This window comes from Cryptomeria japonica, chromosome 5 (genome assembly GCF_030272615.1).
Source record: "Cryptomeria japonica chromosome 5, Sugi_1.0, whole genome shotgun sequence".
Lineage (NCBI taxonomy): Eukaryota > Viridiplantae > Streptophyta > Pinopsida > Cupressales > Cupressaceae > Cryptomeria > Cryptomeria japonica.
Genome location: NC_081409.1, coordinates 37,867,564 through 38,011,742, shown reverse-complemented (window position 1 = coordinate 38,011,742; position 144,179 = coordinate 37,867,564). Strand labels below are relative to the sequence as shown.

At 37.6% G+C, this 144,179-nt stretch overlaps 1 protein-coding gene across 2 annotated transcripts; it reads right to left on the bottom strand.

Moving 5' to 3' along the window:
• Window positions 1-41,809: 41,809 nt before the first annotated feature.
• LOC131057364 (psbP domain-containing protein 4, chloroplastic) lies at window positions 41,810-89,873 on the bottom strand. 2 transcript variants are annotated; one of them, XM_057991507.2, is made up of 5 exons: window positions 89,298-89,868; window positions 82,825-82,928; window positions 82,506-82,614; window positions 43,376-43,603; window positions 41,810-42,246 (listed from the first exon to the last, which is right to left on the bottom strand). In XM_057991507.2, exons 1-5 carry the CDS (start codon window positions 89,677-89,679, stop codon window positions 42,182-42,184), a joined length of 888 nt encoding a protein of 295 aa, XP_057847490.2. In that variant the 5' UTR covers window positions 89,680-89,868; the 3' UTR covers window positions 41,810-42,181. The 2 variants fall into 2 exon arrangements, with proteins under 2 accessions (XP_057847490.2, XP_057847491.2); XM_057991508.2 differs by lacking the exon at window positions 82,825-82,928 and having other exon boundaries at window positions 82,506-82,595; window positions 89,298-89,873.
• Window positions 89,874-144,179: the final 54,306 nt, after the last annotated feature.

Sequence of the window (144,179 nt, the reverse complement as noted above, 5' to 3'; positions counted from 1 at the left end):
TGTTGATATGGTTTTGTCATTGATGTCAACACTTTTCAACACTTATTAGCACTTGGAGATTTGGTTATGTTCACCGGAAAGTCAGCGACTTATGCACAGTCACCGGTATTTGGTTCACCATCAAGTTATATTGTTCACCGACACTTGGAATGACTTGAAGACTACTTGGTTATGTCAAAGACATTGTTTGGCCACTTTGTTTTGGTGATTTGTTCATTAGTTTGATCGGGTTTGCATATTTGTTGTTACCAACAAATAGGTCCAGGTTATGCACCGACAAGCATATCTATTCGAGATCAGCATGACACATCATGAACATGATTTGTTATTATTGTAAATGCATTGAGCCGACATCATGTATCAAATATTGATTCATTTGTAATTGATTTTATTGTAATATCTCTTAGTGAGCCAACCTACTCAATTGGTCTTAGGTTATGGTATAAATGTAATATCTCATTTGTGAGATTGATATAGAAAAGGATTGTAATAAGGTATATGTGAATATAAGAGAACTATACACACAAACATCATTCAAGATTGAAGGAAGGTTTGAAGATGACATATTAGAGCTAAACAGGTACTGAATCCAGCATATGAAGATGCTATTTTGAAGCAGTACATTATCATTGGATTTAACCATCCAATTGTAGTCAGTGTGACTCCCATTTTGTGATTGAGCAGTGAGCTCTAGGCAGTTGGCCTTTCTGCATGTGCAGACTCCATATTGTACACACATACTATCTGTAGTAGTATCATCTGATTGTGGGTAAGGTTTCCCACTGTGGTTTTTCCCCTTACGGGGTTTCCACGTACCAATATTTGTGTTATGTGTTGTGGATGTTATTATCTTTCTGTTTCATGCATTAATCTTTACTGGTACTGCAATTAACTGATAAACTGTCTACCGACATAAAGTTTGGCTTACTGGTATTAAGCATTAAGTTTTGGTTTGAATTTATTAGACAATTGATTCACCCCCCACCCCCCCCCCCCCCCCTCTTAGTTGTCTTTGGGACCTAACAATTGGTATCAGAGCATAGTCCTCTTTTTGTATAAGTTTAGCATCTTGAGGAGATCTAATATCCTCTAACTATTTCAGGAAGGACAGTTTTAAACTTGATGGAACTAACTATGGCATATGGAAGATCAGGATGGAGACACATTTGAATTGCATTGGAAAAGACATATGGGAGGTTACAAAGAATGGTTATGTTGCTCCTACTCAAGGTCAGCCTAATCCACCAACTTTGGGTAAAGATGAGGAAAATGATTGCAAAGCAAGAGAAATACTTTTGAGCGCATTGTCAAATCAAAAAATCATGGGATTATCAGATAGATCCACTTCTAAAGCTATTTGGGACAAATTGGAAACATTGAATGAAGGAGATTCCACAGTGAAAATTGTAAAACTTGAATGCTTCTAGGTCAGGTATTAAAATCTGAAAATGGAAGAAGATGAAAGGATTTCTGCTTTTATGGAAAGAGTAAATGAAATTATTTTGGGTATACAATGTTGTGGAGGAACCTTAAGTGAAGATGAAATTGTTTCTAAAATTTTAAGAGCATTGCCACCAACATATAAAATGAAAGTTACTGCTATAAATGAATTGAGAACAATGCCTAATACATCAGCATCTAGAGACACTTTGGTTGGAAAAGTTTCAGCTTTTGAACTTGAGGAATTTGGTCTTGTTGCTACAATAAAGACAAATTTAGCTTTCAAAGAATCAATATCATCTGCATCATCATCATCATTTGACAAATCTGATTGGAAAGCCTTTTATGCAAGAGAACTTGAAGAAAGAAGGAGATAAAATGAAGAACTGAAAGAACTTGAAGCACTATTTGCAAGAAAAATGCCTAAAGGTCCAATTGGAAGTAAGTATGAAGGTAAAGCACCCTTTAAATGTTATAACTACAATAAGATTGGTCACATGGCATCTAGGTGTCCTGATAGACATGCAAGATTGAAAGAAGAAGCTAAAAGAACATACAAGACTAACCCTGAATATCAGAGATACAGATTTAAGAAGAATAGAGACAAATCTTGTTACCTTGCTGATGAAGGAGTCACTGATGATTCTGATGAGGAACCGATAGACAATGGATGGGTTTTTGTTGCTATAACAAAAGATCAATTGACACCTACTGTTCAATTGGTAGAGAAGGCCCTATCAACTAAAATTGAAGATAAGGATGAATGGATCATTGATTTAGGCCGTTCACACCATATGACTGGTGATAAAAGTAAATTCTTAACCTTTCAGGAATACAATGGAGGTCTAGTGAGATTTGGAGATGATAAAGCTTGTTTGATCAAAGGAAAAGACATTATATATTTTGATGGTAAGCACAATGCTAATAATGTTTACTATGTTAAAGGCTTGAAGCATAATCTTTTGAGTGTTGGTCAATTAGTTGAAAAAGGATTTCAGTTACAATTCAAGAATGGTAAATGCAAAATCATGAACAAAACTGGTTTGGAAATTGCAACTGGTAATCAGACTAGAGGTAATATTTTTCATTTGAATAATAGTGAAAAGACATGCTTGATTGCACATATTGATGAAAGTTGGATATGGCATAAGAGACTTTGTCATGTAAATTTTGATTGCATTGTGAAAATCAGTACAACTAAGGCAGTAAGAGATTTACCTAAGATTGTTAAACCTCACAATCCGGTATGTAAGGAATGTCAATTTGGAAAACAAGTTAGAGTATCTTTTAAGAGTATTCTAGAAAAATCCAATAATGTTCTTGACTTAATTCATATTGATTTATGTGGTCCAGCAAGAACTAGAAGTTTACAAGGAGATAGGTATTTTATGCTAATCATTGATGACTATTCTAGAATGTGTTGGGTTACTTTTCTCAGGGAGAAATCATAAGCACTTGGGAAATTCAAGGTGATGGTAGAGAATGAAACCGGTAAGAAAATTAAATTTTTGAGATCAGATCAAGGAGGTGAATTCACATCTAAGGAATTTAATACATTCTGTGAAGTGAATGGAATCAGAAGACAATTATCAACACCCCGGACACCCCAACAGAATGGAGTTGTGGAAAGGAAAAACAAAACTATTTTGGATGCAGCTAGAAGTATGTTATCAAAAGCAAATCTACCTCATGTATATTGGAGAGAAGTAGTGAGTACAACGGTTTACACATTCAACAAAGTTCACATCAAACGTGAAACCGGTAAGACCCCTCATGAACTATGGTTTGGTAATACTCCTACTCTTAAATATTTCAAAATATTTGGAGGTAAATGCTATATTAGAAGAGATGAGTATATTGGCAAATTTGATCCTAGAAGTGATGAAGGAATATTTCTTGGTTATTCATCTAAGAACAAGCCATATAGATGTTTTAACAAAAGATTGTAGAAAATTGTTGAGAGTGCAAATGTGAAGATTGATTAACAATTTAGAGGAAATTCAAGGTACATGGACTCTGAACCGGCAACAAAGATAATATCAAATGAACCAACAATGAGTACACCGGTACAGAATGTTGATCCAGTCTCATCGACATCTTCTGAAAATTCCACAATGACTGAGGAACAACAACAAGCAAAGACACCCCGGTATGTAAGATTGAACCACTCTGAAGATCAAATAATTGGGAACAAGTATCAAGGTGTTATGACTAGAGGAAGACTGGAAAATGAAGATGTATGTCTTATTTCTCAAATTGAACCAGCATCACTTAATGAGGCATGTGAAGATAAACACTGGATTAAAGCTATGGAAGATGAATTGGAACAAATTGAAAAGAATAACACATGGACATTAGTTCCCCGGCCTAAAGACAAAAATTTAATTGGAACTAAATGGGTTTCAGAAATAAACTTAATGAAGATGGTAAGGTAATCAGAAATAAAGCAATATTAGTGTGTAAGGGATATTCACAGAAAGAAGGAGTTGATTATAATGAAACCTTTGCACCGGTAGCTAGAATTGAGGCAGTCAGATTATTCTTGGCCTTTGCAGCACACAAGAACTACAAAGTATATCAAATGGATATTAAATGTGCATTTCTGAATGGTGATCTTGAAGAAGAAGTTTATATTGAACAACCTGATGGATTTTCATTAACAGATGACAAAGATATGGTTTGCAGGTTAAGGAAAGCTTTGTATGGACTAAAGCAAGCTCCTAGAGCTTGGTATGCTAGATTGGATAAATATCTTTTGAAGATTGGTTTCACTAAAGGTAATGCTGACAACAATCTATATTACAAATTGACTAATGATGACATCTTGGATATAGAAGTTTTTGTTGATGATATAATCTTTGGAGGAGAAGATGGATTATGTAAAGACTTTTCTAAAAAGATGCAGGAAGAATTTGAAATGTCTATGATTGGAGAGATAAAAAAAAATTTAGGATTGCAAATTTCACAGACTGATAAAGGTATATTCTTGAGTCAATCTAAGTATTTTATGGAATTACTAAAGAAATCTGGCATGGAAAACTCTAATCCGGTAAGCACACCTATGACTACAACTGATAAATTATCATTCAAGGATGAATCAACACCTGTTAATCCAACTAGATACAAGTTTATGATATGAGGTTTACTGTATTTGACACAAACAAGACCTGATATTATAAATGCAGTATGTATTGTTTCAATATTTCAGAGTAATCCTAAAGAAAATCATGAATCAACAGTAAAAAGGATTTTTCGGTACTTACAAGGCACTACAAATCTTGGCTTATGGTATCCTAGAGATGAAAACTTTGATTTATGTGCATACACAAATGCAAATTGGGCAAGCATATCTATTCCAGATCAGCACGACACATCATGAAGATGATTTATTATTATTATTGTAAATGCATTGAGCCGACATCATGCATTGGATATTGATTCATTTGTAATTGATTTTATTGTAATATATCTTAGTGAGCCGACCTACTCAATTGGTCTTAGGTTATGGTATAAATGTAAGGTCTCATTTGTGAGATTGATATAGAAAAGGATTGTAATAAGTTATATGTGAATATAAGCAGATGTATACACGCAGACATCATTCAAGATTGAAGGAAGGTTTGAAGAAGGCATATCAGAGCTAAACTGGTACTGAATCCAACATATGAAGATGCTATTTTGAAGCAGTACATTATCATTGGATTTAACCATCCAATTGTAGTCAATGTGACTCCCATTTTTTGATTGAGCAGTGAGCTCTAAGCAGTTGGCCTTTCTGCATGTGCAGACTCCATATTGTACACACATACTATCTGTAGTAGTATCATCTAATTGTGGGTAAGGTTTCCCACTGTGGTTTTTCCCCTTACAGGGTTTCCACGTACAAATATTTGTGTTATGTGTTGTGGATGTTATTGTCTTTCTGTTTCATGCATTAATCTTTACCGGTACTACAATTAACTGATAAACTGTCTATCAGCATAAAGTTTGGTTTACTGGTATTAAGCATTAAGTTTTGGTTAATTTGATTTTGGTATGAATTTATGGACCTAACATATGAAACACGTTTTGCATTTACAAAGACGTTTTTGGAATTTGTTTTTTACTGGTTCTTGCCACGTCCTGGAGCATGAAATTTGCCCTTCTTGCGACATTGCAGACACGTCTTGCATTCTCCCTTCATTGATGAGTGTTTGAAATCAAATTTACTTCTCTTTCCATGTCATTTTTGGAGGTGGAGATTTAATGCAAAACCGATTTACTTGTTGCAAGGAATATCAACGTGGTGGCTCTTTCATCTATTTATAGAGCATTTCATTCTTCCCAAGCTCAGTTTTTTTGGTCTAGGGCCTTTGACCAAGCAAGGATTCGGGTTTCAAAGTGATCTTACCAAATGGATAAGTTATTTGAATGCAATTTGTAAATTTGCATGTGATGCTCTGCAAAAAGGATTAGAAAATCTGTTTGATGGCAACACACACACAAGAGCACAAGAAACAAACGTTAGTGTTAGCAACAAAAGATTATCCTAAACAGGCATATCAAGAGAGATATTAAGCATGAAATAGAAAGCATATAAACATAGAATGAAATAGCTAATCAAGATGCTCATAGTTGCTCCTCCCTTGTTCCTCTCCTCTCCAAGTCCCAAATGAGTGTAGCTCTCAGCAGCTTTTTGCACTATGGATGCTTATGGAGGATTGAGATTTAATACTAAGCTTCAAATATGAAATGAAAAGCTAAATACTATGCTACAGTAGATAGTGATGCTATGAAAAAGCTCTATGCTAATGCCAGTATAACAACAATACTCTAAAATGCTTCTCCTTTTGCTTGAGGAGAAGGGTTCTATTTATAGAAGAAATAGGGAAATGAAGGGTTAAGATTGAGCAATCTTAACAAGGGTTAGGATTGAAAGTTGGGGATCCATGTGCACAATTGGCACCAATAAAATGGTGACAAGTTTCAACATAGGATTGGGTTGAGAGAAGAGGTTGGAGGCATTAAAGGCCTGAGAAGACCTCATGGTTATCTAGAAGGTAAGGGTCAAGTCTAAATTAAGATTACCCATTGGATTAAGAGTTAATCCAAGGATAAACCTTTGTGCAAATGTTTAAGAGATAATCATGGTCAAAGCATTAATGGCCTGATGAGACCTTTGGGTTGGGTAGAGGTTGAGTCAAAACAAATGTTTTAACCATGTGGGAGGGTTGAATTAACCATTAATGGTTATTGGAGACTTTGGGGATTAAGTGGTTGAAGGTTGGAAGCTTTCAAAGGTTATCCAAGACTTTGAGGGTTAATTTGTTGAACACACAAAGCATTAATTGCTTTTCAAAGACTTTGGAGTCTTTGAGAAGTGACTCCAATTTGCTTAGGAATGTGACAATATTTAGGGGATGGATTAGGCTAATTAGGAAGGGTTTAGAAGAATCTAGAAGGGGTTTAGGCATACAAGTGGATTTTGTAGGAAAATGCAAGTGGGAGAAATTTTGGTATTTTCAATTAAAATAAAATCATTTATTTCAATTAAATGGTGTAAGTTGAATTTGGATAAATATTTAAATAAATATTAATTTATTTAAATGAGAAAAAGAAGATAAAGCATTTAAAATGCTTGAAGACTTTGAGGGAAACCATTAAAGGCTTGAAGACTTTAAGGAAAACCATTAAAGTCTTTAAGAAGACTATAGAAGGAAGCCATCAAGTTTGAAGACTTTAAAGCCATCAAGTTTGAATACTTTAAGGGAAACCATTAAAGGTTTCAAGTGGGTGAGGATAAATAGGATTTTAAATAAATAATTTATTTAAAATAGTTGTGCAACTTGCTTTTGTAGGAAAATACAAGTGGGTGGAGGATAAAGGTGATTTAAATAAATTATTTATTTAAAATAATTGTGCAACTTGCATTTGTAGGAAAATGCAAGTGGGTGGAGGATAAAGGTGATTTAAATAAATGATTTATTTATTTAAATGTGAGAGGTGGGATTTTGGGGGTTTTAAATAAATATTAATTTATTTAAATGTGAGAGAAGATTCAATTAAATAAATATGATTTATTTATTTAATTAATGGTCTGAATTTGGTTAAGTGAATTAAATCAAATAAATTGAATAATTTATTTAATTAATAGGAGAATAGGGTTAAGATGAATTAATTAAATATTAATTTAATTAATTATTAATTGATGGTTAAATAATCAAATAAATACTAAGTATTCATTTAATTAAGTGGACAGATTTATGTGACTACATTTGCCCCTCTTTGAGACGGTGCGGTTTATCGCGTCGTTTCAAAGAAAGAAAAATAGGTGTGAAGAAATGCCCCATAAAATGTAAATTTAATGGGTGGTATGCCCCCTCGAGAGATGGGCCGAATTGTTTTTTGATAAATCGGGCGATCTCTCGAAAAAGAATGAAAAGTGGAGGGCAGGTAGAATAGAAGAAATTAGAACTAATGATGAAAGAATGGGAGAAAATGGAGTGAATATGAAGAAACAACAAGCCAGCGAGTACCCTGAGGTCATGCAAGAGATACATAGCAGATGTAGTGTGGGGTTCAGATTGATGCTATACAATTGATCAAAATTGTTTGGACAATCTGGTGCAATCGGTTTAATTGCCCCTGTCAAGTCAAAGCGTGACAGTTGATGTCAGTTGGTCGCTTGGACATGATAAAGTCTGAGTAAGTGAATCAAAGTGACCTGATGGTGACTTAGACAATTGATGTAATTGCCCGATGAAGTCAAGGTATATGAAGCAAAATACTCGTTGAGACGTAGACAATTGATGTAATTGTCCGTTGGATTGTGTTTGATTGGTTGATCAATTGATAGTGTGTGCGTGTGATGGATGGTTGTGGGGAATCATGGCAACCCCGTTGAGACTAGGTCATTGTGATAAATGCCTGATGTAGTCTAGGATTACCATAATCGATTACCTGTTGAGACCCGAAGATACTTGATCAGAGTATCTGTTGATAGTCTAGGTGTGTGGGAGTCGATGGTACCTGTGCAGACAGAGTAACTTGCTTGGCTTATTGGATGACTTAGGATAGGAAACACCATCCCTCCTATTTAGAGATGGATGGTGATGAACGTGGCTTGATTAGGTTGATTGGGACACGATGAAGGATATGTGATGTTGATTATTGAGATGGGGAGGGTTGGGGGGGTTCGATGTTAGAAGAAATGGAGGACCTATGACTCATTCCTATGGAAGAAGAGGAAAATAGAGTATGCATTATTATGACTATGTATGCATGATATGCAGCTATTTATGAATGTATGGATGGATGGAATGCAACGAAATGCAATATATACAGATGAGATGAGATGACGATCCATAGTGCTTTATTTTTCATCATTGAGCTTTAAAATGTTGTAAGAAAATACAAGCAACTTGACATAAAGATTCAAGATGACCAGAGTATTTCTTACATGGATTTTTATATAGCAAGTTAATACAAGCAACTTGATATAATGGATCAAGTTGACCTGAGTATTGCTTGCGGAACAGACAAGGATTATCTCCGTTCATGCATGACTTGGAACGTCCTCCTTGATCTTAGGCTGATCATATCCTGAGACAAGTGCATACCGTAATAAGAGATAAAACCTTTATCCAAATTGGATGAGGAGGAACCAAAGAATGAGCATTGTACCTGTAAACAAACAATATATACATAAAGAATAAAGAATATGGATCCTTGGTAATGGTTCATGCTCATATGGTCGAGGTATACGCTGTAGTCAACAAGCCGTAGTGATCTATGACTGCATTTTTGCCTATGATCATGTAGCTTGGTGAACTTCCCACATAGACACCATTAGTACATGCCCCAGTACTTCATCGGAAATAATGCACAAACGATACAAAACAATGTTGAAAAGATCCCGATACAGATAAACAAATGAATTACTCACAAATCAACCAAGTATTTGACAGCCTAACAGAATTTTCTTGTCAAAGAAAACATCATCTTGTCTTTGTTTTGGTAAGGAAGGATGCATCCTTGTTTTAAAGACAGTTTTGGATTGTTGATGTGGATTGTGTGGTTGTTTGGTAAATGGTCATTGTGTGAGTAGTTTGTCGCAATGTTTGTTTTGGTATCTGCATGGATGAGTATGTACAAGGTGTTGCCATGTTTTTGTGTGATTTTTGATGGGTTTTTTGATGTTTTTTGGATTTTGTGAAACAATTTTGAATGTTTTTGGTATTTTGAGAGTCATTTTTGAATGTTTTTGATATTTTCTGATGATTGCCTGAATGAAGAGCGTAATGAATCATATGAGACAATGTAGAATCCACTTCCTTCACGAGGGTAAGGGTATTGCCCCTAGTTTGTAGACCTGACTATGAAAAGGTGGGATGCTAGACGCATGGAGTATTTTCTTAATTGCAGATCAAATAACAAGCCATGGTTTGGATGGATGGATGTATGTGTGCATGAATGTGATCGCAATGAGCCTGAAAGATACTGGAGCCATTGCCTTTACGAGTGGCGCCTGTTTGCCAGGTTTTCACCATCGTTCTTACCCAAGGTGCCACCGGAGTGGTTGTTCACCGTTTGGATGCATGATTTTTCTTTACTTTTTTGAATGTTTTTATATTTTCTTCAGGACATTTTTCTAAATGTTTTTGGTATTTTCTAGTATGCAGGGGACCCGGATGCTCTGTACAGCTTAGGTATAAAACCGTTTGAGGTGCATGTTGTTGATTGGATCTGCAAGCGGTTCTCCTTCTGATGTAGCCAACTGATATGCCCCGGACCCAAATACAGCAGTGACAACATATGGGCCTAGCCAATTTGATTCAAACTTGCCTTGATGTTCTCTGTTTGGTTGGTTGCGAGGATTCTCTCGAAGAACAAGATCACCTACCTCAAATGTACGAGGTCTAACTCGGTGATTGTAGCTTCTACTCATGCGCTGCTGATAGGCTTTGAGATGGTTGTATGCAGCTTGTCGCTTCTCATCAAGTAGCTCCAAGTCCTGAAGGCGTGAGACTCTGTATGCGTCATCATCAATGAGATTGTGCAAGGAAACCCTTAATGATGGTATCTCGACCTCAATAGGTAAGATAGCTTCTGCACCATAGACCAATGAATAAGGGGTGGCACCTGTAGGGGTCCGAATGCTAGTTCGATATGCCCATAGCGCTGGATTTAGTTGAACATGCCAATCACGACCGGCATCATTGACTGTCTTCTTTAGGATCCTCAGTATGTTTTTATTGGATGCTTCGGCCTGACCATTGCCTTGTGGGTAATAGGGAGTGGAAAAGCGGTGTTGGATATGAAATTTCTCACAAAGCTCACGGACATCCTGATTTTTGAAAGGAAGACCGTTATCTGTGACAATGGACATGGGCACACCATACCGGCAGATGATGCAATTGAGGATGAATGAGGCGATCTGCTTGCCGGTGACTTGGGTAAGTGGAACAGCTTCGATCCACTTGGTGAAATATTCGGTGGCGGTAATAATGAATTTATGGCCATTGGATGAAGATGGATGGATTTTACCCACAAGGTCAAGACCCCATTGACAAAAAGGCCATGGTGTTGTGATTGGTTGCAGTTCTTGAGCTGGTGCATGTATTAGGTCGCCATGAACTTGACATTTTTTGCACTTCCTAACAAAGTAGTAGGAATCCTTTTCCATAGATGGCCAATAGTATCCAGCTCGCATGATCTTCTTGGCTAGTGATGGACCACTTGAGTGAGTCCCGCAAATTCCTTCATGTACCTCTTCCAAAGCCTTTGTTATCTCATCTTGTTCCAGACACCGAAGGAGAGTACCATCAAGACTGCGTCGGTATAGGGTTTCGGCAATAATGGTATATCGAGCAGTTTGGCGAATGAAGGTTTTTCGTTGGTTATTTGATTGGTTAGGAGGAAGGGTGTGATCACGGAGATAGGTGTAGAACTCACCATACCATGGGGATTCTGAACCGACAAGGTGACATATCATCTCAGATTCAGGGATATCATAAGCGGGGATCCAAAGCTGTTCTACCAAGAACTCGTAGCGTGTTGAATTCTGTGGAAGATCTAGTAGAGATGCGATGGTAGCCATGGCGTCAGCAGCTCGATTCTGATCTCTTGGTATCTGCTCAAAAGTGATAGTAGTAAATGATGTCTTTAGACTGTCCACCATTTGCTTGTATGGCATGAGTTTATCATCTTTGGTCTGATATTCATCTGTTGCTTGTCGAATGACTAGTTGGGAATCGCCATATACTTGTAGTTCTTGTAATTTCCATTGTATGGCTAATCTGAGTCCTGTGATCAAAGCCTCATACTCTGCTATGTTGTTTGTGCATGGAAATGTGAGCCTGTAAGACTTCGGGATGCTATCACCTTGAGGTGTGATAAACAGAATGCCTACCCCCGAGCCGTGCCTAGTGTATGAACCATCAAAGTATAATTTCCATGACTGTGCTTCTGTAATCATGAATATCTCTTCATCTGGAAAATTGGAAATGAGAGGATGATCACCTATGAGAGGTGCATCGGCCAACTGATCTGCAATAACCTGACCTTTGATAGCTTTACGGTCCACATACTCAATATCAAATTCACTTAGAATCATCACCCATTTGGCTAAGCGACCTGTCAATGCTGCTTTGTTAAGTAAATACTTGAGTGGATCAATCTTTGCAATGAGTTGCACCTTGTGTGTTAATAGATAGTGCCGCAATTTAGTGGCTGCCAGGATTACTGCTAGGCAAGCTCGCTCAATAGGTGTGTAATTGAGTTCATAGCCAACCAGTGTACGAGAGATGTAGTATACAGCACACTCTTTTCCTTCTGCATTATGTTGTGCCAGTAGTACACCCAATGCTGTACTTGTTGCTGAGATATAGAGCAATAATGGTCTACTTGGATCTGGTGGCATCAGCAATGGTGGATTCATGAGATAGTCTTTAAGTGCCTGAAATGCTTGCTGGCATCTGTCATCCCATTGGAAGCGTATGTTCTTGTGTAGCAGGTGTGTGAAGGGGTGACACTTATCAGCCAATTGTGTAATGAATCTGCGGATGGATTGAAGCCGCCCTTGTAGTGTCCTTAGCTGACTGATATTCTTTGGAGGTGGCATGTCCATGATTGCCTTAACCTTTGCTGGATCGACCTCAATACCTTTGCTTGAGACAATGTATCCTAGAAGCTTCCCGGAGGTCACTCCGAAGACACATTTCTTTGGGTTGAGTCGAACATGATATTGTTCCAGTCTATCAAAGATTTTATCTAAGATGTGAAGATGTCCTTCTCTAGTAAGTGATTTTGCTAGTAAATCATCCACATAATCTTCCATTATAGTATGCATCATGTCATGGAAGATGGTGGTCATTGCTCTTTGATAGGTCGCTCCTGCATTCTTTAGACCAAAAGGCATTACATTCCAGCAGTATGTGCCCCATGGACATGTGAAGGTTGTCTTATGTTGGTCCTCTGGTGCAATCTTTATTTGATTGTATCCCGAAAAGCCATCCATGAGTGAAAGCATGGCATGTCCTGATGTCAAATCTACTATGATGTCGATATTTGGTAGAGGGAAGTCATCCTTAGGACATGCCTTATTCAGATCTCTGAAGTCTGTACAAATGCGGATGCCCCCTTTTGGTTTGCCAACTGGTACAATGTTGGAGATCCATTCTGCATAATCAATTGGTCTAATGAAACCAACATCCAGGAGTTTCTTGAGTTCTGTTTTGACTAGCACGGCAATCTGAGGATGCATCTTACGAAGCTTCTGCTTGACAGGTTTGGCTCCTTTTGCTACTGTGAGATGATGCATGACTAAATCAGGATCAAGCCCAGGCATGTCTGCATATGACCATGCAAAGTTGATCTGACGCTGTTGGAAGAACTCTATAAATTGAGGCTGTTCCTCTGGAGTGAGAAGAGATGCCAGATGTATGATATGAGGATTTTCAGGAGTCCCCACATTGTATTCTTTGGTTTCCTCGATAAGAATCGTTGATCGTTCCTGTTGTGTACTAGCAGGGAGGATGTCAAACCCTTCATCCTCAGGCGCCTCAGAGAGGTTTTCACCATTGGATACGCTCTTTCTTTTTACTTTTGTCGGATCAAATAGTGCCACAGTGTGGTTTTCACTGGAAGATCCATGTTTTATTGTTATATTTTTGCAGCTGAAGGGTTTGGCATCCGCCCCGAAGTATGCTGCGCTATTAAGTTCAATGGCGAATCCAGCTTTGTGATCCCCGCTTGGTAGATTATCCCTTAATTCCAAAAAGTCAATGATAGCCTCATCGTTTTGGAAGAGGTCAAGACATGGGGGATTTGGTTGGTTCCATTCGATGAGTTCAGGGTGGACAATGGGCATTACATCATCGATTAGGTTAAGTGCGGGAGATGTATCAGTGAGGGTTAAGACAGTGTGGTGAAGGTCGTTGATGGTACTCTCCCTGTCAGAATCAGGCGTAGGATGAGACGTAGGGTCTGTGGAAGATGTTTCCAGCTCAGGTACCCAAGTGGTCTTTATCTGTGCTTCTCCGTAAACAGGGATGTCTTTGCGGGGTGGAGGTGGTGATGTGTCTTCCTCATCTGAAGTGTTAAGTTGCACTGAATCGAATTCCCACTCATGTGAGTCGGTCTCTGAATCACTCTCCAGCATCCGATTGCTATACCATACTGGGATGTCTTTGGAGTTAAACACGGCAGGTGTGATTGGTTTATGTATCCTTGTAGTGATCGGTGTTGCAGGAATTGTGATGGGGTTTAATGGATTTGTCACTGGAAGTATCGGTAATGGTGACTCAGTGGCTTCTGCTGGAATTACTGGTGCCATAGATGTTGCCGCGGGTTCCAATATAGTTGCTGCTACAAATGGTGTTGCTGATAGGATTACTGGTTCGTTTGATGGGATGAGTGACATTGGTGATGGTGGAGTTGTGAGCCTTGAGGGGGCAGTGGGGATAGTGCTTGATGGTGCTTTGATTATGAAAGGTATCCTCTTTGCAGTAGGTGGGCAAAATGGTTTGCTGGGTTTTCCTTTGAATCTGAGTTTAGGAAGGATCTCTTTTTCAAAGCCAAGGCCTGTATTACCTTTGGGCTTGAATTCTGGTAGTAGAGGTTCATGTCGTCCTTGTTTGCAGTATCCCAAAGCACTCTGACCATCATATCCCATTCTTTGCATAATGAGGAGGCCTTTGCCATATTGTTCCGTAGGAAGTGTAACTTGCGGTTTGTCAGTGGTGATGGGATCTTTATAGATCCAGTCCGCTAGGTCCTCATCTTGTGTTTCTTCCTCTTGACTCTTTCCAAGGATGAAAGGCGTTAAGGCACATGCTGGCGTGATTAGTGGTTGCTGGAGCAACTGCTGTGGTTTACCATGTGTTCTAGGAGAAGTGGGCATTTGTCCCACACAAAAGAGCTGACTCAAGTTATATTCTCCAGGACCTTCCTCTGCTACTTTCATCTTTAGCTTTTCTTGCTTGGGTATAGGGGTGTTCGAACTGGCAAGAGAGGCGGGATTTATATATGATGTGGAGGAAATGGCTTCTCTATTATTAGGAACAGTAATTTCTGGTTGATGGCTGATATTATGGCAAAATGCAAAGGGATTTGCATCGCCCAGGATTGTGATCTCTGCACCATTATGTGGGAACTTGATACATTGATGGTAGGTAGATGGAACAGCTTGCATGGCATGTATCCAAGGTCTCCCTAATAATAGATTATATGGCAGAGGAAGGTCCAGAACCTGACAAATTATGTGCTTTACCACAGGGCCCACTCGGATTGGTAGTACCACAGCTCCTTTGGATGAACGCTCTGCATCATCATAGGCCTTGATGGTGATCTTCTTGCGAGGATCCACTGATTCTACTGCATAGCCCAATGCTGTGACCAACTGTAGTGTGCAAATGTTTAGGCCTGCTCCATTATCAATCAAGACTCGCTTGATCCTGTGTTGGTTGACAAAGCCTTCAATGTGGAGTGAGGCGTTATGAGGTTGTTGGAAAGAAGAGTTGTCGCTTTCAGAAAAAGTGAGACAAGGTGATGACTTTAGATTTCCAACCATGGCTTGAAATTGGTCCGTGTTCAGGTTTGCAGGGACTGACGCCTCTTGGAGTGCTTGATCCAAGATTGTTTTATGAGAGGGTGACAGACGCAACAGCTCCAAGATGGATATAAGCGCAGGGGTTTTGTCTAATTGTTCCACAAGATTGTACTGCTTCGGGACGGAGGTGGTGCCTTGTGGAGCTGCCTTGATGGTGACCTTGCCACGACGTGTAACAACATTGCAATTTGAGGTGGGATTTTTGAAGGTTATGGTTGCAATTTGTTCACTGGCATCATACAGATGATTGACAGTGTAATTATACGCAACCTGCGTATAATCAGTGGTATCAGGACCTCGTCTAGAAGTGGAAGGACCCCTTTGATCTTGTGATGGAAGTGGATTCTTGAACATCTGATGATCATTATTGGTTGTTTTTGGGTCATGTCCTTCAATTCCAATTTCTCGTTGCCTTGACCGTGATTGAGTTTGAGCCATTTTGTTTACAAGTTTTTGTTGAAGTTGATCAAAGATGATGATGAGTTGGTGATGAAATGAAAGATTGATGGTTGGTGATTTGTGTTGTATGGGGATCTCTAGCACTTTAAGGTAGATGTAACCGAAATTCCTTCTTTGAATTGCTTGTTTGTTTGATAAGTTTGGATGTGATAAGGTGTAGAGAAATCTGAGATGTGTTACAGATTTTGACTACCTAGCAATGAGAGGATTCACTCATGAACTAGTTTTAACCTGCGTAGATGTGTCTCTTAGGATGAGTTTATCCTAGATGTAGAAACAATCTAAAAAGTGATGTGATGTGTTTGATTTCAAGCAATATCTAAAAGAGAACTTGGGACAAGAACCTCTTAATGTTTTGAGAGTTGGGATGGATTGATGATGAAGTGATGATGTATGAATGAGATGATGGATGTTTTGTTTTTCAACTTCAATAAAAACTTTGTGTTACAAATGGAACAAACTCTACCTCTTCCCTTTCAGGCGTTGGTGGCACTTCTCGAGCTGTGTTGTAGGTGATACAGACGTTTTGGGAAGAAGTTGGGATTAATCTTTCCTCCTTGATTTTTGTGATAACTCAGAGCCCTATATTGCATAAAATCTCTGCGGTTCAATGATTCTGAATCAAACTCGTTTGTTTTTTTTTTTTTTCTTGAAGGTATAGACGCATGCGATGTAGAAAGACTCTATGTGAGACAAAAATTTGTCTATTGAGATAGAAGAATTTCCTCCTTTTGATCAAAGCCTTTGAGCTTAGTGGTCTCCTTTTCAAGGTGATATTCTGATGACACTTCTTCTTTCGCAAGATGTGAAGAATGGTCATAAAATTTGTCTCTTTGTTGTTTTGCACTTTGTTTTTGGTACTTTTGGTTGTTTTTGAGAAATGTTGGATGAATACTTTGTTTTTGGGATTGATTTTCTGATTTTTCTTTGACAAGAAAACAAAGCAAGCACACAAACACAAAATTGTAGCCTCAAAGGCACAAATGAGTATGGGTCTAGATCAACCCAATCCTTGGACTTGTTTTTGACCCTTCCTTTAGATTTATTTTAAGGTGTATTTCCAAAGCCTGAAGTCGGCTCAATTTGCACCAGGTCTGTAAAACGAACACACTTCAAACACTCTTTATCCCTAAGGTCAAATGGCCAGTTGTGATAAATTTAGCCCACATCTTGATATTTCTTCGACTTTGGTACTACATACCTTATGAATCCCGCCGTGGCAGGTAAGGATGTGATATACTAAGTCTTGCACGAGCATAACAAATAGATGATCCCTATGATGGGGGAGTCACCACTTTTATCAAGCCACAAGTGACCTTTCAAAAAGCTATGTTTCTACTCAAGGAAATATGTATGGTGAGTATCTTGGGAGCAAAACCATCTATGCTCTTGCACTAAATTATACCTCAAATATCCTCAATCAATAGAATGGGTGGGCTACTACTTAAAGGTGTTTAGTCATGTTCGATGTTTTTGGACATAAGTTCATTCTGCAGTGACTCACTTAAGAGCCTTGTAACTGGTGGTGGGGCCCATTTGTCCTTTCGGCCAGTTACACTGTAGGAACAGCTATACCCAAGGCTACAGCTTTCGCTCTCACCTGATTTCTATAGCGGCTCGAAGGATTTACCGCTCGAGGTCGTTCCCAAGAGTATCGATCCCTTGGCAGGCCTCTCTTAAAAAGATAAAATTTGAGTGTTACTAACACTTTTCTCTTGCACCTAAGACGACGAGAGCCAAGGGAGAGGATAGTGTGTGTTAGAGGTAGGACCACTCGACCAACTCTTTGCACAAGTGTGCCAAGCACGAAAAACACTTGTTCTTTTTAATCTATCATTGCAATGTGATCTAACTATTTGGAGATGTTGCTCCAACAATCATGGTGTTCTTTTTAATTTTCAAAGGCAATTGTTTGAGTAAACTAGAATTTGAAAATCCTGGTCAACTTAATGAAAAACACGTTTGCATGAAGTAAAATTGCTTTGAAAATGAGACAAGTTGATTGTGAATTTTATTTGCACCAAAAATGGAAGTGTGGATTGTGAGTTTTATCTTGATGCAAGAAATAAAATTTGCCTTGTTGATTTTAAGCACCAAAACGAAGTTTGTTTCCTAACTTGCAAAAAAAATAAAGTTGTTTTTGTATAAGTTTGTGGTTCTTTTTACCTTTGAACAATGAAATTCTTTTTAAGAGCCCCAAACAAATGTGTGATTCTTTTTTTAAAAGCCCAAATTTGAAATGTGAAGTTAATTTTAAACCAAAATAAAAAGTGAATTCATTTTTAAAACCAACTTCAAAAAACAAGTTAGTAAAAAATATAAATCTACTTTTTAATCTAATTTAAATCTGCACAAAAGAGAAAAATAGTTAGTAAAATCCGCCTATTTGGTGAGCTTCTACAAGCCTAATTTTTTTTTTTTTTTTTGGTTACAAGGTGATTTGTACAACGTTTTGTTACAATAGCGCTAGTCTGCGTTTGAACAGAGGCACTATTTAACACAAATGTATTAAAAGAAAGGGAAAGACAGAGAAGGGAAAAGCACTGAAACAGGGGGAATAGTGCCAAAATAATGCCAAACGCACCAAAACAGTGTCAAAATCGCAACCTGTGTGACATTTTCAACATTCAAACATGTTATTGGTTAAAAAAAAAAAAATTGATCTTTTTGGTGTTTGGATTCACGTCGGGTTCACCAAATGATGCTCTGCAAAAAGGATTAGAAAATCTGTTTGATGGCAACACACACACAAGAGCACAAGAAACAAACGTTAGTGTTAGCAACAAAAGATTATCCTAAACAGGCATATCAAGAGAGATATTAAGCATGAAATAGAAAGCATATAAACATAGAATGAAATAGCTAATCAAGATGCTCATAGTTGCTCCTCCCTTGTTCCTCTCCTCTCCAAGTCCCAAATGAGTGTAGCTCTCAGCAGCTTTTTGCACTATGGATGCTTATGGAGGATTGAGATTTAATACTAAGCTTCAAATATGAAATGAAAAGCTAAATACTATGCTACAGTAGATAGTGATGCTATGAAAAAGCTCTATGCTAATGCCAGTATAACAACAATACTCTAAAATGCTTCTCCTTTTGCTTGAGGAGAAGGGTTCTATTTATAGAAGAAATAGGGAAATGAAGGGTTAAGATTGAGCAATCTTAACAAGGGTTAGGATTGAAAGTTGGGGATCCATGTGCACAATTGGCACCAATAAAATGGTGACAAGTTTCAACATAGGATTGGGTTGAGAGAAGAGGTTGGAGGCATTAAAGGCCTGAGAAGACCTCATGGTTATCTAGAAGGTAAGGGTCAAGTCTAAATTAAGATTACCCATTGGATTAAGAGTTAATCCAAGGATAAACCTTTGTGCAAATGTTTAAGAGATAATCATGGTCAAAGCATTAATGGCCTGATGAGACCTTTGGGTTGGGTAGAGGTTGAGTCAAAACAAATGTTTTAACCATGTGGGAGGGTTGAATTAACCATTAATGGTTATTGGAGACTTTGGGGATTAAGTGGTTGAAGGTTGGAAGCTTTCAAAGGTTATCCAAGACTTTGAGGGTTAATTTGTTGAACACACAAAGCATTAATTGCTTTTCAAAGACTTTGGAGTCTTTGAGAAGTGACTCCAATTTGCTTAGGAATGTGACAATATTTAGGGGATGGATTAGGCTAATTAGGAAGGGTTTAGAAGAATCTAGAAGGGGTTTAGGCATACAAGTGGATTTTGTAGGAAAATGCAAGTGGGAGAAATTTTGGTATTTTCAATTAAAATAAAATCATTTATTTCAATTAAATGGTGTAAGTTGAATTTGGATAAATATTTAAATAAATATTAATTTATTTAAATGAGAAAAAGAAGATAAAGCATTTAAAATGCTTGAAGACTTTGAGGGAAACCATTAAAGGCTTGAAGACTTTAAGGAAAACCATTAAAGTCTTTAAGAAGACTATAGAAGGAAGCCATCAAGTTTGAAGACTTTAAAGCCATCAAGTTTGAATACTTTAAGGGAAACCATTAAAGGTTTCAAGTGGGTGAGGATAAATAGGATTTTAAATAAATAATTTATTTAAAATAGTTGTGCAACTTGCTTTTGTAGGAAAATACAAGTGGGTGGAGGATAAAGGTGATTTAAATAAATTATTTATTTAAAATAATTGTGCAACTTGCATTTGTAGGAAAATGCAAGTGGGTGGAGGATAAAGGTGATTTAAATAAATGATTTATTTATTTAAATGTGAGAGGTGGGATTTTGGGGGTTTTAAATAAATATTAATTTATTTAAATGTGAGAGAAGATTCAATTAAATAAATATGATTTATTTATTTAATTAATGGTCTGAATTTGGTTAAGTGAATTAAATCAAATAAATTGAATAATTTATTTAATTAATAGGAGAATAGGGTTAAGATGAATTAATTAAATATTAATTTAATTAATTATTAATTGATGGTTAAATAATCAAATAAATACTAAGTATTCATTTAATTAAGTGGACAGATTTATGTGACTACAGCATGATTTTCCCCTCTTTCATATTTTTTCCATTCATTTGATTTTGGGTTTTACAAATCTGATTACAAGTTGAAGTGTTTCCCTCTTTCCAAGTTGCCAAGTTGAAAAATGTGTCTTTCCTTCTCACATAAAATTTGCCATTATAAGTTGGTATCATTCTTTCCATGTCAAAATCCATTTCTTGTCATTTCATCCATTCATTTCACATTCATCCATTTTTCTCATTTAAATTCGACTTGTAGTAAAAATTTTAAAATCCAATTGCAGCTGTGTCTTCATTTGCAGTCAGTCTTCCAGAACCCGAAATTGGTCCAAAATGCACTAAAAAAACACTTGAAATTGGGTCTTAAAGGTCCAATTACAAGTGCAAACTTGTGGTTACCGATTACACATATGAAGTTGCACGTTTGTTCTCCACAATTGCAAGTTAATGCTCTTGTTTTTTCACACATGTAATGCAGTTTCCAGAACCCGAAATTGAGATTTGACCCCACTTTTGCAGTCCCTTTGTTTCACCCATGTCAGTCCTGTTTGCACACACGACCTACCAAATCAATAAATTAAGGCATGGACTTATTTTGCAAGCAGAGTCCAAGATTGGAGGATGATACAAAGAAGAGATACAACAACACTTCATGAATGCAAATTATAGAATGCTTTCAAGACAGAGATGGTCTTGACATGAAAAAAGGAAGGAAACCCTTTCCCTCTTGAATAAATGGTACTACCCCAAGAAAGAAATTAAGATTGAATTTCATTGGAGAAAGACAAAGACTATCAAGGGTGCAAGTTCTTGTTCTGATTTGAGATGTCTTCACTGATCCAGAATACTTCAAGTTCTATCATCTTGTAGCAACATGAAATTTTTCAAAACATAGGATGATGTAGTTAGAGTCATGTCTTCGGACACATAGAATAATTTCAATTATGCATTTGTAATTTTGTTTTGACAAATTACATGTAAAAAAAAACTTTGTAATTGCAAGTAAACTCATCACTCGCACTTTTGTAATTACATGTAAAGCAACTACAAGTTGAGTTTGATTAGGATTGTAGCTGGAATAAGTCATGATGGTTGAGAGAATTTCTCAAGTTAGTTGGGATCCTCCCACCTTTTTCTCAAGGCTCCTCTCCTATAAATACTTGAGGGGGTCTATTGCAATTTTTATCTTTTGGCAATGCAACAAAACTCTGCCAATTTGTATGTACACTCTAAGACTTTGAGCTTAGTTGAAATCAGATTACAATCATTTAAAAGAGGCAAATTGCTTTCAAAATTTGTGTTGATTCAAGGTGTTATGTCATGACATTTTCTAGAAATTGATTGTGAGTTTTGAGGTTTTATAAAAGAGGGATTCAAGCTCAATCTTGCAGACTTTGAGCTGCTTATTGTGTTTGGAGTTTAGATTGGTTTTAAGACTTGATACTACAGACTTTGAGTTTCTTGTCACATTTGAAACTCTTGTAGGACACTCAAGAAAAGGGGTAGCTTGCATATTTTGTGCTGCTTTTATTTTCTATGTTTGTGCATAAGAGGTGCATCATGTAGTGAGACTTTGAGCTACTATATATTGTGCTTGGTTATTAAAAAATTATCTAAAAAGGCTGATAGTAAAATAGTGTTGATATGTCGTGATTGATCAAGAAAGTACTGTACACTCATCATGTATCATCACCAGGGTTCGGGGGTGCAACCTCGAAGGAAAAAAAAATTGACGTTGTAATTGTAATGATGTTGTATTGATTTACTGGATAATAAGAAAAGATTGGATGACTGTGTTTGGTGGATGTAGCCCATATTGGGTGAACCACGTTAAATCTTTGTGTTATACATTTTTCTTCATCTTTTGTGTTTGTATCTGCATATAATTGTTAATTTGTATTTGCTCTGGATCTGCTTGAACTGTAACAAATATATAATTGAAGAATTTGAGCTTTCTTTTTGTTTTCCCGTCCTGGGGAAGTGACAGAGGTCTTTGTGCCTTCATGGAAACTTTTTTCCCTTTATGTTCGAAAATTTTTACAAAATATCTCATTTATGTATTTGTTGTTATTTATTTCTAATTGCTATTACTTTTCTAGTGAAGAGAAAAGAGTATAGTTTTTCTTGAAAGAAGAAGAAAGACTGTTGTCCCACCCATATTAGATTAGTTTAGTTTGTAGATAGGGGGATCCTTCCCTAAATTAGGAGAGTATCAAACTCACACACTATGGCTGAAACCACAATTTTGCACATCTCCCAGGTGAACCAAATTTTCAACCAAAAGATATAAAATATAACTATGAGATGGGTAATATCGTCATAGCACCAAAGTTCTCGGATTTGAAGATGAGCACATGAAGACAAAGATAAAATAAAAATTCAGGTCAACATGGAAGAAGGCTAAAGATGCCTCTAATGATTTGCATTGTTCCCGAATATCAAAAAGCAAGATACAATAGATATAAGAAGTAGAGAGACAAATAGAAGAAGATATATGACAGAAAATTTCTTGTATTTGAGCACCTATGGAGTAACTCGGGTCCTCCAGGAGATCGCAACAGATAAAGACAATCAACCTCCCATATCCAAGTACCTACAATGTAACTTGGGTCCTCCAAAAGGGAAAAAACATATAAAGCAAGCACGGGGGAACACAATCAAACATACACACAAAAAGATGGAGGGGAAGGACAAATAGTCTAAAAGTCATCCCATAGGAGATCATCGTCCTCCCAATATAGATCATAGGAAGAAGGGGGATGAGCTTGAAGAGGTACCAACACAAGAGATTCACCAGGCGCCTCACTAGCAGTGAGGGCAAGGGATGAACCAGCAACAATGTTTGCGTCCACAAGCTCAGAGGAGGCAAGGGTCAACAAATCGCGTGAAGATCGTAGACAAGGCAAGGATGTCCTCCAAGGAGTTGAGCAAGCAAGCTTCCACAGAGGAAGTAGGTGACTCACTTGGAGAATATTAAATGACAATAAGACTACCAGCCTCAGCGAGAAGGGTAGTGACAAACTCAAGAGAAGGTAGAGCCTTCTCAATTGCACACACAGAGACATGCAAAGCAATAGGCACTGAAATAGGCAGAGAAAAGGACGAGGAACATACCTGTGATGGTTTTCGTCATTGGAACTCTAGAATAAGGCCTTGCTTAATCTTGCGTTTGGTTTGGATAGGAGAAATGGGTCTATGATCAACCATAGCAAGCTGAAGAAATCCAAAAAAGCTCTGATGCTAGAATGGTTGCAAAATAGGGGGAGCAGATAAAGTTGCATAGGACACCACTTGCATATGCAACATATCAATGGGCCAAGACAACGAAGGTATGTTCGACAAGGAGGTGATGAGAGGAGGTTCCAATGAAGGAGCAATGAAAACCTGCACCCACTTAGGGGGAGGCTCATCAACAGGCGCCAAAGCAGTTGGAAGCAAAATCAAAGATGATGCAGAAACATGAGTAGTAGAAGAAAACGAGATCCGATGCAACAGAATTGGGCATTGAAGATGCACTAGCAAATTACAAGGCAACCTCACACTCACAAGCCGTGGCCCATCGATAACGCTTACGATCATGCGTGCGCTGATTAGGACGAAGATGATGGCCACCAAATGAAGTCCGAGAGGACTCATGAGCATCATTCTCCATAGGAGAGGCCTCTGGAACCATGTTAGGGACAAGAGAGGGCCCAACCGATGGAATAGGAGGTGCATTCAAAATAGGTACTACATTCACAACATTAGGTTCCCTACCTCACTTCGCTCAAGGAGCAATGCGAGGAAATGAGGGTGTTGATGTGGACTATGAAGTAGGAGCAAGTAGTGACGAATGAACATGGGAAGATAATATGGGTGCCTTTCCCTTGTCCACACTGGGTGCAGTCGCAGGAATAGAAGACACCATCATGGTCTATGTAGTCTGATGTAGACGAGCATGCCTATTTGGAGGGCTATACAACCTCTGTCCTTGATGATAAAGGGACATGAGGTACCACCCATTCCAATACAGGAATAGATGAAGCAGAGGTTGATGCAAGAAGATGCAACAAATAGCTAGGTTGAGTTGACTTAGGGGCCAAGTCCCCGATCTTATACTGATAATAAGGGCGATCCATTAGATCACCATGGGGAAGCATGGGTCCCACTGGAGTAGGCCAAAAATGATCCAACGAAAAATCCCCACGGGCTACTAGGGGTCGATATTCATTATCCTGGATGACATGCACCAAACCCTCATGGGGAAACTTGAGACATTTATGAATCACTGAAGGGACCGTGTCCATAGAAATCAACTAGGGGATACCCAATTTAACTTGAAATAGGTCTGATTCAGGGATGATCACAAATATGGAAGACACAGCCATGGGTCACACGAGGACCGTCAAGGCAATGCTTCCCAAAGGAGGGATGGAGAAACCATCATGCTTCCTCAAAGTTGCTTGACACTTATCATATGCAAGCCTATGCAAATCATTCACAAATAGAGTCTCCTCTATGATAACATCGACTCTACAAAATGGGTCAACCATCACACCTGTGACAGTTTGACTGTTCAGCTTAGCAAGGATGTACAAAGGAGCAAGCTCTCCACAGTATGGGGCATCCAAAGGGGTGAATGACACGTTCTACACTTTCTCCATCCAGCCAGGAGGAAAATAAATAAGAGTGATGGTGACCATGATCACAAATGGACCATCATCCAAGGAAGGATCCAATGTAGAAATAAAATTTGTCGAATGTGAGGGAAACAAATCAGTGTAGATCTGCAAATCATTGTTAATTTGATCAACATATTTGTTCAACTTATGTTTCCGCGTATCAACTTTAATCACCCCACTGTCGATGTGGTCTTGGACAATATTTTGAAGACGATAACATCGCTTAGTGTCATGACTAGGCACATGATGGTAATGGCAAAATTTTGACCCATCATATCAGCGTGGATAGGGTCTATTATTGATCAGTGGTCGAACCTTGAGAAGCGTACTAATCATATTATCTTTTAATAATCGATGGATAATGATTAAGTAAGAATCATTCAATTTGGTGAAGGCTCTATTCTGTTGTGATCTTTGCAGGACAACCACAACATTAGCGACAACCTTGTTCTTTCTAGACCCTTCCGTGGACGTGCCTGCGAAAGACCCATTGTGGGAGTTCGAAGTAGAATCTCTGAATTGCAACATGGCGTGCTAGTAGTCTGTAAGCATGGAGCACATATTAGCAAAGTTCTGGTAATGATTAAGAGATAGTTTTTCCCTTAATGTCGGTTGGAAATTGCCGATGAACATCCTCTGTAGATCACCATCTGGTAGGGCAAAGGGGATTCTAGTAGAGATCGATTAATACCTTGAGATAAAATTTGTGATCTTTTCGTTGGGCTTCTGCTTACAATGAACAAGGTCAGCGATAGTGACCCTGCTGCCAATGTTAGTCTAAAATCGTTTAAGGAACATATCCATGAGTTGATCAAAGGTACAGATAGAATGATTCGGTAAGGAGTTATACCACTCTAACATGGTTACCTTAAGGGACTATGAGAATAGTTTAAGCAACACAAAATCTAGGTTGTGATAGTTACTACACATGGTCATGAAGGAATTAATGTGCACATTAGGGTCCCCATCACCATTGAACCTATCAAACTTCAATGATTCAGCCGTAGGAGGAAGGATGGTGTTCAAGATGGTGATATCAAGGGGACTCTTCCTATAATATGCAAGTATAAATGATTAACCAGAAGTAGAGGCCAGGTTTGTGAGTTGTAATTGTAACTACCCCATGTTTTGTAAGATGGTGTTCAAGAATGGATTGGTAGGCAGAAGTGGGTTAGATGTGCCACCACCTACACCGACACCTCCAATAGAACTACCACCATCACTTCCACCGACACCACCAAAAGAACCAGTGCCACTAGTTGAGGTAGTACTAGCACTGACCGTAGAGAGATGAGATGTATCAGAGGCATAGGTCGAACTACTAGACATACTACCTGTATACCCCAAGGGAGTGGTCGAGGGATTGATGCTAGGAATGGTAGGTCTAGGGTTGACCATGTGTATTTTCAAGCTAGGTATATTAACACCCACTTGAGAACCAAAAGTTTCATACTGGTCATCTTGAGGGGATGCATCATCCAAATGCATGTGATTCTCGACAGTCAAATAATGCCCTCAGCATCTCTAAACCTTTCTTGTTTGAGATGAGCATGTCTCTCAGAGTATTAACTACATTCCTAGCTTGAGGGAGGAAATTCTCTCGATTAAGGAACCCTTCAAAATCTCTCAGGTTCTCCTCTAGAGACTGAATCTGGTCAAAGTCAATAGTGACAACAGAATCATGGTCAATAACAGGAGGAGAAGGTGGCAAAAAGTTCATTGTGGAGTTGTTCTGAGAACTAGAAGCTGGCAAGCCTCCCATGAAAGGTATATGGAGAGTATAGGAGGGTAAAGGCTTGCTCGAGTCATGCGAAGGATTTATGATCATCATGCCGAGTAGAGAAGGATTGTAACAATCAGGAGGGAAAATCTGTCTAGATGTCCTCCTTACTACAACTCTTGTGGCCATTTTGGTCCTAACTCTCATAGACAAGCCTTGCGATGCTAAGACCACTCTGTGAGATTTCTCATAACCAAACTACTATGAAATGCATTTCCTAAGTAAACTTAAGTAAGGTGTAATAATATCTAATATGAATAATTATTTACACCAACACCCCCCCTTAAGTGAAACTTAGAGGAATGCACTTAAGTCTACAATGCAACTAAGCAATGAAAGATGGGTCCTGACTATGAGGCCATGTTAGGTACCCATGTACAAATGTAAATGCATGAAAACCAATGCAATGAAATCTCTCACAAAGTGGGGAAAGAAAGAAAAACCCAATGGAAATAAACCCTCCCCCAAAATAGAGATGAAAGTTATACAAGAGAACTCTCATAGAAGTATGTGAGGAACAAAACCCCATGTGAGAAAAAGTCCCCCCCATATGAGAGAAGAAGAGAAGCCAGGAAGCCCCCCCTCAATGTGGAATCTATACCAATGATAGAAGCTCGATGATGTATGAAGAAACTGCTCCACGAACATCGAACAAAATTCCTCCCCTTAGGAAGAAACAAAACCAAAGGTGTATCCATGAACTCTCCCCAATCATGAAGGGAAGATGTATCAAAAAACCTCGTGATGAATGAAGTCTCTGAAAACTGCTCAAGTGTCCCAATATCGATGCTGAAAGATACCCCCTCCAAAGGTGGTAAACCAATCCACACTGCTGAAAAAGGCACTCCAAGATCTAATGGAGATGAAAGTAGAACAAGTCCCAAAGACTCACATGTCTCCTCTAAACATAAAGAGACCTTCTCCAACTATTGTACATAAGAATCTACAATCATATCAACCTCGAAAGAATGATCATGTAGAGAATGAACAAGAGGGTCAGAGTGTTCCCTCGTAACAATCAAAGAAGGATCATCTTCATCAAAGAGAAGATGAATATCATCAATGATATCTCCCAAATCTGCAATGTAGGATTCCACAAACAAATCTGCATTGTCTGTCAAGTACTCATCCCATGAATTTGAAGCTGGAAGACATGAAATATCCTGCTCCAATGAATCACATGAAGGGAAAACTATCGCACTACCTTCATCATCAGGTGCAATAGGTGATGTGATATAAATATGAGGAGATGAAACACAAGGCTCAAGAACGGGGTCACATGTGAGAATCCCCAAGTTCAAGTATCCAAATTTCTCCTCAAAATCTGAACCATCACAAGAAGTGTGATCATCATGTGTAAATCATCATATGTGAAATCATTATCATCAAAAAAATCTAAAAAGGGGTATAAACGAGATGCATGATCAACCACCCCAGTCGCAATGATAGCTCTAGTCTCCAAGTCTCTAATGAAAACTGACTCAGGTGTGAACTCCACAATTCTCTTTGTTGCCGCATGTGTGATTTGATAGATGGAAAGGAGACTGTTTGTCAAGTGGGGTACACACAACACATCATTGAAGGAGTTATCCCCAATGGCAATAGATCATTTCCCAATCACATCCATGTATGTATGATTGCCCATCAAAATATGTGACATGGTGCAAGGCTCAAATGTAGAGAACATAGACTGCGAATATGCTATATGATGAGAAGCCCTTGAATCTAGAAGCCATCTCCCTGAATCATGATTGGTAGTAGCACAAAGAGCTTTTCCTTTTCTTGTCCCAAAAGAGTGAGTCTTCCCACTTGTAGAAGCTATGAATGCTTTCCCTTTCCCTTTTGATTGTTGGGTAGTGGAAGTTGATGAATCATCCTTCTTGTAGACATTAGAAAAATCAATGTTATGCTTTTTCAGGATGTGTGTGAGCTCATCAATCTTCTAAGAATGGCAACGACGTTCCTCATGACCAAAATTTTTACAATAGGCACAAGTAGGTCTCTCCCTCTTTGGTGAATTGTCCCTCTTGGAAGAGGATGAATCTCCTTGTTATGGAGAAGGTGATGCTTTTCCCTTAGGCTTTGATTGCCATTTCTTCTTGTTTGAGTTGTCCTTTCCTTGATTTCCTTTGTTCCCTTGATTTGCCACTAATGCTTGAGACTTAGAAGTCTTAAGAATGCCCATGCTTATCAACTTAGTTTTCTCCATCAATATTTCAGCGAAAGCATCAAATGTAGGCATTGTGTAGCTTGAACCCATTGTCATCCTATGGGTTTGGAAACTAGAAACAAATGCTGCATATTCTTGTGGAAGCTTGCCCGCCAAGTTGAAGATCATTTGAGTATCCTTCTTATCAATGCCACGATCCTTGAGTTGTGCCCTCAACTCTTTTGCCTTAGTGACATAATCTTGTATAGTATCAAAGTTATTGGGATCCAACATGGTAAGATCACTATCAATTTTATATCCCCCAATCTCATCAACTTGACCATACAAGTCTTGAAACTTTTGCCAAGCACCCTTGATTAGAGTACACTTCTCAATATGAAAAATGAGATCCTTTGATACATACTTTATTAAGGTACCAATTGCCATGATATTTTTAGTGAGTCAATCCAAGTGACCAACTGGATCAACCTTAGGATCAACGAGAGCAACAGTAATTCCATCAATATAATGACTTAGTCCTTTTTCCATAAGTTTACTCCATGCATCAATTTTCCAAGTAGCATAATTATGAGGAGTTAAGAGAGGAAAATTAGAAGAACAAATAGCAAAAAAAAGGAAGGAACACAAGAGCACAAAAGCACAAGAGACACCCCCCCAAATTCAATCAATCAAAGTACCCCCCAAAAATGATGATTTTGGCACTTTATATGTAGTGTGTGTACAATAGGCCACTTGCAAACAATGACAAGGTGGAGTTCTGATTTTGTTTTACAACTGCCCCAATAGGCTGATAACTACAATGCAAAAGGCCAAAAAGGACCATATGCTTAAAGTACAATTTCTACCCAAAATTTCTACAAAATGATAGCATATTATGAGACTAGATGAAAAATTATGCACTTTAAAAAAAAGTGGCACCTGAAAAAGAGTTTGTATGAGCCCGAACGAAGTCTCGAAAGTTGCAGAAATGAGGATTGGACCGCAATGACCAGGTCCGGTGGAGAAAGTAGTGGAGGAAGCAACGGTTGGTTGTCAAAAAGTCAGGCGACCTGCATACGGTGGTGGTAGTGGCAGGTACAAGGGCAGCAGTGGCAGGTATGAGGGCCCTGCAAAAGTGATTTTGCGTATCGTGTCATGGGGGGTTAAACCCCCTGTAAAAAATAGAATTTTTATTTTATTTTTTTATTTTCAAAAGACCTTTTCAAAATGCCTTTCCAAATTTTTATTTTTTTTCAAAAAAATTTCAATTTTTTTTTTTTGCGGAAATGAATTTTTTTTCTGGAATTTTGTTTTCAAAATCCGTACCAATATAGCAAAATTGGCGAAATTTTTTGTCTCACCAAAATAGGCTTACTTTATAGTCAACATTCATGGAAACAACCACCTAGACGCAATGGCGAGGTTGGACCTGGTCTAGGATGCCTCCAAAAGATGCTGCTCCTCAGATCTGCCTCTTGACATTGCAATAATATCTCTCAAGGATGAATCAATGATGCTCTAATGGTTCTGATACCATGTGAGATTTTGCCAAGATCAAGAGCTCAATGAAATGTACAAATGGAGACAAAATATAGGACAAGAATAAACGGTATTCTCGTTAATAGATAAAAAAGATTGTTGTTCCATACAATGTAGATGAGCCTTCTTATTAGGCAAGGAAATATGGATATGTGAGCACAAAAACATGACATGTGGCTCAATAAGAAACAAGGGTAGGTAGGTAGGGGAAACAATAAAATATTTCACATGAGGTGGATAACCCACCGAAGGTGGAATTATCACTCCACAATAAGTGGATATGATAGAGTAGTAACAAGATCACACCATAAAAGGTGGAAATTCTCCTACACACACTATCCCAATTTGGCACAAACACCCAAGTGTCTCATAACCAAACTACTATGAAATGCATTTCCTAAGTAAACTTAAGTAAGGTGTAATAATATCCAACATGAATAATTATTTACACCAACACACTCTATAGGCACACAAAGGGTTTTGTCTTCTGATAGAGTTTACTAAGCAGAAAGATAAAGAATCTAATGAAAATGTTAAAACAAAGATGCAAACTATGATCCTTCTTTTTTTAAATTAGGTTTTGGTTAAAAGTATACAATGATCTAAATGATGCAAAAAGAAACTGGCTTCACATCGAGTTCACCAAAATGTAGTGGAGGATTTTTGTCACCTCAAGGATGAGAAACCCAAAAGGACAAATAGGTACCTCCAATACCTCACTTAAATTGGCACTAGGGTGAGCTAGGGGATGAAAATGACAAACCAAGCTAATACAACGCAAGTTGAGGCTCTCAGATAGTTCTGCTAAGCCTTTGTCCCGAGGACGAGTGTGCGGGTCTGGGACACCAACGTGTTGTTGTCCGGTACGGACAACGTACAGAGTGCTGGAATCCAAGAACACTGAGAGGGGGGGTGAATCAGTGTTCTATCGGTGAGATAAATTTTAACCTTATTAACAAAGTAATTCAGTAACCGGAAACCATAAAAGAATATAACAATAAGTAGAAATGATGCAACCACAAGAACATACACCATAACACATATGTGGAAAAACTCAAAGAGGAAAAACCATGGTGGGATTGGTGACCCACAATATCTATCCACTAGCCAAATGAATAAATATTAGAATAGGGGTCTACACATGCAGGAAGGTCAACAGCCTAGAGCGCATTTCTCAACACAAAAGGAGTCTCACTGACTACAAACACCAAATCCTGGTTTACATACAAAATTTTGAACTCAGAGAATGAATCTACTATGCTAGATGAGTTCCGGTTCAAGCACTGTCTGTTCCAGTTTTCACTGTGTCCTCCTTTACCGGTAACTTACTTCACATCCCAAACCTCTAAACCAATAACCAAGACCGACTACAAAATATTATATTCGCATTTAGTCGATCAATATTGCTCGCACAATATCACACCACTATATATTCCTTCTCTTTGTATGTATATCCAAAAATAACCTAACCAGGCTGACTTAAATACCCTTCCCAATCATAAATATGAATGCCTTATGTCGGCTTACAAAGATATTACAATTTATTCACATGTTGGCTTAGACAAAAATAAATACATTAAACTTTGTGATCGATTCCACTGGTTGTTTCCATGTAAACCTGTCTAATCAATCTCCTATGTCGGCCTCATATATCGGTTCTTAGTTTGTTGGTTTCCTTTGTCTCTCAGTTGTCGAATCATGAATACTGGTGAGTACCGGTTAAGTGTCCAACCCAAAATGATGTGTGCTACCATCAGTGACAACACAACTAAACCAGATGAGTGTCAATTGCCAACAATCTCCCCCTTTGGTATTGATGGCAACACTCATGTGAAAAAAATGGATCGCTGAAGTGTTGTTCTGGTTCCTCCCAAAACTGACCCTGCTTTCCTCGAGCTATACATTACTACTTATGTCCAACATTTTTCACAACAACCACTCCCCCTTTGACATCAATGTTCAAGGTTGGGGCAAATGAATGAAAGAATGAAATCAAAATGTGTTTACCAGATCTAGATGTACTTGAATATATCCTGGTAAGAACCCATAAAAAATACTAAGTATCCCAACCGGTTTTCAATGTTCCCAAAATAGATACAAACCCATTAAGAATGTATGCATGAAGTTCTTCTTTGGTTAGGTCTATCGGTGTGGGTTTATTCATCAATTCTATACTTTCCCGCTTAAGAAGTAACAAAGTGTTCAACCGGGGACTAACCAATCCTCTCAATTCCCTTGCATGTTGGATTAATTTGTCCATATCTTTCTCCAAGGTGAATATCTCAGATTCTATAACCAAAATTTGACCATCAATAGCATTGGTCAATGACTGAGTACCATCAAAATTGTTAGCCAGATGTTCCAACCGAGCGTTTGTCGCTTTTATTTTTACCTCCAGGTCAATTATAAGTTTGTCGGTGTTAGTACAAGACCTATATATACAACTGCACTAATTAAGAGCCTCATCAATCTTTGTTAGTTGTTATGCCATCTTGACCTTGTTTGATGTGATCATATTGTCACAAGTGACCTTCCTAGATGCATTGTACCTCTCTATAAACTATCGGTTTGATATATGTTGAAGAGTTTGAAACTCTTTTGCAATGTGTTCAGTCAAACTCTTAAGCTTACCAGAGGGGCTAGCTACCAGACTAGTGTATCCTGGAACTAGCTTTTGCAGAACCAGAATGGCCTACTCAATGACTTTATTGTCTTCTGTTCCTTCCTTAACTCTTGAGATGCAACATACATCAATTCAAAACTGCTCAGTTGCTCAATATTCCTTTTTCCAAAATCAACTTGACCAGATGAGCCAAGTGCCAACAATGAATTACTAGACTCTTCAACCTGTTGACTGGCACCAGTGGCTTCGCCTCTTGGTGCAGTAACCTGCTCAACCTTAACCTCTTCTATATGTACATTTGTTTACAAAGATTCAATATCCTCAACCTGTTTATTGTTTGTATCCACATCAATAACCTCTACATCTGGAATGTTTTGTTCAAGTGTATCCTGCTTATCATACACAACTTCAATGCTATCTATCGGTTTCTCTATATTATGTACAGGTGATACTGCCTGAGGAATACCCTCTGTTAGTTTTTGTTCCAAAATCAGTGAATCCAAACTTAATATACCTTTCCCCTTAACATCAACTGAGATGTCTTGAATACCAGACTTAGGAGGGAATACTGGTGGAGTAAAGAAATTAGGTTTATCTACAAAGAATTTTACCCATGCCTCGTGGGTCTCCTTAACTATTTCATTTACTCTACCTACCATTAGACTCACATGCCAGTGTCTGCTCTGGAAAATTATTTTATTTGCATATTCCAGACACTGTTGCAACTCCTCATTAGTTATTGCACCACAAACAATCAATAAATCCTGCATCTTTATATATTTATCCTCTTCAACTGCAGACAATCTCCTAGCATCTAGCTTATTGTACAAATCTCCCGGTATTTGTTTTTCAATCTCAAGTAATGCCTTCTTATATATATCTAAGTATAACAAAACTTCTTCCTCAATCTCCATTTGTTCCTTATCATCCATATGTACACAGTAATGTTGGATATTACTCAAAATTCCATCTTTGGTTATTTGATCAATCAATTCAGCAACTGAGAGAGGAGGAATGACTTCAATACTCTTACCAGATTCGAGAGCCATATCTATATCTGATTTCTTCTTCTTGTCTAGAGTAGAAGTAGACTCTTTAACCGGTTTCCTCTTCTCCGTGGGTTTCCTCTCCTTCAAAATTTTCTTTGGGGCTGTCGGAGCGGTGACCCTTACCTTCCATTTCTTTCCTTCCTCAGGCTTCTTCCTTTGTATCCTGATGTAAGTCTTGGGAATCTTTAAGGGCACAACATCAGTATCAGAACCGGATTCAATAGGGGCAATATAAGTTTTCAGTTTCTTCCTCTTCAATACACCCTTGTCGGTTGTTGTTGTCGGTGGAGTCTGAATGACTGTTGGACATGACCCTTCTGCTAGTCCAATGATTTGTTCGATTTCAGAGGACATTTTCTCCACAACTTCCCCAACCTTCTTGATTTTTCCTTCCCTCTTCTTCTTGCTAAAGCCCATGTGAAATTCATATTCCTTTTGTTTTTTTGTCCCAAAGGTTTTCTCAGCTTCATCAACTGGGGCGTCAATAAGAGTCTTGGTTACACTGCCTCCATCAATGTTTCATCCTTCTTCACCATAAAGCAGATTTCTATCTGAGTATTTATCAACAATATGCTTAGGCATTCTTTCTCTTTTCTTCATTGTCTTTTGAAATGATTTGAAATAACCCCATAAAATGGAGTCCCTCTCTTTGTCCTGCCCCAAGCCTCTTATAGCATTTTTGATTTGTTTCCCTACCGGCATATCAAATGCCCATTGTGTTTTACCGGATCCCGATAACTCATTCAGAAAGAGAAGCATCAAGCAAACAACAAGGTTGCCATACTGGAAAACACCTTTCTTTTTACCCTTAATCTTCCCTAGGTTTAAAATTAGCTCTTCACACATCCATTGACAGAGATCATACCTATCATTTTCTTTGACCATCTTATGAGGACAATAAATGCATGAACTAGAAACAAAATTCAATCAGTTTGATTGGGTTACCTTGTCACCGATGATCATACTTGTAAATTGAACAATGTTTTCTCTGATAGTGCTTATCCTCATTGACCGCTTATCAAAAGTTGCACTAGTTAACTTCTCCACATCATTGTTAGATATTTTCTTCTTTTCGGGAGTCTGGCCAGTCTGGGACAAACCAGTGATTGTATGAGAAGCCTCCTTGGTGATTTTGTAATTTCGGTCTAGCCACATAAATTCCTTGCGAATACAACTCAGCACATACCGGATCATTTCATCTTCAAATTCCAACATCTCCAAAATGTCTGTGAAACCCTGATCCTTCAGAATTTGGAATTAAGGTTTCATCAATCCCTTCCTATCCAGCAAATTTGTCATGTAAATTATTTTGATTTTAGCAGAACCTAAATCCTCCAGAGTGCAATGGATATATGCACAAACATCTTCAATATACATAACTTTGTCTAGAACCCTAGAAAACGTGCTGACCAAATCATCGACCTTTGCAATCTGAGGGCATTGCTTGAAAACAAGGCGTGGACGATCCTTGATGTCAACAACAACAGGGGTATCCAAACCTACCGGAGCAGGAGCTGGTCCAGAAGCCATTGCAAACAAAAGATAGCACTGAAACTAATAAAATACCTCACAACCCTCGTTGGTGAAAGCTCTTGAAAACCCGCTCTAAATGCACTGAAATTTGCTTGAAAATTCTCTTGATCGCCTTGAATCGCCTTAAACTCGCTCTGCTTCGCTTTGAATGTTGTGTGATCAGAAATGAACAAGCATTTCCCTCTTATTCTGCAAAAACCCTAATTTCACATTGACATAAATGTGTGTCGGCCTATCATATCGAATTCAAAATCCATAATCTCAGTACTGGAAAACCTTCAGACTGACTTCTCCAAGATCTGAAACAAGCTTTCAGACCGCTACCAAGGTTATGCAAGATCTATCATTAATTTGCCTCCCCCTAAGGCTAATGCCTTAGTTACCGGATGAGTTTCCTACCGATGCAAGAACATTCTGCTCTGCCGGTTGAGTAATCGAGTTGTTTGTCTTTGTCGGTTGAGTTTCAGATTTCCTAACCCATTTCTTCTCATGCTCCTTTCGGATATCATCAACCTTCTGTTTTCATTTCTCATCATTTCCTACTAGATTGTTCTTGCTTCTGCAAAATTTAGCAATATGTCCTATTTTTTTGCATGCATAGCAAGTGACATTATTTTTCTAAATTGCTTTACTGTGTCCTTGATCGTTCCTTGACCTGCATTGATTAGCCATATGTCCAAACTTTCCACATGCATAACATTTCACATTCATTCTACAATCTTTTGTCCTATGACCATACTTCTTACAATTTGAACATTGACTGGAAACTGCATTATTGTCCCAATTTGATCTATTTTTGCAATGTCTTGTCATATGACCAAATTTATTGCAAACAAAACATCTACCATTGAATTTATGTGCATTGGGTTGTCTTACCAGTGATTTTTGGTTTTCGTTAACAGGCACATTCTCCTTCTGATCAGTTGCTTCAACTTCATTTGCAGTACCAAAGCTTTCTCCATGCTCAAATCAAAGACCTCTAGTGTCTCCCTTGTGCCTTTGATCCTTCAATAGCTCATCAAGCTTTGCAGAACTGTCCTTAAACTTGTCTTTGTATTCATTTGCAGTATCTTGATCTCCCCTTAGGATTGTTATCAGTCTTTCCAACTCCTGCTCATTATTCTGGGTTTGCACCAACTCAGTTCTCAACATATCATTCTTATGTGCCAGCCTAATGCTTTACTCAAATCAGTCTTTTAGAGATTTGCCAAGATTTTCTACATTCTTCTTTCGGTCTTCAATCTCCTTGGACATGCTCATAGTTAGGGCTTGCATTTCATTCTTCATGACACTATTCTCCCGACTCAACTTCCGACATTGTTCTTTAAGGGCATTCTTTTCTTCATCATCCTGATTTTGTAAAAGTTCCTTACTTCTAGTTTGAGAAGATAACAACCTCTCCTGTAGGATAAAAATGAATTCCTTTGCCGAGTTCAACTCATCTTGCAACTTCAACTTCTTCATCCTTTCAACATCATAATCTTCAAGTGCTACTTCAAGTTGTTTCTCCATACTCATCTCCATGGATTTCGGATTCGAGATCTTCCTTAAGCTGTTAAATTTACTCCAAGGTATCAGGCTCTGATACCAATTATTGGAATCCAAGAACACTAAGAGGGGGGGTGAATCAGTGTTCTACCGGTGAGATCAATTTTAACCTTATTAACAAAGTAATTCAATAACCGGTAACCATAAAAGAATATAACAGTAAGTAGAAATGATGCAACCACAAGAACATACACCATAACACAAAGATTTATACGTGGAAAACCTCAAAGAGGAAAAACCACGATGGGATTGGTGACCCACAATATCTATCCACTAGCCAAATTAATAAATATTACAATAGGGGCCTGCACATGCAGGAAGGCCAACAATCTAGAGCGCACTGCTCAACACAAAAGGAGCCTCACTGACTACAAACACCAAATGCTGGTTTATAGACAAAATTTTGAACTCAGAGAATGCATCTACTATGTTGGATGAGTTCAGGTTAAAACACTGTCTATACCAATTTTCACTTTGTCCTCCTTTACCAGTAACTTACTTCACATCCCAAACCTCTAAACCAATAACCAAGACCGACTACAAAATATTATATTCGCATTTAGTTGATCAACATTGCTCGCACAATATCACACCACTATATATTCCTTCTCTCTGTATGTATATCCAAAAATAACCTAACCAAACTGACTTAAATACCCTAACCGGACTGACTTAAATACCCTTCCCAATCATAAATACGAATGCCTTATGTCGGCTTACAAAGATATTACAATTTATTTACAAGTTGGCCTAGACAAAAATAAATACATTAAACTTCGTGATTGATGCCACTGATTGTTGCCATGTAAACCCGTTGGATCAATCTCCTCTGTTGGCCTCATATACTGGTTCCTAGTTTGTCGGTTTCCCTTGTCTGTCGGATGACTTGAAAGTCGGTTGTCGAATCATGAATACCACAGTGAGTACTAGTTAAGTGTCCAACCCAAAATGATGTATGTTGCCATCAATGACAACACAACTAAACCGGATGAGTGTCAATTGCCAACACAAAGACCGTACGAAATGTTTATGGAAGCAACTAAACTATTAAATAGACAATGCAAAAAATGAAATAAGCCAAATATATACCAAAATACGAAATGATAAAATAAGAACAACGAGAACAAAGAGAAGATTACAGTTGATCTGCGATTAAAACCTCTCGCAAGAAAATAATCCTTCCACTGTCGTCAACCTACACACAAGCAAGAAGGGAAAATGTTGGGGTTGTGTTTTGGAGTCTGCCTAAGTTAGACCCCCGTTTTGATGTTTCCACCGTCACGAACAACCCAAAGAGGTAGCCACGAGAATGATATATTGATAAAGATATAGAGAATTGTAAATAGATATGAAATAGATGAATGTAAATATGTAAACAGATCAAAGAAAGAGGTGAGTAAACTCCCCTTCTACGACCTGTGTAAATGACACTACAAGTTATTCGAAAGATTGCAACAATGGTGGACTGTGAAGTAATGGAAAATCTATAAATGTTGGTCAAGAAGATCGCCAAATGCTCTAACATGCAAGAAGTGATTTCAAAATGCCAAAAGATCACAAATAACCATCAAACGGGAGAGATAGAGGTTCTGGACGAAAAACTGACATCAATGGGCGCATGTAGGGGTGTTATGATTTATTTCAGGTGCAGGCGTAACGCTCAAACAAACACTTGGGGGCTGCCAGATTCGTGGGACACTAGCGCACCGCGCAGACATCTCCGCACTGCGCTATAGTCATGAAGGTGACAGGTTGACAGAGTTGGTGAAACACCAGTTTGAAGCTGAAAAAACGATCTCAACTGGACAAAAGGACAAAGATGGTGGTATACGACCTTCGATGATGTGGAGGAAGACGCCATTTGTTGCTATGAATTGTACAAGGTGTAATTTTTGATATTACACATCCCTCTTATATATCTCAATTAGATTTTTAGATTATTCAAGTTTGAATCCAATTCAAATCAAGTGAGCACGCAATCAAGCATTTTCAAGACATTGAAGGAGAGGTCAAGCATTTAAGATGGCATCCATGAACAAGCAAAAAGCAAAGGACAAGATCGCTCCACTCTCCTTTATCTAATGGGTTTTTGTGAAACTTTTGGGATAGATTCTGAGCGATATTCTAGTTTTGTTAAGGTCAATTTCATCCGCATTCAACATTCTAGGGACAAGGTTGTCCAAAGCTCCATTGTCTCTCTTTTTCAGACTCAAATTCCAGTCACAAGCTCCATTCATCTTCCTCATCTCAAATTTATGTTTATAGCGTCATATCAAATCTGCAACTATCCATTTATGTTCATTATTGTCAATTTTCCATCTCTAGCCCTAGATATAGCATTCACTTTACATATTTGTAGTATCCAATTCCCCAAAAACAAAAGAGGAGTAAAATTTAATCAACATTCAACCCTTTTCACACAAGAGGTTGAATCTATTGACGTCACTCCTCTGCAATGTGATGCTTTTGTGGAAATAGGACTAGTTTACATGCCTAAACTTATAGACCCTATCCTTACAACTCTCAACTGCTTAGCCAAATTAGGCAACCTTAAACAACTACCCTTGAGGTTGTTTTTATAAAATCAAGCTCACACAAAACCATTAAGTGGTAATACATAAAACCATGTGACTAATTCCATAAGACTACAAACCATTGACCCCACATTATTAGATACTAAAGTTTCACTTCATTAAATTACTCTCCCTAATATTAGATAAATGCATTACATGTGACATACAACACAAAGTGGCCCCAAGAATTCTAACTCCTAGTGATGCACATCCATCTGGGTTCCCCTAGGTGCACCACAAACATAATAATAAGCATTATGCATGTTGTACAACACCTAGTTCCCAACCTTCTTAAACTATTCCTTCCTGGAGTTCCTATTCCCAACACTTCTACTTATCCCCTCCATCGTTAAACCTACCCCTTAAAGAACCAAGGCACGACTAGAGGACCATTCATGGACTTCCTCGTAATTTCTTCACTTAACACCACCAATGAGTTCTTCTAGTTTGGGTGAAAAATAATTACCATTGACTATGATAATCATTTTTTCTCATGAATCAATTAAGGAACACAATAGAAAAATGCATTTATCATTTTGTTCTATGTTGACTGTTACTGATGCTAACTAACTCAGAATCAAATTGATTGTGAAATGAACATTTATTGAAATCCTTCTTCATCTTTAAGGAATAAATTTTATTTTCAAGAAGAGTTTGTTGACAAGATGCTTGCACTAATATATGGTTCCCATATCGTTCCATAATAAAAATGAGGACTTCCTCGTAATTTATTCACTTAACAACACCAATGAGTTCTAGTTTGGGTTAAAAATAATTACCATTCATTGTCATAATCAAATTCTCTCATGAAACAATTAAGGAACACAATAGAAAAATGCATTTATCCTCTTCTTCTATGTTGACTCCTTTTGATGCTAACTGACTCAAAATCAAATTGATGTTGAAATGATTATTTATTGAAATATATAATTTCCTTGTCAAGAAGAGATGGTTTACAAGACTCTTGAACTAATACATGGTTCCCATCTTCCATAATAAAATGACAATAATAGTAAAAAAATTGAAACTAATTCCAACCACAAGGGTCACAAATATAGAGGGGATAGTTCTTAATTTTTCACGAGTTGATTTTTAATAGGCCTCTATGTTTTGAACCCATGACACAAATTTGAGAGCTATACAAAACTTATGTTCTTAAAAGAAGGGAAAAACCTAGGTTGATTGGGTTGTGTACAATAATTGAAGCAAGGCATCACCATGTATACCACCTAAGTTTGAGCCACAATGTGTTGGACAATTTAATTGTAGGAGTTGATTGGTGACTCCTCAACACCCCCAAAAATCCTTGCACTTCTACAAAAGAGAATGACAAGAATAAGCTACATACTAAGGATGCATGAAATGATTGATTTGAATATGAAATATACAATGAGATGCCTTGCTTATAAAGACAATGTGTGATGTAGTAAGAAAAGCTAACAAGACAGAAACAGTACATGTCTAATGCCAATATTAAATGTCTAGGTAACTAAAAGTAAATGAGGTGAACATGGCCCCATTATAACTAACTTCTAGAAAGGCACCTAGGACCTAAGTTAACATGTGAATATGTCCCTCACTAGGAAATTACAAGGCACAAGAACTTGACTAGGTACTAAACTATTCACTCTAACATCAATTACATAAATATAAATGCTTGCCAATCTAAACATACAGTGTCATGCAAAGGTATGAAAATTGTAAGCTCGTGAAGATGACAATGGTTCCATCTTAACACAACCATGGTCTGCTGGGATCATGACAAATATTTTTGTAATGTTAGATCAAGGAATTATTCTAGGGGCGGTAGAAGCAAAACCCAAAAACTGCAAAGTTTTTTCTTGAAATGTATAAGCAAAAATATATTCATCAAACTCCAAGGACAAAAGTATTTATGAAGTTGAGATACAAAACATGAGTTACGAACCATGCAAAAATTGATGTTACATTCTTCTATAACAATATACACTTGTGCTTGTGGAGACTGATGGTTCATTGCACTTCTTGATGAAATGCCAGACACTTTCCCTCATCTTCTAGATATGCAAAGTAAATGGCATACATGTATTGGAAATTAATGATATTCCTTTATCAGAGAGGTGAACAATTTTTGTATAGCAGCAAACCCAAGATTGCATATGCCCTATACAATGTCACGGCACCAACAATGTGAGACAATAAAATGAAGAAAACAAATCTATTTCACTTCACTTGCATTGCTCATAAAAATTGCTGTCAATCCACTCGAAAAGAATCTGCAATCTGCTTTAGATTTGGTAAATACTTTTTCCATTGAAGTCCTGAACAGACAAACAATGACATTGTTATGAGCTTCTCCCAATATTGTTCAATTTAAAGTTTTAAACTGCATGCATTGTTCTCAGTAAACACAATCTGAATGAAAAATAGATAGATAGAGTATCACCTATTTAATATGAGTCTGATCACAATTTCCAGGCCTCCTAAAGATAAAGTTATGGTAGCTAAGCATGAAAGAGGTGAGTAGGAGAGTTTTTGAATACTCTGAGTCTGTTTTAGAAAGGAAACTAAACAGAAAAAACACTGGAAAGGTTAACTAGCAACACACACTTTCAATAACAATATGCATATCAAATAAGTAAAAGGAATTGGCATTCATCACGTGCTGCGAAGGTCGTTGTTGTGCTAAAATATAAGGGCTGGAGTACTATATATATTGACACAGGAGAGTAGGATGTATATGATGTTATTGACTAGCTAATTTGTGGTGCATATAACTTATACTTGGATTGAATATGTCCAATAGAACTTTTACAAGAGGCCTAATGGACTTGTGAAATAAATTCTTTTGGTTATCAGTTTTCTTTTTTTATATATTTGATTATCAGTTGACTTGATGTGAAAAAGTTTACCATACTCCAATTTAATTAAATTAGTAGTTATATATTAGGGGGACATCTATCATTGAATAATTATTGATCATTTATATTGAATTGAAAATATAGTATAATATAGCACGTCTAAATCTCTTAGTGAGAGATGTTGGAGTGGTTCCTTAGAGAATTGTGTGGTGTAACCTGACTTTAAGAGTTCATTCCTAAGACTTGCTTCCAGCGAATCGCTCATAGAGAGAGAATTTGGAATTCAGATATTTCTATTTCTATTTCTGAATTATTGAAATATGGCATATCAGCCCAGCACACCTCTTGTGGATGTGATTTATGTGAATATTCTACAATATTTCTGTAAATTGGATTTTGAAACTTAACAAGCTGCAGAGTCCTACCCCTCTCTATAGTAAACCAAAATGGTCAAATGAGACAGCCTTTAGGTGAACATCCCTGTGATAGACACTACAGATCCATAATAGAATGATAATGCAACCATTACAATAAAACCATGCTTACAGGGAAATCAAATGACATAAATCTCAAAGGGAAAGGCTCATACCATTTCCACTGACAGTCATCAAATACAACCTGTTGCCAGCAGCAGTTGCACTGACCAGTGCATGGGGTGCTTCCAGCTCATACTGGTAATATGTTTTACCAGAAAGTTCCTTGACTTCTGCACTTTTCAACTTGCCTTCTACATTTTGTCCAACCAATTCTGGGCCAAATGCATATATAAGTTTCTCAGGTGTCCCAATGTTTTCAATTTTAACATTATCATCGGAATCTGCATGATAATGGTGGAAAAATCAGTTACATGAATATACTTGCTTAAAAATCTGAAAGGACAATTCGTAGACCATGGTGCCATGTAAAAGAATTAACACTTCTGGTATAGACTAGCATCTTCCTATCTTTAAGGATCTATTTTGCTAAGGAGTTTCAAGATTCCATCCACAATGGTACCAAATACAACAATTTACACAAAGATCCCTCACATCATGTCACAGGAAACAAGTAATTAAGCATCATGAGCTATGAAAAATAGAACAGGCGATATAAGAAAAACTAGCAAACGCACTAGCTATTCAAAAGCTTGCATAACTTCACATCAGCAATGTCTCAATCAAATCTCAAGCTCCCTGAAGTAGTTAGATTTTGGATTATTTAAAATTATTTGAAAATAGTCAATCTAAAGCTCTACCCTCGCTGAAGGTTCAGTGCCATCTTTCCCACATTATGTATCACTAAACCAATTATTCTAGGTCACATAGAGATCCCAGATGAATCAACATGATCAACCATAACTTTAAGCGTTCCTCCTTGGCAGTCTTCTCTACTCCACTCTCTTCCTTAGTATATTGTAACTGCCATACACTCTCAATTATAGATTTAAACAAATAATAATGACAAAGATTACTTGCATAGACCGGTCCATTCATCCTTGTCATTACTGTCAACGAGCAAGGGAGCGTTGACAGCAAATGACAATAAAAATGAAGGTGAGCCTGTGGCTTACCACATGGTCCGATTGAAATTTAGGTTTGCTTATACTCAAACTCATTGAAAAAAGATAACATCATCTTTACTTAAGTCTTTCCATGATGTATTTCTTGTCAGTGTTATTCTATCAGAATCACAATGATGGATAAAATTTAGCAGAATTACTAATCCAAGCATTTCCTCACTCAGAAGTTATAAAATGCTGAAGAAAGTACTCAAAAATTTGACTTTGAAATTTTGAATCCCTGACATTAGCTCTCGAGGCACCATTCTTCAGGAAAATGGATGGTAAGAGTAGTGGATGTGATGCTCCATGGAAAATTCTTTTCAGCCAGAGTTCAAAGCAGGGGTCTCCTTCAACTCTGTGATATAGTTGGTAATACCAAAGCATTAAGACTTTCAGGGTCAGCATCTCTTAAGCAAATTTGGGTTGCTTTGCAGTTGGTATCTGATCATTTTGATTGGCATTACGAAGGGCCACACAATGCTTGGGACCTAGTATCAAGGCCTATGTGGACTTTTCATTTCCCACAGCTAGGATTTGCAAGAAATTTGCGATCCTTGGAGTCGTATTGCAATAACGGTATGATTGGTGTGATTTAAACAGTGCATAATAACTTTTGGGGTGTGCATACTGGCATATAATCAAGGTTTTGTAAATGATCTCCAAAAGCCTGTCTTATCAAAATTACAAATACAAGGATTGAAGAAATTGGATGTAAAGCAACATGAAGGCCATTTATTATTTTATGACAATTTCTATGACAGAGGAAGACGGAATTGTGCTACTGCCTCTTGAATGAACAAGATGCAGGAGTTAGAATGGTTTTCAAGTATGATGACAAAAGCTTAGTCATGTATTTGGAAATCAATGTCTTCTTCTTCCAATACAAAGTCTTAAATATGGTTGGTTCTTCACTAATGCTTGATTGTTAAATCAAGACTTCACAACACTAGCATGTTAAATTCTTTATCTCTATGGGAGAGAATGAAATTAGTTGATTATGTCATGTACCTATGTGTTGACGTGTATTTTGTACACAACCAAACACAGAATAAAATACCCAAATGGTACCTTATCCTCTCTTGAATAAAGCCTCTGAATGCTGAAGATATTGCGAAAAAGGATCAATCAGGATGACTTCAAGGTTCTTCATTGTAGGATCTCTACGTGTGGATAAGCACCAGTGGTCGTTGTATATGCTGTTTCTTCAAGGGGCCTTACGTACTTTTTGAGAAAGCTTGTCCGTGTTACTCTCTTTTGACTGCAGGAACAGGATTTTCCTAATAATAACAGATTTTCGAAAAAATAGCAAAAGATAAGGGTTTCAAGGGATGAATGTTAATCTAATCCTAAGAATGACTCAATTTAGGCTAGACTTGGTAAGATTCTACCAATTTCAGTATCGCCAAGGAATTACAACTCTACTGGAATTGATGCGATCTTCTAAGGTGATTCAGTAATTTTCAAATCATCAAGGATATAGATACTATCATAGAGATACATATCAATATTTCAACAATGATTGAATTTTCAAGCAATCTCAATATCTCCAGTTGACCACACAAGGCGTCCTTACAATCAGTAAGAAGCTAGATTTTTGGAACATGAATCTCACCAAAGATCAAGCACAACACTTAGTCCTTCAAACTTAAACTTAAATACTACTTCGACTGAGAATGATTCAAGAAGATAAACAATCATGAAGATAGCCACAAGTATTGCAATAAAACACCATAACTTCAATATTTTATTGATCTCAAAGCTAAATAGACAACAATTGTTCAAAATTCTTTCTTCACTACTCAATCTTGCTACACAATAACTTTCTTCTCTCTAAGCTCTCTCTCTTCTCAAACTTCTAACTATTATCAAAATGAAAATGAGTGAGGGTATATATAGCATCCTCAAATACAACGAATGGCCCAGATCGAAAGAAGATCAATGGCTGAGATTTTAACACCTAAACCCTAATTAGGGTTTGTTACAAAAAGATCCCCATTTAGATGAACATTATTAAATGCATAGCCAAATATTTAATTGGCACAAATATCAAGGAAACATAGACCAACAGGAATTAAGCTGCCACATCATCCTATAACAACTTTTCATCTAAAATTTTGTTCCCTTTCCTATGCTCTTTCTTAGCATATCCAACGAATCTGGACACAATTCCCTCAATCTCAACAATGGGAATCTTAGGAAGATTCTTCATTCGTTCTTCCAAGTGGACTTGATCAAAAGCAGTGAGAAGAGCTGTCTCCCATCCAGGTTCAAGTTCTTTGATCTTCTCAATCAGGAACATGGTAGTGAACATCAGATCTCGTTGCTCATCTGTGATGATGTTCTCCTCTTTGCAAAAGATGACCTTGACTCTCTCCTCCAACTCTTGGATGTCCACATCTGTCTCAATCTCGATCCGCCTGCCAAGAATGGTACACAACACTTCAAACACTTTATCTTGAATCGGATGGATGACACCTTCAACTTGACTGCATTTGGTGTTAATGTCTTCAAAAAGAACCTCTTTCATCTGGAGCAGAGTTGACCACTATAGGAGGTTATGAGTTCCTCCATCCATTATCTTTTCTTGTGCCAGGATCCGTCTTGGTGTTTGCCTTATCACTTGTAGGATAGGAATGATAACATCTCTAGTGTGAGTGAAAGCGGCTACAGTTATCATTAGACTATGGATAACTTCAAGGACCTGGATAGCTCGATGAATTGTCTTCATCATTCTTATTGCAAATTCAACAGCTACAGTGTGGGATTTATCAATCCAAGAGCTCATAAGCTGAACCAAGCTCTTGACCCTTTCTGCTTCGCCAACTGATTCAAGAGGAAGTGCCTGTAAAGGAGATACTGTTGGATCTTGACGTCTCAAGGGCTGATTGAGGTGACTAAAATAGCCTCTCCAAGCACCGACCTCTCTCTCAAGCTTCTTATTCTTTTCCATTTCTTCTTTAAGTTTGTCTTTAAGTGCTTCAAATGAATCAGTTGCCTCTTCCATCGCTTGTTCAGTAGTAAGTGGACCAAGCTCAAATGTTTCTAAGTCATACTCATCTGCAAGAATCTCACCCTCATACTTGTCCACTACTGGTGTAGCTATTTGCAATTTCCTGGATCCTGCCTCATCCCTTAGTACCTTGGACATCTTTGTGGCCTTCCTCTTTTCCATTACCTCTTGAGAATTCCCTATAAGGCTTTCTAAATCAAATACATCTTCTTCCTCTTCAACCACAACTACCCTTGTCAGTCGCTCTTTTAACCAATCCGGAATGGCGGATCTTGTTTCTCTTATATTTCTTTAAGCAGTGGTCCATCCTCTCGGAGAGGAGATGTCGCTTCATCATCATTTTTCTCTTCATGTAGCTCATTAACATCAACTTGAGGGGATTGACCTGATGAATGTTGAGGCGTCTGTTCCTTTTCTGGCTTGTCATTTTGTACCATGGATTCCATAGATTCATCAACTTCAGGTACCATCTTTCCTTGACCTTCCCCTTGGCTTGCCTTCTTTTCATGTCGAGAAGATGTGCTTGATGGGTGACCAAGATTGGCTTCTTGTTTCTTCTTGGAAGGTTCCCTTTTCTCAGGTCTTTCTTTCCTCTTTGCACCTCTAGGATGAGAAGTGTTCTCACTCACGCTTGCTTCTCCTTCTTCCGATCTTGCCTCCAAAGTAAAAGTCATTGATACATTCTGCTCCCTCAATTTCTGATGTTGTACATCTACCCATTTGCGAGTACACAATAAAACAGGAGCCATCAAAACTCTCAAGTCTAAAACCTCGGGCTCATTCCAATCTATCTTCACTCCTTTGTCTTCTTTCTCAAAGTATGACTGGAGGTGTCTACCATTATCCTGGGCTTGATCAGCTACTCTATAAACTTTGCATTTCCTGATGAGATCTAAGGGTAGCCTGGAATGCATCTTTCTTTTAACCTCTAAATCACTTGGGAGATTCATCCAAAAGTCTTCTACCTGAAACTCATGCTTGTACTTCCTGCCGACTGTCTCCTACATATAACCATGAGGATCAAAATTCTCCCGCGAGGCAAAGGATGTGAATGAGTATAAAGATAATTCCTTCTCTGCATCCTCCGAGGCTTGAGTGTTAGGACATACTTCAAGTGAATTCCCTAGTATGATGGGCACAGGAATTCCATTTCCATGCTTGTGTCTGGATGCCTTTGCATAAGCTGCCAACTATCTAGTCACCTCAAGTAGCACTATCCTGTCTGTCGGATACCTCGGCAACATGTAGGGAGGTGAAGGACACCCATGAACCCTAATGTATGTGAATTTTTGAAACTGGATGAACCATGCACCATACTTCTTCACAAGCTCTTGTGCATCCAGAGATAGTCGATTGTGAATTCCACCTTGCAATATCCTAGTAATGTTCATCGTGAAGGTGTCATTGACTAACTTGTAGTCACTTCTAGGTGGATGATGCAGATGAACATAAGAATCACAAACTCTCATTTCCCCGAGTCCTCTTCCGATCACTCCTCTATGAGGTAGCCCTGCATACTCGAAACTCCTGATTAAGGCATACATAACATATGAGCTGATGTGGAATGATTTGGTGGGTCTTAGCCTTCTCAACTGCACATCCAGACAATTGCTAATAATTCTGGCCCAATGAAGCATTCCTTTTCCTTGGACTATCACCTGAATGAAGAAGAACATCCACTTTTCGAAGAAGAAGGCTTGAGGGGCCCCTGTAACTCGATTGAGCAAAGTTATCAAATCTTTGTACTCCTCTTGGAAGTCGATCCTATGCGGTGTATTGGGAATCTTGTTCAGGCGAGGCCGACTTTTGAGCAACCAATTCTTATTGATGAGATTCAGACAAGTATCGGGATCATCTTCATAGATTGACCTAGCTCCTTCTAAGCTTTTGTAAATCATATCTTTATGTTCTGGAAGATGAAGAGCTTCACTTATAGCTTCCTCTGAAAGGTAAGCTAAGATGTTCCCTTCCTTGGATACGATCGTCCTTGATTGTGAGTCATAGTGGCGGGTGCACTCGATCATCAACTCATGACACTTGACTGTGGGAGGGAAACCTGCCGCCTTGATGATGCCACTTTCAATTATCCTCTTCGCAACAGGTGATGGCTTGCCAATGTAGGGGACTTCTCGAAACTTCTTCACATTGAAGTTTCCTCAGTTGGTGTCTCCGATATTACTCCATTTGGACACGATCCTGGTCTCCAATTCGTCATTCTTCTGATCTTCTTTGATGAGAGCCGTGCGACTAGTAGATACCCCTGCCTTTGGAGTCGCCATCTTGATACCTACACAACATTTCAAAATTAGTCTTTGAGCATTAAAGGGTAGAAAATAAGACTCAAAAGGAGGATTTAAGATATTAATTAGGAAATTTCATGATAAATCTAGAATTATCATTTCCTAATTAACTAATCAAAAATTCTCAAGCTTTAGACCCTTTAAAAAAAATGCTATTAAAACAAGCCTTGAATAAGGATATTAAGATAATTTTGCCATACCTCCTCTTGAGTATTGAACTCTAAGACCTTTGAAAATGATGCAAGAAAAAATGGATTTTGCTAGGCAAGGTTTAAATCATAGCCCTCTCTTGGATGAATTACGCCTCCCTTAGCCTCCAAAAGAGCTTCACCCTCACTTAGCCTTCAACACTTAGCAAAATTTCGCCTCCAATCTGCTGGATTTCGCTCCTCAATTTGCTCTTCAATTTCGCACTTAGAAGGAATGAATGAATGATTTGAAATGTGAAGCAACACTCCTCCTTTATATAGAGTGCTCACCCTACTTCCTTCAAGGCCGACTTGGCAAAGAAGGGGTAAAAAATAAATAAAACCTCTAAAAAAGGGTGGCCGACTTGCCTATAAAGACAAAACAATTCCCTTGAGCGCTCATTTTAAATTTTTAAAAAATTAATTTTAATCCTCCAAGGTAAAATTTCGATTATTTCAAGGCTTAAAATTAATTTATTAAATGCAAAATGCTTTTAAATTAATGCGAATTTAAATTTAATTTTCCACATGTCTCAAATTTAGCAATTTCGGTGATTTAGTGCAAACTGGAGAATATCAATTTTTTGATCAAGGTCTCAATGAAGCTTGTTAATGATTTCACCCTGGACCCTCTCCAAGGGTCAAGAGCGATTTTCCAAATTTAGCCTTGAATATTTCATACCTTGACTCTAAAATCCCCTGGAGGGTGAATTCATATCCAATTAAGGTCTTGCATTTCAAATGTTGGTATTCTGCATGAGGAATTTAGGTGGAAATGTGGATTTCGCCTTGGACCCTCTGGAAGGGTCAGGAGCGATTTTCTCATTTCAGGTTATAATCCACCTTAGCTTGATTGTTGAACTCTCAACGCAATTTCCAAGATCCATTTCCTTGCACCACCAAGTTACTTCATCAAAAATCTTGAAGGAAATAATGCTTTTAGAGGAATTTCGCCCTGGACCCTCTGGAAGGGTCAGGAGCGACTTTCATAATTTGGCTCAAAATTGACATTTTTCAAAGTTCAAAATCTCTTCAAGGCATCTCAAATAGGTCTTCTTACTAAATTCCAGACTTAGTTCTATCCAACTTAGGAGAAAAAGTGTGATTTTGGTGTTTTTCGCCCTGGACCTTCTCCAAGGGTCAGGAGCGACCTTTTCTCCTTAGGCTTACTCCTTCATCAACTTTTCTCGAATCTTTCATTCATCGCTAGGTAATGTCCTTCCTCATCCACTCAATGCATACTTGGTTTGTTGTTGCAAGGTAAAATGGGTGTTTGAAAGATTTTCGCCCTGGACCCTCAGCAAGGGTCAGGAGTGACTTTTGCAACTTTGACTAAAAATCCTCATTTCCTTATCTAAAAACTTCTTCACCAAGCAAGATCATGTCTATGCCTCCAAACCAAGCAAGAAAGTCCTCCTTCCAAGTTTTTCGCCCTGGACCCTCAGCAAGGGTCAGGAGCGATTTTTCTTCTCCTGGCTTTGAATCATCAAGTTTTGAAGCAAACCACTGCTCATCATGATCTTAAAGGGCATCTTTACCTTAGTGCATCCTTACCTTAGCAAAATCTTCAAAGAAATAGGTAGTTTTTGTGATTTTCGCCCTAGGCCTTCTGCAAGGGTCAGGAGCGACTTTTGAATTTTAAGCATATTCCTTCATTCTTTTGACTTCAAATCACCTCTAAGGCATAACACATCGCGTCCTTCTCTCATCCAAGGAAGATATAGCAAGATTTTGTCTTAATTCTACAAAAAAAACGAGATAACCTTGGAAATTCGCTCTGGACCCTCTCCAAGGGTCAGGAGCGATTTTGATAATTGCCTTCAAAACTTTCATTCTCAAAAATCCTTCTTCACTTCAAGGCAATTCAAACATCATTTCAAACTCATGCCTAGGCTTAGCTTTGCTCAAACTTTGGAGGAAAAAATAGGTTTTAGAATTTTCGCCCTGCACCCTCTCCAAGGGTCAGGAGTGATTTTTCCATTTTGGGCTTGGTTGCTTCTTGTTGGCCATCCAAATTATCTTCAAAGGGTAAAACATGCCTTTTCACATCCACTCTAACCATAAAAATCATTTTGGTCTTGCAAGAAAAAGGTGTTTTTGAGAATTTCGCCTTGGACCTCCTGAGAGGGTCAGGAGAGAATTTTGTGATATTGACCAAAATGCTTCACTTTTCACCTTAAAACCTCTTTGCCAAGTAAGATTTCATCCCGTACTATGCCGTCCATTCAGAACTATCCTGTGCTTTGTGCCAAACTGCATTAGAACAAGTATACAAGAGGGTCCCGCAGACATTGATTGTAGAAGAAATTGAAGACCCAGGAGTTGAAAGTTCCTCAGAAGATGAAACTCTATCCGACACATCAATCGAAAGCCAGAAGGACCAAGAGACGGAAGACCAAGGAAATTCAATATGGACATTAAGGTTTGATGGATCTAAATCCAAACAAGGATCTGGAGCAGGCTTCGAATTAATTAGTCCGACAGGAGAAACTTACCTCGCCGCTCATAGGCTACAATTTCCTTGCACCAACAATGTGGCTGAATATGAATCCTTGATTCATGGGTTATTGCTGGCTATCAGAAAGAAAGCTAAAATACTGCAAGTGTATGGAGACTCAGAAATAGCTATAAGACAAATCAGAAGGCAGTATGTGTGCCATGACAAAAGGCTGACTAGATACCGGAATCAAGTTTGGGACCTCATCAAAAGTTTTGAGGCATTCAATATCAAGTCCATATACAGGCATCAGAATCAAGTGGCTAATTCTCTTGAACAAGCCGCCAGCTCTTTGATCCCATTAACGATGGAAGGATTGAAGAAGTTCATAGTAGAGCTGACCTCAGTACCTTCAGTCCCAGATAACATCACCAATTTTCAAGTTTTTGAAGATGACAAACATATATTGGATTTCTTGACCAACACAGATGTCTTCTTAGCCCAAATCATTGATGAAGAAGAGGTGGAGGGAGCAGAATTGGATGCAGAAGGAGTTTTGAATTTGAAAACAAACACTATTCCAAAAGGAATGGTGGAGTTAGAAAGAATCTTTGATCCCGACAAATTGAGAGAGATGAAAAGCCACAGCATGGAAGGAAACGTGTGCGACACAATCAATGTTGGTGATGATAGACAAGTTAAGAATGTATTCATTGGAAAGGCATGCACTGCACCAGAAAGAAATGGTATCTTGAAAAATGTAAGAGATTTCCCGGATGTCATCGCTTGGAGTTATGAAGATCTCAAGACTTATGATACTACAATCATCACTCACACGATCCCTTTGAAGCCAGGGAGCAAACCGTTTAGACAAAGACAAAGGCCAGTCAATCCTTTACTGGAACCCCTAATATATCAAGAGGTTAAGAAGCTGCTCTCAGCCAAAATCATCTTTCCAGTAAGACATTCGACGTGGGTCGCCAACCTGGTTCCTGTCAGGAAGAAGAATGGAGAGATCAGATTGTGTGTTGATTTCAGAAACCTCAACCGAGCTTCAAAAAAAGACAATTATCCACTGCCATCGCTGGATGAAGTATTGCAGATTGTCAACGGGTCACAAATGATGTCGTTTTTGGATGGATATTCAGGTTATAATCAAGTATTGGTTGAACCAGAAGATCGACTGAAGACCGCTTTCACTACCAAGTGGGGAACATTTGCATACAAAAGGATGCCTTTTGGTCTTATCAATGCTGGGGCTACATTTCAAAGAGCCATGGATATCGCCTTCAGAGACCTAATTGGGAAATGGATTATCATATACATGGATGATATCACAGTTTTTCCTAGAAAAAGGGAAGATCATGTGGATGATTTAAGAAGAGTCTTCCAAAGGTGCAAAAGATATGGTGTTTCTCTTAATCCGAAGAAATGCATATTTGGGGTAACGGAAGGAAAGCTGTTAGGACATGTCATTTCAGAAAGGGGAATCTCTATTGATCCTGAAAGAGTGAAGGCTATATCAACCATCAACTTGCCAGCCAGTAAGAAGGAACTCAAATCATTCTTCGGCAAGATCAACTTTGTCAAAAAATTCATCACCGGGTTTGCCGAGATAGTTAGGCCTTTGAATGAGATGTTGAAAAAAGACGCGAAAATTGAATGGACGACACAGGCCAAGAGAGCATTCGAGAAGATAAAGTTAGCAATCGCGGAAGCACCAGTACTGATCAGTCCTGATTACATGAAGCCCTTCTACTTGTATTCCTTCGCTTCTGAATACACTTGTGCGGCTATTCTCACCTAGAGGAGTGAAGAGAAGGACGAGAACCCAATTGCATTCATGAGCACCCCATTGAAAGATGCGGAACTCAGATATCCCAATATTGAAAAAATATCCCAATATTGAAAAACAGGCATATGCATTGGTCAAAGCCATTAAAAAATTCAAGCATTACCTCTTAAGGGCCAAAATCTATGCAATTGTACCAGATGCAGCAATAAAAACCCTCCTCATGCAAAATGAACTAGGAGAGAGAAGAGGCAAGTGGGTCGCCATTATTCAAGAGTTTGATATTGAAATCCAGTCTATGAAACTCGTTCGAGGACAAGCTTTCTCAGAAAGTACGTAAGGCCCCTTGAAGAAACAGCATATACAACAACCACTGGTGCTTATCCACACGTAGAGATCCTACAACGAAGAACCTTGAAGTCATCCTGATTGATCCTTTTTCGCGATATCTTCAGCATTCAGAGGCTTTATTCAAGAGAGGATAAGGTACCATTTGGGTATTTTATTCTGTGTTTGGTTGTGTACAAAATACACATCAACACTACGCTGATTGTCTTATGATATATATGGAGGTTATAGAGTAACTAACATGTACCATACATAACCTTTGGTTTGTTATATTTTGTAAAATAGGTATCATATGAATTGAGCTACAGCTGGAGTTAATCTATCAAATATTTGGCGTATAGGTATGGTTTAAGAACTCATCATGCGCCTAATTAATTCAAATTAGAGGTTATTCGGGAGACTCATTATTGCATAGAATAACAAGATGGCAGGAACAAGATACACAAGTGTAGTTGGTTGGGTTTTAATAGTGGGATATATGGTACAGTTCCTTGAGTAATATTATGCAATGTAACCCTGCCCTGATAAGAATTTTCAGGAGTTGCAAACTATTTGGATACATCAGTAAAATATATATAGTATATCAGCAGAATACATACATATATACGTTTGTATGTATGTATGTATGTATTTTCAACAGGCAACTGAACCATCACCAACTGCTTGATCCCTTTGGCTATGTCATTTGGAGAACCAAGGGGAGGGAATGTCTAGACACTAAACATCAACCGGAAGTCCATGTAGCTTCAACCGGCTATCAATCTACTCCACAAGTAAAGTGGCTTCCATAAGCAATGTGGTTGGAGTAGAGCAAATGGTAGTGTCACCAATAGGAATGGCCTCCATTATAGCAATATCAGGTGGAACAAAGGATTGAGCATTGATAGCTAGTGAAACAGTATCTTCTATGGAAGTGTCCTTGGGTATGCTAGCGAGTGTGGATGAGGGCAACTTGATGGGCTCATAAGAGGATTATCTTCGCCTTCTCTCGACATGTCCTTGTGCTTTCTTGTGGGTTGTACCTCTTCCCCAATCGAGGCCTAAATATCTAAAGTGGTCAAATAGAATGCAGTCAGCCATGAAGGATCATACCGAAGAGTTGGCTAAAACTTACCCCATTTATCGAGAGGAACTTGTGTGAAGAGAGTGTCCAAGAACAAGGCAATGGTATGCTAGGTCATGTAGAAATCCTTGTGCTTTAGGGATAAGAATTCCCCTATCCTATCTAACAGATTTCTTACCCAATACTAAACCTTTCCTGTAATTAGGCCAATCATGAAATCAACCATCCAAATGGCAATGTCAGATGCTCGGCTCACACCTATCAACCAACATTTTAATCAGTCCATCACACACTTCCACTTTGCATTTGCTAATAAGTGTTATGTAACCCTCTATTCCCTGCATTCCATATGTTGTCCTTCTCCTATTGGATTAAATCTGAGTTGCACTATAGGCAATGGACACTTCTTTGTTTCATAGTGTAATTTTTCTTACAAGTTTGCACACCGTCACCCCTATAGATAGCATACCAAATACTTTGGTGAAGTCAGTTAGCCATAAAGAAATGGTAATTGAGTAACCCATTTAATCGCTCACTAATTTCTGTGAATGTCAATTATAATTTGTCAACATGGCTTTTAACTACGGCTCAAACTCCCAAGAGTTGAAGAATGGAAGTTGAGTGACTTTATCCACCTATGAGTGTTGAAGTGCCAATTTCAATAAATGATTGTCTAGACTATTTTGCCACCATGTTTGACACTCAATACTTGTGAGACTCTGTAGTTATCCTCATATTTCCCTTTACTGCTCTTCCCTATTGAAATTCTTGACCAATAGCAGTCCATCAACCGTTTTCCCTTCTTGTTGTTGTCTATGGCTTCTTCAAAATTTGTTCTTGAAAATGCACAATTCAATTTTTTAAATACTTCCTACCTCTTTGAAAATTAGTTATAATAATTGTCTATCCATGTGAGGGGTCGTACACTGAAGGAAAGACATTGCTGAGTGATGAGAAATTTTGTCTATTGCCAAATGAGAGGATTGCTGCCATTGAGAGTGGTATGTCTCCATGCCACGAAGCAATGGTGTTGTTGTGCCAAGAATGGAGGGAGTCGTACAGTAATTGATGCAGAGAAGGGGTTTAAAACACAGACTAACTCAAATCAAACAAACTTTATAAATGTGGGACCCTAACTTCTCGAATTTCACTCACAATCTCACTATTTCCCTAGTAGCCCTCCAACAGAGGTTTTATGAGCATAACTTCATTTACAGACTGTTAAATTTTATGATCAGATTATATATAGTCAATTGAACACACATGCACATAATTTATCCTGGGAAAACCTTCCTCCTGAAGGTGAAAAACCCAGCAATAATGTCTTTACAATGAATTAACTTCACTCTTTGAAGCTATATGATGATCTAGATTCTTCTAGGCTGCTGCATACAATTCACAGTGCTGTATTAATGCTGATAGATGATCTATCTAAATCGATCTGATATCAATATCAGTTTATATGTCTTAAGGGAGAGAGCACACTTTCACACAAGGAATCGATAAGGAGTTGAACATGCACTGCTGAAGAGTTGTATCGAAACTGCTGAAGGATGATGCTCCAATCTGAAGAAATTGTCTATGTTCGATTATTGCCTTGAATGTGAGGAATGAATCGAACCTTATACCCGAACTGAATGACCATCCAAGCAACGCGATTATTCAATAGTCGGCTCCTTGTAAACCATCACATCTCTCTATTTATATGAGACATCGATCATAATATGAAGAATACGTCTTAAGGTAGCGAAACATAATATTAGTTTATATTAACAAACCGTTTCATTAAATGAAACTCTGGAAATATATAGAGGCCGAACATTTGATGGCAAAGTCGGGTTTTGAGGATCCGACCGAAGCTATCCATCAACACTCCCTCTTAGCTAGGGAGGAATACTTCTCGACATCTGAGTTACATAGTCATGGCCACTCCCAGAGGGTGAGTACACAAATGTTAAGTCATGAAGTCTCTCACATGACATTCACCATACCTACTCGCAGAGGGTGGAACAAGGGTTGGAACCTCAAACTTCTCTCGCAGAGAAGAATGCAAAACAAGGGCTGATACCTCAAACTTCTCTCACAGAGAAGAATGCAAAACAAGGGCTGATGCCTCAAACTTCTCTCATAGAGAAGAATAATCAACAAGGGCTACTCCCTCAAACTTCTCTCATAGAGAAGAATGCTCAACAAGGGCTAATACCTCAAACTTCTCTCACAAAGAAGAATGCATGTCAAGGGCTTGCACCTCAAACTTCTCTCACAGAGAAGAATGCATTATGATACATATCAAGGAATCACTGATGTTGAGACTCCCTCTCAGCAAGAGCTTCATTTTCCACAATTCCAAGATTGTCTCGAAAATGCACAAATTTCACTTTCGCAAGAGGCTTGGTGAAAATATCAGCCGCCTGTTCCTTAGTACAAATGTATCTTAACTGAACAACATTCCTTTGTACTATATCTCTGATATAGTGGTACTGAATCTCTACAGGCTTCGTTCTGTCATGAAATACTGGATTGACTGAAATCTTTACACAACTTTGGTTATCACAATGAATGATGGTAGGCTCCAATGATTGACCAAACAATCCTGCAAGGAGCTTACAAAGCCACACTGCTTCATGAGTTGCTACACATGTTGCAATGTATTCTGCCTTTGCAGTGCTCAGAGCTACTGAAGACTGCTTCCTGCTACACCAGGAAATCATAGCAGATCCCAAGCTCAAGCAACAACTAGAAGTGCTCTTCCGGTCAGTAACACTCCCTGCCCAATCAGAATCAGAATATCCTTCAAGAATCAGGCACATACTGGAAGAGTATTTTGAGCCATATCCAACTGTGCCACGCAAGTATCTGAAGATATGCTTGATTGCAACTAGATGTATCTGTCTAGGTTCACTCATGAACTGGCTAAGTGCACTCACTGCATAACAAATATCTGGTCTAGTGTTAACTAGATACATCAGGGACCCAATCAATTGCCTATACATAGTACGGTCCACAAGATCTGAACTAGCTGCGGCTTCCCTTAGTTTCTTCAAGTTAGTTTCCATTGGTGTGGACATAGGTTTACAATCTGTCATTCCAAATCTCTTCAAAATATCGATGGTGTATTTTCCTTGACTTAGGATAATCCCATTGGGCCTCTGCCACACTTCCAACCCTAGAAAGAAGTGCATGACTCCTAAGTCCATCTCAAATTCGGAAGTTAACTCCTTACATCTATCAATGAGATGATCTTCTCTAGTAACAAATAGGTCATCAACATAAAGTACCAAGATCAACATATCACCATTGAATACCTTGAAGTAAAGGTTTGGATCAGCATCATTCTTGCAGAAACCTAAACCCACTAAGAATCTGTCAATTCTTTCATACCAAGCCCGAGGAGCCTGTTTAAGACCATAAAGGGCTTTCTTCAATTTACACACATGAGACTCTTTCCCATGAATTACAAACCCCTCAGGTTGCTCGATGTAGACTTCTTCAATCACACCATTGAGAAAGGCAATCTTCACATCCATCTAATGCAACTTCCATCTCTTAGCTGCTGCAATGGCAATGATGGTTTTAATGGAAGTATAGCGAGCAACAAGAGCAAATGTTTCTTCTCTAGTAACAAATAGGTCATCAACGTAAAGTACCAAGATCAACATATCACCATTGAATACCTTGAAGTAAAGGTTTGGATCAGCATCATTCTTGCAGAAACCTAAACCCACTAAGTATCTGTCAATTCTTTCATACCAAGCCCGAGGAGCCTGTTTAAGACCATAAAGGGCTTTCTTCAATTTACACACATGACTCTTTCCCATGAATTACAAACCCCTCAGGTTGCTCGATGTAGACTTCTTCAATCACACCATTGAGAAAGGCAATCTTCACATCCATCTGATGCAACTTCCATCTCTTAGCTGCTGCAATGGCAATGATGGTTCTAATGGAAGTATAGCGAGCAACAAGAGCAAATGTTTCTTCATAGTCTATTCCCTCTTGTTGAGAGAAGCCACGAGCCACAAATCTAGCCTTGTACTTTTCAATGCTGCCATCAGCTGCATGTTTTATCTTGTACAACCACTTGGAAGATACAACAAACTTCCCTTTTGGTCTAGGCACAATATCCCACACATCGTTTTTGAGAATGGATTGATACTCCTCATCCATTGCATCTTTCCAAACTTGTCGTTTTGTGGTTTCCTCTACACTAGAAGGTTCAGACTCGATAAGATTACACATTAATGCAACATAACCAAAATATCTTTGTGGTCTTTTCCTTTCTCTGAATGTTCCTCTAGGAGCAGCAAACTATTCTGCTTCCTGCATAGTGTTTCGCGCCCAAAGAGGTCTCTTTTGAGACACAACAATATTTATGGGCCCATCAGTGGGATCCAAGGGTTCAATTGGATCATTACTCACATCAGGTTCTGTGGTCTCCCTCTGAATCTCAGGGGCATGATCAACATCCATGTCTTGAGAAGTCTCATCATCTATCTCCATGTATGAGCCCTTTGATTTCCTGAATGCAACATCTTCCTCAAATGTGACGTCCCTGCTAACCTCTATTTTCTTTTGTCCAGGAATGTAAATACGGTAGGCTTTGGAGGTTTCACTGTAGCCTACAAATATTCCTCTCTTGCCAGAAGGCTCCAACTTGGTTCTCTTGTCCTTGGGAATATGAACATACACAGGACAACCAAATATTCTCAAGTGGCTGATATTAGGCTTGATACCTGAGAAGGCTTCTTCAGGAGTCATATTTTGTAATATTCGATGGGGACATCTATTTTGAATATACACTACTGTTCTAGAGGCTTCTGCCCATAGAACAATTTGAAGGTCTTGATCATGAATCATAGCTTTTGTAGCTTCAATAATAGATTTGTTCTTCCTTTTAGCAACCCCATTTTGTTGAGGGTCGTAAGGAACACATTACTCCCTCTTGATCCCTGCCTCGTTACAGAAATCACGAAAGCTACCCGGGGTGTATTCACCTCCATTATCAGACCTTAAAATTTTAATTTTCTTTCCAGAAATATTTTCTACAAGAGCTTTAAACTCTTTAAACCTACCTAGGACTTCATCAAACTCTTTAGACCTTAAGAAATATATCCAAATCTTCCTAGAGTAGTCATCTATAAAAGTTACATAATACAAACATCCACTTAGGGATGTGTTGTGACGTTTTCACACATCGCCCCATTGCAAATGGGGACCCATGTTTTTTTGCTTTTTAGGGTTTGTTTTTGGTCTTCTAGGGTTTTGTTAGTTGGCCTTTGCATTTTGAGTGTCGCCCAAGTGATCACATGGATAAGCAAGTCCGGCTTGAGTGATGTCTTGATCCTGAAATTTGGCTAAGTCTGGAATGCCCTGATCCTGAAATTTGACTAAGTCTGGAAACTGAAAAACCTCAAAAAACTAGATTTTGCTATATAACTCCTGGAGGTCTGAAACCACTCTCAAACATCCTGAAAGTATATATGGAATATAACTTAAAGTATAAGTGACATTTCCTTCTCACTTATACTTAAATGTTATATTCCATAAAAGTTATCCTGATAGAGAGTTCGAAAAGTCAAATTTCGCTCCTGTCCTTCACTGAGGATCCAGAGCGAATTTCGCTCCTGTCCCTCCCAAGAGGACCAAGGCGAAGCGCTCCTGTCCCTCACCGAGGGTCCAGAGCGAAAAAGCTTATTTGAGCCATTCCTGACCTTGTTTGGACGAATTGAGACATCAAAGGCATGGTGAAGGGCAAAATGAGCATGATAGAGCATCCAGACTTGATCAAAAACAATGAAATGATGAAGTTTTTGCCTAGAAGGTCAAATTCGCTCCTGTCCCTCACTGAAGGACCAGAGCGATTTTCTTTATATGCACATTTTTAGACCTTTTTTGGACATTAACTTTTATTCATAGCATGAAGCAGGATGATATCTTCCCTAGCAAAGACATTTCGTGGTGAAAAGTGAAGCATTTGGGCCTGGAGAGCAAAAATCGCTCCTGTCTCTCACTGAAGGACTGGAGCTTGAAATCCAAAATTTCCTTGTCCTTGAAAGATTTGAACGATTTGACGACTTGAGGAGAACCAAGGAAGTGCTTTTTACCAGTTGAATATAATTTGAAGGCACAAACATGAGGAAAAATAGACCAAAATGCAAAATCGCTCCTGTCCCTTAGTCAGGGACCAGGGCGAAATCCATTGTAGCTCCCGTCCCTCTCCCAGGGACCAGAGCGAAATTCCTTATAAGGCATGTTTTAGGCAAAGATCAAGCAAGTTTAGGGTTTGAGGCAAGCAAAGACGGTGTTACGGATTCGTTGAAGACAAATTGAAGATTACGAAACATCAACAAGGGACCCAGATGCCCAAGTTCGCTCCTGTCCCTCAGTCAGGGACCAGAGCGATCTTTGCCTTAGACGAATTTCTTGCCAAATTTGAATGATTTCCAAGCCAAAGGTGAATAAAACGGAGCATTACAAGACCATTGAAGATAATTTTTGAGGTTAGCAAAGTGAGATGAAGCCTACAAGCACAAATTCGCTCCTGTCCCTCAGCCAGGGACCAGGGCGATATCTTAGTTATGTGCCTTTCCTCCAAGTTTAAAACCACTCCAAGTCAAGGTGAAAGGTGGCAAGGACGTTTTGAAGCGTCTCAATGAAGAACGAAGTATCAAAGGTCGCCAATATTGAAAGAATTACATCAAGTGTCCAAGTTCGCTCCTGTCCCTCAGTCAGGGACCAGAGCAAAATTTTCATAAGGGCCTAGATTTTGAAGGTTTAACAAGTATCAAGTGTCCAAGGGGATCAAAGGGACCTCATTCTACATTATGAAAGTAATTACAAGTTGATGGAAGCAAGCATGAGCCCAGGACATTAAAGTTCGCTCCTGTCCCTCAGGTAGGGACCAGAGCGATATTCACCATAATTGCCAATTCATGCAAAAATCATGCCAAGTCAGGATTATACGAAGTTGCAAAGTATCAAAGGTGTCTTAAGAAAACGATATGTAAAGGTTTCAAACGTCAAAGGGTCATCAATTGAACCAAGGGACCTAGATCGCTCCTGTCCCTCACCAAGGGACCAGGGCGATATTAGCTAAATCATTCATTTTCCTTCGAAAATCATGTCAAAGCAAAGTTGCAAAAGGTTTAAAACGTCATTTGGAAGGCGACACAAAAGAAGTGAACGACAAAATGTTACCAATTTGAGCTAGATATGGAAGTTCGCTCCTGTCCCTCACCAAGGGACCAGGGCGATATCCACCTTAGAGGGCATTCATTCACCAAATCAAGTTAGTCAAGTTCGAAATTCCCAGCAAAAATGCCAAATTCAATGCGGAGATGGAGGTTTTAACGTCAAAAGCACAAGAATCAAGACCAAATTGAGATTTCGCTCTTGTCCCTCAGTTCGCTCTTGTCCCTCAGTCAGGGACCAGAGCGTTAGGTTTGCATCTTTCCACCTTTTTAAAATTCTTGGCGTTAAATCATTTTTTTTGAATTTATTTTAAATGCTAAAATCGACAAAATCAAAAAAAAATTTCAATTAAAATAGCATTTAAAATTAGCGCATGGGCTTTTATTAATTAATTTTTGCCTTTTAAAAATCGAGTTTATTTAAAATTATAGGCATTAAATTAATTAATTATAAATAAAATGGGGCGCTTGATTTAAAATTTGTTTCATTTTACAAGGGTCGGCCTTTAAGTTTATTTTAAATTTGCCTTATTCACCAAAGTCGGCCTAGGGTCAATATGAAGGTGAGCGCCTATAAAGGAGGAGTAGTTTATTTCATTTTCACATCATCATTTATCGTTTTTTCATATGCGATTTGGAGTATACAAAGGAAGTGCGAAATTATCATTCAAGAGGAGGTGCGAATTGTGTTCAAGGTGCGAGTCTTATCAATAGGAAGGCACAAGCATTATCAAAGGAGTTCGAGTTTCAAGTTAGGCGAACTTGCCAAGGACATTGAAGAACACATCAAAGACTCCAAGGGTGGCGAATTGATAAAGAGGACGTTCCTTATCCTTGAAGATCACGTTGAAGGCTTCTAACGTTAATTTTGCCTAGGCAAATTCCTCATTTTGCATTCTAGTGTTAGCTCTCAAGAGAGGTATGGCGATATGGATTTATTGTTTTGATTTTGAACGTTGATCGTCATAGCTTAAATTTTGAATTTTGAAATTTTGAATTCCAGTAGCCCAATCGTTTTTTAGGAAATGATAATTCAAGGACTTATCATGAGGTTTCCTAAAATTAATTTAATCTATGCTATTCATTGCAAAATCATGTTTCTAATTTTGAAATGTTGTGTAGGCATCAAATGGAGATCTTCTCAAGGAAAATCAAGCCAGGACAAGGGTGACCTCTTTCAATCCAGCGTTCCAAGGCGAGGTACATCATCATCCTGCACATCAAGGACACAAGGAGTTAGAACAAGGGCTCGTTGAAGAAGAAAATAGTTCCAGATGAATTAATTAAAGCAAGCTTCTCAACAACATCAAGTTGAATATCTACCAAGTTCCAAGTGTCAAATGAGGTGGCGTCCTAGTCATCATTTCTCCAATCAGTGAGGTCCACCTCAGCATGTCCAGATTCAATGTACCTAACTCATGGAAGGTGGCACAAACTTCGATGTACCTACCCCGGCTATCCATTGGTCGATTTTTCTAGAGGGGACATGTGTCCAAGCAATACAATTTTATCATTGGTCAAGCATTAAATGTTATGTAATGGTTGTAACAAACCCTAATTAGGGTTTTCATTGTTGAATCTTGGCCATTGATCTTGAATTGATCTAAGCCATCAAATTGTATTGTGGGCACTATATAAGCCCTGACATTTCATTTTGTAAAAGAATGAGAGAGAGTTGTAAATAATAGAAAGCAGTTAGTAGATAGAGAGTAGTTAGAAATTGATAGAATAGTAATTAGAGTAGAATAGGAGGACAAGGCAAGAAATTGTTGCCATTGATTGTAAACAAACTCCATTTTCATTGAAGTAATGGTGAAGTGTGTCGTTTCTTGCAATTTGCATGGTTTCTTGTTGAGTCTTCAATCCTAGATGGTAGATGTTTAGATGAATGGAGGAAATGTGATTGATTGATGATGGAATTCGTATATCCATACTACTAGCAGTTTGTTATTGCAGACTTGCCTTGTGTAGTCAACTGGAATCATTCAGCTTAAGCTCAATTTCAATTTGTCGCTTCTTCATTGATATGCATCAACTTGATGGTGTCTATGCCTGCGGTGATGATTTGAACATCATAAAGCTTCCCTTAGAAGATCGCACTAGCCTTGTGGAGATGGTCCATTGATGTCAAAACAAGACCTAGTTAGAGTTTCATCAAAAATCAAATCATTGCTCCTACATTCTTAGTATTAGGATTAGATCTTCTCTTCGCCCTCATCCTTTTTCCATTTTTTTAAATCTAAGCCAGTAAGAGCCTGTGTTCCAGCAAAGCAGATCGGAAGTTCAATCATTAGATGTAAGTCCCCTTGTGATTCCAGCAAATCACATCATACCATAGAGAGCTTATCCACACGTAGAGACCCTACATACAAGAACCTTGGAGTCATCCTGATTGATCCTTTTTCGCGATATCTTCAGCAATCAGAGACTTTATTCAAGAGAGGATAAGATGCCTTTAGGTATTTTATTCGGTGTATGATGGTGTACAAAATACACGTCAACAGGATGGAATTGACATTGGACCACATAAATCTGAATGTACAAGATCTAGTATTTCTTTAGACCTACTTTCATTGCTATGGAAAGGACTTTTAATATTTTTACCCATAGCACAACCTTTACAAGTAGCATCATTTACATGAATGAGTTTAGGAATACCTTTTACCATCTTCTCCAAAGATGGAAGAGCCTTGAAGTGAAGATGCCCAAGTCTTCTGTGCCAGAGTTTGTTGGAACTTGCAAAATCATGAATAAGTGCTTGAACTGGGAGAGTCGAGAGTTTGTATAAACTCTCATGTCGATTTCCAATCACATGAGCAGTCTTGATGCTGGAGTTCTTAGGCCAAGCAAGAACTCTTCCTTCAGAAAATGCAATTTGATAGCCCTTATCCTCCAGGCCTGAAATAGACACAAGGTTCCTCTTGATCCCTGGTACAAACAATACGTCACTTAGGTGTAGAGAAACTCCAGATACAAGTTTTAGAGATGTAGCACCAACACCTCTTACAGCATAGCGTGCATCATCCCTAATAATGACTTGGAGATGTGACTCTTTCTCCACTAAATCGGAAAGGTGCTCCCGATGACCGGTGATATGTCGAGAGGCTCCACTATCAATTAACCATGTATCACTATCCATAAGAACATTGCTTAATAATGCTGATATGAAAAGAAAACCATTGGAGTTATCTTCAACCTCCTTCTGAGATGAGACTTCATTGATGTTTGCTCCTTGATGATTAGGTTTTGTTAAACAATCCTTTACAAAGTGACCAAACTTGTCACACCTAAAACACTGGATGCGAGAGAGATCTTTCTTCCTCTTCCTAGAATCAAGTGCAGAATCTGATTTGAAATCTCTATTCCTTTGAAGTTGCCCTTCTTCCAACACTTTCGTTTCTTGGTAGATTGAGTGGCAAGAACATGTGTATCTTCATTTTGAGAACTCTTGACGATTCCTCTGGCAGTCAATCTTGATTCTTCTTGAATACAATCTACACGAAGTCGATCAAACTTAGGTAATTTTGACCTTCCACTTATGCTTTGAATAAATGGCTCCCATTAATGAGGCAGACCATTCAAGGCTAGCATAACAAGGTCTTTATCTATCACTTGATCCCCAATTGCGCATAGTTGATCTCTCAATTCTGAAATTTTCATGAAGTAGGTGATGACTGAATCTCCTTTTGCCATCTTCACCTGGTGGAGTTGCTGTCTCAAGGCAAGAGCCCTACTTATGTTGTTAATCTCATATAAACCCTCCAAGGTCTTGAACATATCTCTTGCAGTTCTCATCTTGGAGATGAGAGGCACCAAGTGATCCCTTACGGAGTCGATTAATATCTTCTTTGCCTTGATTGCATTCTTCTTGAATTGCAGTTTCTCCTCATGATCTTTAAGTTCGGATAAATCCTTCTCCTCTATGAATTGAAGAAGATCATTTTCTTCAAGTGCAATAAGCACTCTAAACTTCCATGAGGTGAAGTTAGATGCACCTTCAAGCCTATCTTCGACTTTAAGACCGTTCACCATTTTCGAGACTTAGAGGTACTACTTGACGAAGAGAGAGAGGAGAGAATACTTAGAAGTTGTAGAGAATCTGATCACGATCTTCTTTCACTATGGCTCTGATACCATGTTAAATTTTATGATCAGATTATATAGATAGTAAATTGAACACACGTGCACATAATTTATCCTGGGAAAACCTTCCTCCTGAAGGTGAAAAACCCAGCAATAATGTTCCTTATTGTATTTATCAATATATTAGATGTCTTTACAATGAATTAACTTCACTCTTTGAAGCTATATGATGATCTAGATTCTTCTAGACTGCTGCATACAATTCACAGTGATGTATTAATGCCAATAGATGATCTATCTAAATCGATCAATATCAGTTTATATGTCTTAAGGGAGAGAGCACACTATCACACAAGGAATCGATAAGGAGTTGAACATGCACTGCTGAAGAGTTGTATCAAAACTGCTGAAGGATGATGCTCCAATTTGACGAAATTGACGAATGACCATCCAAGCAACGCGATTATTCAATAGTCGGCTCCTTGTAAACCATCACGTCTCTCTGTTTATATTAGACATCGATCATAATATGAAGAATACATCTTAAGGTAGCAGAACATAATATTAGTTTATATTAACAAACCGTTTCATTAAATGAAACTCCGGAAATATATAGAGGTCGAACATTTGATGGCAAAGTCGGATTTTGAGGATCCGACCAAAGCTATCCATCAACAAACATTTGGCAAATATGAAAACACTTTTGGATACCCATTCGGAATTTTAACAACATATCAAGAAACAAGGTGGGGTTGTTTTGGAACAAATGACTCAATAATTGACTGGTAAACTGAAACTTGGTCCAATTAGTACAGAAAATTGAGTTTTTTGGGCATAACTTTTGATGCAAACCCAACTTAAAGGATCCAAAACCACTTTTGGATACCCATTTGGGCTTTATACAACATATATCAAAATCAGGGTAGGTTGTTTTGTAACACAAAGGCCTAAAATTGACTGGTAATCTGTATTAGGCTCATTCACCAAGGGTTTTTCAGACCCTGTCTCAGTAAAACACCTCTAAAATACTCAAAACTTAATGAAAAAGGATGAGACCAATCACAATAGAATTTTTATTAAATCCTCTATCCAACCATACCACCTTCAGATCATAGAAGATTCGTACAAATTCATACTACTCGCTGCAACATGACTGTTACCCGAAAATCTGGAAGTTGCATTCATTAAAACGATCATAACTTTCAATATACTTAATGAAAAACTACCAAACCAATTGCATCTAGAAGTTGATTCATTCCTCTATAATATCCAATAAATTTTAGATCATTAAATACAAGGTAAAGTCCATACAAAACCAAATAACAGTCAGATTTTCTGGAAAAACATTGTTTGGGCATGCAAACTTTGTATTTTCTTCATTCCATTCCTTCCCAAAACCTTCCCAACTTGAGATCCCTGTTTACAAGGCATTATATACATTGTCTAACCTCCCAAACCGAACATAACCAACTTTTAAAATTCCTCAAACAAAAATGACCAAGATTTTGTCGTAGGCGATCAACTGCCTGATAACCTCCAATAGTACAATCTTGTCCGTTGGATATATTGGCAGCTTGCATGGCTGCTTAGAGAATCCTTGGACCCGGATGTAAGTGAATATCAAGAATTGGATATACTAGGCTCCATACTTCTTTATCAACATTCTAGCCTCCTATGATAGCCTCGTATGAAGTCCTCCTTGCAATAATCCGGTGATTTACATTGTGAAGGTGTCGCTTACCATCATGAAAGAAGTGGTTTCATATAAGTGCAACTGAGGATAGCACTCATGAAATTTCAACTGCTCTTGTCCACATCCCATGGGTTCTTTTCCTGGCATTCCATCGAACTTTCCCATTCTTGCCAGCAGATAAATAATATATTAGCTCATATAGAAGGATTGGGATTCCTTTAAAATCTTGTGTTGCTGGTCCAAGTTGTGGCTGATTAGCTTTGCCCAATTTATCATTCCATCACCTTCCATCAATTCGCCCACGAAGTAAAACATCCAAGGTTCAAACATGAAGGCCTGCAGACATCTCATAACTTTTCTCAACATCAACACAAGGTCGGCATATTCTTTCTTAAAATCCATACTGGTGATTTGCTTAGGTAGCTTGGAAATATGTGGCTTTGGCCTCTACATCCATACTTTGTTAACTATTCCAGCACATCTCTCAAGGCTAGCATCATATATCATTGTGGCTCTCTCCTTGCTCTTGTACATCATGGACTAGTATGCTGGAATTTCGAATTTCTCTCCAATTGCTTCGACTGAAAGGTTGGCCAAGAGTTTGCCATCTGGTGCCAAAATTGCCCTTCTTTCTAGATTGTAGTACTTTGCGCACTCTATGATCAGCTCCAGACATTGGATGGCTAGAGGGAAACCGGTAGCTGCAACAATTCCACTTTTGACAAATTTTGTAGCAATGGCTGATAGAGCACAGCCAGCTGTTCCATAAATTCTTCTTTTGAATTCTCCCAACCTGAAACTTCCCAGGTTGATGTCGCTGACCTCTTTCCAATTCAAAATAATATTTAATTCTAGAAGGAATCCTCTTTGTTCATTCTTTATCTGCGCCTGTTGGAAGGTGTTCGCAGCCTTGTTGGATTCAGCCATTCTTACAAAATAAAATAAATAACATTAAATTCGTCATAGGGAAATTCAATAAATCCACTGAGGAAGGAATTCCATGCCGCGATTCCAAATTTAGAATAAAATAAAACCTCCAAGAACGAGAACTTTTGGAAAATAACAAACTTTGCTTCTGACTTTTCTCCACTTCTCTCTAACTTCGAATTTCTCCAATAACTATTATGAGAAATGAATTCCAATTTCTCGTTTAAATAGAAGTCTCACACTAAAGCTGCTAAGTTGGCGAGACGTTAAAATTGGCAGTTACATTGATTTTCTTCAATCATGCATCATGTTTCCTTCAACAACTTGCCATGCAAGTGGACCTCGCCATCATTTTGAGTTCAAAAATGGAAACTTACACAAAATCTCGAGTTGTGTCTCATAAATGAGGAGTATTCTTTTTACATGTTGCCAACTCATTTATTGTGAAAATCTTTCTATTTTGGTCACAAAAAGATATTTTGAAAGATTTTCCTTCCTTGAAAGAATTTAACAATTTTGGTTACCTTTGAAGGAATATTGTACACATGGAATTCTAGGAGAGAAAATCCTTTGTAGAGAGATTTTTTGTCCTAAAGGAATTTTTTTCGTGTTCTTGCTCACATCTCATCATGAAGAAAGATTTCTCTGTCAATCAACCATTTTTCCATGTCTGAGGAATTTATCCTGTCTAGAGTTCTGGAAAGAGAAAATCCTCTCACTTGGCCAATTTCTTTCATGCCTTAGAATTTCTTCATCTTGGGTGTAATCTTGAGGAATGGAAGGAATTTTGAATTTTGGATTTTTTCCTTTTCATGTCCTCCACGTTTTTTCTCTAACCTTGGGCATATTATCATCTTGGAAGGAGGAATTTTAAAAATCATGAAAATTTCCTCCTTAACCCCTATTTAGCTCTCAATCTCATTCATGGGTGCAAGTTGCTCATAGAGGATAAATTTTAGTGTTGGGAGGAAATTCCTCCCCAACCCATTTCTAGCACCCTATTCTTTCCTTGAGCACTATTTTACCATGGAGAAGGAAATTTGAAAAAAAATTAAATTCCTCCATGACCTTTCTTTGTCGCCCTATCCTACTATTGGGTGCAATTTGACCATGGTGAAGGAATTCATTCAAATTTAGACATTCTTTCCTGACTTGGGATAGATTTTTTCATCTTTCCAATTTTGACTACCATCTTAGGATCGAGGAAGATTTCTCATGCCTTAGAATGATTTTCCATACTTTTTCCACTTCAAAAAAGAATTCCATACTCAGCAATTTTTCTGATCATCTGCTTGCTTTTTCAACTTTTTGGATTTGGAACTTGGATTTTCAAGACTGCTCTACCATCAGTGTGCTGCCCATTGCCTGAGATAGACCTACCAAAAATAGACTTACTAAAAATAGTAAGTACTTCCAAACATCATATTAGGGCAAATTGAGGCAAGGTGACACTAAAAATAGAAACTGCTAAAAATAGTAAGTTTGTTTAAATGCAAAATTAGGCCAATCCAGGATGTAGTAAAACTTACTAAAAATAGTAAGTGCTCAGAATTCACTCAAATTTCACTAGTAGCTTCCTTGAAGGGTTCTCACTTCATTGCTATGTTCAGATTTTCCAAAAATATAAAATATGACCTCAAATCTAAGTTTGAAGGGCAAAACCCCTAAAATAAACAAAACAAGCTCCAGACTTGGCCAAAAAGTCACTCAAAACACTTGTAGACTTGATCAAAATCCGCCAAAACATTTGTAAAGTTGAGGAGATCAAAGGGATGGCTACAAAAAGACCCAAAAGACCAAGTAGACCTAAAATGTAGGGGGTCCCCATTTGGAATGGGTGATGTGTGACTAGGTCACAACAGGGACCCATGGGGTTTCTTTGGTTCATCATGTGAGTTGTAACAAGGAAGTTCACTCCTTCCCTTCTCATTCATTATCATGGCAAAGGCACTAGGAAGGTACATTTACCCAAAGAACTCTAGGAGGGAGCTAGAGAGGAATTAAGATTGCTCCAAACATCAGCCCAAACACAGCTAATAAGCCACTTTTTGATGACATTTCTTTTTGGTGTGTCCAGCAAGAGGGACCCACACACGAGAAATATATCGAAAGAGCTCTACAAATATTGGGTCAAAGTAATACTAATAGCAAACAAAAAACTAAAATCTTTTTCTTTGATACTGACATTAGAACTCAACAGGTGATGGCAAAAACAATGGACTACAAAATTGGCTTGCTCTCTAACAAATATTTAGGTAATCCTATTTTATTTGGGGTAGGCAAATCATCGTTATGGGATATCCTACTCAAGGCATGCAACAATAAGATCACATCTTGGAAGTAACATTGGACTTATCATTAACAAGCAGGATATTGATGCTCAAGGCAATCAATTTAGCTGTACTTATTGTTGGTGTTGGAAATAAGCCACACCCGGACCAACAATGGACTGGTCCAAAAGGGGCCAGTAGCTCAATGGTAGAGCACTCCAGCAACGTATAGAAGGTCCTAGGTTCGAGTCCTAGCTGGTCCATGTCTCTTCATGGTATCAGAGCAGGTTCTTGAAGAGCCATTGTTCAGTTAGTGCATCCCCTCTGTCTCGAGGAGGAGCTTGAGCTTAAGAGTGGAAAGATATGACAGGGGATAGAAATCATCTTTAGTTTGAGTAGAGAGAGTTTCTTGAATCAGGTTATAATTGAGAACGATGCCAAGAATAATGAGAAGGAAGTTGGGGCCACTTCTTTCCAGCTAGACCTTGATGATTCTCTTCATAGAAGTGACATTTCTATCTTCAGCCTGGGAAACTGTGCAGATTTGCATCTGTCGATGGCAACTAAAATATGAGATCAGGACCTTCATTAGATGAAAGAACCAAACTGATCAGATAAGTCTTCTAACTACTACCATATGTATCTGATAGTATATGGTGCATTGCTTATGCTAATGTTATTTATCTATTGTATGCTTTGGACTTATGGTTGCCTTCCTGTTCATGAGACTAGACCTGCCCATGTGTAAGATTAAGTCATGTAGCCCTTAGCTATGATTACATACAATTCAACATGGTATCAGAGCCAGGTCCAGGCTAGGAGCCCCAAGCACACGAGAGGTGTGGCTTAAGGGGGGGTGTTGGTGTTGGAAATAAGCCACACCCAGACCGACGATGGACTGGTCCAAGAGGGGCCAGTAGCTTAGTGGTAGAGCACTCCAACAACGTATGGAAGGTCCTAGGTTCGAGTCCTAGCTGGTCCATGTCTCAACACCTATTTTTCTACTTTCTTGTTCAAAGATGTTGAACAAAATCTTGAACTCCATTAGTCACGACTCACAACACGAGGGACTTGTTCTAGATGGGCACCTTAGAGAATAAAAGATTCCCACTCCTTGTTTGGGAAAATGTTTGCAATGTAAAGAGTTGAGTGGTGTGGAGCTACAAAAAGGGACATCCTAAACAAGGCAAAAGCCTAATAGGGAATACACACAAAAGCACACTTAAAATGGGCAAAGATTCTATAAAATAAGTATCTCAACTTTGACTTCCCAAACAAAATAATCACATCTAAAAATATAATCAAGGTTGTAGGGAAATAATCACCAATCATTCAACTTAGGAAATAAGAAATGGGAGAAAGGCTTTGTTTTATGAGAACTCTTAGAACAGCTATGATGCTTCAAAATTCTCCCAAACATTGAAGAAATCAGGCATGTCCTAGAGAATAACCGGTGCTAGAAATGTGAGGGACCATATCACTTGGGTAGATTGAATAGGCTACTATGAATGGAGATGGAAAAGCTTTCAAGACTTGGATATCCAAGAAGATCAAAAAATCATTCTAAAAGAAATGCTAGCAGAAAGAAAATTATTCATTAATGAAGAGGATGATTGCATTAGATGGTGCAGCTCAAAATCAGGAAACTATAACATTAAACTAGGCTATAAGTTGTTGGAGGCTAAGGGAGGAAAGCTAATTGGCCTACACACCAATGTTGGAACAAGAATTACCTCCCCCAAGATGGGACCTTTGCATGGGCTACAATTCAAAAGAGGATTCTAAACACAAAAATACTTAGGAAGATGGTATTCATGGATCCTTCTAGATGTGTCTTGTGCAAACAAGAAGTGAATAGATCATCTACAATTAAATTGTCAGTTTGTTGAAGATTGTTGACACTTGGTGCAGAGTTAACTCAATTGGCATGGTCCACGAGTGCAAGATATCCTTGAACTCTTGAACTCTTAGCCCCTTCTTTACCACAAAGCTACATTCTCCAACACATAAATGGCATTGTTGATGATATGGTAGCTTTGGTCGGACTCCTTTTGAGCCGATAGAGTTAACGTAATTGTCTAAGTGGCCTTCGGCCTTGGACAATTACTTAAGCCACCATCTTGTGCATGTTTAATAAGCAATTAATAAACATGTAATGTTATTGTTAATCGGTATAACCAATTGACAATTATTATTAATATTTGTTTTATGGCAAACTAATGTTGAATATCCGCAACCCCTTATTGGATGGGTGCATTACCTTAGTGGCAGTCGTATCTCTTTGAGGAGAGACGACTCTTGGAGATCATCTCCCATCGGTGAATATAAATGAAATACTTTCTCCCCTTCATCGAATCAACCAAACACACAATCCTACAGCAGACTGAAACACATGAGAAGTGCTCGGGGGAGAATTGAGTATTGTCTATGGTTGGGAGGGCAAATCATTGCTCGTGGTTAATCGAGCACACCGCAAATCAACAGGCATGTTCCTCAATCATCTAGGAAATATGGAAAGAAAGGAACGGGTATATTTTTCAAGAGAAAGAAATGACTACTAAAAGCTTCAAGTCAAAATTGGAAAGATAATAGAAGGGGTAAATAACAATGCCAAGAATCAAAGTTTAAAACATAAGGCCTTCACTTCAGGGGATAATGAGTTGATGAGAAACTGAAGTGGGTTGATAGTTCCACCCATCCATGGGAGTCCCAAGGTTTATCCCCTTCAAAATCCAAGGAAAGAAACTAAATGGGTGGCTCCTTTAGTGGGCTTGAGCAAGCTAAACTATGAACAGGGTCACCAAAGGCAAGTCAGGCATCTATGGGGCTGGTTAAATTGGAAGAGACCATGAAGGACAATTGATTGGTGCTGCTTTGATGGGTCTAGAACTAGAAACAACGAAGCTGGGGCCATGGTGATCCTTTTAGGCCTACAAACTTGTTCATGCTTGGGCACTAGGAAGATGCAAATTGAAGGTGACTCCAAAATTATAGTCAAGGCAATAAGAAAAATAGGGTCTAAGAACTGGAAAATCAACAGAATACTAAATCAAGTTTGGCCCTTGCTCAACAAATTGGAGGCCTTCACAATCAAACATGTTTATAGAAAAGGGAATTCCCATGTCGACAAGTTGGCTAAAATTTAGTATCACTCATGACAAGGGACTATAATTTGGAGATAATTTACAAATATAGGCATGACAATCCCCACATTATCTGATTCATTACCTCCAAGAGAGTTAACAAATCTTTGCAATGGCACAAAATGATCACATTGCAATCGAATTTATTACTTCAGTCCTTTCAATGACACGAAACTAAAACAAATCATGGTTTGGAATGCCATGATGGCCTTTAAAGGGCTCTCACTGCAGAACACATCCAAACCTGCAATCAATCGATATCACAGTGTGGTTATATGCTAAGAAGTGAGATACTTCATTCCTAGAGAGATATCCGACATACGAACTAAGACAATATTCAAGGTTAATGCAATGATGATGATGCACACAATACCTAAAGTTTTGGGCAACTTGTTCATCTCTAATACTCATGAATACCACATGAAAACTGACATCGCAGCAATGTTTTGTTGGTGTTTTTCTTGAGGCTAGGGAATCAACCGAAACAGTGAGGCTAGTTTCAATGGCATTGATCAAGACTTGCTAGCACCTGGGTCTCAACTCAGCTCTTGACAAGGTTATTCCTAGTGCAAGTTTCCCAATTGGCAATGCATCATGACCGGTTTTCCCCACCACAGCTGTTGCTTCTCTGTGGGTCCCATTTGTTATTTCTTCTCGCACTATCAATGATGGTCCATGAAAGCATCAGGTATAGGGCATGCCCTTCCCTTAAATCTATGACAAGGGTCTTGCCTCGGATGGTGTTGACTGGGCGTTCACAATGGAAGAGGACAGCATACAGCCATTTAATTATCTGTTAATAGAAATGCTAATGTATGTAAAAAAGACGACATACAACCATTTAATTGTAAAACATAAAATGCATACAGCCTTCAAGGATTTTGAGACTTTCCCTGGTATTTTGATTTCTGGCCCTCCATTCATGGAGCAGCCTCACCATGTAAATTTTTGACAGTTTAATAAATGGGTATTGTTGTGACCTAATCACACATCACCCCATCCCAGATAGGGACACCCTAGCTTTGAGCCCCTTTTGGTCGTTTGGTCTTGGTTTTTTGTGTGTTTTGGTGGCAATCTCGTCAATCTCTCCGCTTTGCGAATGTTCGGGGGTCAGTTAGAGTTGATCTACTTCTCTGTCGAGCGATTTCTATGAAGTCTAGGCCATGTTTTTTCCCTTTTTAGGGTTTCTGCCTTCTATCCTAGATTTTAGGGGTTTCTGTTAGGGTTTTGGGAAAACTGAACATACAACTGGAATCGGGACCCTTCAAAGAACCTCCCAGTAAAATTTGAGCCCAAACGGAGCAACTTTCTATTTTTAGAAAGTCCCTATTTTTTAGGGATTTTTCCGAGTCCCGGAATGTCATCATTTTGCCAAAAATCAAACTTACTATTTTTAGTAAGTTTCTATTTATAGTAAGTCATTCCTGCACCCTATCTAGGGGTCTAACGCTGACACTTTGAAGGTTTCTATTTTTGGAAAGTCAATACTGGCAGGGTCAGTCAGACAAGGTGACAAAGATCAAACGTTCGCAGACATTTCTAATTCCGGAAAGTCAGACAGCAGACAGAGAAAGCCAGAAATTGGTCAATTGCTGGAAGCCTATGCCTAAAATGGAAAGCTCGGAAATTCACTAAGGTTCAGGAAGTCATGCCAAGATTGCAAAGGGGTCAAATTGTCCTAGGTCTGGAAAATCGAACTACAAATTTCATGAATCCTCAGCCCATGAGAAAATCCGCCCAACTGTAGACTTGGGTGCCAAAATGGAGGAGGCAAGGATGGATGGACAAATTTCATGAATCCTCAGTCCAGGTGAAAATCCGCCCAACTGTGGACTTGGTCGCCAAAATGGAAGAGGCAAGGATGGATGGACAAATTTCATGAATCCTCAGCCCAGGTGAAAATCCACCCAACTGTGGACTTGGGTGCCAAAATGGAGGAGGCAAGGATGGATGGACAAATTTCATGAATCCTCAGCCCAGGTGAAATCCACCTAACTGTGGACTTGGGTGCCAAAATGGAGGAGGCAAGGATAAGTGGAAAAATTTCATGAATCCTTGCTCATAAAGAAATTCCGCCCAAATCCTGTGGAGGGCGCCAAATGGAAGGGGGCAAGGATAACATTAAAAAATGAAAAAATCCTTGGCCAAGTGTGATTTGCACCCAGACATGAGGGAAGGCGCCAAAGTGGCATGCCCAAGGAGAGAAGGACAATTGCAAGAATCCTTCTTCTAGTCAAAATTCCGCCCTAGAAAGGAGTTGGGCGCTAAACAGAGGGGGTCATGGATGGCATGGAAATCAATGAATTCCATGACTTATGCAAGATTCCGTGCAGGCATTGAAGAGTGCATCAAAATGAACATTCCATGGAAGGCGTGAAAAATGAAAAAATTCCAAGGCACGGTGAATTCAATGCCCAAGCTAAAAAGTTGAAATTTTGCCTAAGGCATGGAATCCAAGGGGTCAAGGAGGAATAAAAAGTAAAATTCCCCTTAGGCAAATTTTTGAATTCGGAATCGTGGCAAAATTCTCCATTTAATGAACCTGACTCCTAAATTTTAGGAGAATCCCTAAAAAATAGGGATGTTGAAAAGGGGCATGGGAATTCCTTCGAAAGCAGAAGACGATAGGTTAAAATAAAATCAAGTAGATCCTGAGAGAATCCTCCAAATTCCCTCCAAAATTGGAAAGAGTGAAAATCAACGAGTTGGCTAAGAGAATCTTCCAAGTATGACGCATGACTTGGAGTATTTAAGGAAGGTTCTAAATTCAAACCCATTCGCATGGGAAGTTGCCTCTGCATGGCGTAGTAATTGAGAAAAGTATGATGCATCATGAATGCAATTGCTAATTTAATGCCTCTTAAGAATTCTATATAAGTTTGGAAAGGCATTTCATTTCTCACGTGCAAGATTCAGGAAAGAAGTGGAGAAGTGAAGAATAGTCATACTTAGTCTCTATTTTTCATCATTTCCAAGGTGCTTCCAGGATGGCGGAATCAAGCAAGGCAGCTACTGTCTCCAGGCAGGCATTGATCAAGAGGGAAAAGAAAAGTTTTCTTCCTCATTCTCGGTTGAATTCAAGATGGGATGAAATCAGCGATACTAACCTGGGCATATTCAGGCTGCATTCAAGATCCGAATGTTCGGAACAGCAGGGCACAATCCATCCCCGACAGCTGTCAGAATTGTGAAAAGTGGAATAGTTGCGGCAGCTGGTTTTCCTCCCGCTATTCAATGCCCAGACCTGGTCTCGGAATGTGCAACACATTATAATCTGGAGCGAAAAACAATCTCAATGCCAGATGGCAAGCTGCTGGCAACATTGACTCCAGAGTCAATTGGTGAAGCTTTCGGAATTCCCTCACATTATTCCATGACGTACAGGACCAGCAATAGAGCTTAGGCAATATATGAAGCAGGTCCTGCCAAGTGTGTTGATTTGATCAATAAGCAGTGGTTGTTGAAGCCTAGAGTGCACGTTTCCAAGATGCCCAAAACTCTCACCATCTTCGAGTTCAAGAAGGAGTATGTAGACTTGATCAAAATGCTAAGAAGAGTAATGGGATGCCCACATTCTGTGAACTTTGAGGCCTGGATGTTCTTCTACATAGGCGAGATCATGAATTCAAGTATGCTAATCGACTGGGCCAGATTGATCAGTCACTACTTGCATGAGCAGTTGAAGAACCTAAAAGAGAAAAGATCCCAGTCCTTTTTTATGAGCTCCTACCTGTTTTATATGCTTGCGCGAAAAGGAGGATTCGATGGGCTGCCAGCAAGAGGAATCACGGGTTGCGGACCAGCTCAGTTGAAAGTACATGAGTGTTATCCCCACCTACATCTCCACAATGTTAATTCTTACAGGTTGGCGAATGACACCTTCACCATGTACTTGACACGACTTATGCAGAAGAAGTTGCACGTAAGGGTGTCACCGCAAGCAAGTGCCTTGGTCCAAAAATATGGAGCGGCATTCTTACAATTTCCTAAGTTCACCTACATCAGGACGCAAGGATTCTCCTTTCAATCATACAAGTTGCCCATATATCCATCAGACAAGCTTGTATTGCTAGAGCTCATGAGACAACTAACTGCCTATGATCAGCTGCAAAAGAAGAAGAAGCAATCAATTCAATTTCCAGTTGTTTTGGGTGACTTCATGGAAATATGCCCAGGCTTGGAAGCCGCTGAAAGTGCAGCAGGGGAATTGGCATTCTATCGCCTGCCATTTTATACGTCTCGGGCCCAATATGATCCTTACAGCCAAATTAGAAAGGTCGTTGGTGTCAAATTCATACACAAGTTTCACTTAGAGGATTACTAGGCAAGTGCTGAGGATGACCTTGAGGTCCAGAAGAAAATGCATTCCAGATTGCCCCTCGACACTATCAGGATAAGTGAAATTTATCAGGTGCTAGATCAGGTGAAGGAAGATGCAGATTTGATACAACCTGAATTCGAGAATATAAAGGATCAGCCTATTCAGTTGCTAGATTGGTCAGAGCTCGAGGTGGATGATTTGAGTATCTTAGCTAGACCAGTGTTGAAATTCACCAAGCACTGGATTGACATGCAGATAAGAAATTTGGTGGAGGAACATGTTCATCTAACATACCAGCTAATGGGAAGTTTGGATTCCCACAGCAAGGCAACGGAAAGCTCTTCACAGGTCCAGGCAGGAAGGGAAGCTCGAATGGATAAAGGAAAAAATGCCCCAAAGAGACCAAGGACAACAAAGAAGAAGGATATCCAGCAGGAAATCCCACAGGAGGTTCAACGGGAGGTCCAGCAGGAAGAACCTCCACAAAAAAGAGCAAGGAAGGAAAGGGAGCATTCACCAGTTAGTTCCTCGAGTGAGCAGGAAGTAGAAATGTTTCCACATACCACAGGTCCACTTCCAGTGAGCATGCTAGCACCCGATATACTCAACATCAATGCCTCACAAGGACACCGTAGACCGAGAAGTCAGAGGCAAGAAAGTCCCCCACACCAGGAAGAAGCCCACCAGGATAGCTTCGTGGAGGCTATCCTTGGTGAAATGGAGGAAGAATCTCAAGAACAGGAGCATGCAGAGGATCATAGCCACTCCATCCCCGCTCTAGACTGGTTGATAGGCAGGCTGGGGAGTGAAGCAGAAGGAGGAACCAATCCTGCTCAAGAGTTGGAAGAATTATTGAAGAGGATGGATCAGCTAGTGGAAAGAAAGGCTCCCCGGAAATTTTCCAAGGTTGTCAAGGAAGAATCTAGATCCCGGACCTTGCACATTGTTGAGCCTGCAGTGTCTAAAGATAGAAGTGAGATCAGGCAAGAGGATTACGTCATCAGACAGATTGATCTTGGCCACGCTTCCACAGGTCAAGTAATGGGAGACTTTGAAGAATCTTCCTTGGCCATGAAGGAGAAATTGTTGGAATCTAAGGCGAAATGTAAGTGGCTGAGGGAAGAAAATAGAATCTTATGTGAATACGTCAGGAGTTTCAAAAGACCCCTCAGGGAGGTAGGTCCTTCATTCACTCCTCCTTCCTCCCTTCCCAAAGAAGTGGTTGATGATGTAGAGCTTATTAGAGCAATGGCGCAAAATTCCCGGGAATGGGTAGAGGACGTTTTATGCTGAGGCAGGAAAATTCATCGAGGATCTAGCTCAGCTTCATTCGAAGTTCGTGGCCCTCCTAAACAGATTGGAGACAGCAGAAGGATTATGGGAGGATGTAGACATTTACCAGGACTTAACCATTCCGCGACTCAGGGCTCTGACGAAGACTCCAAGGCAAACTCTGGTGGACAAGAAAGTGATCCAAGAAAATGAAGCTTATGACTTTCCCCGATGGTTCTACGCCATCTGCTCAGGAAAGAACACCTTTGACAAATTCAGCGTTGACTCTATCACCTTGAAGGAGTCTATCAGAGGGGTACAAGAGGAAATCCTTAGTGCAATAGAAGCATTATTTGCAAAGAAACTCAATGATGAAGGAATAACGGTGAACTCCCTGAAATCTCAGTTGCACGATTTCTTCTTCGTAGGTTCATTTCCTAAGGAACATTTTGCAAATGTTTCTTCATTCTCCGGTATAATGAAGAAGACGCGGGAAGTCATGGCGGAGTGGGAAAGCTTCTTTTCCAAGAGCGAGGAAGAAATTGCCTTGATGGAATTTAACATTGAAAATGTGCCAAGTATCTCCATCGGAGAACTAGAAGTTGTCGTCAGCAGATTCATTGCGTACGCCATAAATGAACGGGATAATGGTCGTCCATTTTTGGACGAAAGTCTTTTGGCTGAATAATAGTGGCACACTTATCACTGAAGGTATTTTGACTAGACGTGGGTCCAGTCAATGCATGTCGCCGTCAGAGAGGGAATCTTCCTGCATGCCGCCTTCTCATTGTGGTTTTATGACAGATTCTTTGTGCATGTCGCCATCACCAAGAGAATGATGAGCATTTATGAAGGTGTCAGTTATATTCTGGGCATAATCAACATCATGGGGCACATTTAATGTGCTAATGGGCGCTATTTAATGCTCTTTGAGTTAATTGTATATGGGCATAATGGGTTATTAATTGTCGATTCCCACCTTGTTGCACCTTGAGTGGGAATCTTCTAGGGTTAACCCTAATTAGGGTTTGCATGGCCTGAGGCCTATATAAAGGGGTGACCCCCCTCATTTGTAAAGTGGGGGAGAGATTATTTTGTCTGAGATTGTTGCATCAGGATTGTGAAGTAGCCAACTTAATGCATTGTTCGAATTTTGATGGTGTATTCTTGTTCTACTTTGGCAATCTGCATGGTCTTGCTCTCTTCGATTAGATTAGATTTGCTTATGTGTTGTTAGAAGAACTGGATTTGATAGGAGAACTTGTTGCAGAATCCAAGCTCATACTTTTGGCGTGCAATTGATTGTTGTACGCCGTGCAAAGTTAGCCTGAGCCTATTGATGTGTATGTGTTTAACTTCGGTCATCAGTAGAGATTGTTCGATCCGATGGTCTGTATTGATGATCTGAAAAGCCTCCACGCACCCTTTGAAGATTGCACAGCCTTCGTGTAGTTGTGCTCTACTGGCGAAACGAAGAGTGGTTGGATTTTGCATAAGTAATCTTGTCTCCTGTTCTTAGGATTAAATTAGCTTTAGCATAGTTTTCCTCCACCCTACTCCTATTTACTTTCTGCATAATTGAAAACATAAAAGATCCAAAACCAGAACTTTCATTGCAAATCATCCGTACATAAATCTTTGAGCTTGCACACGTAAGGCCGATTGGGTTATCAGCAAACCCATCAAACATCTGAGTCACGTCCACGCACTGAAGGAACCTTGGGATTAGCCGTTTGAACTTTAAGCAATCCTAGCACACGGACTAATCTTGATCAAGAGAGGATAAGGTGACCGTTGGTGACTTTATTCTGTGTTAGACGCTGTCCTAAAAAACACGTCAACAGGTATGACCCCCAAAGCCAATTTCATCTAGCAAAAAATCAAATAGCCTTTCCCTAAAAAATAGCCTCCCAAAAATCCATCCTAGAAATACATCCCTCCCTCCCCTGCCTTGCCATCCCAAAAACTTTTGAAAATCATCACCTTGAGTAAAAAGTTTGGCAAGATACTGTAAACTAAATACGGGCAGTGATGTTACACCCAAAGGTTCATTATGTCCGTTTCCAAAGATCATTCTAGATAATGAGACTGTAAAGAGTAGAAATGGAAAAGCAATGACAAATGATACATAAGGAATAATACCTGCAAATCTCAAAACAGGTGCAACAACAACAGACACATTTCCTTCTTTTTTGTTTGAAAATCTTAAATCAATCTCTGTGCCACCAAGATCTGCAATTGAAACAGGAACCTGTGATACATTATGGTTTAGCATAGTATGTCCAGAAAATCAGAAAACTTTTTCAGTTGTAAAATAGCATCATATATAATTTGAAAATTGTAAGCATAACAACAAGTACAATAAACTTCTAAGTTACCAAGGAAAAGAAATTGTTCTCAGAATGATATTCATATAATCATTCAAATTATATACTGTAATTCAGATGCACAGTAGAATTACCTCTTCCCAGTCTGGAGGAACTGTAAACGTATATGGAATTATTGGACTCCAACCAACACCATGACCTCCTGACTTTGCCTCTGGTCTGTGATATGTCCTCATGCCTGTTCAGTGTTCAGTGATGCCTATCTTTTATTTAGACAAAAGAATCAACCCAAGAAAAAAATGGATGCTTCATTAAAATTCTGACTACAATCATATTTAGTCAAGATCCTTGTTCTTAGGCATCTATCAGGAATGTGATCCTTTTCTTGTTCACACTTATTTTCCATACTGGCTGAATCAACTTAGTTGGTCACTCTATAAGTCTACCATGCAGGATCATTGTTTTTTCTCATTACTTGTATGATAACTATACAAGAACAAGCTGATCCCTGCAAAATCTTTTCAGCTTACTGTAATTACAATGCTCAGACTATTCTCCAATTTACATCATCTAATGAAAATAAAAAAGAGTTCCACATTCAATATGTGTCATGTTTTCTTTCAGTACGCATATGTGTAGAGACATACAAAACAAATTATATGTTTAAACTCCCATGCCTTCATCTGTAGACTATCGTTTTTGTGTTTATATGTGCAGGCCTACGTCAGAAGCATATTGTAGGGAAAAAGTGCATATATAGTTTGGGAAAATGTTGAGAGCCCATATTATAGGAACAAATTCTGCACGGTTAGGCATCTCATGAAAGTTCTCCTAGTGCTGTCAAGTCATTATGAGTTTTAAAATCCTCTGATGTGGCCAGAGTCAAAAGTACATTATGCTGAGAATAAGGATACACTTTACTTAAGAGAGTGGATAATTAAAGAAGATTTAGAGTGTTACTTCTAATGCATTTGAGCAATTGTTACCATGGAATATCAGTAGAACATAAAAATCATTTTGGGCTGTGCCAGATGGGAAATAAGAATTTATTTCAACTTTATTCCATTTGAAATAACAAAAAGAGCTTTTTTCCCCTATTTTTGTGAATTTCTCAGCAGATTTTAGTGTCCCAAATACATACCTATTAATCAGATCTGATTTATTATTTTTATTTGTCAAGTCAATCCCAATGCCAAGTAATGCTACAATGATCAAAATAGACATATGTTTTCCGTTCATTCTCTGGGCATCTCATGCATTATTTAAGTTTATTTTGTGCATTTATGTAATTATTTTATTTGCCTAGTTTTTGCCAAGTCTCAAGTACAAGTCAAAATTTTGGGCTGCTAAGTTTTTGCTGAGTCCAGGTTTTTAAATTATGATAAAATAAAAATCTCCTTCAAAAATGACTTAGAATATGAAAACCTGGTTGTCAGACCCAATTTGAGTGGCATGTCATAGCTGGTTCGTTGGGACAAGTAATATTTTATTTTAAAATTTGAAATACATGTGGACAGGTCAGCCATAGAAGAAGAGAGTTTGTCTTTTTCTCCTAAAACGGCCTATTCAAGCAAGGTATCCAGGCCTTTTCTCTCACGCCTTTACTCAACTGAGGTTCTTCAAATCTGAAGTTCTTTGGTGTCTTCAGGCACCTCCAATATCACTATTTATTGCACTTTGGATGGTGTATTGCTTTCTTGCTTTGAGGAGATGCTTGTTGATCTAATGGCAAATGCTTGGTGATTTTTATAAAATAGTATCAATGCTAAGTGTTAGACCCTTGGTTCAAAGGCCACCTTGCTTTGCAGGAGCTATTACAAACTCAAGAAGTGAAGATTGCATGACAAAGGAGCATCCCATGATATTGTTGACATGGTGAGGCCAAGTTTTGAAATTTTCAGACTGAGGATGACTCCAAAAAAGATTGGGCCACTTCTGTCATCCCAAGTTAGGGCTTTTATTGCACGAGGAGAGAAGCTTAACAAACCCAATACCATCTAGACATTGAATCTCAGGATATAACAACTCCAAGGAGTTCCTCTAAAAAAGTCAACGAGGACTAGGAAGTGGTCAGTTAAGGCCAACATGTGACAAATTCCAATTGGTGAAGTTTTTTGAAATCCAGTTATTTTAATTATCATTTTTTGGAGACAAAGTTTCCAAATTATTTTGGAGGCCATACCAGGAAAATGAAGTTGATACTTGGACTTCTTTATATTGTTAGAAAGCTATTTCTGAGATCTACCACATGGAGACGAGAAAGAAAGTCTTTGTTGTAGGAGCAGATTGTGCAAATATAAAATAAGATTTGAGCAACTTTTTCCAAGGAAGAGAAAGAAGCCTTTGAGGATTGCAAGAGAAGCAGATTGTGTGAATAAGATGGAGAAGGGTTTGCTTGCTCGACCACTAATTGGGACCAACTATCAAGCTTGGCTCAAGAGATGAAGTTTGCCTTGATGGTAGAAGGTTTATGGAGAGTTCTAGATGTATCTGAAGTTGAGCCAAAGGATGAATGGAAAGTTTTGGAATACATGAAGTGGAAACACAAAGCTAGGGTGATGATTGTAAGACATGTGCGTTGAGCTTCAATTCTAAGTGGTCAACAAGGAGTGTCCAAGGGACGTGTGAAATATGCTAGGGAAGATCTGCAATACACCTGATGGTAACCAAGCATACAAGCTTGAAAGCAAGTTATATGAACTTGATCCTAGAGAGAATGGTAAGATTGAGAATTATCTATCAATGATCAAAGACATTCAGCATTTTTTAGGTGAATGCAGAGAGGAAAGTCAAAAGAAGGATTAGCAACTAGTGGACATTGTAATAGAAAGTCTCAAGTCACCCTACGAGTCTTTTCTCTCTTCCTTCATTTTAAACAAAGTGATGTTTAAATCTCAAAGTAAGTGGATTCTTGATTTTGGTTGTACACATTATATGTCTGATAATGCTTCTCTTTTCTCATACCTTAGCTTCCCAAAGAAAATAAGGTTTCCATTGCAATTTCTAAAGATGTTAGGCATGATGTTCATCATGTTCTTGATTTGGGGATGAATATGTCATTTGTATATCCAATAACACAAGAAGGAAATAAGATAGAGTTCCAACTAGATAAATTTATTGTGAAACCACGGTAAGCAGATACATGGACAAGAAAGAAAAGTCTTATAAGTTCACAAATTTGGTGAAGGGCCTTTTGCAAGAGTTTCAAGACCAAATGAAGATAGCCTACCATAACATAAGAGGCTACATCTCCATTTTTAGAGTACATAACTAATGGGATGACTAAAAGTGGTAGAAGGGCTTCCATTAGTAGAAGCATGCTAAGGTGTATGTGAAGGATGTGTATTGAGAAAACATCACAATCTTTTCCCCGAAGTAAGGGCTTGGAGAGCTCCCATGTGTAATGTCCCCTATTAGAACGCTACCTGTTTCCCACTAGTTACATACATCATTTAACATCATTATGTCTTAAAATAGGTTATTGAGATTAGAAGTATATATGATGCAATAAATAATTAATTAAATTTAGGGTTCGCCCTCACTTCTTCCCTAACTCCATGGAAGATGGTGGAATTACTATGCTAGGGCACTTGGAAATAGTCTACGAGCAGGATCCATCAAGGTTTCTTAGGAGCATATGTTTATGCCCATCTTGGGACTCTCCCTCAAGGCTTCAGAAATATATGTCCTTACCCATCTAGTGACCAAATTACTCTGCCTTTCCCTACACAAACCCCCTATCCTAGTGTAGGCATTAGTAGAAGACTAAGGACTGGGCTATATATATATTAGTCTTTCACGTACTATGAATGTATATGAAATTAAATTAATGTCACACATATTGCAGTCCATATTAATATTACTACTAAATTCTGCATAAGAACATTATCAGGCTTCATATATTAAGCATACATATTCAGCACATCCCCATGCATACCACCAAGAACAAAGATGTTACTGCTTGTAACTTAATAACAGATCTGATCTGATCAGATCGATGGTGATTCACTGAATGCTTTGATTCCTTTCCTTTATATCTCTCAATGTGAGGGAGAGGTCACACCTCTTCATCATGTATGCCCTTTGGCAAGAGACACGCCCTTTCATCGCTAGCACCCTTTGAAAGAGTGCAACTCTTCATTATTTCTACCCTTTGAAAGGGACACAACCTTTCACAATCAGATCTGCACTTATTTAAATCTGCACTTCTAATTCCCAGATTATTCCCCCTTCAAATGAGTTCTCTTCTCCCTTTTATACCTCGTATTTGGGGGAGTCACAACTTATCATTTCATGCCTCTTGTCCATTCATTAACTTTAATCAAAATTTAATTATATTTTTTTATATTATACTTTAATTTTTATTCTTATTCTTTTGTATTTAATTTTATTATTAAATTATATTTCAAAGTGGGGACATTGCACCACACCACCTTATCTTATTCATTCTTATCCATGCTACATGAATATGTTAAGCACATCATCCACTAATCACAGTCTCCTATGTGTTTTTGTCCATAGACGAACTCTTGAACACAACGTGCCCACTAGACACAATAACATAATATGGATGTCCACAATTGAAATGTTTTCCTAATTTCATATGCTGCCCTCAAAAGAACAAACTAATCGACCTAGACCCAAAATGACACCAAGGCCCAAATTTGAATTTTACACACTACATCACAAGCCAAGCTTATAGGCCTTACAAACTAATCTGGAAGAGACTCAGATTTTCCCCCCTTCTGACTTGGCACGAGTGAGGTAGTAGCTCTGACCCCCAATCCCTGTTGCATCCCTAAGGCCATGCTATCCTCTCACTCTAGCATGCATCTATCTGTAACCGCAAACCCTAATCTCCAATGGCTTTTTGACATGCATCGGGCCACAACACCAAACCCCAATCTCCAATGGCTCTCTGGCATGCGCCCGGCCGCAACTCTGACCCCCGATCTCCAACAATGCTTTGGCATGTGTTAGAAGGAAACCCCAACCTTGGCCTTTGGCAACTCCTAGGGACAAATCACCTTGGGTGAGAAGACTTTTACTAGTTTTTTGAAAAAGGGACATGACAAGGCCATAACTTTTAATCCAAAAGATCCAAAAGGCCATTGAGGAGCTTTTTTTTAAAATTGTAAAGTTCAAAAAGATCCACCCGACAAGCATCCTTGACCCATAAATTAAAGTTTATATGTTTCATAATCCGAAAACCACATTCTTTATATAATTAACATTAGGTGCAAGGTTGAGACACCTTTCCTAACACAAATCTTGTGCATCTCTTATTATGTAAATGTATATTCGGAAATATGTCGATGTGTGTCATAACTATTCATATATTTGTAATTCGGTAGAGGTCTAGCACTTTTCCCAACTCATTTTGGACTGGCCTTGACCTTTGTCCTTAATGTGATAATCTAGAGATGAGGTTTACCAATAAAAAGGAAAAAAAATCACAGAGCGAAAATAGCATATAGAAGAAGTGCAAGTCTAGAGTATTTTATTATTGAACATTTTCCCTGCAGCAGTATTTAACCGCTGCATGATGTTTCTGTGTTTCAAGAGAATAAGCTGCATTTTCCCTCAGTAAGAAAGGGTCTGCTTCTTGAGCAATATTGTTTGGCTGTCTCCTATGTTTTATTTTTTGTATGTCTCTGCTTCGTTTCTTTAATAAGATAAGCAATTGGGATTAACTGACAGTTTTATAGTTGCAAGCGTGTATAATTAGTTATATTCACTGAGAAATTCCGTAATTCTTCTTTCCTCTCATCTCCTACTCCCTAGTTTGAGATTGCATTCATTATAGTTACACTTAGTCCAAGAATCTATAATTTTGTTGCACATATATTGCCACGGCAGGTCATAAGATTATACCCCTGGTTCGACAAAGGTATAGTTTAACCCTACAATAATAAAGACACCCCCGCAAGAGCATTGACCGAAGTTCAATTTTCTCCCGCCACACTAAAAAGATTCATATATACAGAAAAGACCTAGCCAGTTTGTGGACTAAGAAATGTGTAATGGTTCCCCACACGGCAATAAAGGTAGCTCATAACCTCACTTAAGATTTACCAAACGTGAAAAAGGCCTATAATTCCCCATAGATAGGCTGGCCCATAACCATGGCAGTCCAGCAATATGTGGGCTAAAAAGTGTTGAACTAAGTTAAAGCATGACCAATCTTGTCCCACACATAGAGAGATAACTCATAAACTCACCCAAGATTTACTAAGAACCCATAATTTCAATCAATAATAAAGTCTGCCCAGAGCCCCAGCAGTTGCAGTTGCGGTCAGTTTATGCACAAACATAAAAAAAAATCATGAATAACCCATCTTACACGCACACAGCAAGAAAGCTGGCTACTAACCTTGCCCAGGATTCCCAAAACCAAGAAAAAAAATATTTTTCATAAATGAAGTAGAAATAAATGTGTGTGTACATTGGTAGTGAATTAACTACCCACCTGTTTGTATGTCTATGCATCTTAAATTGTTGTTTATAAGATTTGTTACTTTTAAGTATTTCAGGGGTAACAATTTGCTCTAGATATATCCAAACGCACAGCTTCAACAGGCGAAATTATGGTCAAGGTCTGTCTTACCATTTTCATCTGGTGGGGATAGGCCTGGAACCCTTCCCGCCAACTGTAATTGTTTAACTGCCAATGCCTTTTCAGAGAATCCCACCATCGCAGCCAACATTGGAAAACCCAACATGACTGTAAACCTTCTGCTAATCTCTAATCCATCTTTTCCATTTTCCTCCTCCCCCGCAACTAAAGGGGTAGCCTCCAAAACAGGTAGTCTGTAATTTTTTGAAAATCTGGTTGATGTTTTGATAGTGCAAGGAGATTTGAATCCAATCCTGCTGCCGGAAATAAAAGCTTGTCGTCGTAGAATTAAATGGTATTTTGAGAGGCTATCAGACCAGGATGCTGCTCCCAAAATTTTGGTTTCATAGTTACAACCCGCAAGAACAATCATTGTGGAAATCCTTATTGATGGCTTAAGCAAATGAAAAATGGCTCATTAATGGGAGCATTGGAAGGATGCACTTGAAAAACACCACGACTCACAATGATTATCAAATTTCTAGAAACTTGGTGAAGAGTTTTTGTATTTTGGATGGGCGGCATGAATTTTCGAGGAATGGAAGAAAATGAATGATTGTGAGCCAATGAAGGAGAGTGTTAGGATAATGGACATGACACATGTCGAAATATCAGAGATATTGAAGGTGCTCTAGATACAGTTTGATGCTGACTAGGCATCTGCTTTTTATATGGAAAGTTTTGCTATTGATAGAATTTAACTTAGAGGATATGAAAACTAGCAATTGTATTTTGGAGTCTCATGCTGAAAAAAGTGTCCATGAAAAAAGTGTGGAAGGTCAATTAGGGGAAAAATTGATATATTTTTTTTAAGGGTAAGATTGTGTAATTGTTTTTGCAACAAAAGTTTTAATGGAGAAGTGATAATAATATTTGGTGAAGTTTTTGCTATTGAAGTTCTTTCATGCTTTTAGAACTTGCTTTCTCTTTAGTCTTATAGCTCTTTTGTTTGTTTTTTATCTTCCTTTTGCCCCTAGATCTTGTCTATCTATTTTTCTTGTGTTCTTCAGCAAGGGAACTCCACTTATCTAATTTTGTCCAACCTCTTGCATCACCCCCTTTGCTATCCTCTTGCCTCAAAATCTTTTTTTATGTCCATTTGGTCAATCTTTTCCATCTCCTAAGTATTGTTTATTGTTCCTCACCTTCTACGGTTAGCCTTTTACAAAATAGGGTTTTGCCTTTTATATTGTTGTTCATTTTCCATATTTTCTTGTAGTGTTTTGTTCAAATAACCCACAAGGGCGTTGATCAAGGCAAACTTGTTCTTAAGATTTTATTTTGCAAGGTTTAGTTGTTGATGTAGCCAGTTAAAACATAACCAATATATCAAGGAATAATCAGCAATAACACAAGTCTAGATCAAATCACCTTCAATATTCTTCTGCAACTTCAACCATTCTCCATTACAATGAAAATATCCCTATTTTAAACAATCACCAAAAATTTCCTTTTTGGGCAGATTGTTCAAAATCCAAAAATTGCCATTTAAGGAAATTTTCAAATCTATCCCAAAAATCACGAAATCTTCTAGAAATCTGAAAAACATTCCCACGACACAAAAAACAACTTTCTAATCTCAAAAAGATCACGAGCTCAAAATTAACTAAAAAACTAACTTTCTAAAAAATCGAAAAAAAAGAGTAAAAGCCAATTTTGAGGCCTTAGATGAAGGAATCTGGCCCTGAAAATTTGAAGTTTTGGGGGCCCTACCAAACTTGGTTCAAATGGCAATCCAATCAACTCCTCAAGATCTACATCCACGTAAAATTTCAGCCCAATCGGACAACCGAGTCAAAAGTTATGACCCCGCGAAGTCCCTGCATCATTCTCCTCTGGTTGAAAAGAATGCAACTCCTACAAGTGGGTGTCCTCAAATTGCTGCCACTGACCTCGATCCAACTGCTACAATTCCAACTCTGTAATCCATGTGCTCTCTGCTAGTGCTAATCCATCCCACTATACCAAGTATCTATGGTATTCTCCTTGTCGAGTGCGAACAGTCTTCTTGTCGAGAATCTGTGCAATCTTCTCCCGTTTCTTACTAGGGAGTGTTCGCTGCCAATCTACTTCCTCCTCACCGCCATCATCATGAATGTCACCATGAAATGTGTATAGATCAAAAATATTAAATACAAGAGAGATAGCAAGATCAAGTGGTAAATCAACATGATAAACATTGTCATTGATCTTCTAGAGAACCCTGTAAGGACCAACTTTCTTATATTTTAACTTGTGGTATGTCCCTATAGGAAACCCTCTTTCCGCAGATAAACCATCACTAAATCACCTTCCTTAAAGACTTGATGTCGTCAACCAACATCGACTATAGATTTGTACTTCGCATTACTTTCCTACAACTTCTGTCTCACCTCTTCCTGCAATTGGTGAAGGTGTTCTGTAAATGCTACTGCATCATCACTGATTCTTTCACCAAGAGGCAACTGCACCAAATCTAGAACACCCTTAGGATATTAGGACTTGATGAGCTACTAGATGGTCTCTATTCTCTCTCTCCATTGTATAGATCATCACCTCTCCCTCCTATCATCTCTCTCTCTCTCCCTCTCTCCCATTTCTAGGTTTCTCCCTCCCCCTCTCTACATCTATACTTCCCTGTCCATGTCTCATTAGGAACCTATCTCTATCCTCCTCTATCTATCTATCTTCTCTCTCTCCATCACTCCTTATCCCTCTCCCTTTATGAACTCTCTCCTTTGCTTCTCTCTCTCCCCCACCTCTTTATCTCCCCTAAACTCTCTCTCTCTCTCTCTCTCTCTCTCTCTCTCTCTAGGTCTCTCCTATACTCCCTCCCTATCTTTCTCACCTTCCCTCCTCATCTCCATATCTATCCTTGCCTCCCTCTATCTCTCTTTTCCTCTTATTGTTTCTCTCCACTCTCTCTCCATTATCGTGATCACTACCTCTCGCTCCCAACCTCTCTCTCTACATCCCTATGTGTCTACCTCCCTTCGTCTCTATCTCTCCCTCTCGATATCCCTCTCCTCTATCTCTCCACCCTAGGTCTCTCACCTCTATATCTCTCTCCTTTCTAGTTATTCCCTACCCTCTTTGCCTCTCTCTCAACCTTCTCGTCGATTTTTCTCCCTTTTTGAACTTATCTCTCTTATTTTCTTCTCTCTACCTCTTCCCTCTCTAGGTCTCTTAGTCACTCCCTCCCCACCTCTCCCTCCACCCTTAACCCTCTCTCCTCTTCTCTCTTCCTCCCCTCTTTAGGTCATCACCTCTCACTCTCTTTAAAGGGTTTAGATTATAAGTTGTGAGATATAAGTTTTAGGGTATAGGGTACAAGATTGATGGTATAGGGTTTAGGGTACATACAATTGAGGGTACTGGTCATATTGATACTTCCCTTTATCTATCCATCTTCCTCTCTCTCTATCTCTTATCTCACACCTCTCTCTCTCTTCTCTCTAGGTCTCTCCCTCCCTTTCTTCCTCTCTCCCTCTCCACCCCCATATCTATCTCCCTATCCCACTCTATTATTATCTTTCCCTCTCTTATTCTCTATCTCTGTTGTCCATGTCATCACCTCTTCCTCCCCCCCTCTCTCTCTTGCTAACTCCTCCTTCTCTAGGTCCCTCACTCCTTCCATGTCTTCCTGTCCTTTCATTCCCCTTCTCTCTCTCTCTCTTGTATAGGGTTTAGTGTATATAAATTCTTTAGGGTATAGGTTTTAGGGAATAGGGTGGAGGGAGTGAAAACATATGTTGCATTTCTTTTGTGTCTTCCCTTAGCATTCTTTCATCATATTTATTCTAGTGTACTTTACATTTATCACCTTCTTTGTTGCACAATTAGTACTGGCACCTCTCCAAAACTCTAAATGGCTCTATCATTATTCCCCCTGATTCCTAGGAGGATCATTCTTTGCTTCATTGAACCTTGGTAGATAGGTTATCATATACCATTGATCATTTCTATTATATTTTCTCCTTATTATTATTGTATCCATCCTTTGATTTTGATTAAGAGTTTGTCTCCTTTCAGATGAATTGTTCTTTTGATTCTTGTTGAATTTTGTGTTTCCCTTGAATTTATGCTTCCTTTCAAATGAATGATTCCCATTAAAATGTTTCCTTTCTTCTGCTAGGGCTTGAACTTCTCCTTCCTTGTTTTAAATATTTCTCAAGTACTTCATTCATGCCTTCAATTCCATGCACATCGTCTTCTGCCCTTATGTTTGTATTTAGCCCAAAAATGAACTTCTTGGTTTGACCCTTCTCATCCCTTTGATGCATAGGTACATGCTTTAGCAATTTGGCGAACTTATTTCAATATTGTTGAATTGCCAAAGCCCCTTGTTGAAGATTATGGAATTTTGCTACCTTCTCATCAAGAATAATTGTGGTAGCCACCTTTTTATGAAAAGGGTGAACAAATTGATCCCATGTGATTGTATCCTTGCTATACCCATTTGTTCCTTAGTGCTAGTCCACCAACTAGTTGCTTCCCTGGTAAGTTGATAGGAACCCCATAATGCCTTAGTTGTTTCACTAAAAGTCCCTTAGTTCAAAGTATTTTTCTATTTCATTCAACCAATCCTCAACTCCTTCATCTATTTTCTTTTTATTAAACTTATGTGGGTTAATTTTCTTTAAATCCTTAGATAGCTCCAATATATATTATTTCCTCTCCTATTATTCATCTTTTTTTCTTGTTTTTTGTTAGGGTTCACATTTTCAGTCCCACTTCTATTTTCAATGTCATTTTACATCGCTCTAAGGTCTTGCATTGATTATTCCAAGGATTTGATCGTATCCCTTTGCTTAGTTAATACGTTGATTATAGCTTCGACTCTTGTTTCATTATTCCTTTGGTCTTGTTGATTTCCATCATTGCTAACTTCTCTTTGATTCCTTGTAGTGGTGGTATGCTTTCCTCTTCCATGCTTTCCTTACCATCTAGGTCTTTCTTGGAATTTGAATTCCTTGTTTAATTCTTGATTTAAGATATAACAATTTATCCCCACTACTTCCAACCACTTCCAAGATACTCTTCTAGATTGCATAAGTTGAAGTGAGCTCAAGGCCTAGACTTGAACCTTTGTTGTGATACCACATGTAATGATCCACTTGTCTTAACACAAAAATTTTAACATTTTTTTTATTGTTGTATTTGATTCAATCACATAATCACATACATCTATCCAAACGGGATAGACATCCATCCAACTGGGATGGGCATCTAACCATACATGTTAGGCATCTAACCATACAAGTTAGGCATTTGTCCATACGGGACTAGGCATCTAGCCATACAGGTTAGGCATCTAATCATACGGATTAGGCATTTGTTCATATGGGATAGGGGTTTCATCTATCCAATTCAGGATAGGAATCTACCCAAATGGGGTAGGCTTTTATTCATAAAGAATGGGAAATGCTTTGGCCAGAAACTTTAGACTCATCGGGACCATCTGGGTCCCGAGTCACTCTATAAAGACTACACTTCCCTACTAGGAATGCATCGAGGTTGCCTTCTTTAGGAGTAAATAAAAATAATTAACAAGCTTGAGTTCTCCCTCGATATTCAGCCTAAAGCCTCGGGAAGCCAACTAGCGAATCCATATAGGATTCCTTTTGAGTATGCAGTGAATTAATCTTAATCTTTCACTTAGCATTATTTGTACCCTTTAATTGAGGGACATAAGGAGCTTCAAAAACCATGTTCAACTCACCCTTAACCAAATCATAATCCCCATCCTAGAACCCTTGAGTACTAGGGACAACTCCATCCCTAGACTGCCTACATACCCATTTCAACACGAGATCAAGGCGTAAAGTATGTAGTTTTGGTTTCTAACTATGGTTTAATGTAAACTGTTAGGTGGGTACACAACCTTTTCTAGGGTCAATGTACCAAACAATTTCTCTGTGGTTGCTACCCATGATGGTAGCTCTATAGAAAAAAGGCTCAAGGTGGCCTTCTTCTTGTGGCCTAAGATAACTAATTCCTATTTCTTATTAAAATATGTCACCCTTAATCCATTATCATCTACTGAATTTCATCAAGATAAATAAGTTCCAAAATATCACACACCACCAAACCCTAATGGGGTTTTCTAAGGTTTAACTAAGCGGATGTAAATTTATTTAAAATTTATCTTTTTAGATTATCGATCCAAGGGGGATTACCCACTGAATGAGAAATCTTGCATCAACCAAAAAAATATTTGCTTTCAATTTTGTTCTTGTTCTATGTTGCAGTTTCTGTGTTACTTTCAAAATTCTTCAACAGTTGTTCATTTTTCATTGCAGATTAGATTTCTAGTTTCCTAGCATGTTCATGTTCCTTGTTCTAGATTTTTAGCTCATTTGGATTCTTTTCCAACAAGTTATTCCTTCCGGAGTGTCTGTTTCTTGGTTCCAGAGCAGTTTTGAGCTTATTGTCTATGTTGGGGATTTCTTCTTGTGTCGAGCAATTTCTTGGCTTGTAGATCAATTTAGCACCACACACGATGTTCTTAGGTCCTTGGCCGACCTTCCTATGTGGTCCACACTTCATGTTTGTTCTTAGCAGATGAGATATTCACGTCTTTGGGCTAACTTATTTTTATATGTTTCATTTTCCTATCTTGGAGAATGCGACCTTTTTGTGGCAGACCTGGATGTGTTTAGATGGTATATATATTGTTGTATGTGATCCATTGAGAGATATGGAAGTAGTATGATGATATTGATTCATGATCTGTAATTTGGATACCACTCGAAGGTCCAGATGGATTATAATCTGGAATGTATGTTGTTATAGGCCTGTAAGCCTATTTGTATATCGGATGTTGCCAACTAATTTGTGATGAATCTATGATGTTGTGGATGTCTGATTTCATATTTTCTTTAAGTGTTGTTGTTGCTTCTATTGTGTTACTCTTGTTGCATGATCCAGATTGTTCTATTTGAGGATCCTCTGGGTCATGGTTGCATCAAATGGTATCAGAACTGGTTGCAAACGTTGAGGTATTCCTTTGGGTGAACGAATCGTCAATTTGAGGCAGGCTGATAGTGTGTTCAATAGATCGCCGACAAAGAGTCAATTGAAACCTTGTAGTCAGATCACCGCGTTGAGGTAGTTGGACCGAATCAAAGAAGGAGATGCCACCGAGAAGGATGAACCCTCGAAGGGTAGAACAGATGATGGAGGATTTCAAGATGAGATGAGAAATGAGATCTGAAACATGTTGGTCAGTTTGTGAAGGAATTTAGAATCAGAGGATGAGTATGAAGAGGCAGGGGAAAGAGCTTGAGGCCGAAGAAGTTGAAGAACCAATGGATGAGGGAGAAGAAAGATTTCTTAGAGCAACGACACAAGTAAGCATAGTTCATAAAGTTGGTTTCTAACTTTTTGGGTTCGTTAAATTCGAAAGACCTGATAAACTAGATCAAAGAATTGGAGGACTACTTTGAATTTGAGGATATTAGAGATTTGTAAAGAGTCTGACTAGCACAAACTAAGCTGAAAGGGCATGTTGCTTTATGGTGGAAAGAGTTGCAGAGGGATAGAGTGGAGAATGGTGAGATGAAAATCACCCGATGGAGGCAGATGGTTGCGAGGTTGAAGGCTAAATTCATTCCAGGAGACTATGAGTTGGAATTGTTCAAGAAATTGCAAAACTTGAAGCAAAAGGACATGAGTGTGAAAGAGTATACTGAGGAATTATACAAGGTGATGATCAGATCCGAACATAGAGAGACGGATATGGAGAAGGTGGTTAGATACATAAATGGACTTCGATTTAACATCCAGGATGAGATGAGTGAGCTGAAGATTTCTATAGTTGAGGAGGCTTATTAATATGTGTTGAAGGCAGAAGATAAAGTGAAGAGAAGGCAACAGAATAACCCTAAGGGAAGGGGGAGACATGCAACAGATAGAGGGCAGGTGAGTGGTAGCCCACAGGGCCAGAGAGAAGAATATCTTGAAAGAGGAGAACATGGTCAAACCCAAGAAGACCAAACTGACCTCTACTCCTCCTAAGCCAAGGCAAACTAGGTTAGCACCTTCTTTCCGTTGCTCAAAAGCATGTCCCTCCACCCAAGCCACAGTCCAAATCATCTAGTGGAGCAAAGAAAAGGAAGAAAGGGAAGCCAGAAAGAACCTATGTGGTAGCCACTGCAACAGAAGAAACCGAATAAGATGAAGCAATGAGGGAAGTTAAGAAGTCTTCTACTTCTGCTAGGGTAGTCAAGAAGCAACCATCTGGTGAAGGTCAGCCAAGCAAAAAACCAAGAGTTGAAGCTAAGCAATCTGGAAGACCTCGACCTAGAAAGAAGCCCAAGTCTGAGCTTGATGAAGCATTGAAGTCTGGGAAACTTGAAGGTAACTACATTATTGTGCCCTCCGTCACATTAAGTTAGATAGTTGATACAGTAAAGCATATATCACAATGGTATGAGAATTGTGATGAGAATGGTAAAAGAACATTAGAAGAAGCCATTGTAGAATATATGAATGCATATAGTAAAGCCCTAATAGAATTATCATCAATGAATCTAAAGGGTCTATATGAAATTTTGGATGTCAGAAGGAATGCATCTAATCTAGAAGATGAGAGAATGAAAGAGTATGTATTGGTTAATTTGTGCTCTGTAATTTCTAAGAGTAAAGTAGACAGACTTCTTAAGATTGAAAAGAGTAAATTTACAAGAAAACCCAGAGTTAATAGGATCATGTTTAGAAAGGTTGATGAAGTAGCTAAGGAAACATAAGTAATTTTGAAGCAAGTTTTGGAAGAGAACTAGTATGAGATAAATCCGGTGAAAGTTGATAGCCATCCAAAAGTGCATACACAGGATGATACCTCCATTCTAGATGAGAAAACAAATGAACAAGTTGCAGTTGCAGATGATGTTGTAGACTTTAGTGAAACTGATCAAAAGCCTTCGGTAACTACTGTTTAATTAGAGAAGGCAGTCGAGGATGTTGGTGATGAAAAAATAAAGGATGCATAGAAAGGAGAAGATGCGGTGAGGGAGAAGGACGAAGACAAGGTTCAACAGGTTTCGGCGGCAAGAGACACTGTGGAATCAGATAGGGGCAAGCACATTATCAGCGACACGGATCTCACCAAAGGGCCTATCGATCTTAACTCACTATCTCATGTCCAAGCACTCAAGCTTACAACACTTGCATAGGCCAAAGCTAGTGAAGACTTATTGAAGTATCACTCTAAGGATAAAGAGCTCATATCCATGGCTACAAGTGTGTTGGAGAAAATTTTGCCATCTTTCAAGCAAGATATAGTAGACTCACCCTTCGCTAAGATGAGGAGCATGCTAAAATCAATGGATTCTTATTTTGTATCTTTAGAGAAAGTTGTCAAAGGAAAGGTTCTTAGCCAATTCAATGCTATGCAGTTAAGAACGGTTTTGAAAATGGTTGAAGGTGATAGGGCTAGTTTGATTTCTGGTATGAAGGCCATTCAAGAGGCACTGGACACGGGAGGTAAAATCTATAAGCCATGTCTTGTTTTGCCAAAGTTCACTATTGATCTTAATAAGAAGATCAAAGAATGTGAAGAGAAACTAGCCAGTATATCTCAATCTTATGCCCCCCAATAAATTTTTGCTAGTAATTATGAAGCTCGGGCGATGGCTCTACTTGATAAAATCAAGAGCCTTAATCAGAAAAAAGAAAGAGTAGCTGGTAGAGTGGGAGAACTAAGGAACTTAATCACTCCCCAGTTGGATACTTTGCTTAGTAGTCAGTAGGATGCTATGAATTATTTGAATAAGAGTGTTCCTTCAGATCTTAGAGGAGCGGAGATGCACGCCTATCTATTTAGTGCCCTCATCAATATTTTGGAGAACTTGAAGAAAGGTTGGGATGACCATTGTAGTCTTTAAAGACCATTTTTGTAGACATTTTTAAATTCTTGTAATTTGTTACCCTTGTACATAAATTTTGGCGGATATCTGCCTTTGCCATTGATGTTAAAGGGGGAGAGAGAGGAGTGAAAAATGGTGTAAATTCTCAGGGGGATCTTGTTGAGTTGTTATAGTTTTGAAGTTTTGTAGTGTGTGTCAATTTTGGTCTAACAATGTCATTTTTCATCAAGTGTTGCCATCAATACCAAAGAGGGATATTGTTGGCACGAGACATTGTACTGGTAGAGATTAGCGCACGAGGAATGTTTTGGGGTTGTCATTGATGGTAACTCAGATCAGAAATCGCATCTGGTATATGCTGAATTGTTCTACCAAAAGTTTGATATCCATTTTGCTTAAGTCTGGAATATTGGCATGATGATGATTGTAATGTTTTCATCATATGTTGTCATTGATGAAATGCTCTCACACACAGATGATCATATTGACTACTGGTGTAACTTTAATTGTTTACACTGTCAACCGATATTCTTAGTGGTTATCTCTAACCGATACTTTTTGTTAAACGGTATGTGCATATGAGACAACTTGTAGATATGATAAGATGAAGAACAAAATGGAGATCAAGCGGAGATCGTGACAAAAGATTCGTGGATAATGGTCTATCTGTTAACTCAAACCGATATTGATTGTTCCAACCGGTATTCGATTATTTTTGTGATGAGTTACCATAGATCGTGATGAGAATAAGTTTCTATCCCAAACTTTATTGGCCCCACCGACAAATTTTTGGCGGTAATTTTTGTGATGAGTTATGATCACTTGTCCAGATACACTGCACCTAGGAAATTGTATTTTGATTTACTTAGGCCGACATGAAACTTAAGGTCTATATATTAACATCGCAATGCATCATTTGATATGATATGAAGGAGTGTTATGTGCGAAGAAGAGTTAAGTTGCAGAGTATGCAGAAGAGCAGTATTGAATGTATCTACAAGGATCTGATCAAGCAAGTATTGTGCTACTCAGAACAGATCAATCAAACCTGTTGTTCTCTAATAATTACAACATAATCAAATCCCCTAACCGAGTAAGCTCTAACAATATTAAATGTATAAATCCTCTAACAAGGTGATCCATTAGTTTGGATTTCTTAAATCCTCCAGCGAGGTTACTCCTAATAGGGTACTACCTTTAACAGGGTATAAGCTTCTAATCAAGCTTTGAGATCTCTAACAAGATTTTCTCCTAGCAAAGCACTTTGTAGACCTTAACCGACCAGTTATCTATTACTGCAGATAGTTAACTTGTGAGTTCCATCTCACTGTGGTTTTTACCTATTTGGTTTTTCCATGTACAAACAATTGTGTTATGGTGAATGCTTTACTTTTTGTGAATGTTGTTATATCATTTTGGATTGCAAGCATTGTGTTTAAAAAATCTATAAAGTTCATTTATCGGTTAGTGTTTAAAGTAGTCATATTTTTGGTGTCACTGATTCACCCCCCCCTCTCAGTTCTTTTCAAGTCCATCAATTGGTATCAAAGCCTAACTTCTAAGAAACCTAATCACTTAGAAGGGAGTCTTAAAACCACCATGGGGGATATGAGATACCTTGAGATGGCTAGAGAGCTAGAAGCTAGCAGAAATGAAATAGAAACCCTAAGGGTCAAACTGAAAGCTTCTCAAAACAAAAGGAGAGAGCTTACTGAACAACTATTAGAAATATCTGATAATAGTTCTTCAGATGAAGCCAATATTGATGCTTTGGCTGAGGAGGTTGAAAAACTCAATGGTGAGAAATTGAACCTGAGAAGAGAACTAGAAAGTCTTACTATATGCATGAGTCAAGAACTGAAAGCCATAAGAGTAGCTGAGGATCTTATCAAGGAAAGAGATCATGACATTACCAAGATAAAGCGTGAAAATGCTACCTTGCATGAGCATTTGAATTCTGAAAGAGAAGAGAAGGAAAATCTGCAGTTAGATCTTGATTTAGCATCATCTCTGAGAGAGAACCTATCTAAGCACATTGAAGATCTTACCAAGGCAGCTCACTGAAACAAATGAGAAGTTGGACAAATTTGTCAAAAGTTCAATCTTGCTAGAAGAGCAAATTTAGTCTCAAAGGATGAAAGGTGATATCTTTGGACTTGATTTTCACACATCTAAAAAAGGTGAATCCTCCAGTACAAAGAGCAACATTCCTAAGAACAAATCTGCTTCTAAGGTCAGGAAGCCTACTGGTAAGAAGGCCTATAAACCTATTTGTTTTGTTTGTCATAAGCCTGGTCATACTGCTAATGTTTGCAAAGACAAACCTAATAGGAATACAAGCTTTAATACTAGATTCATATATAAGAAATTTGAAGGTCATTGTTTCACTTGTGGAATGTATGGACATAGATCTATTGAGTGCAAATATGGAGCTAATAATCCTATATCGCATATGCATCCAAGACCTAATGGCAACTAGATGAGGAATTTTGACAACCAGATGAACATGAACTGGTAAAGACCCCATAGCAACCTGTTTAGTCCATTTGAGATGGAAAAGGTAACAAATACTGTTTGCACCATCTGCAAATGTATGCGGGAAAAGCGGGTCGATAGAACTCAAAATGTGAAAAACGAAGCTCTAGGGAGCCTTGCTCACACACCCACAGGACTTCTTGGTGCAAGCTACGGAGTCAAGAAGTATGACTCAGCTTCCCAAGGTTGGTTCCATGGTTCTCTATCTTACATGGTCCCTCAAACCAATGGTTTTGCTCTCAGATCACTGAGTAAAATGGTTTAGGGATGACAAATGCAAGAACGAGGGATGCTTTTGTTGATTTTAAGATGAAATGCATCCTAAGCTATGCATGATTCTATAAATGCAATAAACTAGTTATAAGATGACAAGGTTAGTAGACAAGACTATCCTAGCATACTATATTAGTCTATGATTTAAGCTAAATGATAAGGAACATACTCTAAATTTGCATATTTAGATTAATTCCTATTTAAAAGAGAGGCTAAATAATGAGCACATATGAAATATGAAAGCTTGAATGGATTTTAGTATAAGTGTGATGCTAAAGACTTGGATGATGAAAATGGAGGGATGAGAGCTCTATTTATAGAAAAAATAGGGCAATGGATGGCCAGGATTGAAAGAGGCAATCAAGGGTTGAGTTTGAAAGTTGGGAATCCATGTTTGTAATTGGCACCAATGAAATGGTGACAATTGTCAACATAAGGTTGGTTGAGAGGAGATGTAAGAAGCATTAAATGCTTGAGAAGACCTCATGGTTACCCTAGGGGTTAAGGGTTAAGGTTAAGTTAAGATTACCCATTGGATAAAGCTTTTATCCAAAGGATAAATTCTTGTGCAAAGGATTAAGGATAACCATGGTCAAAGCAAGAAATGCTTGATGAGACCCTTGGGTTACATGGAGGTTGAGTTTAGGGAAATTCTTTAACTATGCTAGAGGGTTGAGTTAACCATTAATGGTTATGAAGACTTTGGGGACAAATTTATAAGAGTCCTTCCAAATTTGGGGGTATTCAACAAGTTAGCTTGTTGAATGGATAAAGGCTTTAATGCCTTTAGAAGACTTTACTCCAAATTTGAGAAGTGATCCCCTTAAATTTAGGGAAAAGGGATAATGGATGGGTTTGGGTTAATTAACTAGGATTAGATGGATTCTAGAAGAAATTAGGAAGAGGATTAGGATGCAAGTGGGAGGTGTAGGATTTTGCAAGTGGATGAAGGGATAATGGGTTTTAATTGAATTTAATTCAATTTGGTTGTAATAAAATAAATTAGATTTATTTAATTTAGTATAACTATTTTAATTAAATTTGAATTTAATTAAAAAGTGGATAGGGGCTTTAATTGAATAAAAATGAATTTATTCTATTAAATGGGTATAGTGAATTTAATTGAGTAATTTACTTAATTAAATAGAGGAATACGGGTAATTTAATTAAATTAGATTTAATTAAATAGAGAAATGAACATAAAATATTCATTTAGGAATATGGTCATTTTTATACGTCTACAACAATAACTTTGGTCATGTGGCTATGAATTGTAGAAGAAGAACAAGAAGAGGAAATGCAGATGCTTGGATATCATCTGGTATGGCGTACTATCACCGTAACAAACCAAGACACTTAGCCAAATTTTGCAGATCCAGAAATAGCAAACCGGTCAATTCTACAAAAGATCTGAAAGGTAAACAGAAATTAAGTGTTGAGGAAGTTAAAGAGGAAATGAATCACACTTGGAAGAAGAAGAATGATGATTCACCAACAGGGGAAATTGTTCCTTCACCCAGTGAGGAGAACCCTACACCGTTGAACTAAGCCTTGTCATATGGCTAAGGGGACTTAAATGGTAAATCCACCTTCAGATCCCTTGAGATGAATGAGTGGTAAGAAAATTCTTGAGTTTGAAATTTTGATAACTTTTTCTTGATATGCTATCAACTAGTTTACTTCTTGAGTGGTAAAATTAGGGTTCGCAACCTTGACGAGCGAGTATTTAATGCAGTAGGTAAAAAAAAGGATAAAAGCAACTTTTTACTTTGTTATCTTTACCCTAACGCATTTGAGAGAGAAAATTGGAGTGCTTTTTGAGCCAAGAAATATTGTTTTGTTGTCAAATTGTCGAAGTACTTTGAGATTTGTGTAATCAAGCTGAATTCAAGGTTGCACAAAGCCGAACTAGTGTTCGTTTGGGATTTCAACCGATAAACGAGGCAACATGTGCGAATCTAGGTATTTTATTTGAACATTCTACTTCAAATTTGGTATATCTGTAATGGCATCGACTTCAAAGAGTGTAGAGAGGTTAATGATTACCTCTGAGCCTATGGAAGTAGTTAAGGCAGAACAAATTGTGTCATATAATACATTGTCGTAAGTTCTGAGAAGTGTTTTGGTAAAAGGAGATTTATCTAGCTATATTGACTGTAAGATAGAGAATTTAAGATCTCTATACATTTACACACAGTTGAAATCGCTTTGTGACGAGAATGGAAAGATTAAGACAAAGTATACTAGGGTTTTTGAAAAGGGTTTTCATAATGCTGCTTATTTTCTTGAAGATTTCGAAGAAGCACACATCCAAATCATTTTGAGTCGATTCCATGGTGAAAACATGTATTTAGAAAGGACTCACACAATTATAAAGGAAGCCATTTAGGCTATAACTGGTTATTTTTCAATGGGTGAAGTACCTGAGTTGAGAAGATTTTATAGGGATAATGTCTTTAACCTAACCGGTTCTACATTTGATGGGCGTTCTTTTTCTGTCAACAACATTAAAGACCCTACAGTAAAACTAGCAGCAATGGTAATAGGCTACCAAGTATTTTACTCTAGTAGACTTAACAATGTTCCTTTAGCAGCAGTTCATACAACTCACATAATGATTGTTGATAATGCAAATTATCATCTCTGTGAAGCAATCAGGAGTCAATTATTTTTGAATTTACAATCTGTCAAAAAGGATAGCAGTTTGAAATTCAAGTTTGGTCAACTATTGGTTGGATTATTCTTTTATTTTCAAAACTTTCTATCAGGAATTGGAGACATTGAGTGGTCGAAGGACTCATCGGTCTCAGCACAAATCAAGAACAACATCAAGGTTGTAAAGAATACTTTCCTGCTACCATGAATAAGTATTTCAATGAGTTTAAAAAGAAGATGAGTATGAGAATGAGACTACCAGAAGAAGTAGTAAAGCACTTTGAAAAAGACATAATCTTCACTATTACCATTGATTTTTGCTTGATGCAAGCAATAGAGCCAAGAGAGGAAGAAATGGATGACATGAGTTATGAGGTGAACTATGAACTACTGGTTGGGTATGCTAACACCCTATTAGCATCACCTAAAGACAAAAATAAGGCCAAATTGGACATTGTAGCAGTCCAAGATGCACCTGCTCAAGCCAGTACTACACCTGCTAAAAGTGGAAGAGGAAAGAATAAGAAGTTGGATGATGTACCTCCAGCAACAAAAAGTACTAGGGTTACCCGGAGTATCCAAACCAAAAAGGAACTGGAACCCAAAGTATATATAAAGAAGGAGACAAAGAAGAGAGGCAAAAAATTAATTTTGCAACCAGAATATGAGGGAACCGATTCTGAAGATGAACCAAAGAAAGCAAAGTCAAACGACAGAGTACCTAAAAAGGTCAAGGAAATGCCTAAGGCAATTGCACCTATTGACTTATCTAAGTTCAAACCTGAAAGTCATTTTGAGAGGACTATAAAAACATTAAGGAGGAATAGATTTGAAAATGTTAAAGAGCATTTTGATTCTTTCACCACAAAAGAGAAAGAAGAAGTTGTACAACAGGTAATCACTCAATTATGTCATTATAGTAGATTACCTCATGATATTGAGAAAGATGTTTCAAATTCTTTGTATGCAATTCTTTTGAATAAATGGGAAGAAGTTGTAAAGATTGAAAAGGAAATTATTGATGAAGTATTTGTACAATATTTTCCTGAATTTTCAAAAGATGCAATTAGCACTTTAGTGGAAAGGTATAAAGCACGATTTATGTTCAAGGCAAGAAGATTGAAACTTCTTAGTGGAAAGAGGTCGATTGTAGAGATAGAGACCCATCATATAACATTCAATATCAAAAGGATGGAAGAACTTGTGTTGTCTTCTAAGAATACAAAAGATGTTACTGTTAATAGGCCAGAAATGGATCAAGAGGAAATAATTCAAGCAGACGTGGTCTATCCTGTCAAGGGTGACACCACTATTCATGTAATTGATGTTGATATATCTGGAAATGTTACTGCACCAGATATGGAGCCTCCAAATGTTGAAGATCCATGGGTCAGACTAGTTGAGAAACCAGAAACTCAACTGAAAGTGGACAATCCACCGGTCACAGGGCAATTGGAGAAACCACAATCTCCACCGGTCATTCATGTCACTTAGACAAAGCCTACTAGAAATATTGTTACACAGTCACCTGTAAAGGAAACAAAGAAGAATACTGAGAAAGCAATCATTAAAGTCGTATCCTCTGAACCAACAAAGCAAAAACAAATTGATGAGGATGATGATGATTCTTTGAGTATCTTAGGAACCATTGATGTAGACAATATGAGCGCATAAAAAATGATAAAGATTGCTAATGTTATGCAATCTAGAGCACATAAGAAGAGGTTAAAAGAGCAGAAGTTTGAAGCTGAAACAATTCAGTCTGCAGTCGAAATTTTATCTGGTTTACTACCGGAAATATCTATCGCACATCTTTATACACCTATCAGTAAACTTGGTCAGATAGTTGCAAATGCATCTGATCAAATCAAGTCACTGGAAGATGCTACTCACATCTATGTTGGAAAGAATCACGAAAAGAAATATGGAGAAAAGTTGGCAAAGGATATTGATAATGGTAAAATGGATCTATCACACAATAAAAGTTTGTTGAGTAAAGCTATTGAAATGGGAGGAAAGTATCTTGCCTCTACCTCCAATGTTACTTTCTTCTATTCTGGCATTTCTACTAGACAAACTGAAACATAGCAAGAACTGGAAAGGATATGCAAGGCATATGTCCCACTTCAGGACTCTATACTTGCCTTTAGCAAATCTGTAGATGATTTGCATAACAAACTGGACATTTATGATAATGAGAAGGCAAAGAGACTCTGATCTCTTAGAGAACTTAAGAGGCTACTTACATCACAGGTAGACATACTTCAGAGATCCTACTCCAATGCAGAAGCTATCATTGAAACCCCTGAAACCTGAACACTGGACTCAATGGAAGAATTTCATTCACAACTGATGTCCACATTTGAGTATAGTGAGAACACACTGGAATCATGGGAAAATCATTTGTCATAGTTGAAGAGGAGCTACAATGTTATATTCATGAAAATTGCTTATGCCTGAACATTGATTCAAATTGTATATGCTAAACACTTTGCTACACATTTTTGATATATATATATATATATTGCTTTTTCAATTTGGCATTATTGTCAAAGGGGGAGTAGAAATATGTATGTGTGTTTGAAAATTTTGTATGGTGTATGCATTAAGAGGGAGCATAAGAATATGTGTAAATTTTGTTGTGTATGCACACTTAGTGGTATTATTTTTTTTGCAAAATTTTCTAAGTGTTGCCATCAATGCCAAAGGGGGAGATTGTTAGCATGATGATGATTGTAATGTATTAATCATATGTTATCATTGATGAAACACTCTCACTCACACATGATCATATTGACTACCGGTGTAACTTTAATTGTTTACACTGTCAACCGGTATTCTTAGTGGTTATCTCTAACCGGTAATTTTTGTCAATCGGTATGTGCATATGAGACAACTTGTAGATATGATAAGATGAAGAACGAAATGGAGATCAAGCGAAGATCATGGCAAAAGATTCGTGGATAATGGTCTATCTATTAACTTAAACCAGTATTGATTGTTCCAACCAGTATTTGGTTATTTTTGTGATGAGTTACCATAGATTGTGATAAGTTATACCACCGACAAATTTTTGGCAGTAATTTTTGTGATGAGTTATGATCACTTGTCCAGATACACTGCACCTAGGAAATTGTATTTTGATTTAGTTAGGCCAACATGAAACTTATGGTCTATATATTGACATCGTAATGCATCATTTGATATGATATGAAGGAGTGTTATGTGCGAAGAAGAGTTAAGTTGCAGAGTATGCAGAAGAGCAGTATTGAATGTATCAGAAGGATCTAATCAAGCAAGTATTGTGCTACTCAGAACAGATCAATCAAACCTGTTGTTCTCTAACAATTACAATAGAATCAAATCCCCTAACCGGGTAAGCTCTAACAAGCTTCAATGTATAAATCCTCTAACAAGGTGATCCATTAGTTTGGATTTCTTAAATTCTCCAGCAAGGTTACTCCTAAGAGGGTACTACCTTTAACAGGGTATAAGCTTCTAATCAAGCTTTGGGATCTCTAACAAGATTCGCTCCTAGCAGAGCAATTGTAGACCTTAACCGGTCAGTTATCTATTACTGTAGATAGTTAACTTGTGAGTTCCATCTCATCATGGTTTTTACCTATTTGGGTTTTCCACATACAAACACTTGTGTTATGGTGAATTCTTTACTTTTGTGAATATTGTTATATCATTTTGGATTGCAAGCATTGTGTTTAAAAACTCTATAAAGTTAATTTATCGGTTAGTGTTTAAAGTAGTTATATTTTTGGTGTCATTGATTCACCCCCCCCTCTCAGTGCTTTTCAAGTCCATCGTGGAAGGTGGAATATAGTATGTGATAGAGTATGAGTACATTGAGAAGAACTCAATTTTGGTTATGGTGGATGAGTTAGGTGATTGGATGTTTGACATAGCTTAATTCGCAATCCTAGCCTCCTGTATTGATTCTCGTGTAAGATTGAAGATCTGGTATCTGGTATTTCAGGAAGAACGAGGTTATTTTAGTGTAGCGTGTTATGCGAATCTTTGGGATGATTTTGGTGATTGGTTTTGAGTTCAAGGTGGTCGAGTCGACATATGTGAAGCATATTATCAATTTGTTTAGGTCCGCATGTGGATTTGTATTCAAATTGAGCCAACTTCTTGTTACACATTTCATGTTTTGTAAATATTTTGAAGCCAGCATATTGATGACCTAACCAAGTGGTGCAGATATATAAGATCGATCTATTTGATCATTTTGAGTATGGATGTGTATGGATTTGATGTGCTAAGAGTGTATGAGTGTCTGAGCATAGTTTCACATGTTCTATCTTTGATTTTGTGCTCTGGTATATCACATAACAACATAACATAACAGTGGAAGACAATCACTTTGCGCTTAACTGGAATTGCATTTTGGCATTTGTAGATGCTATTCATCAGTTTATACATTCTTATTATCATTTGTAGGACAGTGAGTCCTCCAGCGTTTGTAGCCCTCTTTTGTAATTGAGCAGTGATCTGTAGGTAGTGTGCCTAAATGCATGTGCATGCCCCTCTTGTAATATTATTATACTCCTGATCATAATATTATAATATTGTAGGTCTTAATCCCACCATGGTTTTTCCCTTTCCGAGTATCCACGTAAAAATCCAGTGTTATGATTTTGTGCTTGTTTGCATTTAGTTTCTACACTTTGCTTTTATTCATTTGCATCTGATGGTTTAAGAATCAATTTAAGAAAGTTGTTAATTGCAGAATAATAATTCACCCCCCTCTCAGTGTTCATTGGTTTCCACAAGTTGTATCAGAGCTTGGTCATAGGTTCAAACCCCTCGCTTTCACTGGGAGGGATTGTTGCAAGGTGTGCATCCTTGGTCTCCTTGTGTTGTGCAACGCAACACTCGGGTTTGTGGCATGGCTTACTCACCTCATGTGGATTCTATAAGTCTAATGGTTGTATCAAGCATTAACAGGTCGATCTTTTGGTGCAACGACAACCGCACTTGTAACAAGACTTTGGTAAAGAATTAAATACTCACTTGTTTGAAAGGGAAATTTATTTAACAAAAATATTGATAACTACATTATTTTTAATTAATAATAAGATTATAAGAGAGTCTATATACTTTCTATTTTACCAATATAAATAATAATAAGGTTCCTAATAAAAAATTCTAATCATTCTACTTCTAGTTGCTCTTGGGTTATTGCCAATCCTTTACAAAACTATAAGGAGATAAACTATATATTCCTTCCTCTTGAAGTTGCATTGACTTTATTTTTAGGTATCTCCTACAAATGATAACCATATCAATTTTCAATTTTTTATAAGAGAGCTAATGTTTGCTTCCAAAATTTTCTTCAAATAAAAAGTTTCTATTTAATTTCCTATTTGAGTGACTATAGAATAGGTTGATTGTATGATGAAAGAATTAGTATCCGGTAGAATATTGAGAGGGGGGGGGGGGGGTGAATCAGTATATTGAAAAAACTGATATAGAGTCCCCAAACTCAAATTTAATCTCACAAAGTAAGCTTTTCTTAATAAAAATCAAAAGTCATAAGAATACTCATCATTCACCAGTTGATTGTTAAATCAACTTAATAGTAAAACAACTTCAACCTTTATGTAAATCAACAATGCTTAATCAGAACCTTCAATGCTTCATCAAAAAATTAATCTAATCATATAACATCACATCAACAAAAGAATTCACCACTTGACACAAATATTTATACGTGGAAAACCCAAACAGGTAAAAACCATGGTGAGATGGAACTCACAAAGATAACTATCTGAACTCTTCTGAAGTTTGCCTTGTTAAGAGCCAAAGCCTGTTAGAGCTTTACAATAAGTCTTGTTAAGAACTAATTCCTGTTTAGGAATCACCCAGTTAAGGGATTTACAAGTATGCCTTGATAAAAAGCACAATACCCTGTTAGGAGTAACCTCGCAAGAGGATTTAGGAATCCAAGCTAATGGACCACCTTGTTAGAGGATTTGAGTACCCAAGCTTGTTAGAGCTTATCTGGTTAAGGGATTTTATCTTTGCTATAATTGTTAGAAAACAATAGTTTTTGTTGTGTTGGTTTCCAAAACCACAGATTGGAAAACCAAAGACTTGCCAAATCCTTAAGTAGTCCAATCAACCTTGGCCAACGAACAGGGATGGTCAAAGACCAAATCCCTCTGCACTTAAGGCTCCACTGAACCTAGGTGGGTGTGCCTCTTCCTCTCAAGAACAAAAGAGGTTATTTATAGTAGATTTAAACCTTTTAGCAAGTTTACACAACTGGCAAATTATTGGCTGAATGCTTTGAAAAGAAATGATTGTGAATGTATATTGAAAATGAGATTGCTTTCAGGACTTAAATGAAATCTGCATAGATCAACTCATATAGGATTTGGGAAAAATGTTTCTCTATCAAGGACCTTGAATGCATACAGATCACAACCTTAAAAGATCAATAACATACCCGTGCCTCTATCCAGGGATATATATGACACTTTGTGGACAAAATATCTTATCAACTCAAGAGACAATTTCTCATCAACTATGAAGGTTCAAGTATGCGTTACACAAACAATAAGAACTCAATCTTTCACTTAATGCAACGACATGTGATTCACATCATAGAAAATCTATAAACAAATTTATCAAGAGGATACAGATAATCATCAACACAAAAGTGTACACAATATTTGGAAAAATAAACAATGAACCTTGTATATTAATCTTCAGGAAATAATTGCATACATAAGCTGCACTTGCAGATACCCCATTACAGATTGCTTGCACAAAATGATACGTCTTCTTCCTATAGACTTCCCTAATACAAAATGACATTTAGTCCTTACAACAGTATGTTGTTCTCATGATTCTTCCAGCTTTTACATAAAAAATGACTCCCTATAAGTATGTAAATCCATAGGCACATATGAAAGGACATAACCTTTCATACATAGGAGGGAGTTACATACAGTTGCATTCCAAAGAACACACCCTCTGGTTTAATAAATAATTACAAATGATAACCCTAAAAAATACTAAATGATGCTTAATAATGTTCTTTCTAATCTTTCACTTTGATAAAATTCCACTTCCGCTTTTGAACTCCTTGATATTCCTCATCACCAAACTTTGATAAAATCTCCTAGACTGATTTCGCCTTTGCAACCATATGCATACAATAGACCACCTTGTTCATGCATAAAAGTAGGTTTCAAGGAACTCGGAGTGGAATACATACTTGATCTAAATAATTGTAGAGAGAGATTTGCTTCCTAGTATGAATCTAGAACCTTAAAAATTAAATTTTTTTAAGGGTCCAATAGTGGCTCTTTCTGGGGATGTATGGTCCCTGTGAGCATAGCGAGATCTCAGTTATCTATGGAAAAGAAAACTATTAGATAGCACCCCTTATGTAGGTTCTCCTCTGAATAAAATTGGGTGGCCTGAGGCCCCCCCAAAAACGACGATATTCCCTTTCCTCTGTCAAATACCTGATTTTGGTCATGCAGTAATATGCACCTTCTGAAAACACTATTTTCTTTACCACTCCCACTGATTGATATATTGTTCCTTTTCCTACTATAAATTTTTTTTCTAATATATTTATTTAACTTCCTTTTTATTTGGGTTAAAATGTGATACACATAATCTCTTTCATCCTCTTGTATCAACCTTAATTGAAATAAATTATATCTCAATAGTATTTTACCCTTATTCTTGTATTCCTTTTCTTCCTAAAATTTTTTGAAATCTCTTTTGTCATATGTGAATTTCATCTGCATATGAGTTTTAGAAACACCATTCAAAATTTCCATTTTTATACTATGCAACATTCATTTGAGGGAAAATACTTGGTAAAAAATTTTCCTTTCCTTTTTCTTGCAAAGTATTCATGCCTCCCAATGAAATGTCTAAATTGGGACTAACACAACCTATGTTGCAATTTTTCAAACTTTTTATTCTTTTGGGATTATGTTCCATATAGTTCGTTTTTACCGTATCCTCATTTTTTAAAAATATCTTATTTTCCTCAAATAGTAGATTAGGGCACCCATCACATATGATCTTACTATAGTGTAAACTTGATAAAAAAATTATATCATCTTTAAACACATTTTCTTTTTCCTTGTGTTTTGGAAATAACTTACCCTTTTCACATAAATACTCAGGGCACATGTCCCTTTCAACAATGTCATGCAGAGACATTATTTCCTTTTCTCCCATAGTTTCACTATATAGTGTTTTTGAAAAATTAAAATTATTTCCAAACATGACCTTTTCTGTATTTTCTTTAACTGATTTATTTTAGAACATAGGAAAATCCTTCCTATCTCCTTGGGAATCTTCCTGTGCTTCAATATATAAGAAATCATACAACAAATCACAATACATACCTTTACCAAAAGTATCTTCCTGAAAATCTTCATCATTGTTCTTTGTTGAAGCTCCTTCAAATCTGTATACCGAATGTAAATCCATTTCATCTTTACATCCTGGATGGTCAGTGTTTATTTCACAAGAGGGACTAAAAAAGAATTCACATTTAGAAATAATTTCTCACATTTTTGTGAAGTCTCATGATACTGAAGTAAAAAAAAATTCAAAAGGATTTTCAGGCACATATTCCCCATTACACTCCTCAGTGTGTATGTATTTCTCATTATTCTGAGAATCATCATTTGTTTTGTCCACAGGAAGACTATCCTCGTTGATTTTTTCCTCTGACATATTATCTCCCTGGGAATCATTATTTACTTTGTCAAACACACACTAAATGTACCTTAATCCATTAGTCTGTTTATTTTGAAAATAAATGGACCATTTTTCTGAATATATCTTTCATATTCTATGTCTAATAATTCAGAAATTTATTCCACACTAAGAGATTCATCATTTTGATATTGCATATTGTCTATTTCCATACAGGTCCCATCAATAATGGAATCTTCTTCAAGCTGATCCAAACTTCCCTCTTCATCAGGGTCCTATGTAAATTTTATCCTGCATTCATTATCTTTTGCAACCATTTCATCAAGTAGATACTTGAGCAAATTATACAACTGAGAGTCATACCCTAACTTGTATATCTTATTTAATAACTCATAAAACGGAGGCTTGGCATCTAAAGATATCTCTTGATAAACTTTGAACATCCTCATGAAGAACTCTACTGCAGATTCATCTTCTTGTTTTTTTTATATTTAGAAATTCATCCAAGGGAGACACATAGGATTCTGCTTCCATAGTGTATTTGTGATCTTCCTCTAGCTCATAGTACATGCTTCCTTATTCACCTGCATCATAAAATACATCAAGGAACCATTGCTCCAACTCCCTCCATGATGAGATTCTTTGTGTAGGGAGTGATTCATAAGCTTCTCTTGCATTATCCTTCAACGTCCTAACAAATAGTTCCATCACATAATCTTTTGCATAGATCTCATAATCCTTTATGAATGTATAAAATACATCCAAATGATCAATTGTTGATTCATCATATTCCCCATGGAATTTTGGTACAAGCTGTGAAAGTTTAGGGAATAATTTGTTTGGAATACATTGAAAGCTACTAAGATCCAATGGCCTGATGCCATCTGGAATAAAAGGCTTTCTTTGAAACATTTTCATAAAGGAAATTTTTCATCTCCCTTTGGGTCTCTTCCCCTAGTAGAGTCACCAATTGAAATAAAACTTCTTATTAGGTAGAGTCACCACCTCCTATGGAGGAAAAAATACTTATTAAGCTCCTGGGTTCTTCCTTCCAGTAGAGCACCTTAAATGAGATTCTGGAATTGATGTTTTACATACAACTCCCCAGCAGAGTTGCCAATTTGTTGTGTGACTCAGATGGGAAACAAAAAACTTATCAAATCTTCAATGAAAAAACACCAAAGCTTCTAGGTGAATGCTAAACTATGCATGACAACTCCCCAACAGAGGCGCCAATTTGTTGTGTAACTTGGATGGGGAAAACAAAAGTTATCAAATATTCAATGAAAAAACACCAGAACTTCTAGGTGAATATCAAACTATGTATGACAACTCCCCAACAGATTCACCAATCTGTTGGTTCCCAAAACCACAGATTGGAAAACCAAAAGACTTGCCAAATCCTCAAGTAGCCCAATCAGCCTTGGCCAACGAACAGGGATGGTCAAAGACCAAATCCCTTTGCACTTAAGGCTCCATTGAACCTTGGTGGGTGTTCCTCTTCCTCTCAAGCACAAAAAGGTTATTTATAGTATATTTAAACCTTTTATCAAGTTTACACAACTGGCAAATTATTATTCTGCAACTATGCTTTATTATGTGCTTTAACTGAATGCTTTGAAAAGAAATGATTGTGAATCTATATTGAAAATGAGATTTCTTTCAGGACTTAAATGAAATCTGCATAGATCAGTTCATATAGGATTTGGGAAGAATGTTTCTCTATCAAGATCCTTGAATGAATACAAATCAAAACCTTAAAAGATCAATAACAAACCAGTGTCTCTATCTAGGGATATATATGACACTTTGTGGACAAAATATCTTATCAACTCAAGAGACAATTTCTCATCAACTATGAAGGTTCAGTATGCGTTACACAAACAATAAGAACTCAATCTTTCACTTAATGCAACGACATGTGATTCACATCATAGAAAATCTATAAATATATTTATCAAGAGGACAAAGATAATCATCAACACAAAAGTGTACACAATATTTGGAAAAAGAAATAGCGAACCTTGTATATTAATCTTCAGGAAATAATTGCATACATAAGCTGCACTTGTAGATACTCCATTACAGATTGCTTGCACAAAATGATACTTCTTCTTCCTATAGACTTCCCTAATACAAAATGATATTTAGTCCTTACAACAGTATGTTGTTCTCATGATTCTTCCAACTTTTACATAAAAAATGACTCCCTATAAGTATGTGAATCCATAGGAACATATGAAAGGACACACCCTTTCATACACATGAGGGAGTTACAGACAATTGAATTCCAAAGGACACGCCCTCTGGTTTAATAAATAATTACAAATGAGAACCCTAAAAAATACTAAATGATGCTTTATAATGTTCTTTCTAATATTTCACATTGATAAACTTCCACTTCCATTTTTGAACTCCTTGATATTCCTCATCACCAAACTTTGATAAAATATCCTGGAATTATTTCACCTTTGCAACCATATACATACCTGGAAATTGACCACCTTGTTCCGGCATCAAATTAGGTTGTAGGGAACTGGGAGTGGAATACATACTTGATCTAAATAATTGCAAAGAGAGATTTGCTTCCCAGTATGAATCTGGAAAATTAAAAATTAATTTTTTTTAAGGGTCCAACATGTTGATCTGTCTAAATAGAAATACACTTGCTTGATCATATCCTTCTATAACCTTCAATCTATCTTTACTCAAAGTACATATCCATCCACTGGTTAGGCAACTGTACACTCATGAGTTTCTACCACACTTGTCAACTTTTCCAACAACTTTTACAAACAACTTCATCGACCTTAAATACACAAACAATTAGGTCGGTAACACAAAAAAAAACCCAATTCTCATCATCGAGATTACAAACAAGTTGGTACAATCTTGATCGTTAGAAATCATAACAATCTCTTCACATTCTTCAAGACAATTCCAACCACTCCATGATCACCTCTCCATTGGACTTTGTAACTCATTACGCACTATACATTAGATGCAATCAACTTTGCTCCTTTCCAAGAAATCAAACAAATGCGCTAAATCAATTTGAACTTATCCTTATACAATGATCACACGTCTCCATCATTTCTGCTCAATAGGTAATAAACCAACAAACATGATCAGACAGGGTTTATCAATAGGTTAGGGTTTACCGGTTATATTACATAGACATGTTTAACCCTTCATATCGGTTCACTTATATAGACATATACTAGTTCACCGGTTTTACTCACAAACTTTACATACCAGTTACAACTTTTCACAAATCTCTTCTTACTCTCTTCATACCGGTTTGCAAGACAAAAACAATAACAACAATAACATCAACAATATTATGAATATCATTATACTGGTTCAATTGACATCAATGACAACATATCATTAATGCAATCTATATGCAAAATGCTAACAATCTCCCCCTTTGGCATTGTTGACAATAAAATTTCAACACCTCAGTTGTTGTTGTGATTGGTGAATAGGAATCCTAGTTTACATTACCAAGTATTCATCTTGCTCTGTATATCTTCAGCCTGTCACTAGTTCTTCTCCCTTTCAACCACATAATACTTCTCCCCCTTTGACAACAATGCCGCAGTGAAAGTAAAAACATGTAATTTTGCTCTCACTGTGCATCAACATCATATTGCAACTTGATGTTCCCCTCATGGAATACATCCACTCCTTCATCAATCCATGTAAGATTCTATAAGAAATTCAGGGACTGATGCAATCAGCATCATGCTCAACTAACTTCATGAAGAGGGACAACCCCCAATTGACTTCTAAGATACTTGAAAGTGGTCTTAGGCAGAGGTTTGGTAAAGATATCTGCAAGTTGCTCCTTACTAGAAATATGCTCCAAGACAACATCTTTACATTGAACTTTTTCTCTCAGGAAGTGATACTTTAACTCAATATGCTTAGTCCTTGCGTGCAAAACAATATTTTTTGAAATGTTAATTGCACTTGTGTTATCACACAAAATCTTTATAAGATTTGAAATTTTCATCTTAAACCCTTCCAAAATGTGTCTCATCCACATAGCTTGTGTGAAATTCATATATGCTACCACATACTCAGCTTCAACAGAAGATTGTGAAGTACAACTCTACTTTTTGCTACTCCAAGAAACTAACCTTCCTCTAAGAAAGAAAGCTCCACTGGTAGTACTTTTCTGGTCATCAATATTTCCAGCCTAGTCAGCATCTGTATACACTTTCAAATCAAAATCTCCATCACATGGATACCATAACCCATAGTCAATAGCACCTTTCAAATATCTAAAAATTATTTTAGTTGCCATCAGATGTGCTTCCTTTGGATTTTTTTGAAATCTAGCAACAATACCAACTGCATGGGCAATATTCGGTCGACTGTGAACACCATAGTCTAATAGGCCAATCATTGATCTATATTCCTTTTCATCTACAGACTTAGATGCATCATCCTTGGACAATTTACAACCTGTAACCATTGGGATTACAACTGGTTTACAGTCACTCATACCAAAAGTTTTCAAAACTTCTTTCACATATTTGGATGGAGTAATGAAAATGCCATTCTTTATTTGTTGTATCTGTAAGCCTATGAAATTTTTTATTTCCCCTACTAATGACATCTCAAACTCATTCCTTATTTCATCTGCAAAACAATTACTCATGTCATCATTACCTCCAAATATAATGTCATCAACAAAAACTTCACTAACCAATATATCATCTCCTTTATACTTGAGATAAATGTTGCTATCATCACTAGTTCTAGAAAAGCCTATCTTCATTAGATGAGTATGAAGCTATTCATACCATGCTCTAGGTGCCTGCTTTAATCCATACAAATCTTTATGCAATTTGCATACCATATCTTCCTTATTTGTCAATGCATAACCATTAGGCTGCTCTATACAAACTTCTTCTTCCAATATCCCATTCAAAAATGAAGACTTAACATCCATCCGGTATACCTTGAACTTATTATGTGTTGTAAATGCAAGTAATATTCTGACACCTTCCAGTCTTGCTACTGGTGCAAAATTTTCTCCATAATCCTCTCCTTCTTCTTGTGCATAGCCTTTGTAGACTAATCTTGCCTCATTCCGAACTACAACACCATCTTCATTTAACTTGTTTCTAAATACCCATTTAGTACCAATAACATTCTTGTTTACCGATCGAGTTATCAGGATCCAAGTGTTTTTCTTCTCAATTTGATCTAACTCCTCCTCCATAGCTTTCACCCAATGATCATCACCAAATGCCTCTTTAGCACTTCTAGGTTCAAAAGTGGATATCATGCAAGAGTTCTCTCTTAATCTCCTCCTAGTTTGTACTCCAGCATCCTTATCTCCAATTATCTGTTTAGGGCTGTGATTCAGTCTCACATACCTAGGTAAAACATGATCATTCTCTTCAGGTTCAGCTTCATCATTGTCATCTTCTTCTAAATTTATTTGTTCCGGTTGAACAAGTACATTAGGATTTGCTTTACTGGTTTTTGTCTTAGCAGTTCAGGTTCCAAAAGAAAAATGCAAGGATCTTCATACTTCTTGTCTGAACTTGTTCCTTCAAAAACTTTAGGACCTTCATCTACATGAATATCAGCACTCTCAAGAATTCTTTGTGTCCGGTTGTTGAAGCATTTATAGGCCTTACTCTTGGTGGAATAGCCAAGAAATATGCCTTCATCACTCTTAGCTTAAAAATTTCTTATATAATCACCTATTTTAATAAAACATTTGCTTCCAAATATTTTAAAATAGCTAACATTAGGTGATCTCCCATACCAATATTCATAAGGGGTTTTATCCTTACCTTTTTTCATCAGAACCCGGTTCAATGTGTAGACTGTTGTACTTACAGCTTCAATCCAAAATGTTCTCACCACATCTCCTTGTATCAACATTGTCCTGGTTGCTTCAACTACTGTCCTGTTGTTTCCTTCTCCTATACCATTCTATTGAGGTGTCCTAGGTGCAAAAAGTTATCGCTTGATTCCATTATCATCACAGTACTTAGTGGATTCCTCAGAAGTAATTTCATCACCTTGATCTATTATTAGACATTTGATCTTCTTGCCACTCTCTTTCTTAGCTAAAGCTTTGAATGCCTTGAATTTACCAAAAGCTTCATTTTTATCCTTCAAGAATGTGACCCACATCATCCTTGAACAGTCATCAGTGAAGATCATAAATTATCTATCACCTTGAATGATTCTTGTTCTTATTGGTCCACATAGATTAGTATGAACCAAATCTAACAAGTGTTCAACTGATAAGGACTTGCTCTTGAAAGTTGAGGAAGTCATCTTACCTAATTGACATTCTTTACAGAGAGCATTAACTAGTTTGTCTAGCTGAGGCAGACCTCTTACAGTCTTAGACTTGCTTACTTTAATAATATTGTCAAAATTAATATGACAAAATCTACTATGCCAAAGCTAGCTGTCATCCATCTTGGCAATCAAGCAGTTGCTAACTTTAGGATTGAGATGAAATAGATTACCTCTGGTTTGTTTACCGGTTGTATTCAATTTACCTTTTGTTGTCAAAGATTTTGCACATACCATTTTTGAATTCCAGTGGGTGTCGTCTATCATTAAGTTGTGCCACACTCAGAAGATTGTGCTTTAGGCCTTCAACCCAATAGACATCATCAACACTACTTTTCCCATTAAGAGAAATAACTCCTTTGCCTTTCACCATATAGGGTGAGTCATTGCCAAATCTGATAACACCACCATCAAATTCTTTGAGAGAAATAAATTTTCTCTGATCACCAGTCACGTGATGTGAACAACCACTATCAATGATCCAATCATCAGAGTTATCCATCTTGGATACTAGTGCCTTCTGATCTGATAATTCTTCCTTAATAGCTACAAAAACAATATCTTCACTAGTACCATCATCAGATTCATCATCAGTAACACCACTGTCAATAGCTACAAGACAATCTCTCTTGGCTTTACCCTTATACTTCTTAAATTTGTCTCTTTTGTACTCATTTTCACCATTAGGGAAATTAGCTGCTATATGACCAATTTTGTTGTATGCAAAACATTTCAAAGGTAACTTACCTTTATATTTACTGGCGCCTCTCGGAAGTCATTTTGCCAACAATTCTTCAAGTTCTACTAAGTTGTCTTCATCATCAACATCTCTGCTATATCTAGATTCATAGCTATGGCTAACATCTTTACTTCCTTCTCACAAATGGGTTAGAAATAGAGGCTCTAAATGCAGATTTTGATCCCTGTACACTACCATCATAGCCATTAAGTTCAAAAGCAACTAGTTTTCCAATAATAGAGTCAAGAGATACCTTATATTTGTTAATGGACTTCAGCTCCTGAATAGTTGCAACTCGGATAACATAGATCGGTAAAAGGGTTCTTAGTACCTTACTGATTACTGTGGCATCTTCCACTTTTCCTCCTGTACTCTTAATCTCTCCTTCTATCTCTTTTATCCTTTGACCATACGACTGGATATTCTCCCCTTTAGACATTCTCATATCATCGAAATTTCCTCTTAGACTCTCTTCTTTAGCAATCTTGACATGCTCATCACCGCTATAGATATCTTCTAATTTCTTCCATACTTCATATGTTGTTTCAAGACCATGAACATCTACATATTCAGCATCAGACAGGGAACTGATAATAGATTCTAATGCATGGTGATTTTCTTGTTGTTCCTTTTTTTGATCATCTGTTAGGATTCTAGTAGGTCTGATATACTTAGTTTCTACATGCTCCCAATACTGGATACCAAGACTTTTGATGTAAATCTTCATTCTGTCACTCCATATTCTATAGTTATCTTAGTTGAACTTTAGACCTTCTTTCTTCATCATGATCTACAAGATCTTTCCCTCAAGATGCTAGGCTTTAGATAAAGAGGACCTGAATAGCTCTGATACCAATTGATGGTATGATGAAATAAAAAGTATTCGGTAGAATACTGAGAGAGGGGGGTGAATCAGTATATTGAAAAAACTGATAAAAGTTCCCAAACTCAAATTCAATCTCACAAAGTAAACTTTTCTTAATCAAAATCAAAATTCATAAGAATACTCATCATTCACTGGTTGACTGTTATATCAACTTAACAATAAAACAACTTCAACCTTTATGTAAATCAACAATGCTTAATCATAACCTTCAATGGTTCATGAGAAAATTAATCTAATCATATAACATCACATCCACAAAAGCATTCACCACTTGACACAAATATTTATACGTGGAAAACCCATATAGGTAAAAACCATGGTGAGATGGGACTCACAAAGATAGCTATCTGAACTCTTCTGAAGTTCGCCCTATTAGGAGCCAAATCCTATTAGAGCTTTACAATAAGTCCTGTTAAGAACTAATTCCTGTTTGGGAATCACTCGATTAAGCGATTTACAAGTTGATAGTTCTGATACTTAATGTAAGTACAGATCCAATATCCAACAAGATGAGAGGGGGGGGGGGGGGGTGAATCATACAAACTTAATCTTCCATAAAAACATCAGATTCAACCTCGGTAACATATACTTCAGTAATATAACCAAAACGGCTAAACATGAAAACTCAAAAACATATAAACATCATAAACCTCATAACACCAGATTTAACGTGGAAACCCAAATAGGGAAAAAACACTGTGGGATTTCAGACCCACTAAGAAATATACTCTTCTAGAGTATGCTCGGTTAAAAGCAAATCCTGTTAAAGATTACAAACCACATTGCTAGATGTGACCCAGTTAAGGGATTTTCCTCAGATCTGTTAGGATCTTCACCTTGTTAGAAGTGACCTTGTTAAAGGATTTTAAACACTCAATCAAAATGTCACCTTGCTAGAGGGTTTTACAAATAAGACTATTAAGTCCACTCGGTTAAGAGATTTTCTGTCACTTCACAAAATAACAGTAATAAAAATCTATCTGCAACTTCACATCTAAAATGCTAAATCAGATTCTTATTTTCTCAATACAATCTAGACATAGAACTAATCTTGTCCATCTGCTGGGCTTCTATACTCTGTTATTCAAATAGGTCTTCAAGCTTTTGTGCTCGGTAATCACTATGTAGCATCCCTGTGCATACATTTGCCCGCATGCATTGTTTATCAATAGTTCCCTATTTATAAACAATTAGCTAACCGCTTAATCTCCTTGATCACATTTCCCATGATCAATCATAGCCATCAGATCTTCAAACAATGACCAGGTTCAATGTATCCTTCGATCTGAAAATGTTTTACCCCACCTTAGAACTTGCATACATTTCTTGGAACTTGTGCTAGGGTATTGCGGTTCAATCTGAGCTGTAGATCTTCATGCTGATTTTCCTTTGTCATAGATTCATTAACAAACTTCATGCACGACATACCAATCATCTAATCAATTCCAGCTCATCAGCTTGCTTCATTAAATAACGCATGTAACCATTTAATGTATTATGTTACAGCTCGGTTACAACTCGGTAATAACTCGGTGAATACTAAACTTCACTCGGTAGACATTTTGCCTTCATTAACCGATAGCGATAACCTTAGGGTTTACCGACTAGGTTCCTTAGGGTTTACCGACTAGGTTCCTTAGGGTTTACCGACTAGGTTCCTTAGGGTTTACCGACTAGGTTCTTTGCTCGGTAACATAGTATAGTATTAACCTTACAATTTACAACATATGTATGATGTTAAAACAATCTAAACATCATGATCTCATCATTGTCTGACTCGGTAATAGTTGCCCATTGAATACCTTATTCATCCCCTTATTCATCATATTCTTTCTGTGTCTTTTACCGACATCTTTATACTCTTTAAATCATACTTCTCAAGATATGGCAACATCATACTGAATTAGAAAATCAATTTCTTGACATCAATGACAAAATAATAATATCAGGACAGTAAACATCCTTAATCAGTTATATCCATAATCATCAACAACCTTCTCAATATCCTTATTGAAATGCCAACAATCTCCCATTGTCTGTTATATTGATGCCTTGATAAAAAGCACAATACCCTGTTAGGAGTAACCTCGCTGGAGGATTTAAGAATCCAAGCTAATGGACCACCTTGTTAGAGGATTTAATGAGTAACCAAGCTTGTTAGAGCTTACCTGATTAAGGGATTTTATCTCTGCTGTAATTGTTAGAAAACAACAGTTTCTGTTGATCTGTTTGAATAGCACTACACTTGCTTGATCAGATCCTTCTATAACCTTCAATTTGTCTTTACTCAAAGTACAGATCCATCCACCTGTTAGGCAACTGCACACTCACAAGTTTCTACCACACTTGTCAACTTTGCCAACAACTTTTATAAACAACTTCATCGACCTTAAATACACAAACAATTAGGTCAGCAACACAAGCAAAAACCTAATTCTCATCATCGAGATTACAAACAAGTCGATACAATCTTGACCATTAGAAATCATAACAATCTCTTCACATTCTTCAAGACAATTCCAACCGCTCCATTATCACCGCTCCATTGGACTTTGTAACTCATCACGCGTTGTACATTAGATGCAATCAACTTTGCTCCTTTCAAGAAATCAAACAAACGAGCTAAATCAATTTGAACTTATCCTTATACAATGATCGCACGTGTCTCCATCATTTCCGCTCAACAGGTAATAAACCAACAAACATGATCAGTTAAGGTTTATCAACAAGTTAAGGTTTAGCGGTTACATTACATAGACATGTTTAACCCTTCATATCAATTTCCTTATATAGACATATGCCGGTTCACCAGTTTTACTCACAAACTTTACATACCGGTTACAACTTTTTACAAATCTCTTCTTACTCTCTTCATACCGATTTACAAGACAAAAACAATAACAACAATAACATCAACAATAATATGAATATCATTATATCGGTTCAATTGACATCAATGACAACATATCATTAATGCAATCTATATGCAAAATGCCAACAATCTGAAAATGCCACATAGGTTTCTCGAAAGCTTATTTGCTTGATTAAGATAGAACCCAAAAATCTAGAACAACCAAATCTAGCTTTTATTCAACTTCCCAACTAAGTTTCATTACAACAAAAGATGACTATTTAATCTGATTTTGGCCAAGCAAGTCAAGTTTAATATTCTCATGTAAAATATTTTTAGCTTTTGTTTCATTTCCATTTGCTAGAACTATTTTGGTCTTCATGATGGAATTCAAGATGTATACATTTTTCTTCCCTCTCATTAGTTTCAAATATTTGGTTTTCAAATAATCTTTCTTAGCATCCTAGATTATACCATGCAACTTGTCTCCAAATTTAAATGTAAATTAATTCCTCTATAATAATTACTTTGCAACATAAATGTAACTTCACCTTTACTAGTCTTATATACCCTTGACTATTCATAGATTGATTATTCTCAAATGCCTTGCATATGCTATATCTTGAAATTTAACTTTGCGAAATCAAATATATTCAACTAAACATTAATACATATTTCTAGAAATACACATAAGGGGTAACTATGAATCTAAACACAAATTTACTTGAGAGGTAAATTCTTTTAACCTTTAATACTTGCACTAATTTGAAGTATAAAAAGCTATTTTGATGTCTAATAAATAAGGAACTTCAAATGTTTGAAATGTATTGAATGCTTTGAAGGGGATCTATTTACTACTAAAATTTATTCGAGGTTAGCTAGTGATACTTACGAAGAGAAACCAATATTTTGGAATAATTTTATTGATTTTAACTTGTGTAAAAGCTCTCCAAGATGCATCATGAAAGTAATATCGTTTCCCATTCTTTTGTTTTCCTAATTCAATATAAATTATTTAATAAGGAGATTTATTTATTATATACCCACATCCTAAGAAACTAAATCAAGGTAAAGGGCCTCTTAATGTTGATTATCCGTCTAACTTTCTTGAGTGTTAGTTGACCATTTGTCTCTTAAAATATTTATTCTTTTAAAACCCAAGGGGACTCTTTTACCATCATAAAAGAGATAATAAAATATTTATTGAAGGAAAGGTCCAAATTTGCAACTTAATTTCCATATTAAAGCTCTAATAAGATATTCATTAACATGAGTTACATTCATTATACTTCACTCTAAAAGATTAATTACCACTTAATTTTTTTTATATATTTTAATAATCTAATTTACTATACAATAAAAGATAATTCTTTTCCAATTAATTTTTGGATAAATTTAGATTATAAATAAATTTTAATATGTCAAAAAACTTTAGCTATTAAAATGATCTATAATACTTAAACTATAAATTAGTTCTATTGATATAATTAAATTTTACCAAATGTACAAATTAATAAAAATAAATTTAAATAATTTTAAATAAATTTCAAGTATTTGAATAAATAAACTCTAAAATACATTTTACTTTAAATAAATAATTCTTAACTATTAATAGCCCCAAAATATAAATAATTTTTTATAATTATTTTTTACTAATAAAATACATTTAATTTATTTTAATTAATCACAACAAAATTTAATAAACAAAATAAATTTTCTTTAAATTAAAATCGATCTATTTTTATAAAAAGTAAAGTGGTTTAAGAGGGAGGGGTCCCACGTGCCTTGCACATGCCTTTTGCAACCACTGTGCATGCAGTGGTCTGCACGGGTTGCATCTATTCTAGCTCCAAAATGGGCAAATTTGTCAGACTAACAATGACATGTTATGCAATCTTAGCCATCCAATCGAAAATCTACAGTTAAAAAGGTGGGACTAACATCGCGTGTTAGTCGTGTCATACGCCATTTTGGAGCCAGAATAGACACATTTGTGTGCATGGGTGGGTGGGGGATACCACACTTTCTCTTGCCCATTTTATTTAAAATTAAAAAAAACTATAGTTTTTTTACTTTTAATTTGTTTATAATATTTTATTTTTTAATTTTGTTAATATATAATTACTATTATTATTTTATTTATGTAGTACCTCTCCTCGTTGAACTTATTAGATTCATATTTTATTATTGTTTAATTTTAGTGGATGCATTACTATGATGTGTTATTCAGACTTATATGACATTATTTCATGCTTTATCTGGCTATGAGATGCATAATTTATTTGTAGTATTTCAGTACTTGTGATTTATGGCATTTTATGGATTATTGTTATGTACTGACACTTTACTTTATTTATGCAATGTGTAATTATATGTTGCATGTTTGTGAGTGTATTGGATGCAAGGGGACGATTTTCCTTCACTCACTCCGGTGAGACAGGGAACGTCGTGATTCTCCTTCATCAGTGTGTATGTTGTGTCTTCTATATTATATATATGCATGTGTGGTTCGGTGATGCAAGATATTGCAGGTACAAGTACCGGGTAGGTACGGGGTATCATCTCCACCTGGCTTCACAAGTCTGAGCGTGCCTTATATTTTTTCGATGGAAGTGGAGGAGGTAGTAGTTGACCCTATTTTACTCAGTTACACTCTTGTGAGTGTCGTCAGTTGGTCATCCTGTCAGTTTGTTCGACCTTCGTATTTTGTCGTTTGATCCTTTTTATGAGTCTTTGCTTTGGGTTTGCTCAGTTTGTGTGTTTAGTGGTTTAATTAATTAATCAAATTTATGGAGTTATCTCATAATTGATATTTTTGAAATTATGTATTTTATGCATTGAGATTATAAATTTAATTAATTAAAAGAAATTATTAAATTAAGTTGCAAGCTGCATGATATTAGAAATATATTTTATTTAAATTTTAGTGAAAAAATAAATTAGATTAATTTCATTTATTGTTCCTAGAATTTTAAATAAATAAATGAATAAAAGAATTAATTAGAATTAAAGTATTGCTTTAATTTTTTTATTTAGAAAATTAATTAATTTGCATGAGAAAAGAAAAGAAAGAAAAATGATTTTTAATTATTGCATGTTAACTTATTCCTTTGTTAGGAAATTAAAAAAAAAAAAAAATTGCTTTTATTACTAAAATTAAATATTAGGGTTTTTTGGGAAAAAAAGATATGCAACCTAGAATTTTAGTTTAAAAGGGGAATAGGTCTTCATTTTAGGGGGTTACAAGAAACAGATCAAGGAATTTAGGTGAAGAGAAATTTATTGGAAGCTTGTTGAAGGATTGGTGCTCTTCTACAAATTTCTTCCAGGAAAGCTATACCAGGTTGGGTGGCTTCTTTTGATTGTTTATTTTAAAGGAAATATTTTTATTTCTTCTATCTTTCTGAATGATGCGTGTGTTAAGATGTTTGTCAAATCTAAAATCCTGTCCGATTATTTCTTGTTCTTGGCTAAAGTCCATTCCTGAAGTTGATTTCTAGTTTATGAAAAGAAGTCATTTCCTAGGTGTTTGTAGATTAAAATTTGAGAAAATTGGGAAAAGTTATTATGGCAAATTTTGCCAAGATTTTTATTGTTCATAAAAATTGCAAGATTTGGGAGGAATGGGATTTACCAGAGAAATATTTTCTCTTGTTTGATTTCTGTTTCGATATTTGGCTATGGCAATCCTTTTTAATATTTGTGTATCTCTGTGATATTATTAGTTATTATAGAAATAAATTTAATCATTAATTAAATTTATTGTATTATTAAAAGTTAAGGGAAGTTATTTTTATTTTATTGGAGAAATTATGGATTAAATAATTTCCCTGGAAATAAATTGGTTTGAAAATTAATTCTGGTTTTAAAAAAAAATAATGAATTTACTATTTTTTTAGGTTATTGTATTATAAATTTTTTTTATTAAAAATAAAAAATAAAAAAAAATTATTAAAAAAAAAAGGGGAGGCGTATTGTCTGCTACCCATGGTAGCAGAGGCTACCTGAAGGTAGCAACTGCTATCGTAAGGTAGCAACGCTACCCAAAGGTAGCGACTGCTACCTACGACAGCAACGCTACCCAAGGGTAGCAGCTACTACCGTATGGTAGTAGCGCTACCAAATGGTAGTGTCTACTGCCATATGGTAGCAGAGCTACCATGGGGTAGCAGGGCAGCCACGTGCAATGGAAAATGCTCTTCCGGTGTATTAGCCACCATGTTTCCTAAATTCAGTTTTATTTAAATTTGTTTATAATATGTAAAAATAATATCATTATATATATAAAATATTATTTTATGTGGTTTTAATATGTTATTTTGGAAGTAATAGTTATTTTTTTTTTATATTGCATATAAGGAAAGAAGACTATTACAAAAACATTTACGGTTTTTCAACCTGGACAACAAGTCCAACCTTCACACGTTTAACAGTTTTACCAAGAAGTATAGATAGAGATGTAAAAATTTATACATATAATACGTTAATGTTTAATTCAAAAAAGGAGCCACTATACGGAGCATCCGTCCATGTAGTATGTCAATTATCCTTGAAGAATTTGCTCATGCAGAGCATCCATCCATGTGGTCCAACCCCTGGGGCCCTCCATCCACACAGCTTGTTTTCCGTCAAGGATTTCTGTGAGCATCTGAATATGCTCTTGGATAGGGTCTCACACTCTGACCACCTCTGCTCGCAGGGGCTCCAGAGCCAGGTCCACCTCTTTCTTCCCTTTGAGTGTCCTCTTCCATTTATATCCGTCCTCCATCTCGTGAAGGAACATCTTTGCATTTCCATCCATTATGAATCTGAAGAACTTGTTCTTTTCTACATTCATTGTTACTGATACCTGCAAGAGAATTCGATGAAGGGTGAGTCCACAAAAAGACTCCGTAAGGGCCCTACTTGATCCCTGAAATTTATCTTCATTTCTTAATTTCCAAATGTGCCATAAAATCTCAGAAGTAAGAACATACCAGAAAAGGTTAGTGTCCTTTTTTAGATCTTTAATATATCTGATTATAACATCAAGAACAGTAAATTGAATAGGAAATTGAATACCAAATAATAACCAGATTTCTTTAGCTATGCTACAATAAAAAAAAAAATGTTTAACTGAATCAAGAACCCTGCAAATATTACAAATATCACTGCTATTATGATCTTTTCTGATTGGTAACTTGTTTAAAATCAACAACCATTTAAAACATTTCTCTTTAGGAGCAACAGGGCTACTCCAAAGCCTATTGAACACTTTCTGCCATTGTTTAACTGAAAAATCTGCAAACCACAGCTTGTTAGCATGGGAAATTATTGCTTCATCATAAGTTAAGGTCTTATAAATAACACTAGTTTTAACATTAAGAACTGAGATGACATTATTCCATAGAAGATCCTTGCAAAATTCTATATCATTAATACATTTCTTGGGCAAGAGCTTTTCACAGGCTTTCTGTAACATACTATATGTGCGTTTATGTGAACTCAGAAGGTTAAATTTAGCTCTAAGGGTATCCCAGTCCAGTAGCCTATCATCCTTAATAATATCTTTAAAGCAACAGATGCCTTTTGCCACCCATGCTTTAGCAGAGCACCCCTGAGTAATGGCCAAGGGTTTGGATGAGTGCAAGAGGTTCCACCAAATGGATCTAGTCCCATGGATAAACTCATTGTTGCTGACTCTAAAATTGTTGATGAAGGGCTTAACACTACTCCAAGCCTTCCAGATAGATTTGAAGACATTGGACCCTTGTACTGATACCTCGAAGTCTCCAGCCACAAGGTCACAGAAAGGGAGGGATTTCCAAGTTTTGGCCTTCTTTGGTACGACCTTCAATATATTATTCCTAACCAGCACTTTCCACGGTTCATTCCCATCAAGAGCCTAGAAGATCCACTTTGCTGCAAGAGAAATCTCTTGGATTCTCAAATCCTTAAGTCCTAGCCCTCCTAGGCTCTTATCCTTATGGCACCATTCCCATTTAACAGAATGGATCTTCTTTTATCTTTTCCATCAGACCATAGGAAATTCCTGATGGTTTTCTGTATTTCTAGGATCTGGTAATTAGAGAACATCCATACTGATGAATAATAAATGTTGTAAGAAGATAGAATTTTTTGGCAAACCTGCATTCTCCCGGCAAGTGAAAGATATCTATTATCCCATCTGTTAAGTTTTTTTTTCTATTTTGGTTTTAATCCATTGCCACATTTCTTTGAGGGATGGGGATATTGCAAATGGAATTCCTAGGTACCTGACTATCTTTTTAGGTCCTCCCCATTGAATCCCAAACTGCTACAACCAATCCAGAGGTTGCTCCTCCCATCCAAGCATGGTAGATTTGCTTTGTGAAACTTTAGCTCCTGAAATTTCCCCTAGAAATTTGATTTTACCTTCTAGGGCTTCCAAGTTATGTTTGCTGATATCTAAAAAGAGTGTTGTGTCATCAGCAAATTGTGCATTGATCAATTCTTCCCCATTTGGAAGTAGGATTCCCTGAACTTTAGGAGAGATAGTAGAGTCTCTAAGAATGTAGAACAGGGCATTGGCTGCAATAACGAAGAGAGAAGGGGCTAAGGGGCAACCTTGTCTAATGGACCTGCCTAGAGAAATGTTTTGAGTCAGGGATCCTTTAACTTCAACCTGAGATGAAGCATCTTTGAGCAAAACCATAATCCATTTACAAAATTCTGCTGGAAAACCAAAAGCTTCTAACATAGTCAGAATAAAGCCCCATTCTACCCTGTTGTAAGCTTTTTCGAAATCTAGGAGAAACATGGCTGCGTTTTGTCCTGAAGTCTTCACCCATTCCATGGCCTCCCAACTAGTAATTAAATTTTCCAGTATATATCTTCCTTTGATAAAACCTGTTTGAGTGGAACAAATAAATTTAGGGAGAATGTTTTCCAATCTAATCGCTAGAGTTTTGGCCAAGATTTTGTAGGAAACATTAAGGAGTGTTATCGGCCTCCATTTTTTGATAAGGGACTTGTCCCCATCCTTAGGAAGTAGTTTGATAATCCCACTGTTAATTCGTTCCCCTAGAGAGCCAGTGCTAAAGGCCTCAGTGTAAAGCTGATGTAGGTCATGACTCACCCAATCCTCATTGGCTTTATAGAATTCTATTGTCAGCCCATCTGGGCCTGGAGATTTGTCATTATTCAAGTTCTTAATGGCATTTTTTACTTCTTGTAGAGTGCTAGGTCCTTTTAATGCCTAAGCATCTGCTTTTGAGATTTTAGGAGGAATAATCCTTCTGCACTTTTCTCTTGCTTCCCAGGAGTTAGCAGAATCTTCAGATGAGAAAAGACCTTTATAGAATTGGAAGAATGCCTCCTTGATATCTTCCAAATCCTTAACTTATCTATTTTCTACCCAAATCCTTCCAATTTGTTCTCTACACTACTTTTGTTTTAGCATATTAAAGAAAAATTTGGATCCTTTGTCCCCAAATTGCATCCAATGTGCCCGAGCCCTGATTATGGCCCCTCTAGTCTTAGTTTGCTGGTGTTTTCTGAGTCTATCTCTGGCCAAGGCTACCTCATGGGTAAGTTCAATACTGCTTGGGTTGTCTTGAATCTTAACTTCACACAGGTGGAAGTTTTCAGCTAGATTTTTCTCTCTCCATCTAAAATCCTTTGATTTCTTTTGCCCTATGGTTTGAAGCAGCACTTGCCAGCAATTCACATTTTGGTTCCATATTTCCACACAAGATTTCAACAACCTATTCCTTCTGTTAAACATCCTGACAATCTTAACTGCACTCAACACATCTGCATCTAAGAGAAGGCTGGAATTCAAAAAGAGCTTATCCTTTGGAGTTTCCTAGCTCTCAGGGTAGTCCCTGAGTCTAACCTGACAGATGATAGGATGATGATCTGAAAGAGTGGTGGGAAGAACTGATACAAGACTACCATTATTGCCTAGGTCAAAGGAGAAATGGTCTTTATTAGCATAGAACCTATCAAGCCTACAAAATATCCTCTGTTTCCCACTCTGGAAGTTGCACCATGTATACCAAATTTCATAGTTATCTTTCTTTTTGCAGAACAGAGGGTCAAACAGTTTTTTCCGGTTTTTCATTCTTTCCCAGTGAATTTTCTCCATCCCTTTCCATTCCAAAGGCTTACCTCCATACTTGTCTTCCCGAGTTTCAACCATATTAAAATCACCTCCTAGCAACTAGGGGATATTTGGCAATGTGGCTATCCAATCCCATAATGCAGTTCTATCCCTGTAATCATTGGGGGCATAAATGGAACAAATTCCAAATCTGAATCCATTATTGTCTAGGGAAACCCAGACCACTCTGTTACATGGTGAGCATCCTTGGCTTACTATGCTCTCCTTCCATCTGGGGTTGATAAGAATGCCAACACCTCCTCTACCTCTGTCATGATTTGAGGAGATCTTGATAGAGTCTTTCCATATAAAATCTAGGTTGACATACAGGGTAAATTTTACAGCCTTGAGTTCTTGTAGCATAATGAAGTCTACATTCTTATGCTAATTGACAAACCTTCTGACCAATTGTTTCCTATCTGGAGATTCCAGACCCCTAATGTTCCAAGAGATGCACTTCATCTAGGATCAGAGTATTGATTTATTCTTTGGATGCTTTAAACTTGTTAAAGCATCTCGAGAGGTCTTTCTTCTCCTCATTAATCCTTCTATTAATGGAGCCCCTATTTTTGGATCCCAGAGGCCTACCCCTTCTTCTCCTAGGGATTTCCTCAGGATTTTCATTTTCCGTAGTCCACTCTCCTTCATCTTCAAGACACTCTTCTCCCTGGTCTACCTCAACTACTTCAGACTCCTTCCTAATGATCCCCTGACTGGGGGTCTCTGGGGTCTCAGCACAAGACTCCAAAGCCTTCAAACTATTTGGGAGGTCTAGAGTAGAAAAATCACTAGATATTGGATAAGTACCATCAGCCTTAGGGTCAGCAATAATGACCTCGATCACATAGGACTCTTCAAGCTCTACAAACTTCTTGGGGGGAATGACAGAGATCAAATCAGGAATGGGCTCAGATTGAGAGGGGAGCTCAAGCTCGGTGGTGAAGGGAGGATCCTTTGATGGAATCTCCTCGAATGAGACATCCATGTCTACCGAACTTCTGTGAGAAATTAAATTCATCAACTCGACCTGGCCCCCTCCCAAACTCAACTCACTACTCACACCGACTCTATCCTTAGGGTTATGAACACCAAGGTTATCACCACTAGAGGTTAGGCTAGAGAATTTCATTTCCAGGGGGACCTCAAGACCATCATCTTCCATAGGAGATGTTAAGTTGCTGTCTAGATTAGTCTTATTAGTTAACTCAGTAGGACCATTTGCCCTAATTTTTTCCAATGCTAATTGTTGTGCATTTTTTCTCCTTCTTTTCTTAGTGTTTTTCCCTACAATCTGAAATTCCTCCTGCGGATTCTCAACTATTTGCTTTAAAGCATTTGAGATTACAGAATGGGGGGTGAGGGGAACACAAGAGCTACCAGAATTGAACACTTTTCCATTTTCTAGGGGTTTAGAATTTTCCCCTTTTAACAGGTTATTAATTTTTTTACTAGTACCTTTGAGCTTATCCATATTCGGGATCATTTCATTAACAGGTGACGAGTTGTCAGATTGATTGCGAGGTCTATCCGAGCCCTTAGTTTTATTAATAATCGGGAAATTCCTGCGGATATGCCCTTCTTTCCTGCATAAAAAGCACGCGTTCACCCCACCAAGGATTTCAATAGGGCAAACCACGACTTCTTTTTCAAGATTAATATTAACCGTTTTGGGGAAATCACACCCAGGATTAAGTGATATCAAAACCCTAGAATCTAAATGAGGAATAAGCGAGGATGAGTTATCAACTCGAATAGCTTTGCCTATCGGTTCCAGTATTTGGGGTATAAATTTCCATAAAAGTGGAGGCACCTCTCGGATTAGAACCCATCCAGGGCACGAGAGTGCAAGAATTTCTTCATTAACCGCTTTTGGTGTCCATTCTAGGGCACGAAATGTGCATTTTCCAACAGACCAGTATTGTTTATTAAGCACTTCTTTCTGCATTTTATGGTCTTTTAAAAAAATAACAAACAATCCTTTTTGAATGAGTCTACATAACGATACCAAATAACCTAATTTAGTATTCCAAACATTCCTAATCCAATCATCAATGAATTTACGAGCAGGGCATTTATCCAAATCCACAGTAGCAAAGAAAATTGCAGTATCTCTAAGTCTATCCTTTTCCATATTAATTTCTTTACACATTAATTAATTAGGAGAGATGGAGATAGATTCCCGGGCCGAGTGAGGGTCCTTACCTTCTCCACAGGGGCTGCCATTAGAGTTCGAGACAAACGTCACACCTTCACTGACAGAGGGAGAAGATGAAGTTACCACATCCTTGAATGACTTAGGTTTATATGGGGCATTGTTGTTAAGTTTTGCAGCGCCTCCGGAGGAGTTCTCCATTAACTGGCATTAATCGCCCACACAAGGGAAGGCAGAGAGAAGCGACGATGAGGAGGAGACCCTGCACACAAGATAATTAATGATCTTACCTACGTGGGAGGCCCGCGTACAACTCCACGTCAGCGCCTATGACTCTGCATCTGAGGTTTAAACCCTTGGTCGAGACAGAGTTGCAAAGCATCATCATCTTCCAAAGTTTTCAAACCTTCAAAACCTTGTCATTTATTACCAATAATAGTTATTTCAAAATTAAATCTTCTTTCTATGATATTTATTAATGTGATATAATTATATAGTATTATATTCGAAGAATATAAATATTTATGTAATTATATTATACTATTATATATAAATTTTAATTTGGAATTTAATTTAGGTTTTTGATTTAGTCCATCGGATTTATTTGTAAAAAAAAATCATCATGAACATATAATTAGGGAGATTAATTTTCATGTGAATTTATTTAACCTTATTGGACAAATGACAAAATTGATTTATTTGATTTAATATTGTTGTATTTTCTTATTTTTCTAGAAAATCTTTAATTGCAAGTTATTTATGCTTTTGGCTGTTTTAAGAAAAGATTGCCTACATTAGGATCTTGTGTAATTGGTATTTGCGGTCAAGCTTAATTACATTGCAATTCTGGTTGAGTTATCATTATGTCATATGTTGTTATATCTCCTTGATCAAGTGTTGTTGTATAACCTTGTTGATGTGAGCCATTGTGTGTTTTTTTCCAAATGGTCAATCCTGGGTTAGTGATTGTGTATCCTTCACCTGTGGTTTGTCAGGATTAGTTATGGCTGTCTGTTTCCCCATAAAGTTCTCGTAGAGAGACCTTTCTTGTTAGTGTCCTTTGAGAGAGAGTGGCTTTCAAGCGGGGGCCGTTCCTGAAGTGGATGGCGGGATAACCCCTCGAAAGTCAGTTAAAAATTGATAACCTACTAATTGATTAGGGGGTGGGTAGAATAAATATTAATTAAGATAATGTACCTCGTGTATAGGTGAGTGCTAGTACAGGGCTCATAATGTTGCGAGAAGGCCTATAATGGCAAACTTACCACCTTGTCTTAATGAAAGAATTGGTAGGGTCCGCATGAGACTTAGATGGAGCTGGAGGTTTGGGAGAGGTTACCAAGATAACCTAGGATGGGGGTCGGGACCTATGGAGGCCTACCAGGGTAACCACCTTAATCCATGTGATGGCACTCTCTCCTTAGAGTAACTAGTGTATGTGAGTTGAGTCACATGGATGTTTGTAGAGTCATGTAGTTCTTTCGTACTTGTCTTATTTTGCTTGCTTGAGGGTCTTCTACTATCTCCTAGCACGGTGGGGTGGTTCCATTTTGGGATCACATGGTCGGGTGGTAGTGTCGCTTCCCATCAGATGTTCTGGATTGTATCTTTAGGCGAGGAAAGGCTTTGCTGGTGTTTCTTGGTTCGTGGTTCATGTACCAGCTCATGTTCGTGATCATTGTTCAGTTGAGACCTTGTGGTCATTGTATCAAACTTTTATGTAACCTTGATATTGTAACTTTGTAATCCGTGGTATTATTGGAAGCCATGTATTTATGAATATTGTAATATTATGTCAGTGGAATGTATGTTAATTCAGTTGCTTTGATCTTTTGTATAGATGGTTTATGGATAAATAAATGCATTGGAGTACTTTGATTCTTTCATTATGGAATTTAGATGTATGTGTAGGTTTTATCTTAAGCATTTAATTTTCCTAATTAGATGGAGAATTGGATTAACCATGGTGCTAATATAATCTATGAATTAATCTTCATTGGTAACCCTTAGGAAATCATATGTTAGACTTCCGTTGTGTTATTAAACGTGCAATTATTATAATTAATGCACTTAATCTTTAAAAAAAAAATATTTCACCCTTTTAGTTGCCTAGTTGTATTGTTTTCCTTTAGGGTTTTGTTAGTGAACAGATTGTCCTCTTACCTAATTTTTCTTAATTTACTCTATGCCCAATGTTATGAAGAGAACAGAATCGTTCACTACAGTTGAGAAAGTATTAGTTTTACTTTAACTTCCTCTCTGAATTTTCCTAAAGGTACAGCTCCCTTATCTGATTTACAATGTATTCAACTTTTATAGTGACACTTTTTCCCGAAAGTGCATAAGGTTCTCTCAACTACTCCTAGGTAGTGAGGTGATTACAAAATACAGATCGCAAATAGAAAAATTCACATACATCTAATCAACAAAATCTATTTCAAAGAATGGATTTTCTGCTAGATTTTCCACGTATATCAAAACAGGAAATAGATGAACTTACAACTAACCAACAGCAATAAGGAAATTTCGAATCGCTGAATTATCTCCACAAAGTGATAATAATTCAACACTCAGAACGCAAAGTTTCAAAGCATAACTCGAAATCTTTCATATATGTGTATCCAAATTCAATGCACAAAGTCTTTGGAAGCTAAAACATGCATATACTATTCTTCATCACTGTCCTTCGGAAAAATCTATATTAAAACTATCTTTAACTTCTATTCTTTTCTAATCTATTGCTAATATCTCCCAAAAACAGTTTAATGCCCCAACATTTATAGTTATTTTTGAAATCTCGAAGGGCCTCCCTTAAAACTCAGCCCTATCGGGTTAATACAAGAAACCGTTATAAAACTAAAAAGCAGTTATCAAAAGATAGAACGCCAGCAGGCGACGATTCAGTTTCCGCTATATTCGCCGGTTTCTTCTTCATTTCCGACGGTCTAACGTACCAGCTTCCAGCTCTGGAAAGAAGACATGAATTCTTGCGTGGCCTGTGAGTGCGAGTTCTTTAAACTCATCAGCCGGGCTCTACATGCATCCTTCTGCCACCTGTATTCCTTCATCTTTAGGCTCTGACATGGCATCAGCTTCTCATTGAGGCGCATCATGGATTCTATACCTGCCAATGAAGTGAAATCATCGACCTTGGGCGTTTCTTTGTCCCTAATCCGCTCGACTGCTTCGGTGAAACTTTTAGTTAACACTTCAATGTCCATGCTGCCTTCATCCAATTGTAGGATGCCTGTGGGGTTGACAGTCTTCATGTCCTTAACCAGTTCCTTATGTATGTCTGTGATTTGATTCTTGATGCCCTGGACTTCTTTGATGGCTTCTTGGTAGATGGACTCCTTCCAGCTCATATTACTTTTCAGGATAAATAAGGTGCACGGGTCCACGACCTTCATGGAGTTTTCACCTAAGAATTTGAGAACTCCAAACTTTTCAACCTCAATTACCCGGGAAACTATGGTTTGACACCGTGACAATTCTGTCTCCCATACTGGTATCAAAGTTTGAATTTCTTCAAGCAATGCTTCACCCTCGGAATAGATACTAGTAATTTCTGAAATAAACTTATTCCCTTGCTCTAATATGCTATTTACCCAACTAACCACAGCGTCAGACAACAATTTTCCCCTCTGCGTCTGTTTCATCAATTGCTGGCTTTCAGCAGAATTTGGGTCGAATGGCTGAGGCAGCTGGATTATTGAGTTAGGCCCTAAATTAGTCAGCAAATTGATGTATGTGGCCATTGTCACCACCATTGCTTTCAATTCTTTCTTCTCCTTAGAATCTTTTTCTGATTGAGTGAGCATGTGGTCAGCAGAAAACTTAAAGAAATTATTGCCAGTATTCCTGTTAAGGGTACCTAGTTCAATAGAAGTGACTTTGAATCCTTCCTCATCAATTTCCCCTGACTCCCTTTTCTTCTTATAAGTAGCCACTTCCGCTATGATTTTCCCCGTCACTGGATCCTTAGTGAGACAAGCATCCATTTTTATTTTCTTTGCTTTAGACCCTCTAGCCGCATACCTAGTGACAATGTCCTTTACTGGCGAGGCCACTGGTTGTAAACTCCGCTTCTTATTGATTGAATTTGACAACCATAAAGGAACAGTGGGAGTGGTGGATACCATCTGAGTATCTTTAGTCGGAGTCAAGAACTTGGGTTGATCTGCCTTTGGTGTTTCAATGAATTGGACTTCATCGTCTGCTTCATCTCGAAAAGGGGACTTGTCACTTGAATCCCGCTCTGGTGATGTCATTTTCTGCTTCTGAGAACTAGGCTGCTTCAAAGCTTTGTTCTTGGAATGGGATCTCATTCTAGGAGCCATGACTTGGGAAGGGAACTTTATTTTCTTATCTGAGGCCAATGTATCACCTGCAACATGAGAAAGTGGAATGTCAGATTGAAGCGGTTCCGAGAGAGAAATCACCTTAGTAGAAGACTCATTGATGTTTCCAGTCCTTTTCCTCTGCAGCCAATCATCCGTATAAGTTAATATGGATCTGGCTCTCCAATTAATATCATCATCTTCGTCCTTGCTCCAATCAACTGTCAAGAATTTTGTTTCATTTGATTCTTCCCATTCGGGTTCAACTAGACATGAACCATCCTCAACGATCCCTTGTGTTTTGAACTTCAATTTGAAAGAATTAATTTGCTGCAGGGTGAGTCTAGAATGGTCCTTTTTCAAGACTTCTTCTTCATTTTCACAATCTTCCCATAAATCTTCTAGCTGCTGAGCAACTGTTGAGTTGATTTCAAGGCCGAGGGTTAGAGCTGCATATCCTTTACTATCGAAGTTTCTCCTGCTGCGGTAGAAACCAAGATTGAATCCCAGCAAATTGCTTCCGATGATGGAAGCGTCATTCATGTTATTACACACCAAAGAGTGCAGCTTAATAGGGAAAACCGTTTCCCATTTATCCTGAGGGAGGTTATCCTTAATAACAGCAGAAAGTTGCCTGCACAATTCAGCTAAAATGAAACAATCAAGGGCATATCGAGGCAACCTCACAGGTTCTTCCTCAAACCCTCCGACTCTCAAATATGTGAACCTGGGGAACTGAATAAAAGCACTCCCATAATGTTGAACCAGCTTCAGCGATTCAGAAGAGAGTCATGGCATCTGAACACCTTCTAGAGCCAAATAAATGTTTTCAAACAATATATCATGCACTTTACGAAAATCCTCCAGGACTCTGTCTTTTTGCAACAACGGGCAATATTGGAAAATAGTCATTTCCTCATTCCATACCTCATGTGGAAGAGCGGCGAGATCACAGGTGCAGGCAATACAATAAGTCAAATATGAGGCCATACGGAAATCTTCTCTAGATTCTTTGGCGCGTTTGAGCTGGCTTCTCAGGGAAGTGGCAATAATCTCCGCCCAATCTATCCATTGTTCACCTTTTAAGATAATTTCAATGTACCTATACATCCATTCTTCGAACAAACATACATCAGCTGAACCTTTCACCCTGTGTAATAATACCACCAGGTCGTGTATGTGGGGTTTCATGTGGCTTCTAGTAATGACCTTGGGGAGTCTAGACCCACCTCCATAGTTAACCTTGGTCCATTTCCTGGCAAGAGTGTTTCGGTACACACTAGGGTTTTCCCAATACTCAGCTTCAGCTTGAATGGGTGAGAAAGCGGCAAAGGTACTTGTTGTTAATTTCAAAACAGAAGAAATGGTTTCTCTGGAGACAGAAAGTATGACATTACCATTTTTGCTTACTATGCTCTTACTTCTTACATCATAATGGTCAATGCAGAGTTGTAAGAGTTCAGGGTGTACGAAGGCAGGGGGAAACGCAGCGGCTTCAATTAACCCGCTCGTTAATATTTCCATACATCCCTTAACCTCTTCCGTATTCGCAAGAAAACTAGCTTGAAGATTTTCCACATTTACCCCTTCTAAATTGATATCACAAATCACTGGTCTTTTACATTCAAGGCTAGAAACATTACCGAGAAAATGCATAACCAACTTCATTCTTAACTTAAACAAGCAAGACTTCTTTCAGACAAACCTTTGAAAATAACAGTTTTGCAGAACAGAACAAAGGTTACCAAACTCTCACCTGTTTTCCATTGAAAAACAAATAATCTCCTCTAGCTTCCCTAACTGCTCCTTCTCTCCGAAATCAGACCCCCTCTCCTTTATCCTTTTTCTTTGTTTTCGGATAACTTACCAGGCAACTGAATGAAAATTTATCACAGGGGAATTTTATACATGGGAAGATCAGATAATGATAGTTTATCAGCTCACATCAGGATTGACATGCTCGAGGCGTTGATGCATAAATGCCTCGATTAATGATTTACCCTTCCGCATGAGTTAATAATAATTTATTTCGTGCGATATCCAGTCTTGCATGAAACGAAGGTCTACTCACACTCATAACAATGATGCCCTTTTCCTTGAAAAAGAAATAAAATCTTTTGATTTGACATGCCGACGGGACCATTGATTGCTCTGAGAGAAAGGCGGCGCAACGTACTCCAAAAATAAACTCCTGACGTCGGTACTTGCCAAAAACTACTTTGAATAGGTTTGAACCAAGCTTCAAAACGGTTCAAAGTATTTCAAAAAGGACCGCCGCGATAAAGATACTTCCTGCCAAAGAAAGAGTGTTAGTATGAAAAATTTGGTCGAATCACTTTGAACTACTTCGAACCGAGGTTCGAAATGATTCAAAGCGATTCAAAAGGAGGGGAGCAATGACCGTGGAAACTTGCGACCTTGACCGACTTATTCAAAAGACGATAGATACTTAGATGATAAAGAGGAGACCTCGAATAAGATAGGTGGGGTTTTTTAAAGGGGGGACCTTTGAAATAATATGGGGACTCTAAACACAACAAACAGGTTTCTGGCGAGGCATTACAATTTACAACAAAATAATATTAGTTAAGATTTATTTATTAATTTTTTTTCTAATATATATATCTATATACTTGTTTTCTTTATTTTAATTAAAATTATTTTGTTTGAATATATATGTATATATATTTTTGAAACCCTTAAAATAGTAAATAATCGGTTAATGAACAAAGGAGGGTTTTCCACAAATATGAATTTAAGTAATATGTACATTTGAATACACTTTTTTTTTGAAAGAAAGCTATTAATTTGTAAATTTAAAAGAAAGAAGTTATACGCATGTATTTGATAAGGCATGTACATATATATACATATTTTTTCTTTTCTATCATAAATTTGAAAACAAAGAGGAAATACTTTTTTTTTGAGATATGAGAAATAAATCTACTAATCTATTTAACCCAACTTCTGTCAAATTTAATCAAAATATTATATCCTTTTAAAATACTTTAATCCCCTAAATTTCCCCAAATAAATTATGCATGCAAATAAAATTCCCCTTTTTTCCCATTTGGAAGAAAACATGAAGTTAAGCATTTTTTAAAGAATGAACCTGGATTTGCAAAATGAATGAAATTATTTTATTGAATTGACTCTCATTCCCTAGCTATCTTCCTTCAATCTTCTTCCTGTAGCTTGGTAAGATCTTCTCCAAACCCTCTAAAATCGTATCTCATACCATTTGAAATGCTTACAAAATTTCTCCTACAACTAACATAATTCGAAACCAATTTCGTAAAAATTCAAATACTACTTTTACATAAAACCATGAACTCACCTTCGTTCAAAAATCTAGATATTGAAAAAGAGAGTCATTTCACACTACAAAAAGAATTAAATGATTCAAAGATTCTTTTCCAAAAATATTTCCATGCAAGACATATTCCTTACATCTTGTCATAGTGGGGGTTACATTTGACCATGCATTCAAATTTGAATTTGAATTTCGTTTCTAGAATCTTCTATTTTCTCTTACACCATGTGCTCAATTAGAATAATGAGAAAATAAGTAATTTCCAAGTAAATTATGACCTCATGTGTGAGTCACCACTATTAATCCCTTTTATTTAATAATTTCAACCTTAGTTCAATTTATCTTTTCTATCTAACAGTACTCATTAATAATATAGTAGTAGTAGTATCCAAAAAGAGGGCTATGACATAAGGGAGAAGGGAGAGAACTAGAGAGGGTACATATAGAGAGGTGAGAGACTTAGAGGGGGAGAGAGGCGAGTGAGCTAGATGGGGAGAGAGGGGTGAGATAAATAGAGGGGGATAGAAGAGGAGAGGTGATGACTTAGAGAGGAGAGAGAGAGAAGAGGAGGGAGAGAGAAAAAAGAGAAATAGAGGGATAAGGAGGGAGGGAGATGTAGACATGTGTTGGCATTTGGCATAACCAATACAAATAAGGTGATGCAATTGAAGACTAATGACTACACCAGTAGAGGATATAAGTCTATTTGTGATGAAGAGATTGAGATTTTGTGATTAGATGACTTGATCAGTTATTTGTGTTGTCATTGATGGCAACTGATGTCAAATGGTGATTACTGATGTTCCCGATGTTTTGTTTTGTCATTTAAGTGATTTTGCTAACCGAAAGACATGGTTTACCAACGAAGAGCTAAAGTTTGTGAAATAGGACTTTAACTGGAAAAGTAGAGATGTTTTGGTTGCATTGAACGATCGACGATGACTCATGATTTGTGGTTTGGAATGTGAACTTGTATCATGGAAAGGAGCATATGACCAGAACCAGAACTTGTGATGACTTCTAGAAGGCATGTTTCAAATTTTTGATGAAGTTTTGCTAAGGTTTTAGTAGGGTTTAAGACCGGTGAAGAAATAATGAAACCGGTAATGTTTTTTGTTATGACAGTGATCGACAATGAGTCTACATGAAGGTGGTAACACGACACAACCCGCGTGAATGATTTAATTGTTGTTTTGGCGCGATTTAAGGAAGAATTTCTTGGGAAACAACAAAACACTTAATGGAGTGTTTTGAGGTTTTGACTTTGGTACAAATTGAATTTTCGTGATGGATTTCAATCAACCAATGGTTGATATTGCATTTTAATTTGATGTAATGATCTATATATTTATCTGAGATGATCTCTTATAATTTTTATTGTAAATTCATGATGTAATTAGGGTTTAGTGGTAGACCTAGTTGAGATGGCTATTTAGATGGCACAGTTGATGTTTATTGTGTCGGTGGTCTTAAGAGAATGTGTTGAGCCATCCAAGAGAAGTGTGAGATCTGGCTAAGAGTTGCAGAGTGTTGAGCATAACTGGATCTAATTTAGCAAGTAACATATCACTTTTTCACTATTGTTCCCTAATAGTTGTAGCAGGTTAAATCCCTTAATTGGGTAGGTCCTAACATGCCTTAAACATTTAAGTCCCCTAACAAAGAAGCTCTCAAAAGAGTGTTAAATCCTCTCACAAGGTTGATCCTAACAGATGATCAAGCTCCTCACCAGGCTGCTAGGCAAATCCCTTAACTGGGTGAATCTTAATAGGGTCTACTCCTAATAGGGCATATTGTAAGCTCCTAACAGGGTGTACTTCAAAAGAGTACAAATATTTGTGGGTGCCAACTCCCACTGTGGTTTTTCCCTATTTAGGTTTCCATGCCAAAAATTATGGTGTTGGTGTGTTGAATACTTTTTTATGTGTGTTGGCAATTGACACTCTATTGGTTAGGTTTCACTATGTTGTCATTGATGGCAACATGATTTTGGGTTCCGGCTTCATATGGTGTACTGACATGCACTTCACAGACTCTACACCGACACCGACAGATAGGAGATTTCTTTGGTCACTAGCAATGTAGGTCGACTTGGTATAATAAAGGTCATC

What these genes read in the sequence shown, in the direction of transcription:
- LOC131057364 (XM_057991507.2), bottom strand. Translation starts at nt 89,679, where the DNA reads ATGATTGTTCTTGCGGGTTGTAACTATGAAACCAAAATTTTGGGAGCA. An exon ending in TTCCTCCAGACTGGGAAGAG is followed by an intron (nt 82,615 to 82,824) that starts GTAATTCTACTG and finishes AATGTATCACAG; the next exon opens with GTTCCTGTTTCAATTGCAGA. An exon ending in ACCTGTTTTGAGATTTGCAG is followed by an intron (nt 43,604 to 82,505) that starts GTATTATTCCTT and finishes ATTATCATGCAG; the next exon opens with ATTCCGATGATAATGTTAAA.